Source organism: Schistocerca serialis, chromosome 8 (genome assembly GCF_023864345.2).
Source record: "Schistocerca serialis cubense isolate TAMUIC-IGC-003099 chromosome 8, iqSchSeri2.2, whole genome shotgun sequence".
In the NCBI taxonomy this organism is placed as follows: Eukaryota; Metazoa; Arthropoda; class Insecta; order Orthoptera; family Acrididae; genus Schistocerca; species Schistocerca serialis.
The window spans coordinates 508,513,507-508,648,027 of record NC_064645.1 but is presented as its reverse complement, the minus strand read 5'-3'; the positions used below and the strand labels follow the sequence as shown (position 1 = coordinate 508,648,027).

At 39.5% G+C, this 134,521-nt stretch overlaps 1 protein-coding gene across 3 annotated transcripts; it reads right to left on the bottom strand.

Annotated features, from left to right (window-relative positions):
* Positions 1–12,896: 12,896 nt before the first annotated feature.
* Positions 12,897–125,979, bottom strand: LOC126416628 (autophagy-related protein 16-1-like). 3 transcript variants are annotated; one of them, XM_050084388.1, is made up of 8 exons: positions 125,700–125,979; positions 125,046–125,328; positions 84,979–85,141; positions 66,243–66,331; positions 61,945–61,998; positions 48,965–49,100; positions 43,928–44,033; positions 12,897–13,151 (listed from the first exon to the last, which is right to left on the bottom strand). In XM_050084388.1, exons 1-8 carry the CDS (start codon positions 125,812–125,814, stop codon positions 12,979–12,981), a joined length of 1,119 nt encoding a protein of 372 aa, XP_049940345.1. In that variant the 5' UTR covers positions 125,815–125,979; the 3' UTR covers positions 12,897–12,978. The 3 variants fall into 3 exon arrangements, with proteins under 3 accessions (XP_049940345.1, XP_049940346.1, XP_049940347.1); XM_050084390.1 differs by lacking the exon at positions 12,897–13,151 and adding an exon at positions 31,550–32,478; XM_050084389.1 differs by lacking the exon at positions 61,945–61,998 and having other exon boundaries at positions 12,902–13,151.
* Between the last annotated feature and the right edge of the window lie 8,542 nt (positions 125,980–134,521).

Genomic DNA, 134,521 nt, shown 5'->3' with positions numbered 1-134,521 from the left:
TTATATGGCGTTCCAAAGGTGGACCAACACGTTATCTTCGGGACCCAGTCGTGAGTTTATTTTCTATGGTTGATCATACTAATGTTGGTACACATTTCTCAAAAACCATTTGTTCAAATCAAATTTTAAATGTACATAGATTGTCATCTCTTCTTCAAAGTCCATTATTTACTTGAAAGTGACACTTATTACAGCAGAAATTCACAGAAAGGTGTGTGACTTACGAAGTTGGTATTCTGTCGTAAAACTAGAACATTTTAATGAAGATGATGAAATTAATTTCTGTATCAAGTTTCACTGACACACACGCATTAGTTTCAGAGAAATTTGTACCTAAAAATATCATACTTTCAGGGAAAATGCATTTTTGATACGATTCGTTAAACTTACATTCACAGTTAAAATTCGCCAGGTCCACAGCTATCATTGTTGTGGGTTCCTCTATCTTCTAGCTTAAGTTGGAAGGCCCTCTTTGAATTCTGGCCTCGTTTCTCATCTGTGGGGTACTTTTTTCAGCAGCCTGGACGCTTAGGTGGCCAACTGACAGAAGCACATTCTTCGTGTTCACCCAGGTTCTAGCCCCACATCACTGGAAACTTCCTGCCTATTGACTGATCCATCATTGAAACACAACATTGCATCCACGGCACGAGTTTTTAAGATTCTGAGGGCGAGAAATGCTATTTTAGTCAACGTTCCCAAAAACAGTTATTGAAATTTCCGTCGGGATTCTGAGCTCTCCCAAGCTGGCAAAATATCTATAGTTACGTTTAATAACATCTGCTGCTGACTTTGGTAGGCGATGGTTGTGTCTGTACACATCACCAGTCACATTAAACCCTCTAATCTTTACACCATCACTGAGTGCCCTTTGGACAGAGAGTATGACAGGGGTCCTCCTCTGTAGCAAGCCTGTGAAAGAAGGTGGCCCATACAGCTTTTATCGTTTCATCTGAATTATTAGTATTTCTTCCTATTATTCTGTGCATACTTACAGTCTATATGAATAAAATGTAACTATAAACACAATGAAATTACTTCTTGAAATTAAGCGCCTCCTTCAAATCACTATAGAGAAGTAAAACGTAAAGAGACTGCCGAATTGATGTTTATCTGTTAGCTACATCCTATTGTCACCGAGTGAGCAAAGAAGTAAGCAGTGGCCAAAGAAGAAATAGAGTAAAGGCAAAGAAAGTCTGCTGCAGATGGGATAAAGACAACTGAATTGACAACAGATAAAAGAGGGAGTATAGTTGTTTAGAAAATAAAATGCTCTCTCTCTCTCTTCTTTCTTATCAATATACCCCAAATATAAAAGAATCATAAGTATTACTTTTCATGAATGGCTGGGTATAACTTAACACAATTTTAAAAAAGTTATTTTCGCGAACTTTAATTCCCTGGTTCCCTTAAGCCGCCCCATGGCCATAAATGTTTCCGTCATCAGTGTGTTTTCACATTTACGTCAACATCTCATCACATAAAAGAGTTGTCGGCCGTGGCGGCCGAGCGGTTCTAGGCGCTTCAGTTCGGAACCGCGCGACTGCTACGGTCGCAGGTTCGAATCCTGCCTCGGGCATGGATGTGTGTGATGTCTTTAGGTTAGTTAGGTTTAAGTAGTTCTAAGTTCTAAGGGACTTGTGACCTAAGATGTTAAGTCCCATAGTGCTCAGAGCCATTTGAATCATTTCTGAACCATAAAAGAGTTGTGTTTACTGTACAATGAAGTACTCGTCCCTTTGCATATCATCGCCTGGAGAGACAGTTTTGTTTGAATGCTCTAGTACTGTGTGTGAAATATTGGGCATGTTTATGTTACGCGGAACGCCCTTTATGTAAGGATGGTAAGCCACTACAATGAACTGTGGCAGGCGGTAAAGTACGCCAACATGTGCTTAGCCAGGGCAGGGCAGTTCGCGGAGAGGCGGCAGTTTATGAAAGCAGCGGCCGACAGCGTTCGCCGGTGAATTCTTCCTTGCCGTCCTGATCTACAAGACAAAGGCGAGACTAAATACGACCAGAGATAAGGCTCGCTGTGGAGCGGGATGGACTGGGTTTGCGGCAATTTCCAGGGAAAAAGGCTCCCCCCCCCCAGCCGCCACTCGACTGAATGGAAAGGACGACGGAGACAAGGGCGGCGCTAAGGATCTTTAGCACACGCGCATCCTTTCGCCGAGACAGCTATACGCGACGGCGCGTTCTCTGCATTACGCGTGAAGTATCGTTTTCCCCGCTAGGTTTTACTAGCACCCAGCGGCACCAGTCTGCATTTGCGTTATGACACACGTCTTCTAACATTTTCGTGAGCTACAGAGAAGGCGGGTGTTACTTTTCCAATCTATCTTGCTACATTTGGTGGGTAGTTCTGAGCACGCGACTCTGTGTCTACTTTCCACATTAAACTTTGCGAAAGCTACCGAGCTCATTCCCAGGATCTTAGCTGCTGAGCAGCGCGAGGGCAACTCATGTCAGTTTCGCGGTGAATGAGGAAACAGTTTAGGGATTTCAATGCAAATGGTTCTGGGTACTCTCGCTGTTAGTCAATATCCAACACATTTTGTGACTTTCTCCAAACTAACAATGAATTGATACATGTGCCTGTTTCGTGGTGGAAGATGTGACAACCGTCACTGAAGATTGTTTTTCTTTGGGAAAGGGGAGCAGGTGCAACTGCTTTCCCAGTCCCTCACTCCGGCCTGGATCTAGGAGGAGGAGGGGGGGGGGGGGCGGGGGGCAAACCGGGCTATCTGCCCCAGGCGGCAACTTCAGGAGGCGCCTAATTCAAATTCTTGAAGAAAAAACCCTTGTTTCACAAAATGCCTAGCATTCAGGCTCGTTGGCCTATCAATTACTCATATGACTTTGAAATGCATTCCAGTTGGTTTCTGAACATTTTTGAACACATTCTTAGTTGTTGGGGGTGGTTGTTGGGATGTTTAAGGGGGACTAAACAGCGACATTCTTACAAGGGAACATCCCCATCGCACCCCCCTCAGATTTAGTTATAAGTTGGCACAGTGGATAGGCCTTGAAAAACTGAACACAGATCAATCGAGTAAACAGGAAGAAGTTGTGTGGAACTATGAAAAAATAAGCAAAATATACAAACTGGGTCGTCCATGCCTAAGATAGGCAATATTAAGGGCAATGTGAGCCGAGGAGCGCCGTGGTCCCGTGGTTAGCGTGAACAGCTGCGGAACGAGAGGTCTTTAGTTCGAATCTGCCCTCGGCTGAAAATTTTGCTTTCTTTATTTTCGCAAAGTTATGATCTGTCCGTTCGTTCATTGACGTCTCTGTTCACTGTAATAAGTTTAGTGTCTGTGTTTTGAGACAGCACCGCAAAACCGTGCGATTAGTTGACGAAAGGACGTGTCTCTCCAATGGGAACCGAAAACATTTGATCGCAAGGTCATAGGTCAACCGATTCCTCCACAGGAAAACACGTCTGATATATTCTATACGACACTGGTGCCAGCATGTGCGTCACATGACAGGAATATGTTGTCGGCCCACCTAACTAGTACACTTGGCGAATGGGTAAAGAGATTCTTCTACCTTGCCCGATTTAGGTTTTCTTGTGGATGTAATAATCACTCCAAAAAAAGTGATGAAAACATAAGGGTTTGTCACATAAACTGAAAATAAAAAGTTAAAATTTTCGGTCGAGGGAAGATTTGAACCAAAGACCCCTAGTTCCGCAGCTGTTCACGCTAACCACGGGACCCACGGGACCACGGCTCTCCTCGTCTCACACTGCCCTTAATATTGCCTATATTGCACATGGACGACCCAGTTTGTATATTTTGCTTATTTTCTCATAGTTCCACACTACTTCTCCCTGTTTTCTCGATCGATCTGTGTTCAGTTTTTCAAGGCCTATCCACTGTGCCAACTTATAACTAAATCTGAGGGGGGTGCGATGGGGAGGTTCCCTTGTTAGTTGATTTCTGAAAGAATCATAAATTGATTTTTAAATGGGTGCACAGGGTACGTGATGTATCTGCCAGGGGAGGCCCCATCACATCTAGAAATAGAAAAAACTTCCGCAGACAAAAGGGGACGGGGTTATTAAAGAGCTGAACCAAATAAACCCTAATGGATGAATGCAAATCGCTGTTTGTTTATGTAGCTGACTGGGTGTGCGAACGATCCGCGTTGGTATAATTATTAGCGAAATCAATAGAGTCTGACTACCAAAGTGGAAATAAGAGACTAACAGAAATAACAGGTAAGTAAGATTACACGTTATCTTCTCGGTGTGTCCAAGAAAATGAAATTTTGACAGAAAATTTTTGCCAGATCACTACACTACCAGTTGTACACTCCCCGGTTAGCAGCCGCTATAAGTTATATTCTCGGAATAGCACAGAAAACATGTTAAACGACCACGTAATAACGCCTAACCGAAGGACAAGTGCGGGTAACTGGACCTATGATTCTGACGGTGTTGGTAGTTTGTTTTGACAATGCCAGGAATAGTTAGTTACAGAATTAGTGATGACACGATTGTTAGAACAATGAAGGAGAAGAAACGGAGACATCACAGAAATTATATGGAAGAATATGACGATTACAAATTTTTATAAAATTTTTGTGCCACTATTTTTCGATCTCAAGTTTGAGAAACTGGAGCGTATGAATGAAATGTGAAACTTTTTACTTGTAATAGGCTAAATAACCATTTGATATTGGTACTTCATGAATTATGTTCTGTCATGTTATTTATGTAAATGAAGTACATAAAAATGATGATTTGTGCCAAAACAGTCTTGCTATTTGGCTATGTTACAATTGCTGAAATATTAGAAATGCCTACTTCGTTTTATCTAGCAGCCAGGGACACAACAGACGCAATAAAATCGAGAAACCACAACAGTCTTATGTACTATTCGCATTAACAGCTTTTTCAGTATTAGACGACGACATTCTGATTTTTCAGTAGCAAAACGTTTGACGAACTTTGGCTCAAAATGGCTCTGAGCACTATGGGACTTAACATCTGTGGTCATCAGTCCCCTAGAACTTAGAACTACTTAAACCTAACTAACCTAAGGACATCACACACAGCCATGCCCGAGGCAGGGTACAAACCTGCGACCGTAGCGGTCACGCAGTTCCAGACTATAGCGCTTACAACCGCACGGCCACACCGGCCAGGGACGAACTTTGATGCTTATCTGCTGTCTTTACTGGTTTTATGTTTCCTATATTTAATTTTATGCCAGACAAACGAGAAAGTTATTAGATAATAAGCAATAATGAGTGCAAATTTTCTGAAGAGTTCTTATTCTTCCCGACTGGGAGGAGGAGAGGCACCACAGGGCATTTTAATTTCCACTGTCCTGAATAAAGGTTTGATAGCTTCCATTACAAAATATACATATTTGAATTCCACAGAGCAAAATACAGTGACGTGTGAGAGCAAAATACAGTGACGTGTGAAAGAAGACTGCTGTGTGAAGAGGCATGGCATTGCACTTAGGCACTTTTAAGACCAAATAAAATTACATACATTTCTTCAAAGATATATCAAATTCTTCAGAAAGATGCACACTACAAAATGAGCACATTTTTGAAAAACGGATTTTGGGCTGCCCTCACTGGGAACATTCTTGAATACTACATTAGTGAAATGTCGGGCCTTTACAATTGCTTCAGCAATACTACAGATGATACAGTTTCGAGTGTATCGATCCATATATATACTCCGCAATCCACCTTTTTGTGTGTGGAGGGTCCTTTGTGCACCACTGTCACTTCAACCCTTTGCTGTCGCCAGTGCAATTGGTGTGTGGAAATAGCGACTGTTGGTAAGCCCCTGTGTGAGCACGAATCTCTATAATTTTACCTTCATGCTATTTTCATGATATATAAACTGATGAACTGAATCATTATGTCCACAGCTCACTGTGAGACTGAATGCCACCTAGAGGCATTGCAGGCACATGATGTCGCAAGGAAACCATATAGTGGAGCAGAGAATTCTATGAAAGAGAAGGTGATCCTCTTCTAAACAACATTTTAATGTGTGATGAAACTTGGGTTCACCATTCGGAACTGGAGTCTAGAAGACAAAGCAAGGAATTGAAGCACACCAGCTCACCTTTCCAAAGGACATTCAGAATGCGAGCATCAGTGGGAAAGCCACGTTGACAGTTTTTTGGAGTGCACATGGCACCATCTTCTGTGCTTATTTGGAGCATCGGCATCTACTACTCAGACAAGCTGACAAACAAAATAAAGCCAGCAATGAGAGAAAAGCATCATGCATCTCAAAAAAGAAAAGGAGTTTTATTGTTGCATGACAATCCTCACCCTCATACTGCTCAGCTGACCTAAGAAACCATTAATGAGGAGGCCAAAGAATTTACGGGAAACTGGCTCAAAGAACAAGACAAAGATTTTTTTGTATCAGGTACAAAAAAAAAACTAGTTCATCATTGGGATAAGTGTATTAACGATGATGGGGATTATGCTGACAAGTAGTAAAAGTCTCTCTCTCTCTCTCTCTCTCTCTCTCTCTTTTTTTTTTTTTTTTTTTTTTTTTTTTTTTTTTTTTTTTTTTTTTTACACCTGTTTGTCTCTCTAATTACCAAATGCCCCTTGTATACTACATCTACTTTGCAGATAACACATTATCAGTTCACACAATTCTACTAAGGGATGCCGTAATGAATAACACAAAATAACAATAGAAAGAAACTCTCTTCTTCCTCTGTCTTACATTGCTTGACCAGCCAAGTTTCATGATGAAGATTAAGCCACACACTAGACCCAGTAAACTGTGTCGAATCAGCATCAGTGCAAAGTATACCCGAACAACAAATACTTGGTCCATCACGTTGCAGCTCTTCTGTAATTCAAAGTAGACACAGAAAGCTGCCAAATTTACAGTAGCTTTTTGTCATCAACCCTACGATCACTCAAACTAACACAGAAAATCCAGGATTCGTGTACTGGATTAAATTAACTGCACATTGCACTTTCACTAAATGGTAATGACACGCCAATCGACCCACAGTGAGCACAAAATCAAAGGAACAAAGTTAATGAGTCCATGAGACCAGGTGCAAATCTAAGGGAGGGGAAGGTGGGAAAGGGGAAGGGGAGAGGGAGAGAGGGAGCAGTACGTGAATCATGATCTCCAGAAGAACATTTTACTGATAGTGTTCACATTTCTACAAACATCAATTTCCAAGTGTCTTAGATAATTTTCAGACAGCACAGAAACAGGAAAGTAGTCTAAAACGTCAAAAAATTATAGAAAATGACAAGTTGTCAGAATGAAATTTTCACTCTGCAGCAGAATGTGCACTGATATGAAACCTCCCAGCAGATTAAAACTGTGTGCCGGACAGAGACTTGAACAAGGGACCTTTGCCTTTAGCTTTCAAGTGCTCTACTAACTGAACCACTCACGCATGACTTACAACCAGTCTTGAACTGTGTTCATAGTCATAGTGCTAAGTGAAACACCGATAATGGTGAGTGCATACTTCGTTTTTATATTATGTAAACTCTGAGAGTTTGCTGCAAATGTAATTCTTAAATTACTTGTGTGACACATTGTTCTTCAATTTTCAGATGACTGCAATTTCTTAGCTGCTATACTAATACTGTTGTAAACGAACTATTATTGTTATTATTATTATTATTATTATTATTATTATTGTTATTGTTATACACAGGGTCCCATAAATGTTGCGACAAACTTCTAGGGGAGTTGGAACACATCATGAGGACTGAGAATTGCGTAACAACCCATGGCCACAAACATTAGGGGTAAGTGGCAGCAGAGATTGAAGATCATAAAGAAGATTACTGAGTGATTCATTTGAAACATTTATTACACATAATGAGTATACATGGTGTACGACATGAATACAGCTCTAATGTTACAACAGATCTATATCTGCATACATACTCTGTAAGCCACTGTGCACCATGTGGCAGCGAGTGCCCTGTACCATTAGCAGTAATTTCCTTTCCTATTCAACCTACAAATAGAGGGAGGAAAAAAATGACTGTATATATGCCTCCATGAGCCGAGATTTGTTGTATCTTATCTTCGTGGTCCTTACATGTAATGAATGTTTGTGGCAGTAGAATCATTCTGCAATCAGCTTCAAATGTCAGTTCTCTAAAGTTTCTGAAAAAGAAAGTTATGTTCCCTCCAGGGATTCCTATCTGAGTTCCTGAAGCATCTCTGTAATACTTGTGTTGTTCAAAACTACCATAGCAAATCTAGCAGCCCATCTTTGAATTGCTCTTCAATGTCTTCCTTTAATATGACCTAGTGTAGATCCTAAACGCTTGAGCAATACTCAAGAAAAGTTCACATTAGTGTCCTACAAGCAGTCCCCTTTACACATCAACCACACTTCCCCAAAATTCTCTCAATAAGCCAAAGTTCACCATTAGCCTTCCCTACCACAATCCTTACATGCTCATTAACTTTCATAATGCTTTGCAACATTTTTTCCAGATTTTTAAATGATGTGACTGTGTCAACCAGGACATTACTAATGCTGCATCAAAACTTTACAGGTTTGTTTTTACTATTCAGTCACATTAACTTACACTTTTTTACATTTAGAGCTAGCTGCCATTCATAACACCAATTAGAAGTTCTTGGTCATCTTGTATCCTCCTACAGTCACTCACCTTTGACACCTTCCCATACACTACAGTATCATCAGCAAACAACTGCGATTGCCGATAATAGTGGTCCTATCACAGTCCCCTGGGGCACTTCTGATGATACCCTTGTCTCTGATGAACTCAAAATTTGAGCCATCAGACGCCAAGTATACCTGACACCGAGAGCGCATTGACTGCCAGACACGCTCGAACACACCAAGAGTTTCTCCAATTGCAGTAGCTGCACATTTGATTCTTTTGACAATATCCATTTCACACTCCATGAATCATGATACATGAGCGATTTCATAGTGCCCCAAAGGAAGAAATCAAGGCTGAATAAATCTGGTGAGCATGGGGGCCAGGGAAATGGTCCATCATGCCCAGTTCATTGATTTGGGAATGACCTGTTGAAATGCCCATGAACAGCCAGTCAAAAGTGAGCCGACCATCATGATGGAACCACATGCTGCACCTTACATTTGCTAGAATATCTTCAAGCAACCTGAGAAGAACCTGTTCCAGAAAGGTCTGATAATTCGTGGTGGTCATGTGCATATGTAAAAGGTATGGCCCATCTAAGCAGTCACCCTTAAATGTGAAATGAAATGTTGTTTGGTGTGGTGCCATACACCATGGGGGTTTTCCAGTGACCAAAAATGCTCACTGCGGTGACTGAATAGTCATCACTGGTGAGTGTGGTCTTGTCAGTGAACAACACGTGTGACGGGAAATCTCCGTCACTTTGTTACAGAATGTGTGCAAAATGCACATATGCAGAATGGTCACTGGGGTGCAATAACTGTACCCTTTGAAGATGAAAGGAGCGTAAGGACTTGGCATTCGGAATGCAATGGACTATGAGATATTTTACATCCTAGGCAATTTCACATATGCTGGTGCTTGGATTAGTCTCCACGGCATCCCACACATTTCCTTTCTTAACGACTGAATGCTCCAATCCTCGCCAGCCCTCAGTAGCCCTGCCACTTCTTAATAACCCATACTAACACAAACTGTGGTGCAGTCAAGGTCTGTCAGAAATGTACTCCACACCTGTGTACAGTGGCTTGTCCAATGCATTCAGCTATTCCATAAATTAAGTGCATGTTTGCTAGCTCACCATTCGTATACCACTACATGCTCCTTGCATGCTGGCTAGTGCACGAATGAGGAAATTCTCACATTCCCCTATGACATCCTGTATTTAAAAATTTCCTACAGAGTGATTCTTATTAACATTTAAAAAACCCTCAGGTGATGTAGATGATGCAGAGACAAGTAATTTCATATAAGACATATGGGTCCCCAAATACTGGGAAATACCCCAAAAGTGGATGGCAAATTTTGAACATGCGTCATCATCAGATGACGTGTATCGCTGTACATGCAGTGGTGGAGCCTATCAGTCTGTTGCACCTGATCATCAAAATCCAAGTCAAGTATCCAATGTGACTCCGAGCCTACGTGTTTAACTTAATTGCCTGGGGCTCAGGTTTCAAATCTTGGATCTGGCAGGCAGTATTTTTATCCATTGCATTAGGCAGTTATGTGTTTATAGTGAGGTAAAGCTGAATATTTTCTTTAATGGTCTCATGGTTTCTTCTGGTTAAAGTACATTACAACAAAAACCTACCATATTGCATCACAAGTAAACAAATATAAGCTTCTGAATTGCCTCATTACTAGTAAAACACCTATGTGTTGTTCACTAAATAATGTCTGTGAACAAGACAAGATAGGACAAGAGGAAAAAAAGCACAAATAATTTTTACGTGTACAATATATTACATTGACAAAAGGTCTTTGAAAACAGAGTACCCTAACAGAGTGATGTGTAGCACTTTCCCCACTGGTAAGGGTAGGATCAAAAAGCCCAATTGCTGTACTTGGGGTGAGGTACATCATTTGGCGACATCACAAGTTCAATATTTTTCACCCATTTTTGGGGCATTTCCCGACATTTGCAGCTCCACGTGTCTAATGTTAAATTACTTCTCAGCGTCATTTACATAGCTTTGGTGGTTTTAAAATGTTAACAGAAATCACCCTGTATATTTTGTCACAATTATCGTTAAAATTGTGGGAACCTGTGGGCATAAAAAGTGTGAGTAACTGCTAGTAATTTAGCCTTTTTTGGGGTGGTAGGGGAGGGCAGTAAACAAACTGTGACATCCTCCAGAACCAAACCCTGGAACTGCACCTGGTTAGTATTAAAAGCTATTGCAAAGAATGAGTTCTAGATGCATGTCATGGATTGGAAAATCATTAGTGTACTTGAATAATATCTAATGGGGATTACTTTTTAAGGTATCTCTCCATAGCTAAGTGGTCAGATGACTGCCACCAAGTGGTGAGAGAACTGGAAAGGGGTCCACTCAGCCTAGTAAGGTCAACTGAGGAGTTACTTGAATGAAATGCAGCAGGCTTCAATGTCTGAAAAGCTAGTAAGAGATTACTACACAACAGCTGTCAAAAATGTGTGATTTATGTAACACATATTTGGCACTTCAGTATCCCATTATCAAGTTCTTGATGCAGTTTTGGACAAGATTCTTCCTTTTACTTATGGCCGTGCCTAAAACCAACACACACTTGACTTTCATTAATAAACAGAGTTCTGAGTGAGTGTTAAGAACCATCATGAGATTTACAAGGAGAGTACTATATGTTTGGCAGTGCTTGTTTGATGCTTGTTTATTATTTTTGACTATGCTTAATAATGTGTTAATTTCAAGAACTTGATAATGGGATGATGTGGTACTGTAGTCCCAAAACATGTTGTGGTAAATAAATCACATATTTTCTCCAACTAGTCCATAATAGTCTCCTTACTGATCTGTGAAGCAGTTGTATGAAGGCTTCACAACAGATATTCTGGAAAGCGGCCAACAATTGAGAGAGAGGTGTTCTGACCCCATGCCCCTCCATAGTGCATCCTAATAATGCTATATGGCAAAGGATGACTTGGTGGTCAGTTGGCATCATGTGATACTTTGATCCTGATGGCCAAGTTGTATTTTTTCGCCTTGTTTTGAAGGGGTAACATTTAATTGGTTGAATTAAGAAAATTTCTAAAAAAAGAAATCAATATTTTTTAACATGTCACATGTATTGACATATTAATCACATCATAAAAAATGTAGCAACAAATAACATAAATCAGCTGTCATTTACCACGCCTTCATATACTACTACCATGATATCTCATGTAGGGTGGAAATCCACCCTACATTCTTTTGTTAGTTAATCATGAGTCATTTGCATTAAGTGTCCAACTCCACACCTCATCTAAAACATTACAGGGAAAGATCTGAAACTGAAAACTCAGCTTACAAAAAGACTGAATCTAATATGATACTGTATCATTCTGGGTGGAATACAAATAGTACAATGAGTAAGATCAGTCAAAAAAGAATAAAATTTCATAAGCTGTGATACCATATCCTTGTTTACATGACTATCTACTATTCAGTACATCCACTATACACTGAAGATATATTTACACATTTTAGTGTGAGACTAAGACAATGAATTTGACTCAACAGGGCTAAAAAAAATTATGTCAGCACTTTTCTCTGACCGTTTAAGTATTCATCATGTTGAAATTTGTGATATGTAGTTCCGCCTAAGGGCTGTTTACTAATTCAACAACTACAAGCTTTATGCACAAATATGGCCATGGGTTTAATATTGGAAGTGTATGAAATAACGATTTTCTCATCAAAAAATTATAAAGCATGTATATTATCGCACATAATTTCTGCTTCTTTCCTTAAGCATTGTTCAATCATCAGTGGTAAAAGAATTTTTTCCTATAAGTAATCAGCAAATGTACACAATAAATGCTTTTCCATTGTGAAATTAACAAAAAGATAAGTGATTACAACAACAGAGTGACCAAATAATAAAGGTTTTATAAAGCAATAAAATATTTGTGTAAATGATGTCTGAGTTCAGTTCTCAATCAACAAAGTACGTATCTAAATCTGTACCTCTAGTCCTGCAAGCTCAAAATACAGGCCTCTTAAAGCCCTGCTTGTACTATTGTCATATATTATTTTGGCAAACACACCTAGTTCACAGTTTCCTGCACAGAAAGGAAACTGTATGTCTTAGTTTCATTCTTGCAGTGCTTTCAAAATGATCGCTAATGTTCATATTTGTTTTTATCCTTGTATAAATAGTAACACACACTGTGGATCAATTATTGTTCAATGAAATTTTGTCCGGTTATAAAAATAATTCAAATTACCAGACATTATTCCATGTTCAGTGAAGCTGCAATAGTTGAGGTGAAAACGGAATACATCTCACTTGCCTCTCAGGGTTGTAATCTCAGTATGATGAATTCTTGCCACTCACCCTAAGTCGCAGATCCGAAACAGTCCACACCCGGCTGGCAAAATCACTGGAAGCTCCAAGCACAAAGCACCCTGTGCAGTCGAAGTCAACTGACATGATAGCACCGCTACTGCCCACGAGTGTGCCCTTGCTTTCATATTGGCCAACTGAAATTTAAAAAAAAAAATATCATTTGTTCACCATCTGGGAAAGCAGTTTTGAACGCTGTAATAAAACAAATATTGCAAAAAAGTCCATTAAACTTCCTGAGTTCAGTGGAAGTTTTCAACAGCGGCTTCAGTAAGATACACACATCAAAAATGTTTTGCATCACCCCCGTTCCCAGAACTATTGAAGACAGACATTGACTGTGGATTTTGTATCACAGACACAGTCCCTTTGACTATTCAGAGATGTCACTAAAACCATCCAAAAATGTAAACAACCATGCATGAGCAGTGCCTATTAGACGGAGGGGTTTGACAGCCGATCAGTTCCAGACAATGCACCAGCAAGGAGGTACACGGCTCGTGTTGTCTGTAGTTCAACCATGCCTAAACTGTCAATACCGCAGTTCGATAGTGTCTGCATTGTTACTTTGTGCCCGGAAGGGCTCTCAACAAGGCGTCTTGGAGTGAACCAAAGTGATGTTGTTCAGACATGCAGGAGATACAGAGAGACAGGGACTGTCAATGACATGCCTCGCTCAGGCCGCCCAAGGGCTACTACTGCAGTGGATGACCACTATCTACGGATTATGGCTCGGAGGAAACCTGGCAGCAATACCACCACGTTGAATAATGCTTTTTGTGCAGCCACAGGACGTGGTGTTACAACTCAAACTGTGTGCAATAGGCTGCATGATGCACAACTTTAGTCCTGACAACCAAAAATAACCAACATCAGAAATATCTGATGTTGGTTATTTTTGGTTGTGTTGACACTTGTTCTGTGTGTGGTGTCTTCCTTGTTTCTCCTCTGTGAACTGAGGTATTAAATTTGCTTGCACATTTTTTCTTCCTTGCATTTGTGCCTTGAGAATGGCAGGGTGTGCTCCTGTCAAAATATCGGCGGTGTTCGACGACGTCACCTGGCAGCAAACCCGTAAGTTATTTGAACATGCCTGTGATGGATTGAAAAGGACTGTTTATGGACAACGTGACCCACCAACCACTCTGATGGATCTACTCCGAATCGCCACTGAGGAGCGGGACAATCTGGACCAACAGTGCCTTGATGAACTTGTGGATAGTATTTCATGACGAATACAGGCATGCATCGATGCAAGAGGATGTGCTACTGGGTTTTAGAGGTACTGATGTGTACAGCAATCTGGACCACCACATCTGGAGGTCTTGCTGTATTATGGTACAACATGCAATGTGTGGTTTTCATGACCAATAAAAAGGGCGGAAATGATGTTTATGTTGATCTATATTCCAATTTTCTGTGCAGGTTCTGGAACTCTCGGTGATGCAAAACATTTTTTTGATGTGTGTATAAGATCTTGTTGCTGCTGGAGTAAAAAGTTCACTAACAAACTGTCAATTGCTTTTGCTATCATAAGTTTCGTTAGACTTGGCTGAATATTAAATCTGAAACTATACACAGTTTCGCCTAACAATGACATCATGAGCAACAGAATGAGAAGGTACTTAAAAAAATCAGAAAGCCCTAAATAAAATAAATTTCAATATACTCCACACACTAAAATCAGGAAAGAATTGTTGATCAGTAAAAACGACTCCATCATAACCCATCATCCAAAACAATGCCTGAAAATTTTGCATTATAGTCACCATCACTGAAAAATGCTTTCAATAATACTTTGGTTGCTGAGTACCTAGTGCACCGTTTTATGAAGTACAAAGAGGTTCTCACATCTGCTCTTTGACAATGAAATTGTCTAGCAGAAAATATCATTACTGAATAACTGTAAGCCAACTTCAAAAGTCACTCACCAAATTTCGATGTTTGTAAGTGACTGGTTTCTTTCTTCAATGGGGGTTAATGGGAGGTAATACACAGGCACAAATAAAGGAAAAAAAGTCCAGTAATATTTGGGTGCTGTACCAATGAATGTGCTCTACAGCTACATCAGTTACACACATATTATATATTAATCAAACTTGAATGGACTTGTAATATCCAACAAAGACATGAATAAATGTGAAACATGAGAACTTTCTGGAGTACTACTTGTGTTTGTAATTAAAATTTACCACTCTTTTGAGTACATATAAATCTTTTCTGGTTTCTACCTTTTTATAAACAAGATAAAATAGCTAACCAAATCAAAGCCACCAACAAACATACAACAGTTTGAAAATACTGCTTCATTTTAAAGAAGTAGGTGCTTTTAACATAATTACAAGCACTGCCTTATCTCCAGTGGGTTTAAAAACACCAGGAAATGATTTGCAGGTTTTTTCACATAAAGTAATACGAGTACCTGTAACACTGCTGAACATAATAATTTGCTTCATCCTATTAAAATTTAGCATCTTGGATTCACTTCAGCAATTTGTTGCACAGATAAATCATTCACGTCCAGCTATTATATCCTTGTATTTTATGCACACTTGCTCTATTTCAAACAAACACAATGATTAACATTAATAATAAGATTTCTCTGAATTGTGCATGGTGAATAGCAATATCAGTCAGTACAGAATGAGGAGCATTATGGAAAAATGACTTATCAGAGTCTGCTAGAGAGCTGATCATGAAGGCTAGCAGGGATAGTGGTTGGTTGTTTTTATTTATTTATTTTTTTACATATGGGACTGCTTTGTGAGGTGTTAAAAAATTACAGTAGCTCTAGTGCAATGTCAGAGTCAACAGAGAAAAAGATGACTGCTGAACAAAACTGTTGTGGACAATGAAAGGTGGCCTGCAGAGCAATAAGTTAGATAATTAGCTTTTATTAAGTTTCTTGTAACAGTAAGTGTAAATTTAGGCAGTCTCTAGTGCCCTGGTTATAATTTATTTGTCTTGAAGAGCCAGGGATTGTTTGTTTCAGCCTAGTAAACCAATCAATCAGACCCCAATTGTAACCTGGTACATAATTGCTGAGCGGAAAATTAGGGATTTAGCTTTTACAGTGTTTTCTTACTGGCATGTTTCTTAAATTCCATGCCTGTTGTTCCATTTAAGAGATGTGATCTTGCATTTTTGTAACTGTAAGGTGTAGAGTCAAGCAGTCAGTAGCAAGTTGTCATTTCTTCAGAACAGCTAGCTACACAGCAGCAGATCGAAAGCCTCTGCTGGTGACACATCAGGAGGGTAGCAAGTTGCTTATCTATTTTTCTGTATGTGCTTTTCTCGTCAATTCTTAAGTTAGTAATATTAGAATGGGTAGGACATGTGCACGCTGTGTGTGGATGAAAGATCAGTTGGCCACAGTTCACAAAAAGCTGAATATCCTTTTGGCTATAATCAGTTGTCTTCAGGATACTGCCTCCAAGTGTAATGGTGCAGAGCATCTGGTGCACCGCATGGAGTGTCTCGGGTGTCAGCTGATTCGCCCACAGGCTCTACTGCCAAGGCACCTCCTAGTGTACCCAAAGCAGTGGGTCCAACCTCACAGTGGGAAGAGAGGCAGGTGCAATGTGTTCACGTCACTCAAGGTAGTGGGCCAATGTAGGGACTGGCTGTCTGTCCTTTCCTATTCAGCCTGTGAGTTGACAGGAGGCCATTCCTTCAGCGGGGTTCGAGCAGGCACATGGGGGAGGGAGTTTGCTAGTTGTCAGGAGCTCCCACATTAGGTGTATTATGTAGCCCCTTTGGGAAATGAGATTCAGGGCTGGAAAGAAAGTCAATGTGCACTCAGTATGTCCACCAAGGGACCTTATCTGAGATGTGGAGGAGGCCTTGTCTGGGCTATCAAGCAAGCAGCGTGCAGTCATCTGCAAGTTGTGGCTCATGTCGGTACTAATGACGTTATCAGTTGGGTTCAGAGCATACAGGCGGCTGGCAGAAATGGTGAAGGCTGCTGGGCTTGCATGCGGGCTGCAAACAGAGCTCACAATTTTCAGAATTGTTGCCAGAGTTGATCAGGGTCCTTTGGTTTGGAGCCAAGTGAAGAGTCTCAATCAAAGGCTTCGTCGACTCTGAGATGGTCTTGGCTGCAGATTTTTGGACCTGCGTTTCGAGTGGGGTATTGTAGGACCACCTTTGATGGGTCAGGAGTGCACTACACAAAGGAAACAGTGACCTGGGTGGCAGAGTACTTTTAGAGTGGACATGGGAGTTTTTAAGGCTAGGGGTAGTTTGAGGTACTCTGATGAATATTTGCCAGATGACATGCAGGCTGCGAAACAAGATCCCGTTCAGAGTAACGACACTTCAACTGACAAAATTTTATCAGTAAATTATCAAAGTATTTGTAAAAAAGTTCCTGAATTTACTCTCCTTCAGAAAATTTTAAGCCCTCAAATTATACTTGGGGACCAAGAACTGGCTGAAACCCAAACTAGAAAGCTCTGGGGTATTTAGCAATTCATGAAATGTATACTGCAAAGACATATTAGACACCATAGGAGGGGGAGTGTTCGCAATAACTCACAAAAATACTGTCTCTATTGAGATCAAATTTGAGTGCGATAGTGAAATATTCTGGTTGTGTATAACAGGTGCAGGTGAAATCAAGTTAATTGCTGGATATTTTTACAGGCCACCCAATTTCACTGTGACAGTTTTCGAGTCATTCAAAGAAAGTTTATAGTCCGTAATGAGGAAATACCCAGATCATGCAATATTAGCTGGAGGTGGCTTTAACCTACCAAGTAGAGACTGGAACATGTATGTATTCATTGGAGGGGGTACAGAGAGACAGTCTTGCAAAGTACTTTTGTACACATTTTCCAAAATCTGTCTTGAACAATTAGTTAGGCAGCGCGCAAACGATGGAAATATTTTAGACCTAGTAACAATAACCATGCCTGATCTTGTTGATGGCATCAGTATAAAGACAGGGATTAGTAACCATGATCTCATCATAGTGACTATGGTTACTAAAGAAGGCTAGGAGAGAATATCTGCCAGAAAGAGCAGATAAGCAGCTGCTAGAGTCCCATTTAGACAGAACTGACATTAAATTAGTTCCACTATGGACATAGAGGAATTACGGGCAAAGTTTAAACAGACTGTAAATCATACTCTGGAGAAGTATATGTCACGTTAAGTGGGCTAGGGGCGGAAAAGACCCTCCATGTTTAACAAAGGAGTTTAGAAAATGCGCAAATGATGACAGACAAAAGTTAGTAGAAGTTCAAGCTTGTAACTACTATCACTGTCATACCTCAGCATAAGTTCTTGCTGAGAAACCAAGAAAATTCTAGTCCTACATAAAATCATAATGCAGGACTAAGGCTGCTACTCAGTCACTCATTGACCAATCTGGTGAGGCAGCAGAAGCAAAGCTGAAGTTTTAAATTTTGCATTGAAGAAATTGTCCACGCAAGAGAATTGTACAAACATATCATCTTTTAACCACTGCACAGTGTCCCATGTGGAGGGCACAGTACGAAACTTCCTGGTGGACAGAATAACTGAAAGCTCGGATGGAGTCCCAGTTTGGTTTTACAAAGAATACTCTACAGCATTCTGATTTATTATAAATCTCTCACCAAGCGCAAAGTCTCAAGTGGCAGAAAAAAATCGTGGGTAGCTCTTGTACGTTCGAAGGACAAAAGAACAGAACTGCAAAATTACAGGCCAATCTGCTTCACATTGGTTTGCTGCAGAATTACTGAATTTACTGTCAGTTTGAATATAATAAATTTCCTTGAGACAGAAAAGCTTCTGCCCACGTATCAGCACAGATTTAGAAAGGATTGCTTATGTGAAATACAGTTTGCCCTTTTCTCACAAGATACACTGTGAACCACAGATGAAGAGCAACAAGCAGATTCCTAGACTTCTTAAAAACCATTTGACATGATGCCCCATGGCAGACTGTTAATGAAGGTACAACCATACAGAATAGGTCCCAAATACGTGAGTGGCTCAAAGACTTCTTAAGTAATAGAATCCACTACTTTGTCCTCCACAACGAGTGTTCATCAAAGACAAGGGTATCATCTGGAATGTTCCAGCGAAGTATGATATGGCTGCTGTTTATTTCCTATGTATGTAAATGATCTGGTGGACAGGGTGAGCAGAAGTCTGCAGCTGTTTGCTGATGGCGATGTGGTGTACAGTAAGATGTCGAAGTTCAGTGACTGTTGGAGCATACAAGATGACTCAGACAAAATTTCTGATTAGTGTGATGAATGACATCTAGCTCCAAATGTAGGAAAATGTAAGTTAATGCAGGTGAGTAGGAAAACAAACCCATAATGTTCAAAAACAGCATTAGTAGTGTGCTGCTTGATACAGTCACGTCAATTAAATATCTACATGGTACATTGCAAAGTGATGTGAAATTGAATAAGTGTGTGAGGGTTATGTAGGGAAGAAGAATGGTTGAATTCATTTTATTGGGATAAACTGAAGAAAGTGTGGTTCATCAGTAAAAGTGGCCGCGTATAGGACAATAGTGCAATCCATTCTTGAATGTTGCTTGAATGTCTGGGATCTGCACCAGGTCAGATTGAAGGAAGATATTGAAGCAATTCAGAACTCATGTTTCTAAATTTGCTACCAGTATGTTTGAACAACACAGGTATTACAGAGATGCTTTGGGAACTCAAATGGGAATTCCCGGAGGGAAGGCGACATTCTTATTAAGGAACACTATTGAGAAAATGTTGAGAAATAGCATTTGAAGCTGACTGCAGAATTATTCTGCTGCTGCCACAAAGATAGGATAAGAGAAATTAGGGCTCATATGGAGGCATATAAGCCGTAGTTTTTCCCTCCCTCTGTTTGCGAGTGGAACATGAAAGGAAACTGATGATGATGTTTGGTTTGTAGGGCACTCAACTGCACCGTCATCAGTGCCCGTAGAAGGTCCCAATTTTTTCACAGTCCATTTTTTTTTCACAGTCCAGTCCAGCCACTGTCACGAATGATGAAATGATGAGAACAACACAAACACTCAGTCCCCGGTTACAGAAAATCCCCAAACCGGTTGGGAATCGAACCCGGGACCCCATGATCCAGAGGTAGCAACGCTAGCCACTAGACCACGAACTGCGGACATGAAAGGAAATTAGTAGTGGTACAGGGTACCCTTCGCTATGCACCACATGGTGGCTTTCAGAGTATGTATGTAGATTGTAGATATCCAAAGCAACTGGTGGTTATAGTGCCAAGTACTTGCGATAAGATATGGTAATATGGACTGGATATCACATATTACCACAATCACCAACTCAACAAGATATTGAGAAGGGTGTTGGCTATGAGGTGAAGAATGTGAATCACTGTCATATTAATACAGTGTACACACCTTTGATGGTGTCTTCCGAAATGACCAAGGCCTCCTCTGAATAGTTTGCATTATCTTGTAGTGCCTGCCAGTACAGCTTTTTCAGCGTCTCTGTGACAGTCATCCACAGGTCAAACAAATCTGTGATCATCCATGCTGTGATTCTCTGTATACATTCAACATTCCATGTTAGTTCTTTGATACAGCTCAGACACACATGACAAATACTTTAGGGTGAGTTGCACAAGCGATCTGTAAGCTCCTTTACAGACTGATTGCATTTCCCTAGTATCTGCTGCTTCATCATCATCTTCTTCTTCTGCCCTAGCCTGTAACTGTCTTGAACATTCCTTGGGTATCTTTCTCATGACTATCTTTGTATGCTGCCTTTACTATATTACTGTCATCTGAACACAGCAAATGTTCAAACTATCGCGGACAGCTTTCTCCCACTTCCTTCTGGCACTGTGGGACCCCAAAATATAGTATCATTTGAAACATGATCTAGTCGAGTGATGCCACCTGTCCACCTAAGCATCTTAGTCTCCACCCCCCCCCCCCCCCCCCCGTCATCTTTCTGCCTCTTTTGTAGCTGGCCAACACTGGATGCTGTAGAGAGCAAAAGGATAGGTGACAGTGCATTAAATCTTAGACTTCAGATGATCCTTCATCCAACAATCGGGGTGACTCCAGTTGTCATTCACCATTTCAACCATGCTGCCTGCATTCTTGTATTGATCTCATTTGTAAGTTTGTCACTGCTACAGATTGTACAATCGAGATACTTAAATTTTGTTATTCATGACAGATCTTATCCGCCAGCACTGAAGGTATCAACTTCTCATGGATATAATGTCATGCACTCAGTTTTCTTTTTGTCCAGCCACATACCTATCGAGCAAGTCAATTGCTCCACTTTTGTGTTTGGCACTGAAGATCAAATACGACCTTCTCAGACAATGTGACATCATCGGCATAGAGACACAGCCATTGTACTGGTATGTGCAGGTTTGATGAGACAATGTTGATGATGAGAATGAAAAGCAGTGGTGATAATGCTAAACCTTGGTGGACTCCTACAGTGGTGCAAAAGTCATTGGATGTTCCTGCAGCAGCTTGGCTGTAGCTCCTCGGTTCAACATAGGGAATCCATACTTAGTTAACAAGGTACTTTGGAATGCCATGTTCTCAAAGTGCTAATCAGATTGGGCTTTCAATTGGGTATTGCATGCAGTACCCAATTGAAAGCCTCTTCGAAGTCTAGAAGTGAGGTGCAGTGACATCTACTTTTCACATTATTTTTCAACCAGCAGCTGTGCAGCATGGATTGTGTCAACTGTACCACAATCTTCCATAAATCCAGCTTGGCTCCTTGATTTGAGCTGCTTCATGAATCCTTTTGTCAAGAATGTGTGTGATGATCTTCATCATGTGGCTCAGTAATCTGATCTGATGGTAATTAGAAACACTCAGTGGGGCTTCCTTTCTTTTTGAAGATTGGTACAGTGATGCTCCATTGACAATCTCTGCTGGCACTTCACCTATTCTGATCTGGTTGAAAAGGTCTGTTAGACAATCTGCTTCATTCCACCGTTGACAGTGCTCTAACTCTGCTGGAAGATCAAATGATCATCAGGGTCATTGGGTCAGTGGCCTACCCTCTCTTAATCTCCTACAGAGCACAATCGATTTTGGCAGTGTTAATTTCCTTGGTTGGTCCTTCAACAGCCGACATGGCTGGTATTGGCGGATGGGGAGATTTCTCTGTCAAAACTCTCTCAAAGTAGCTCTGTCAGTATCCCCTTGCCTTCTTATGACCACCAGCAGTGCACACATTTCATTGTTGTTGATGTAAAAACAATGGATGCCTTTCATTTTTTGAGGTTTTGATTTGTCTAGTCAATAAACATAACATTCTCCTTTGTATGGGTCAAGTTTTGTGTACAGGTCTGAATTCCTGTCTGTTTTTGTGAGTGCAGTAACATCTTTGCTCTTCTATGAGCTCTTGTTTGTAGGCATTCCAACAGATAGTGTTTTATCTGCAAGAAATTTGTGGTACAATTTTTTCTTCTTGCATATAGTACCCTTATCATCATCATTACAAAGCCATATGTCTTTGCTGATCCTCCATCATCCTGGTTTCATTGTTCCAAGAAGAATGCACAGCTTCACGAGCAGAGGTCTTCAATTTAGTCAAGCTGTCTTCGACTGTGGCAATTGGTGACACTGTAATTTTCATCATGTTAGCATCCTTCTCCTAGAAGCACCATCATTTGAGTTGTTGATGGTCCATTTCTTGCAGAGCACCGAGATAATGGGTTTATTTGAAGCTTACAGATGATTGATTGGTGTTGCAGTGCACCCGTTTCATATGAAACAACTTTCAGATATAACACATCTATGAGGTTTCAACATCTTACTAGGACATAGTCAATCTTGAGTTGTGTTTGAACAACTATAGTATGGAATTAGGTAAAGTTTTCCTAGTATTCAACCAATAAAATAAAGTCTGTCACCTGCTTTACCAAAAAGTGAGCCTATGTGATCATTCCATTTTGTATTCCGATGAAGTGTTACACCCAGGTACTTGTATAAGTTGACCAATTCCAGCAGTGAATTGCTGGTACTTATTCATAGGAAACAATGGTGTTTTTTTTTTCATTTTGTGAAATGCACAATTTCACATTTTTGAACATTTAAAGCAACCTGCCAATCTTTGGACCACTTTGAAATCTTAGCAAGATTTGACTGAATATTTGTGCAGCTTTTTTTTGTTTTTTGTTTTGGCATGACGTCATTACAAATAACTGCATCATCTGCAAAAAGGCAGTACAAGCTGAACAGCAAGTAACCTGCCACACTTCCTTAGGACACACTGAAAGCTAATTCTCTAACTGTCTATGAGTCTCCATCCAATATAACTTGCTGCATTCTCCCTACCAAAATCTTCTCAATCCAGTCACAAATTTCACTTGATACCCCATCCGGTCACATTTTTTATGATAAGCGTAGATGTTGTACTGACAATGAGTCAAATACTCTTCAGAAATTGAGAAATATATTGCATTCACTTGATTGCCTTGATACAGGGCTTTCAGGGAATCATATGAAGAAAGTGCAAGTTGGGTTTCGCAGGACTGACACTCTTGGAATCCATACTGGTAGGCATGGAGGAGGTCATTCTGTTTGCAATACCTCATGATGATTGAGCTCAAAATATGTTCCAAGACTCAAACAAATCCTCGGCAGTGATAGTGCGCATCACTTTTGCTACCCTTCTTGTAGACAGGTATGACATACTTTTGGTGGCAAGTTCCTATGGGACCAAACATGACATGTTTTCTTCCAACTACTGGGCACAGTACTTTGTGTGAGGGATCTGCAGCACATTATAGTTAAAAGACAGTCTACTTCAGTTGTTAATTTGGTGTAGTATGTGATAGGGATTCCATGAGGCTCTAGAGCTTTGCTCAATTTTAGCAATTTTGGCTGGTTTTCAATTGACAGTAATATCTGCATCAGTCATTTGGCAGTGGTGCAAGAATTAAATTATAACAATACCCCTGTATTTTCATTTGTAAAGGAACATTTGAAAAATGAGTTCAGCATTTTTCCTTAGCTAACCTCTGTTTCAGTCCTTGTCTAATCCATAAGTGTCCGGACACTAACTTTGGTACTTTTATCAGCCTTTAGACAGGACCAGAATTTCTTTGGTTTTTGAGAGAGATTCTTCAATAATATTCTGCTATAGTAATCACTGAAGGTTTCAAGCATTGCCCTCTTGACAACCAAATGAGTTTCTTTTAGCGGCTCCCTACCTATGGCTGTCTGCTTTGTTTTATGCCTGTAGCCCAGTAGTCTGTTTCTTTCAAAGGTTCTTTACAGGGACCATATACCATGGAGGGTCGAACTCTCATCATTGTATGTTCTTCTATGTATACTGTCTTCTAAACTGGAGCCACAGTTCTCCTACACGCTCCTCTCCAGAGCTAAGAGTTTTGAGCTCCTTATGGAGATACAGCATTGCTGTCTTTTCCTAGCTGTCTGACAACCTATATCCATTCACTTGTTCTAGCGCCCTTTGTACTTTGGCAGTTATTGATACTACAATCACCTCATGGTCACCAATACCCAATTTCTCAGAGGTGTCAGGGCTGTTTGATGCTATTAGATACAGTATGTTTCCATCTTGAGTGAACTCTCAAACAGAATGCGTTTAGTAAAGTTGTGCAGGACATCTTGTGATAGTCACCATTTTACTTTTTGTCATCAGTCTTCTGACTGGTTTGATACAGCCCACCACGAGATCCTCTCCTGTGCCAACCTCTCCATCACAGTAGTACTTGCTTCCTAAGTCCTCAGTTATTTGCTTGATGGATTCCACTCTCTCACCACTTACAAAACTGTCACCACTTATAAGATTGTAATTTTCCCAGTTGACTGTTGTATGATTGGGGACTTAGGTTTTCTGTAAAGTTTTCAGTTACATCTGGAGATGATCCTGAATAGTACTAGACTTTGCTGTATGTTTCCCCACAGTACTAGGGCTGAGTAGTGTCATCCCAAAAGTAAACATGACCATAAATGTGCTCTAGGAGCAAGTTTAATTTATTTCACCACAAAAATCAGTTTCATATTTCTGTGATCCATACATAATATTCATGTACTCACTGCACCAATTAATATTACTGGAGCAACACGAGCACGTGTTCAGGATGTTCACAGCAGAGCCCCACTTCCATCAACAAACCTCTACCCTGGTCGCATATAACTGGCCGTAGCAGTCTCTTCGCAAATGCGAATACATTTCATGTCTTTCATAGCTGTTGCAGTCACTGCAGTGTACGTTCCTTTGGAAATGCATGCATGGCAGAAGGAACATAGTATCATGCTCCTTCACAACACAGACACTGCAATTTCATACTAATTAAAGTTTACTGATTCATTTTTTCAATGCTGTTCACTGCCTATATAATCTTTCTCCCAAAGTACAAAAGGAATTGGAGTAACCAGTTTCATAAAAAATACCATTAATTTTTTTAAGCTTAATGAGCTAATCTGAATGACTTGAGGCTGAAATATTAATAAGAATATTTTACAAGACAACCACTGTGTTTCCCTGGGGCAATATGCCTAGTCTGTGAAACTCAGCATTCAATATTTGATGTTTCATATTCCAGAAAAAGAGCTGACTCAATCTATTTGTTTTCTGAATAGACCAAGCCTACAAATTATTGTCCAACTTCCAACAGCAAGAAAAACTTTCAAAAAGCTTTGAAATTAAGTGTAAAGTTTGTTGGAAGTCACTAAGTGTTCAGATCCTCAAATAGTGGATCAATCTATTCTGGGTAATTTGCGTACCTTGAGGTATGCTGTGTCATGACATATTGTGTCAAATCTTTAATGTACAATTATACTCTTCATGAATAAGTTGTGACAAAATTTCAAATTTGGCCAATAACTTTTGCTGCACCTGGAAGCCACTAGATAGGCAACCTGCAACTGGGGTTCGGTTGCCATTTTGGTCTTAGATCCCAGCAACATGAGAATAAATAGTAGGAAGTATTAGCTGACTCAGATGCCTTATGTCAGTAAACTTGTTTTGAACAGCTGTGGAGCCTCATGTCCATTATGACTCATGAGGTCACAAGTAAAATTTCCTTCTGCCTACCCACCCACTGAACCTGTATCTGCCTTGATTGATCAACACATGCAACCTATAGTACAAAGACATCCCTCCTATATCAAAGACACCAACCACCTCCCAGACTGACTGAAATCTGTGACCACTCCCACCACATACCTTGCTTGTCACCACTGATACCATCTCCCTATATACACACCAACATTTCCTACGTATGTGGTCGGTCTGCTGCTGAACACTACATCAACCAGCACCCATCTGTGGCAAACTAATGACATCATTCCTGCCCACCTTAATCAACTTTATAGTTACGAGCAACCACTTCACCTTTAAGGGGCAGACATAAAAATGTATAAAAGGCACAGCCATGGGAACTAGGATGGTTCCTTCCTGTGCCAACATTTTCATCGGCTGCTTGGAGGGGGCTTTCCTGGCATTCAAAAGCCTTCAGCCTCTGATTTGGTTCAGATACATTGATGACATCTTTGTCATATGGACTCATGATGATGATGATCACCTGTTAAAATTTTGATATCTCTAAATACATTCTCCCAATTAAATTTCACATGGTCCTATTTCAAATCCCATGCCACTTCCCTTGATGTTGACCTAAATGAGAGTTAGCTATACACTTCTTTTCATATTAAACCTACAAAGAAACAACAGTGCTCACATTCTGACAGTTGCCATCCTTTCCATGTCAAACGCTCCCTCCTACACAGCCTCAGCATTTGAGGCAAATGTATTTATTCAGGTGCAGATTCTTTCCAGAAATGCACCACTATCCTCAACTCAGTGTTCATTTTCAATGAGCATAATTAACCCACCTTACCAGTCTAGTTCAAAAGCAGATTTCCTGGGTCATCACATTGAATACTGGTATCGCTGGTCCCTTCAGATGACAACTCAGGAGAACATCTCCTGTCACTCAATACTATCCTGGTCTTGAATGGATCAATCAGCTATTTCAAAACACCTATGACTTCCTTAAATCACACCCTGAAATGTGGTCGATTCTGTCTGACATTTTGCCCACTACACCAAGAACAGCTTTACGCCACCCCCCGCCCCCTCCCATATATCCCAGTAAAACCCTATGCTCCTAGTGCACTTATTTCCCTACCTATGGCTCCTACCCCCTAAGATCTGCCCTGTGTTAAGACTTGGACTATGTACCCTCCTACTACCAGCCCTGTAACTGGCAAAACACACAAAATAAAAGGGAGGGCCACCTGTGAAAAATATTGTGTACCAGCTGTCATGTAAACACTGTTCAGCCTTTTACATTGGTATAATTACCTCCGGTTATCAGTTAGGATGAATGGGCACAGACGGAGGATGTATACTGGCAACACACAATATCCTATTGCACAATGTGTTCTTCAGTCATGACCTCAGTGCCTGTTTCACCACATGTCCCATATGGATTCAACCCCCCACCTCACACCCCAATACCAATACCAATTCCAATTTCTTAGAACTCTGCAGTTGGGAACTGGCATTACAGCATGTCCTTGCCTCTTGCCACATACTTTGTCTACATTTACATTAATTTCTTCAATTTCAACATTTATTTTATGTAACATCCCTTTATTTTCCTAGCTTTTAATTTTCTGTATATTTTATTTTCTGATTTGTCTGTTCCATCCCACCCTCCCTCTGTCTACCTACCATAAATAAAGCAAATGCACTTAGCTTTCCATTCTTAGTAACTCTTGCAGGATGTTTTGTCATTAATCTCTGTCTTCTACTTTTAAGCTATCAGGCTTTCAAATCTCATCCAGGGCAGTCCCCAACAATCACTCTTTCCTTCTCATCCTATCCAGTAACACTCCCTTAACTCAGGGTTCCGTGCGTGGTGCTTTCTCACCAGTTTTTTTCCTTTCATCTCTCTTCCTTTTCCTTCAACTCTTATGCCAGGAGGAGGAGCCACTTCTCCAAAAGCCTGCACATTTCCACAATTTTTGTGTGCCACTTGGTGAGTAGATTTTTTATCTGTTCAATTATATTCTATTGTCAGTACTGAAATTTCACCTTCTGAAGATGAATACCAGACAGCCATTCTGTGTCTCTAATTTTTTGGCTTTCTCAAGTGAATTTTCTTTTTGATGCTATGTGTTGATTACATGCAACAAGCTAAAACAGTATGTGAAAGAAGGCTTCAACTCTAATCCTGCATTTTGTAGGCATTACTCTTAATTCATCTGAGAGACCCTAGGGCATCATACAAACTGAAAGAGAACTTCAACAAGAGGGAGTGGTTGGAGCAGAAATCTTGAGATCATCCCTAAGGCTTGACTGAATAACTTAAATGGCATGCCTATTCCTGTGAAAGGCAGTTATCCAGATTTGAGTTCTGGTTCAGAACACAGCCTAAAAGAAGTGTTCTTGAAGATGAATATTAGTCTAAAAAAGTATTAATGATCATCACAATATGCAAGTAAATAAAATGATAAAAATATCCATTTCCTCTTCAGTGAATGATTGAAGAAGTTGTCCACAATAGCACAGACATTATTAGTGTGCTCCATACACAAATGTAATGGAAAGAAACCCTAATAGTTGGTAAATTGGGAAGAGCCCTTTACCATGAACTTTACAGTAGTTTGCTGAGTATGGGTGCAGTTGTAGATTCATTGTATTATGGAGATTTTGGAAACATTGACAGCCTTAAATATAGCTGTGCACGAAACCTTTTGCTACCCAAAGAAGTATGCCAAAATATATGCATTCTACCTTGCTAGACTATATTAAGTTTCATGTGCTTTCCATTCATCCAAATGCTGAAGTGCTTCCTTTAAGAAGTATGTTACCAGTTTCTTCCCCAGCCTTGACCTACTGAGCATGTGCTTGGCCTCAGATGAAATCAAAGCCAACATAACATTACACTAACCTTTCTCCTTTCACATTTGTTTCCTGAAATGGCCCTAATCCAGATTCTTTGCCCTCTGTTTTACAACCCAATTCTTGTAACCTGTCTCTGTTCTTCTCTCCTTTAAAACAAAACTACCTGGAAGAAAGCATCCTTCAGGATTATTTATTACCCAGAAGAAGCTATGCCCACACACAAACAAGCCAGTTTTCTCAGTGATCCCAAAGATCTTCCATGACACTGATAGTGTCAGCTAATTTTTGAAGTCCAGCTTGCTCCACTTGCATACTGGGAACTATATTAACAGTAAACCATGTACTACAGAATTCACAAACATGGAAAAGACAAAATGCTACCTCACAAAAAAAGCCCTCCTTTCTCTGTTAATATCTGGGAACACCATCCACAAACAGTAAGAGCCTTTGAACACACTGTAAACAGGAAAGTACAAGTGCTGACATCAGCATCATTTATAAGACTTTGCACAGCCAGCAGTTCCTTATAAATGTGAAATCTGAAGTGCAAAAAGGAAGGATTGATGTGAAATTTGTGATAATAATGCCGAAATTACAATGTCTGCTGATGTAATATTGTGTTATAGTCAACGATCTATTGAATAACAAGAAAAAAAAGAGGTTTCATTTAACATGTACGAAATGTCCTTCCCAGGAGGTGTAAGTTTATGTCATCACCACATAGTTTGAAATATTGTACAGGCATGCAGAACTTTAAGAGACTCCGTAAAGACCAAGTCTTTCGAAACTAGTAATTTACATTAGTTTTCAAAACACACACTGTGACATATTTATCTGCACTTTCATTATTGGTGTCCTACTAATGTGAAATACTCCCTTCCCCACTGCCTTAATATCCAAAAACAAGGAGAGAATTTTGTACAGGAGAGTTTATGACTTGTAGCTTGTACTAAATCTGGTTATCAACCCTACTGTTAATTTTCATAAAAACTGCAGTTGTTGCCTACTTGTCTTTTCTTCATCCCCATTTATCTCAACTATTTTTTTCATTTATCAACTACCCCCCCCCCCCCCCCCCCCCCTCTCTCTCTCTCTCTCTCTCTCTCTCTCTCTCTCTCTCTCTCTCTCTCACACACACACACACACACACCACACACACACACACACACACACACACACACACACACAGAGAGAGAGAGAGAGAGAGAGAGAGAGAGAGAGAGAGAGAGAGAGAGAGAGAATATGTTACATAACACCAGTAATCATCAGCTTTCCACATGATATATACACACAGACTGTAACACACCAGAGAAAGGTAAAGATAAAAAGTCTCCATTTTGACTTCAGCCAGGACATAATGTTAGATTCCTCCTCTGCTGTAACTGTCACTGCTTGAATACGGGTCTGAATTTGACCCCAATTTACTCATAACTCTTTCTCTTCCCGTCCTCACACTTTCTCTCTATAGTTTCCTTTACACGTTTTTCCTTACTCTGCTGTTTAGTTTCACAATGTCATCTCTTGTTAGTTATCAGCCACTGATAATTATTCCTACCACTTCTTAATTCCCATCCTTTCAAATCTCATCTGTTTCTATAGTTTCTTCTTGCCCCACTGTCACTAAGTAATTTATTCCTCAGTTAACACTAGGACCTTTATGACTGCAGTTTTATCACTATGAAATACCGTTTAATCTTCTGCTCTATGTTCCTACGCAGTAGCACCCAAGAGTCTGAACAATACTTCTAAATTTGGAGAATAGCTGTTCATTTGCTTTTGCATGGGAACTAAACATACATTTTTTCTATCGTTATATGGTTGCAAATGAATTGAGTTTGTGTTTACACAATTAAACAAGGTTGTGTTCCATTTGATGGGCATTATAAAAAATAGTTAACATTATCATAACGTATGTTCGAACTAGCTGATGACAGTAACAATTCCACAAACAATTTCTCCCATATGGATTCAAATACAAAGGGATTCTTTCCTGTGGAAGCTAGAGACTTCAGAAGTCTACGAACATATACTCAAATACTAACAAAGAATTTACTAAAATTTACCAAGAAAAGAAAATAAATAAGTAATCAAAACAACAAAATAAAAATTACAGCTGATGCATATTTTTTCACTAATCCAATTTGAACATTTAAAAGTCAGTTTGTGACAGAATTTACTTTACATTTTAGCCAGAATTCCATTTCTATTTTGACAAAAATTATAACTCTTTACTGAAATGAACAGAATTTTTTCAGTGACTATACATTTCAGGCTCACAATTACCGGTCGAGTAACAGTTGTTAGAACAATAAATGGCCCACACAAATAAAATAATCTGTTCACTTTCACCTCTATTACATAACAATAGTATGAAATTTGTTTCAAAAATAATTACTTTGGAGTAATGGAGAAGTTAAAAGTAACATAATTTTTTGTTCTGAACGGTACAGAACATTACAATTTTTAGCAATAATGAATTCAATATGTTTGAAATAAAATGACTCAATAATGCATATTCCAAAATATAATCATATTATATGCAGGAATTACACTTGTGGGAAATTATTACTTATAATTAATTTTGACAACCACATTACAAACCTTTAGGAAATCTAATTACAATACAATAATTACACAATACTTCAGAGTTGAAAAATGCCACAGGAAACACTCATATAAATTACCATTACAAATCTAAATTGCCGTAAAAGCTTTATTCTTAAAAATATTCATAGCTGGTACAAAAATATGTTTTCTTTGTCACGCAAACTTTTTAGTTTTTTTATGAAATACACGAACACAGTTAGTTGACACAGGAACTCCATTAGTATGTGTATTACAAAAATTTTAAAAAATACTTACAACAATAGAAAATAATTATTTTCACAACTGGAGTGATTGCATTCTGAAGTCTCTGACTGACATATGGAAGACAAAGACAATTTCGAGACAAATCACCAAACTTCCAATTGAAGAGACATGTCATGAAATGCTTTCCATTTGATTCATAATGTTCCAGTAGTACATTCCCACTACCACATAAACACAGAAAGGCAAAAGCACAGTAACATCACACACATTTACCCAAACAGCCCAACAACAAAGTTCATGAACAAACAGTATTTTTGATAAACATAACTAATACCACATTTCAATTAAGAAAAAAACTTTGCTTTATTTACACACAAGAGGACATGTTAAATACACTAAGCAGCCTAATTATAGCGTGAGTGATCTAATTTTTATGTCATGTATTTGCCGAGAGGAAAGTGCTCAGCTTTTAAGTCTCTCAAGCTTTGTAAATTAGAAATAAATAAATAAATAAATAGTAAAAAAAAAGTTCTCCTCAGCAGTGTCATTTCTTTTTGCAACAGATTACAGGCTTACAAACTACCTGATAACCAATAACCGAACATACAAAATTTATATTAATAAATGTGATATTCAATATCAGTCAAACTTCTGGTACATGAATCCTTTCTTCCACATCCCACATATAGCAAAATTAATTTCTCTTTCTATAGGAAAAATTATATGCAAAAACTTAGACCCACAGATGACCAGACATGTATATGTGCGATGAAAGTGAACAGATATTATAACTCCTGTTCTCGAACAGTTGATGAGCCTGAAAGAATACAGTTTAAACTCAGTTCATAAAAAGTATCAGCAGCAAAAGTAATACAAATATAAAGTTAAAGACATATAACCACAGGAAAAATCTTCTAAATATTTCCTGTTTGTTGAAAAGTAATAATCTAATTCCAAACCAAAATCATAAAAAAGTGTTAACTGTATAAGATAGGAGACAAAATTACATAAAATGAATGAAGGATACAATGTGAAGGAGTTGAAGTGAAGGAAAAAAATTTCCGAATCTTAAACTGGGAGACTGAGTAGGTATACTTCAATAACTGAAAACAAACAGCAGCAAAAATGATTCCCTTTTCTCTGACATTATGTTTTCCTCCCTTTAATCATCCCTCTCCATTTTTTATATTACTTACTTCTCTCAGCTCCCTCCCTATATTTTTATTTCCCTTTGCACTGAGTAGTTTTTCTTAAAGTATGTCCCATCTTTGATCAACTGACAGCTGGCCTTTCATTATCAGGAAGGTAGATTAGAGTTTAATATCACATTGACAAGCAGGTCATTCCAGATGAAGCATTAGCTCAATAAGAGGAGAATGGGGAAGGAAATCAGTCATGCCTTTTCAAAGGAACCATTTGCCTCAAGCAGTTTAGCGAAATCACAGGAAACCTACATCAGGATAGTTGGAAGGGATTTGAAATGTCATTCTCCTCTCGCCAATCTCAGTCTCTCATTATGAAATCCTACTTTTAACATATAATTAAAATTTAACATTTACTTGTACCTATTGTCCCATCTAATTTGGGAGGTAAACGGATTTTTTTACTCACCTCCTGCATATACAATTCATATCTTTTCTCTGTATTTCCTATCTTTCCTCTTCTCCTTAAGAGTAAATTGTTTTGAACTTCTGAAAGCTTAAGCTTCAGTCCTGTTTATTAACTTGTGTGGATGCGAGTCTTGCTTAAGGTGCTTGTAAGTAGAAACCCTCCCTTGCTTAAAACATTTCACACAAAATGTCATGCTAATACCTGGACGAGATCGTGTGATGGAAGAACTGCTATGTATCTTCTCTAAGAGGCAGAGCATAAACTTGAAAAGGACTACTGTATTGCAGATTTCCTAAAAATATTAATTACACTGTTGGGGCAGATTTTACAGGCATTGCAAATATGTGGTAAATTTAGAAATAGACTACAGGAGGGAACTAAATTAACATGTATCATTTTATATAATTACATGAGGGCAATCGAAATTTGTAACATTCCCAGATTACCCTCAGTCTGACGTTAAACTGACCATAGCAGACCACACTGGATGCAACATAACAAGTCAAACGGAAAGCAAGCCAGCACAATAGTAACCGAAGTACTGTATGAACATGGATCCAAGCATCCCGAGTCATGTTTCCCTCAGTTTCCTTAAATCACTCTAGAAACAAGTAAGAACGGGTAATGGTTCATTACATACTCTCATCTCTAAAGACCACTTTGTCAACATTATTACAAATCAAACAAAAAATGGATACCCTGGATACCTAACAAGAATGCATTATATGTAAAACTGAAACAGCAAATGTATAATATAAGTGTGTATCTTGAAGTTTTCCCGGCGTATTGATTGGTCCATCATATTTCGGGCTTGCAGCCGGATCACGTTGACATCTTGGCACGATATTTCGGCTAACAAACATGCAGCCATCTTCAGGATGGCCAAACTACTCGCACAGTACGGGAAAGATACGTGGAGCATGAGCGCCACACATGTTTACTACAGCCCAACAAATCAGCCATAGCAGAACACTGTATTTCGACGGGACACTCCATGGATTATTGTGGAACAAAAATTTTAGCGACAACTAGATCTTTTTGGGAATCCATTATCAAGGAGTCCGTGGAGATATGATTGGCAAAAGATCTTATTAATCAAGACGGCGGCTTTCAAATGGATAAAGCATGGGATCCTGTAATTTCTTTAATCGCTTCACAGAGACATGGGTCTGCATCTAGTGCGACGGCTGACGAAAATTGATTTTATACTTTCGACTACCGCGCCTCAGCTGCGCGAAGGCACTTTACGACCGATAGCGCAAATGTAGGTACACCACTACGCATTCGCGGCGCCTTCTCCACTGCGCAGGCACCGCCGCGCCAATTTTCGGTATATATAGAACGACGCACACCAGTAATCTTCAGTCTCATACTCACCTGAAGATGGCTGCATGTTTGTTAGCCGAAATATCGTGCCAAGATGTCAACGTGATCCGGCTGCAAGCCCGAAATACAATATAAGTGTTTCTATGTTTTGTGCAGTTTTTAATTTATTTTGAACCTGTAATGTTAAAATGACTATGCTCAGCATTACGAGAATTAATTCATTCACAAAATTTGATGAGTGTGGCTAAACATACTGCTAACAGTTCCTTGCATTGTTTTATGACCACAACTCGTACACTTACTGCACTCTGTACACGTCAACAAAGTGCAGGGGAGGGGAGGGATGGGGAGGGGAGGGGAGGGGAGGGGAGGAGAAGGGGGTTAGGGGAGGGGGGGGAGGGGAGGGGAGGGGAGGGGGAGGTACAGGGGGAGGGTTGGTTGATCGACTGATTTGGAGGAAGGGACCAAAGACAAAGGTCATCAGTCCCATCGGATTAGGAAAGGATGGGGGAAGGAAGTCGGCTGTGCCCTGTCAAAGGAACCATACCAGCACCTGCCTGAAATACTTTAGGAAAATCACGGAAAATCTAGATCAGGATGGCCGGATGTAGGTTTTAACCATCATCCTCACGAATGCGAGTCCAGCGTGCTAACCACTGTGCTACTTTGCTCGGTCACGGGGGAGGGACAGGGGGAGAAAGAGAGGAGGAGAATACTAGTTTTGTATTTGTTTATGTAGAGGTGGTACAAGCCACCACTTAACATGCACCGTAGAGTGAATATTGTATATGCATCATCATGAATATAGCTTTGTAAGTCACAAAAGACTTTCCACAACTTCTTACTGACAAAAACAGAAAGGCTCTATGACAGTTGAACTTGGAGCATCTGAAATGGTTTCCTCCTTCACTGAATGACATGTTACTATGATAACAATGACGTATCATTTGAGGAAGACACAATGCAAGAGATTGGGTAGTTTATAGCAGAACATGACACATACAATTTTCAGATCATAATTTTTTGGAGTTGCCAACAGTTTTGATTTCTTTCGAGAATAATTTCATCAGTTCATGGTCATATATTACAATGACCACATTTAAACAAGAAAGCCAAAATTATTTAAATGAATTGCATTCTGAGTTTGCTCACACAGAATGTTAGATGATAACTGTAGCAGAATCTAGAGACTGAAAATTGTATCTACTACACCACAAACAATAATTAAGATATTAGCTGGATTTCACACAATAGTGAAGCTGTGGCATACAAAACTGCTTGTTCCAGTTTGAAGAGAAACAGTTTGCATGCTATGCTGTGAAGGACAGATGCATTCAACAATACCATGTACCAGTTGGTGCAGAGAGAAAATTGTTATCAAGGGCAAACAGAAACAAAATTTTCAACTTTTCATTACTAGTCTATTACCCCGTGACATCACAGTAAGAGATTAGGAGCCTTCCGAATGTCAGACGCAAAATATGCATGCACAAAGATAGTGTGCACTATTTAATCCTTATTACAAAAACATATTACTTTAGAAATTAATTTTTTTCGGTAAGGGTCCTAACTCTCCCAGTTTTACATGCTTGTCTACCAGTGAGTCATACTGAACATCAAAAGATAAAAAAATCTACTCACCAGGCAGCAGCAGAATACACGCATAAAAGACAGTTGTAATCGGCAAGTTTTCCGAGCCAGTGCTGCCTTCTTCAGGCAGAAGGGGTGAAGGGAAAAGAAAAAGGGTGAAGGAATAGGATTGGAGAGGTCTAGGAAAAGGGTTAGATTTCAAAAAAGTTGCCCATAACCGTGGGTTGGGGGAGACTTACCACACGTAACCCAAAATCTACCCCTTTTCCTAGACCTCTCCTGTCCTTTTCCTTCAACCCTCTTCCTTCCCCTTCAGCCCTTCTACCTGAGAAAGGAGGCACTGGCTCTGAAAGCTTGCCAATTACAACCGTCTTATGTGTGTGTTCTGCCACTGCTTGGTGAGTAGCTTTTTCATTTATCCATTTATATTATTTTGTCAGCAATTGTTTGTTTTCATTGAACATCAAAACAGATGCTTACACAGAGGTGCCACAAGTTTCTCCAAGTGAAATTCCCTGATTTCCAGACAAGTTTTAGCATTTTTCCCTGACAAAAAAATGGCTCTGAGCACTATGGGACTTAACATCTATGATCATCAGTCCCCTAGAACTTAGAACTACTTAAACCTAACTAACCTAAGAACATCACACACATCCATCCCCGAGGCAGGATTCGAACCTGCGACCATAGCAGTCCCGCGGTTCCGGACTGAGCGCCTAGAACCGCTAGACCACCGCGGCCAGCTTTTTCCCTGACAAATTTTGTCATCTCAAGGGTAGTGAAATGTTTTTAGACGGAGAAAACAAGCCAAATGGTATGTGTGTTTCATTAAAACCACTGATGTTATTTTATTTCAATAAAACTAAATACATTTGGTGACAAAAATATGCTTTTTGTTAGAGTCGCAAGACAGATTTAAAATACCTTCACTGATTTCATAAATAACCTCAGAAAAAAGTAAGCCTCTTGAAAGAAGTGTATAAGGCAGGGAAGAGTTGTGTAAACCAGCACTATAGGCGACCGCCAATAAAATGTTGCTTCTGATTTGTTCGTTATTGTTGGTTATTACCCTCTGTGTTATGTCTATTATTTTACAGGTATTGTGTGCTTTTTCTTTCAAGAAATACCTGAGTACATAGCGTACAAACTGCCAACGACTGCCAGTTTTCTTCTTATTGTCCATACTTTGTAATGTATAAACTACTTTCAAAGTTCCAAAATGCACTAGTATACGTAAAATGTCTATAAAACACCACACTGTACAATGTACCTGCGGTGTGAGAGTTACAATTCCAAATGAACAGTTTGTTTACTTTTTGCCATCTGTCTCATTTTCATTTGAGTGCCACTTATATATTAGAAATGATTAAAGCTGGAGATGATCCATTCAAAAGCAGGTTGCAAATTGTTAACAGAATAATATTCTCCCAAAATTGGAACGATGTTGTAATTACTCTATACAAAAAAAAGGAAATTGGAAGAAAGAAAGAACTACAGACCTATTAGTTTCCTTTTCATAATATACTAGACATACATTGAAATTACCACAAAACAGATAGAAAAAAAATGATTTTAAATAGGCAAAAAAAAAAAAAAAAAAAAAAAAAAAAAAAAAAAAAAATAAAAAATAAAAAATAAATAAATAAATTAGAGAGTTCGCTGACGAAGTGACTATAGCACAATTAACCTATGGCAGATCATGAACAAATGGAGCAACGAGTAAGATTTACTGCTTTGCCTGGGTTTCATTTATTTTGAGAAAGCTGTTGAATTAGTTAGTTTCACCCAGAGAAACAAGGCATTGACTCTGCAGTATCACATGTCAATACCACCTCACAGGTGTTGTTATGTCGGTAATGGAATTCTAAGTTTCTGTTCAATGCCAATAACAGTCTCGCAGGATCTGGCAGACCTAACAGCATGGGTCCACTGAGCCACACCTCCAGCATCCCTGTACTTCCAGCCCTCTCTGCTGCTGCAATACAGAACAGTTGGCAGCAGCTGCTCAGCCAACTCGTGCTTCGAGCCACCTCGCTACAGGACAATGCCTTGTCCCATTGTTGCTGCTATTATACGAGCTTGACTCTATTTCTTGTGGCATCGTTTGCAATGAGTCTCGTACATTTGGAGAAATAAAAGTTAAGTAAATCTTCTGTTTGCTGTGTTACTTGTTCACCAAACATTTTCGCTCCTGTCCAGCATTCCTACAATGACAGTTGCCACACCACTCTGTAGCCCACCTCCCCTTACCATGGACTACAAAGTCATACACAACATCTGACAATGAGTCATTGAAGCTATGTGTGACAGTTAAATATAGTTACTTTCTTGCTGCCCTGCCTTTTTTTTTTCTTCTCGATTCACTGTCTTCTGAGTATGCAGTGTTTGCCTTGCTTGTGCACTTTATGATCTAGGTTCTGTGCTCGCTGCTTTTGCAACCTTTTCTTGCCTTCTCTGTGCTATTTTTGCTTTTTGCTGTTGGTCTTTGGGCATTGCTTAGTAAATAATGGCTACAACACTGCAATTGCTTGCTGCATCACCTGCAGTTGATCTAACTCAGTTTATTCAGCTTCAGAGTTAACAAATGCTGCAACTGCTTGAAGTGATTCATCACTTCAGGATGGTGCAGATGACTTCACACAGATGCCGAACACAATGGCAGTGCCACCGCCTATGTACATGTGCCACCACTTCACGAGTTTGATGAGGCAAATTACGACTTGACAGAGTACCTCGCAAACTTCACGCAGATCACAGCACATCACATACAAGATACTGACATTCTTGTTTCTGAACCACTGGGGGATTGACTATTTATACATTTTGTGCCAAACTATTTCCCACGCCATGCCCTGAGTTGGTAGACTATGAGGAACTACTGCAGGCACTTATGAAGCATTATGAGGACAAGGTTCAAGTGGCAGCTGCCTGTTACAAATTCTATAGGCTACATAAGCAACAAGGATAGACATACCATCAGTGTGTGACTTTACTGCCTGGCCTTATTAGACAGTGTAGATTCAAATGTGACTGCGGCCAATATTACAGTGATCATAAGGCTCGCAACGTCATCAGGCACAATGTATTGACTCTCGAATTAGGGAACAGATCCTTAAATAACGATACTACTTCTTGCATCACGCTTTACAGACACTTGACTGTCAAGATTCCTGCGAAAGTGCAGCAGACAGTTTTGAGGTGGTGCCTGTTTATCCTGTAGATAGCCACAACAAGCAGGCCTCACAACAGTCTCGCTAACCGCAGCAACAGCCACAGCCCTCATGTAACAACGTGTCGCGACCAGTACATGTGTGAAGTCGTGTCCTCACCATAATACAGTACATGGATGCCAATTTTGCCCCCTTATGTGAAGCAACCCCCACCCCCTTTTTTTTTTTTTTTTTTTTTTTTTTTTGCAGCAAACAAGGACATGTACAGTCTGTGTGTTTACAGAAGTGTAAGGCACCCTTGTTTGCTACTCCTTCGTGCAAGTCCAAGTCACAAACACCGTGTCGTGTGTTTTCAAAGTCCCACAGTTTCATTAGTGGAAAACAAGTGTCATAGCCATTCAGGAAAGGTTCCCAATTCATTTTCAGTGCTATGTGAAGATGACAAACTTTTTGTGTCTCTCACTACCACTGGACAATCAGTCCATTTGCAACTTGACACTGGCACTTCAGGACTTTGCTCAACTGAAGCAATAATGAATTCTTGGCAAACCTCAGTTGTGCACATTGCGCCATACGCTGAAAACATATAACAGTGAAGATATTCCTGTAGTAGGCACTTGTAGCCTTCCTGCAACTTTACGAAATTTGACAAAGACAGTGACATTTACAGTGCTTTCTTCCTGACATGGTGCTAATATTTTTGGTCTTGACTCTTTCAATTTGTTTGAATTAAGCATTCAGGACAATGTAACTTCTGTTTCTGCCTTTGATCCTCGGGGGACTGTTGCTAAGTTGTGTGCAGAATTTCAGGACTTGTTTTCTGAGGGTTTAGGCAAAGCCAATACTTTTGTTGCCCATGTCACAATGAAGGACAATGCACAGCCACATTTTGTTAGAGGTCATCCTGTACCCAAAGCTTTCCAAGAACAAGTGTCTCAGGAACTTCCTACAAGACTGTGGGGTCATATTACTGCCAGTCAATGGGCATCCCCACTTGTTAATGTAAAGAAGCCATCCAACAGACTCTGGCTGTGCTCCAATTTTAAGTAAACTATGAATCCTCAATCACTGACAGTTATCACTTGCCATGTACAAAAGAACTGATGGATAAATTGGGTGCTGGCCATTACTTTTCCAAAACTAATTTGCACAACACTTACTTACAAATATATCTGGGTGAGCAGTTACAAGAAGTCTTGGTCATTAACACTCAATCTCTTCAAATTTTTGAGACCACCATTCAGCAGTGCCTCTGCACCAGATATATGTCACCACTTTCTGGAGCAACTGACTGCGAAAGTTCCTGTTTGCTTGAATGGCACTGTCGTCTCAGGTTGCACTCTTGAAGAATGCATAAGTAATCTTTGCATTCTGTTTCAAGTGTTGTCTAAAGCTAATCTCAAATGTGTGTGTCTTTACAAACTGAAGTACTTAAGATATGTCATTAATAGCCAGTGTGTTCACCAACTGCAATCACATTTGCCCTATCTGTGACTTTCCATCCCCACACAGTGTGCAGGAACTGCAATCTGTGTTAGGGAATCTCACATACTACATCCTATTTATTCCTAATGCCATTCAAATTGTGGCTCCCTTGCATTGCCTGTGCAGGAAGAATGTTTGGTCGCTGGAGTGCTGGTCTGCTTTCCAGACGTTGAAAGATACTTTGCTTAGTGATCATTTGATCCTGCCAAACCTGTGGTCGTGACTGTGGATGCTTCCTATTACAGCATCAGTGCAGTTTTGTTGTATAAATTTGGTATTGTTGACAGTCCCACTGTCTTTGCTTCAACATCGTTGAACAAAGCTCAATGTAATTATTCGCAAATTGAAAAGTGTCCCTCCCCATTGTTCATGCTGCGACTTAAATTTCACCATAATCAAATCCATCCATGTTAACCGTGTGATCCTAATGCATGCATTGCGCTTTCAGATTTCATGCCTATCTGGATGCAGCAGTCCTCACTGCCTCCAGCTCCCATGGATCCCGCATCATCGGTGTTAGTCCCAGAATGGATGGAAGTCAATGCCCTATCACGGTCATCACTGTCTCGACAGCAACTACCGTCTGGGGTGCGCCCCCCCCCCCCCCCCCTCCCCTTTCTGGTGGCTGGCCCACGTGCCACCTCGTGTCCCTCTGCAGTCGTCAAGATGCCTCCATCTTCATTTGCTGGTCTACCACTAGATGTGGGTGCATACCCTCTGCCTGGTTTTTCAGAACGTTCCTGGGCAGTCTCAGGGTGTATGGCAGGGCGCAGATGGGAGCTCGACACCAGCCCCAGTTTCGACTCCCATCTCCTCATTGCCAGTTGCATCCGGCCCTGTCCCCATTGTCATCTGCTCGTCTACACTACACAATAATGATGAGGAGATTTGAGGGGACGGATGTGGTACCATGTATTGATACCACCCCACAGGCAAGTTTCTGTACAACACTAATAGCAATCACACAGGGTCTAACAGATAACAGACTCAATGGCACACGTCCGCTGACCCACACCTCCAGCAGCACCGTATTTTGAGTGACCTCTGTCACTGCAATATAGGATGGTTGGCAGCATTTACTCATTGCACTCACACTTGGAGTCAACTCGCTACGAGATGCCATGCAGACAAAGCTACAACCTCATCGCTGCTGCTATTGTACGTGCTGGACTCTATGTCTTGTTGCATCATCTGTAACGAGTCTCATACACTTGGAGAAACACAAGTTAAGTAGATCTTCTGTTCCCTGTGTTACTTGTTCACTAGTCACTTCTGGTCCTGGCCCGCTTCCCTACGATGACAGTTGCCACACCACTCTGCTCACCTCTCCTTCTGTACAAAGTTGTACACAACATATTCAGTCTATGTGAATATAGTGGAACCTCACTTCACGAGCACCTCCCATAAAGGGCAATTCACATAACAAGCAAAATAAATTGTAAAAAATGACTCATTAATTAGCGATGTTCTGCATAACAAGTTGTGATGATTTAGCGTGACATCCATTTGCGTGCAACCGGGGAAACATAACATTCAACAATATGAACACCTTTCATTGTCGGCAGTGGCATACGAACAATGTATTTAGTATGTACTGCAGTCTGGGTTTAGCACTCTTTCTGCTACCATCTTAGTGCAGCATGTGATCACACTTTTTTCTAAGATTGTGTTCACACAGTGTTTTTTTGTGTGTCAATTACCTTTGTAGAAATGTCCCGGTAATGGCAAATCAGTAATCTTCTGGTGCAATAAAAGAAATGTTGAAAGCATGGGAATTTGTTGCATTGTGCATTGAAAATAAATACCCCAATAAAGCAGTGGCTACATGTGCTATAAATTTTTTAGATCATAATTCTATGTCACATTTTTGCCAAGTGTTGAAGCATCGTCAGAAACAAATTTCTATAGAAAGCTTCCTAGTAAAAAAGAATTAGTTATGTATCATGAATAATAAAGTACATAATACTGTATGTATAATTTTTTAAATAAATGTCAGAAATAAGACAAAACTTTTAGTACTTTTTCTACATGGAACGCATTACTGTATTTTACATTAATTTATATTGAATAAACTGTTTCGCTTAATGAGTGTTTCACACTATGAGTAAGATTCTAGAACAAATCATGTTCGCTATGCGAAATTCCACTGTATACTGAAGCTATAGTCATCAATACCGAACAGAACTGAAATAGGAATGGCATACAGTGACTCAGTGTCACCAAAACTAATAAACAGTTTTAAAGGGAGTCTTTAATTGGGGAAAAAAGGAGGAATGTGATAATGAAACAACTTTCATTAGACTGATTACTTTGTACTGTTTGCATTTAATGCACATTAACTTCACCAAGCAATGTAAGAACGTAATAGATCAAGAGTTTGAAAGTAGGCTTGAAAATTAGTTAAGTAAGTTGATCAGTTTTTACATGTAATGCAACTGAAGGCAACAAACATATGGACAGCAAAAGAAATGAACAGAATAGTGAAAATGGCCTGCATTTCTTTTAGTAAACTAATCAGAACTTCTTGTGTGTCTAAAATGGAAATTTTGCATCGTGTATTAGCAGTGTTGACTTATGGCAGTAAGGTACGGACCTTGTAATGACAAAACCTTCCAAAACTTGAGAGTGAGAGATGGATATTGGTAATTACTAAGAGACTGAGAAATGGACCAGGAAAGAGACCAGATGAAATATGTAATAAGGACTGCATTGAAAATGAAGAGGAGGAGGACAGAACACATAGACAAGAAAATGTATGGCAGATGGACTAGAGAACATGTTTATTGGATTTAAAAAAGCAAAAAAGAAAGAAAGATGATACGCTAAAGGAACGTGGGCAGGTGACACTAGAGAACATGCAGGAACAACATGGATATATACATGGATACATATATCTGAAAACCATGATGCATGGAAAAATCTAGTGGAGGTCTTTATCCAGCAAGTGAATGTCAAATGGACGAGATGAGATACAGATGGCATTTTAAACATCAAAGTTAGTATTTCCATTAAAATTACCCACAAGTTTTTTTTCCCCAAATCTCTAAATCATAAAGTCTGAAATCAACTGGGCAGTTCACACACCTTTGGATACATCCCAGAGCTTTACTTTGCGGTCTGCTCCACCAGTTGCAACAATTCTGTCAACAGGACTCCATTTTACTGCGTGGACCTCTCCTTCATGAGCATCCTATTTGAAAAAAATACACATGGAGATAAGTCAGTGAGTCAACCTGCTACAAATAATTTATACAATAAAGGAAAATCTTTATCAGGGATGTTCATCTTCACATCATAATTTATAACATTAATTTATTAACTCAAAAAATATTACTCTGAATAACTTACATTATTAGGTGTGTTTTCTTATTTATATTTCTATCACTTAGGAAATTTTGATGAATAACAGGAGTGGTGGATAAAAGCAAGCTATTATGACTCCATATGCCCTTTCCTCAAATGATGTACTGTAAAGTATGGATGAAAGACAAAGGCAGATTCCATATTTCTAGATTTAGAGAAAGCATTTTACATGGTCCGCAACTGCAAACTGTTAATGAAAGTACAAGCATATGGAATAGATCCCAGACATGAGAGTGGCTCTAAGACTTTTTAAATAATAGAACCCAGCATGTTGTCCCTGACGGCGAACATTCATCAGAGAAAAGGGTATTGTCAGGATTCCCCCAGGGAAGTGTGATGAAACTGTTGTTATTTTTTACAGACATAAATGATCTGGCAGACAGGGTGAGTAGCAATCTGTGGCTATGCAATGATTATGCTGTAGTGTACGGTTTGTTGGGAGAATTAACGGAAAGGGTGGCTCACCTGTAAAAGGGACTGCGTATGTGAGGCTAGTGCGACATGTTATTGAGTACTGATCGAGTGTTTGGGATTAATTCCAGGTCAGATTAAAAATGACATTGAAGGATTTCAAAGGCGGGCTGCTCAATTTGTTGCCAGTAGGTTCAGACAAAAACCAAACCGGCATCTGGCACTTGAAGCTGACTGCAACTGCAGAATCATTCTATTGCCGCCAATGTACATTTTGGATAAGGGCCACAAAGGTAAGATGTAAGAAATTAGGCCTCATATGAAGGCATGTAGACAGTCATTTTTTCCCCTCACTGTTTGTGTGTGGAACAGGAAAGGAAATGACTAGTAGGGATACAGGGTACCCTCCGCCTCACACTGTATGGTGGCTTGCATGGTATGTATGTAGATGTAGATGTGTATTACTAAGCGATTATCCTGTGGCAGGGAACCCAGACCCAATTGCAAGTTGCCAATCAAAAGACTTTCAACGTCAACAAAAAACCGACATTCAATATTTCATATAGACAGTAACTGAATTTAAAAAATTAAATTGGTGACATAATTTATGAATTAAGAGGTATAAACCTATGTGCAAGACAAGTATTACATTTATAAATTGTGTATACAATTTGGGGCAGACTAATTCACCACATGCAAATACTCTCCAGTATTTCAAAATCACAGCACTAAGCGACTTGCAACAAACTTTAAACGTATCGTCAAACCTTTATGAGACTTTTTCTCACTGACAATCGATCTCACGAAATGATAAAAAAAATTGATCACTTAAAACATTTTCACTGTTCATGCAGGGAACTTCAGCATCAGACATGACATTTTAAATTTCTTCTTTACCACTAAAAAGTATTTGTAACACAAGTTGCAGGCAGTGCCCACATACAGCACTGAATATACCTGCAAAATTATAAGATTGTACAACATGTCGTTCAGGAGGTACGACATAATAAAGATTGTGATGCATGAAAAACTAACTTTCGCTTAAAATGGGGCGCAAATTACTCAGGACATACTCATCCAGTGCTTCAAAATGAGAGCAGTTAGCAAATTCCAACGAACTTTAAACATAATTCCAAACTTTTCTAAACCTTTTCTCACTTACATGCTTCTTGTTGTCGTCGTCGTCGTCGTCGTCGTCGTCTTCAGTCCAAAGACTGGTTTGAAGCAGCTCCCCATGCTACTCTATCCTGTGCAAGCTTCTTCATCTCCCAGTACCTACTGCAGCCTACATCATTCTGACTCTGCTTAGTGTATTCATCTCTTGGTCTCCCTCTACGATTTTTACCCTCCACACTTCCCTCCATTACCAAAATGGTGACCCCTTGATGCCTCAGAATGTGTCCTACCAATCAATCTCTCTTGCTAATCAAGTCATGCCACAAATTCCTGTTCTCCCCAATTCTATTCAGTTACATGATCAACCCATCTAATCTTCGGCATTCTTCCACAAGTTTCTACTCTATTCTTGTCTAAACTGTTTATTGTCCATGTTTCACTTCCATACATGGCTACAAGCAAGCACACCTCACAAACATGTCCCGGTATCTTTGTCTGCTCAGACCGAAAGCTTAATGTGTGACTCTTGTACATGTGGCAATCTGCTACTCAAAGTGTCATCTTTGTGGTGTGTAGCAGTCTGTTGATATTCCAACCTAGAATTCCTACTGTTATATTTTATTTATTTATTTATTTGTTTATTCCATGTGATCTGATGGTACACACGGTGTTGCAGATGTCGGAAAATATCAGTTAACATTGTTAACATATAGTAACATAGGCCTATAGTATCCTAATGTATGATATTGCTCAATGTTTTCAATTTAACACAAATAGCAAGATTACTGTTTAAGTATTCATTTACAGAGTAAAAACAGTGACACAACAAACCTAGTGGGAAAATTGTTGAACAGTTGGAGGCCCATGTGGAAAGCTCCCTTTTTACACGGTTGAGTGTTTGTACATAAAACATGCAGATTTGCATTTTTCCTGGTGTTGTGTTAATGTATTTCATTATTTTTTACGACTCTGGTGTCAGTTAGCACTATAAGGTTTCTGAAAAATTTTAGAGTCTCGAGAATGTATAGGCAAGGCAGTGTAAGGATTCCCAACTTCCTGAAGATGGGTTTGCAGGAGTCTCTGGGTTTGCTCCCAGTAATAATCCTCATTGCTCTCTTCTGGATTCTGAATGTGCTCAGAGCAGCTGGAGAATTTCCCCAGAATATCACATCATATTTTAGGTGGGCTTGTATCGAAGCATAGTACGCGCTGGTTAATGTTTTCAGGCTAGCACATGATTTCAGTACACTCAATGCGTAACAGCCAGTACTAATTCTGGCATTTACCTTTCCTGTATGTGTGTTCCATTTCAGGTTATCTTGAACCCACAGATCTAGGAATTTGGAAACAGTGCCGGTATCTATTGGCTGGTTATTTACAGTGACAAATGGCTGAGAGGAATTTTCATTTTGTGTTGTGTGAAAGTTCATGGAAGCTGTCTTTTTGGTGTTGATAGTTAATCTGTTGATTTTAGGCAAGTTGCTGAGTTGTTCAGTGGCCAAGTTCACAGCTTTTTGCACAGCCTCTGTATTCTCCCCTTTGAGGAGTACAGATGTGTCATCAGCAAATATTATTGTTTTGTGTGCATCAACATTCAGGCTCAAGTCATTAATACACAGGAGGAAAAGTAGGGGTTCCAACACTGAGCCCTGCGGAACACCTTGCTTTACAGTTTTATTACTTGATAGTAATATTCATACCTGGAGTTCCTATTGCTGGATTTTATTTAAATATTTGAGTATTGTACTTCACTTCAGTCTTCACTTTGGAAGAAGCCCCCCCTCCTCCCCCTCCTTTTTTTACAGTAGTATCTAGACACTGGTAATTTCTGTTAATGTGAAAGGAAAAAAAAAAAAAAAAAGAATCTTAATTTTTATGAATTTATGGTGAATTTGTAAATCTGAAGTAACACCATTTATGCAGGAATGCTCTGCTAAACTTTTTAGTTAGTATATATCAGCACATCACTTTTTTTCACGACTTTTTTAATGCACATCACTCAATTGCAAGCAATTGGATTGCTACATTCCTATCGAATCGGATGCAGAGAGTCAGCATGAAATACACTAATAGACAAAGCAACTCAAAAACCGATTTACTACCAAAGCCATCTGGCTCCTCCCCTCCAACACAAGCTTTTCTGAACTGTGCAAATGGGAGGTTTCCTTACAACACATTCTCTACTCCCATAATTATCCCGACCTCAACCCATGGTAACATATTCCACCAACACCCTCCACACAACAGTTTCCACCCCCTCTGTCTACCATCTGTTCCCCAGTCTCATCTCTCACCCTCTCTGTCTGCCACCCTCTGTCAATGCACCTCTCAATCTTTCCCCAATCCTCTCCTTTGTTTTGCTCCTTTTTTCCTCACCTCCATGCCCCACAACCTCCTGACACTGCACTTACTGGCATTCTAGTCCCTGCATACTCTGAAATACAGTGTTGTTTGCTCTCCCCACCCATATACTACTACCCCTTCCCCTTCCCTGCCCCCTCCAAACTGCTGCTTCCATCCCACGTGACAGTTGAATTCTGGCTGAAGCTGCCAAAGTTGGCAGTCATGTGAGCAAGAAATGTGCCTACTTCTGTATATAAATGGTGTGTGTTTTCCTGTTTCTATTTGGTGATGAAGGCTAAAGCCAAAAGCTTTATGTGAGCGTCTTAATTGCGCAATAACATGTTGCTTTACGGTCTGTAGCAATCTATCATTCCTACATTGTTAAACAAAATTCAGTCATGGAAGAAACAATTACACTTTAAAATCCTGAGGACTGTACAGCAGTATTTACAGAACAAAATTAAAATGGAATACATCTTATTCCTGGGTGCAACATTACCAGAATGTTGTGAAGCTGCACTAATGAAAATGTAATGTCCACGCAACAACAGAGGAATATAGCAGCAAGAAGACTTACAACCCAAGGAATATAAACACATGTGGGAGATGAGAAACCTGTATACTAAGAATTCAATACAGTTGTTGATGGATGTGCGGGAAATTGGAGACACTAATGAAAATTGTACTGATGAAAGATGTATCACATTAAAATGTGAGACTTCAAACTGATTTCTAATGCTGATGTAATACTGCATTCTATTTGTCAATTATTTCATTTATTGCAGAATATCATAGAAGAAACCACAACTGTTACTACATTAGCAATTATTTCCTATTATAACTTCAACAGTGCTTTTGTTGCATTCTGTAGCATACACATTAACTTACTATTTTAGTAGATAGTTTTGTTGGCAAAGTATTTTCTAAAACTGTTGCAGCTCCCTCTCCAAGTTTATCAGGGGAAGTTGGTCTTGTGTCTTTTGCTGCTTCCTCTAATTCTTTCTGCAGTTTAGCTTGTCTTTTCCTGTAATGAAGAGCATAACCATTTGTTCCACACTTCACTTCAAACTCATTGATATTAGTGAATTCCTAAAGAAATCTTACCACTTACCTGGCAGAGTGTACAGTTATGACATATAAAACAGAGCACGAACTTCTGGCTTTGAGCTCTCTATATAATGCCTCTTTTGTGAAATACAACAAAAAAACAAATAGGGCAAGGTGTCAGTGGAATAAATCACATTTCAATTTGTTTGTGACATTAACATCACTAGATAAGAAGCATTAGCTTGAATGCAAAAAGAATTGTGCAAGGAATCATTCATGGTTTTACTGAAGGACTACCGCTGTAGATTTTACTGAAGTGATTTTGGGATACTGGAAAATACTTGCATCAGGATAGTTGGATGTGGATTAAAGTCCCACTTCCTAATATTAGTCAGCATCTTCACCACTCTGTAACTTCTTTAGTAGGTGAGGAGAAGTTGCTTATAACATGACTATTACTGGGTGGTTACTCAGACTTGGAAGAAGAAAAAAAATTCCCCAAGAATTCCAGACATCAGGAGGAAGATGATGCCATAAGTAGCTCCTGATAAGTTAATGGTTAAAGGGAACACAGGATTCCCTGAGATTTTACAAAATTCCTGAAATTCCCTGATTTTTGCAGGTAAAATGTAATTTCATGAGAATTCCAGTTTTCCAGAAGAATTGCCAACGTGATATTACACAAGGAATGATTGTTAACATTTGATGAGACTACCAAAGCAATAAAATAGACTGGAATGATTCACAAGAATTTAAGTGTGGCATTCAGGTAACATTAGAAAGAAACAGAAAACCTACACTGGTAAGTTTAGATGAGTATTTATGCCATGCTTGCTGATTGTATAGACGGTATTTTTAATAATACAGAATCTGTCATTTACCAGTTTGCCAATTTGCAAATCTGTATGGATAAAATAAATTAACACAGAATGAACAATTCCATTATGTTCAAGGTGCATGAAATATACACACTTAAGAAATTACTGGGCAGAAAGCAGAAAAAGAAAATAATATGAAAAGCTTTATGAACTGTCAGACTGTCATAAATAGAAATTTCACTTTCTTGGAGTTGCAACAGAAGGAGAAATATAAGGGGCAGTTAAAAATGAGTCAGATTAAAAAAGTAAATAAACTGTTTATTATTTTAAAAGGAATTACTATAACTGTTAATACAGTATCCCACAGAGAGACAAGATGGTTGCCTTCAAGGAAAAATGTTTGTGGCAGCAGGTGAGCAGGTCAATATTTGCAGGGACTGTTTCAACTATGCAGTAGAAGTTTCTCTTGAAAGCTCTTACAATCCTCCATACAGTCCTGATCTCTCCCAATGTGATTTCCACATTTTTTGGAGCCTAATGGAAGTCATTCATAGCCATTGATTTGCTCCAGACAAAGAGGTACACACCTGGAGACAATCATGGTTCCACAAGCAACCACAAATTTTTTTCATTATGGCATTGATCATCTTTTCTCATTGCAGGATAAGTGTATTAACAGTTATAGTGATTACTTTTGAAATAATAGTTTTCTTAGTTTTTTCCACCTGTCTCATTTTCATTTCACTACCCCTTATAGATGGACTTTTCTTCCAGCCTACAACTTGTGTGTCTTTGAGATGTTTGCATTTTGCCTCATCATCTGCTGTAAAAGAAGGAAGCACATTTGTGAATAGTTACACTAAGTAAAGATTTATTAATAATGGTTGGCCTGCTTCAAAATTTTAATTATGAAAGGAAAATATTTAATCTGTTTTGCATAATAAAAAGTTCACGTAAGTGGAATACACGACAAGAACTTTGAAGTTTCGTGAAAGACCCGAAACTTTTAAAAAAATTTCTAAGAAAAGTGCAAGAGGAGCTACGAGAATATTCAAAGAAAATTAAGAAAAGGAACTAAGTGACAAACAGGTGTTATAGCAGGAATGATCCAGCACAGCTGACACATAAACATGTATTATTGCCTGATGACTGTTCAGTAAGAGAACTACAGCACAGTCAGTCACAATCTACAAATATCAATGTAGTTTCAAACAGAAAGAAATAAAATACAATTTGCAGGTTGATAATATTTCACAATCAGTTATCAATATAATTTTTAGCAGCTATCTATACATCTCATGTGGTTATATTCCTGTTAGAGTGGTAACACACCATATACACTAGTTTCTTGTCTAAGCTATATACAATTCTGACAAAATGTAAATAATGACATGATACATGATTATTTATAAAAGAATGGAAAGACTGGAATAAGCTGCCCTCAGAGTAAATCAGGTTGGTTCTGGAGAAATGTAGGAAAATGCAAGTCAGTATCTGACCCTTCAAGCTATCTTTGAAAATAAACCCAAGAAAGGAAAAACCTACATTTATAGCATTTGTAGATTTACAGAAAGCTTTTGACATTGTCGACTGGAAACCACACTTTGAAATTACGAAGGAAGCAGGAGTAATGTACCAGAAGTAAAAGTTTATCTACAACTTGACCAGAAATTAGAGTGCAGTTATGAGAATCAGTGGACAAGAAAAGTAGACAGTATTTGAGAAGCAAAAATTATTCAGTTAGTAGACAGAACAAGCTGCAAAGAAAATCAAGGAGAAATTTCAAAAATTAATTTAAGTTAATAGAGAATAATTAAAAATTGTAATGTAATTCTGTCAAGAGACAGCAAAGGACCTGGCAGATGAGTTGAACAGAATGGAAAGTGTCTTGAAAAGAGGTTGTGCAAAGAACATTAACGAAAGTAAAACAAGAGCAGTGAAGAATAGCAAAAATATGTCACGTGATGCTTAGAGCAATAGATTAGGAAATGAGAAACTAAAAGTATAAGAGAGTTTTGCCATTTGAGCAACAAGGCAAGTAACAATGGCTGAAGCACAGATGATACATAAAGCAAACTGGCAATAGTAAGAACAACATTTCTGGGAAAAAGGTTTCTTAACAATGAATACAAATGAGTATGACGAACAGCTAAGGCAAAACAAGAATATAAAAGCTTTCGGAAAATGGTGCTATTGAAGATTAGATGTATAGACAAATAACTAATATGGATATGCAAAAATATTTCTTCCTCCCACATACACAATCCAAATTGATCATGATGGTAAAATTATAGAAATATTTGCTCATATGGATGGTTGTCCTTCCTGTACTCCGATCATGACACGAATGGGAAAGAGGGGGCAGGTGTGAAAGTGTTACGTGAAGTACCCCCTGTCACATACTCTTATGTGGCTTATGGAGAGCAGGTGTAAATGTAACTACAGATGTAAAGAAAAGCACTCATTATATACGGTAGAGCCACATAATCAAACGAAACACAGGAGTTTAGCTTTCAAATAAATTAGTGTAACACACACACACACACACACACACACACACACACACACACACACACACAATATATATAATTCCTATTAAGTGGAAGGCCAGAGAACATTTGAAAGAGGAGCAACGAACTTCAGCTTTTTGCCTATACATTTACTGACAGCTCAATGCCTCCACTATACAGTGATTATCTTTACTCAGTTACCTCTAAAATGTAGAACAATTTTTTTCCCCCTTCTGTGCTTTGGATGTCAGATATTATCTGATATGATTATTCATAGGTTGTAGTTACAATTATATGAAGAGATTGTGTAAATGTGGGACATTGCTAGCAAGGCTAATAAGTGTTTAATGTCCTGTGTCATTAAAGAAGGAACAAATACTTGGATTGAAGAAAGGATGGGGAAGAAAATCCGCCATGTCCTTTCCAAGGGAAACATCCTTGCATTTGCTTTAAGCAATTTAGGGAAATCAAAGGAAAACCTTAATTTGAATGCCAATATTTGAATTATTAACTGCCATCCTCATGAATCTGAGACGTATCTTGACATTGTGCCCTCTTTTTCAGAGGGGGGATGCTGGTGAAGTTCCCATTTGAGACCTAATTTGTTCCTGTATGATAAATGTTGTACAATGCTTTATTCATGATAAATTTTGATAGCAGCAACGAAATTAGATATCAGGTCAGAAATTTTATTAGAACAGGTGTCACTGAAGCGAACATTATGAAATTCCTTCAAGCACTCCGAGGCAACAGGTGAAGCAGTTTTCGGGAAAAGATAGAGGAATCAACTTTTGATAAGTGTTCAACTGAAGACGAAGACACCTAGATAATTGTCCAGGCGCAATCAGTATCTTTCAAGCTCAGATTATAGTTGCATCCTTGTATGCATGGTGTTTGTGGCATAATAAGCACTAACTCACTTAAAATGTCCTTACAATTGATGGTAGCATCATGACAAATACAGCAGCACAGCATCCTCCTCTAAACAATCAAATATGTGGAAGTGTATTTCACAGTACAATCAGATATTTTGACAACAAGGACTCATTATTTATTATAGTAAAACAATGCGGCCAAAATGATTTGTCTGTACTTTTTTAGCTTTTAATGTGTCAATGTTTTACAAATATTGTTTCAGCCTACACAAGGAGTACATTGCTCCAGTAATTAGCCACTCAGAACTGCAGTTCTACCATTAGCGCTAATCTAAGATCTTTACCAAGCTGTTCAGGAACATACTAAATTTTACATAACGGTTTGTAGAGACTGTTTTCCAGTTAGTTGGAACAATAACAACACAGTCATTTTTTTAATCCTCATAAGTCACAGATACATTTACATGAAAAAACACCATGTCACAAGAAAGTTAGATAAACAGTTAACATAAGCTATCAACTCATAATGTGCAAAGTATAGTTATAAGCACAGTAAAGCTGGGCTAAAAAATTAGATCTCTTCAAGCCAGGTAGTATCTGACTGGCAATACAAAAAGCATCAGTAATTGGGACAGGAGAGTGTCCAGTAAGATAACTGTCATTAATAAACTTCAAACAGCTGCATAAATAACAGTTCAACAGTAAGTATGCCCTTTAAGAAAAATTAAGTTTTCTGTTGGTCACATTTTCCCTCCCCACTGCAGTAGAAAGACATCCATAAGTAGACAGAGCATTGTGTTAAAACCAGATATGATTACTTCATCCCATCCAAGTGACCAGAAGGAGGTATGCTACAGCTAACCAGCTAGTTTCACTAATGTTTACTGACTCTCACCTGCAGCCAATCTTAAGCTCACACACATGACTGCCTCTGGTGTGTGGTGATAGCCTGCAGGAGTATGATACACTGTGAACCAATTAGTCCTGTAAATGCTTCCTCCTGGCATTAATTTTTGCTCATTTGTCCTAAATTTAATGTGCCACAGTTACCAAAAGAATCATTAATCTTTCAATTCTGTAGTAGCAGAGAGCTTAAGTTACAGGTATTTTTCAATAGTTCTCAGTTTTATTTGGTCAGAAACTAGATTTTATTTCTTTTTGTGAAGTGTGCAATTTTACATATCCAAACATTTAAAGTAAGTTGTCAATCTTGGTACCACTATGAAATATTATCAAGATATGTTTTGAAAAGTAAAATTATGACACTTATGAAAACGGTAGAAAATGAATGTAAAGATGGATTGATGTGTAGCCTTTTTTGAACATTGTTGAATCTAAAATAATTCTAGACTTCGGAAGCAGCATAAGCAGGTTTCTGCTCTAACCCTGGCATAAAAACAATACTATTTATCATAACCATTTAAGAAAGGCAGTCCCTATGGTATTGTCGCTCACCAATAGATAAAAAATTTGAAAGCTAGGCAAGCACCAATATGATACCCAGGAGCATGAGGGTGTGATGCGCCAAAATTTAGGTGTTTGGTGTCACAAGAGTAGTAGTTGCTCCACCTTAGATACAGCTAGCCTTTAATGGATGTTATATCCAATCATCCACTGGGTACTTCCAGCATAATGCCTATACTCTGCAGGTTTGCCTATCCTTGGTCCACAAGTGTTCCTCCACCAGGATCATTGACAAATCACACAGGAATCACATGTTGTAGACACGGTATCATTTGCAAACAATTTGTTTGCACACCAGTTGTTCCAGGTGCCACCAGCCACATTCCCCAGCAGTGTGCGCATCAGCAGACAGTGGCACTGCTATCACGGGACTAGTTTTCTCCATGGGTCATGTAATCATCAAACTCCTTCGGGTATTCTTCCACCTGCTGCGTACTTAAGGCATGGCAATCCTCCAACAGGCAGCAATTGCTTGTCCCCTCACTTCTAGGCCAGGAGCCGACTGTGCCGGCAGCCCATCAGTCGGATTGCACCACGACCAGCCTTAAGGCTCACATCTACAACCGCGCTACATCATGCTGAGCCACCATCTTGCGACGATGCATGCACACAGTCTGCACATTGAGTTCTCTCTGGCCCCATGTCATTTCCTCGCTGTGGTACCTCTGAGTTGCGGCACCTCTGTGTGGGGCCATCTTCACACTGAGCTATCACCACAACGTGCTGTCTTCATGCCACACCTTGTCTGCATTGAGCCATTTTCGTGCCACACAGTGTCTGCATCACAGCCTCGTAATGCAGCTCACTGCACTACAAAACCAAGAAGCCATTCTGTACTGCTCTACAGATGTAATTCTGTCTCCACACTTCTCTACCTTCCTGTCGGGCCATCCCTGCACCCCAGCGTCGTAAAATTATTCATTGCACTGCACTTCAAGCCCAATACATTGCACTGCGCTACACTACACACATTACTCAGTGTCCACCAGGGACTAGTACCTCCTCAGCAGACTTCCTTTATTTTACTCTCAGTGATCATCCACAATCTTTAAGTTGTCATCGAAAACCATGCATGCTGTTAATACAGGTGCACATAACTGCAAAAGGTGGAAGTCTTCAGTTACTGTGCTCCATACTTGCCACCATGCAAGGACATAAAACTGGAAACAAGGCTGCGTACGAATCCACATGCCTCTTCCCATCTGCTCTGTTGTGCGACAGTAATGAGGCTGTTTACAAATCCACAATCTCCTCTCATTTTTCACATTGTTGGCAGTGAGCTGGTCCAGCTCCTTCACTGTAACATAGTACCAGTTGGAGGTACAGCTGTCACCCCCATGCGTGTCACCTTGCCCAACGCTGGCATCATGTGCCCCTGTCATCTGGCATGGACACTTTGGTTGGTGTCATGAGCACATGGAGCTGTCTTCAATGTCGTGATAATGTCTCTTGTCACAGCCGTTCCCCACGTGCCACACCTTGCCAGACCATACCGTGTCATCCATCAGTGGCCCTGCTCTCATTGGCCAATGACACCCGTTGTTACCAGATATCTGTTTCTCCCAACAGCAGATGCCTTTGGTCGAGCCAAGCTCAATCAGCAGCCAAAGCCTGCTGTCCCAGTACACTTGACCTCCCTCCACTGTCTGCAACTGGTCCATCAGTGCTCCCAGCAGCTCCCAATGCTGCCCCCTCACCAATCGAGCCCAACTCTGCCCCTTGCTTCAGGACATCACAGGAGGGGTCGACAACTCCCTCTTGGGGATAGTGCAGCCCTCTGTGCCTCTTCTTATGGATAAAATACTTCATTTCTGTGATGTAGATCCTTCTGCATGCTCCCTACATATGTTGGGGTGCTGTCCTTACTGCTGTCTCTGACCTGTGGCGATGCCTTTCCTGCCCAGCCAGCTTCTCTGTCATGTGCTCGCTACTCATGTTGCAGTGACATCCTTCCCACCGTTCCTGACCTGCAGTGATTCTTTTCTGCTTGGTCAGCTTTTGCATGCTCTTACGCATGCTGTGGCAATGCCATCCCTCTGCCCTGGGGTAACCATTCAGTCTGCATCTTCATGTGCTTCTTATCCATGCTGCAGTGACATCTTTTGCCAACATGGGCCTCACTTGCTGCCAGTTTTTCTGTGCTCCGACACTTGCTGCAGTCATCATGTTGCCCCTGGCTTGATGCCTTTTCTACCCTGCCGGCTTCTCTGTAGCGGGCTTTCTACACACGTTGCAGCAATGTCCTTCCCACCACCCCCACTCTGCAGTGACCTCTTTGCCTGGCCAGTTTATCCAGGCTCTTATGCACAGTGTAGCAACACCTTCCAGCCACCCTGGGCCAACCCCTCAGATTGTGCCTTTGCACACTTCTTCCACATAATGCGACAATACCTTACTGTCACCCCAAGCCTTACTTCCAGCCAGCTTATCCATGCTCTGATGCATGCTGTGGCAGTGTCCTCCTGCTGCTCCTGGTTACTCTTTGGGCTGCATGTTCATGTGCTTCCTTGCATGCCACAGTAATCCTTTTCCTGTTGCAGTGATACTTTTCCCACCACCCTGAGCCCTCCATCAACTAGCGCCTTCCGTGCTCTAGTGTGTGCTGCAGTGACACTCTTCCTGCCACCCCGGAACATCCTTTGGACCACCCCTTCTGTGCTTCTACGTGCACAGTGGTGAAGCTCTTCCACCACCTGGACCCTCCTTTAGGCTGCAACTTCTGTGATCCAATGCACATTGCAGTGACACTTTTCCTGCCACCCCAGGCCTCTCACCCTGCCTGCTACATTGCAGCAAGTCACGCTTCTCTCACATCATCACGACCATACAGAGCCCCTGACTATGCAATGATCAACTTAGTCTCACAGTGCTGCTTGCACCTGTTGATGTCAAACCTGTCATTGGCTCCGTCGTTCTTCCAGCACACACACTGGTTGAGAATTCAGCACCCCCATTGCTATTGTCCTTCAGCCATTGACATCTTCTACCTCATGCCATGGCTCCAGCAGCCCAAAGTGTAAGGATGGCCGAATAGTCTACGGCACCAAGCCAAAAATACTCCAGTAGCCCACACTGGATCCACCTCAATCATACCTTCTTCGGTCGGTGAACGCCCTTGCCCTCCCAACATACATTCCATAACAAGGGGATTGCCCTGCATGACCCTTCACCCTCTGTCAAGATGGTTGCTCCATCATATGGGTTGAGGTGTTGGCATATATTATACCCAGCCATCCACCAGCTACTTCTGGCATAATGCTTGTGAACTGTGTGTCTGCCTATCCTCGGCCCACAAGTGCTGTTCCACCGAGACTATTTATTAATTACGTGGGCATTGTATGTTGTAGATCCAATCTGTTTCGACACCAATTGTTCCAGTCACCACCAGAAGATGCCAGCCTTGTCCCAGAGCAGCACTGGTATTGTGGAACCAGTTTCCTCTGTGGGTCATGTAACTGTCAAACTCCCATGGATATTCTTTCAATTGCTGGTACCTTGGTACTTGAGATGCAGCAATTCTCTAGCAGGCAGCTTATGTTAGCTTGATCAGTTCCACGCCTGGAGTTGGCTGCACTAGCAGCTTGTTAGAGGGAACTGCACCGAGACAAGCCCTGAGGCTATCATCTATGGTGGCATGCCGAACAACATCGAGCCGCAACTGTGCCACACTGTCTTCACACTTAGCTATCTCCATGCTGTGTTGTTTCCACACTGATTCTGTTTTGAGCAATCTCTGTATTAGGCTATTCCTGCACTGTACTGTCTTTGTGCCCTGCTGTCTTTGTGCTGAACCATCTCAGCATCAAGCTATCTCTACACCACACTGTCTCTGCATCATGGTGTCCCACACCACTCAATCTCCATACTGTGGCGTCTTTACGTCGCTGTCTCTCCAGCGTGACATTGTAGCACTACGTATTGTACCACACTGCAAGCCCATGTGACGCACTGCACTGCACTGCGCTGCGGACATTACTCTGATAGCCATCACGGACTGGTATCTCTTCAGCAGACTTTGCTTATGTTATTTTTAGTGGTCATGGACAATCTTTGAGTTGTTAACCAGAACCACAAGTGCTGTTAATAAAGGTGTACATAATTACATCTGTGGGCATTCTCAGTTACTGCACTGTGTCCTCGCCACCATGTGAGAACGTAAAAAGGGGAATAATAATTAATTTTGTCATTATTGATTAATTCCAAGTTTTCATGTTTTAAATACACATTGTGATTTAATATGTAAAATTTCATGTGCAGAGAAATTACAAGGAAGGGAGAAGCTTCAGAAATGCCAACTTTTTAGTATACATAAAAGAATCTTGTTAGCACATAACCAGAAATTAACAAGAGTTATCTCTGGTTAACAGCAGTGAATTATGGCTATGTTTTTATTCTGTAAGTCTCTGCCTTTCATGATGTTCATTCAATAATACCGGCAAAGAGGATTTACTTACTAATGACCTGTGGTGTGGTAGAATGTTGTCTCATCAAAAGTATCCAGACACACATTTGTGGACATTAATAAGGGGTATGATTGCTTGAACTCTGCTGGAAGCACTTTCAAAGACGAATCTGAATATCTGTGGAGGCATGGCAGGCCATTTTGCCTCAAGAGCAGAAACCAGAGAAGATACAGATGTTAATGCTGTGCTCTAGAGTGAAGTCGATAATACAACTAATTCCACACGTGTTCCATTGGGTTCAGGTAAGGACTCTGGGCAGGGCAGTCCATTTCAGGAATGTTATTTTCCACAAACCACTGTCTGTCTGATGCTGCTTCTTGCCAGACTATATCCTAAACACAAAGAACAATCCCATACTGTAATAAAACCACCTCCGTACTTCACTGATGGCACTACACACGATGACAGGTAACATTCTCCTAGCATTCACAAACACCAACCCATCCATCTGATTGCCACAGGTTACTGCATGATTTGTCAATCCAAATCGTGAAATTGCAATCACCCACTGTTATGCGGTGTGATTTTTTAGAATCCTCAAGTGTTACATAGCACTGCCTACAGAAATGTGTGACTTCTGAGGAGCTACTTGACCACTGCACTCCATTTTTTTGAACTCCCTACTCACAGTCATTGTGTTAGTTGGTCTGCTTGTAGCACTTTGGAACTCATGAGCAATTCATTCTTGCATTTTCATGTGATATTTTACAACCATCCTCTGTAATTCACAGATGCTGGACCTGGACAAAGTACAAGAAATCCCAATGCCCACTAGATTCCTTCATTTATTTAACAAAGAAATTAGCCAAACAGCTGTCCAAATTGAGAAGTTGTTTTATTTTGTTTTCACTATCAGTTTTGGCAACTCAATATTGCATCTTCAGGCCCCATATGCACTTCTCAAAAATTATCAATATTGGCATACTGTGTCCTCATGAATTGTCAAGTGCTTCCTTTAAAGACTTGACTGCAACTTCAATAAAAGATGTTTAGGAAATACTTCATTGCAGTATCCACTATCTTCAGATCTGAGTGATAATTAGTATAAGGATAGAATAAAAAAGACGAATGAATGTGAAACACCTTTGCTACACAGAGTAACACTTAACTGCAATTTAAAATATAGAATTTTTCTTTAAGAAACCTGTTGAAATGTCATTCCATCGTGAAAAATATAAACAATTTATTGCAGTATGCAGCAGGCCCTCTGTGGGACTGAACAGATTACAATGAAATCTGGTGTGAAATGTGGACACAGTAAAGACAGGAGTTTAAGCCCCAATTAAGTACTTAAGATTTATACATCAGTTAAGGTCAGATTAAGTAAGAGCTGGAAGCAAACCAAACACAGCAAGAAATTTCACATTAGATTTTCCAGTGTCTATTAATTGTACCAGAACTACATTTTTGAAGTTACAGCCATTATTTAATAGTACAAATGGAACAATAGACAGCATTTCTGTTGATTATTTCAAATCTGGCAAACACACAAAAGCATATGACAGTAAAACATACTCTACAGTTACTATGACACACACACATATAAGAACTTTTACACAGTAACATGAAACTTATTTGCACACTTCCATGAAGAGTGTCAACAGTGAAGCTTCTGCATGCATCAACTTGTAACACACGCACACACACATACGCGTGCGCACATGCGCGCGCGCGCCTACACACACACACACACACACACACACACACACACACACGAAAAAACATGAAGAAGAGAAGCCAAAAGTTACAATACAGAATAAGGTTCAAAGCATTTTATTTGAGGTTATGTACTATGTACCATGTCTGTACCTCCCAGAGAGAGAGAGAGAGTTTAAGACGGTTTCCTTTGGCTTTTGCGATAGTGATTTCCTGGCCAAAAATCTAATTCTAAATTTATAGTTACGTTTTGATATTAACATATGGATTCTATCAACAATTGATAAATGGACACATTCAATGACATCCTTGTCAGTGGGGATGGCAGTGTCCAGTGTTATGGAAAAGCACTATTCTTTATGTTCCTAAGAACTATAAAGAATATTTGAACAGAAGCAGGATACCATGTTCTGCTGCTTTCTAACCATGTACGACACGAAAAAGTGGTTGCCAAAAGAAAATACTGCACATTTCAGTTTGATTTGCCACGTAACATCTTTGTAACTTACACTTTAAATGTAAGTGGTTGTCTCCATGAATCCATACCTTAAGTTGGAAGGAAAGAGTTTACAAGGAGGGTAGTGAACGTAATAAACAGTGTGGGTGGAAATTAAAATTTTTAAATTTCTGCTGTATCTCTTGGACGAAACAAACTATATGGCTTAAGAGTCCACAGAACACGTGGAAGCAGTAAAAGAAGGTAATTATGTAACAAACTGATTTTCTTACACTTCAAGGGAACCAGTATTGTGACGAAATATGCACAGAACATTTAGTTCTACAACCAAATACTTCTACTTTTTACATCACCAATTCTCTTTTCAAGTATTATCAGAATACACAATAATAGAACAAAAGTGATTTCTCCAACTTATAGCATGCTTTCCTGGAGATGGTCACAGTGTATAATAAATGTCTTCTTTTGCCATAATACATAGTACTAACACACACACAATAGCTAAGAGAGATCCCCCATAAAGCTCAGAAAAACTGTATTTAATAAACTATTACTGCAGTTAGCTTATTTCAACTTACCCAAAGAATTTGAGAGATTGTATCAGAAAGGCAGTTGGGCTAATGGCACGTGCACTGTAAATAAAGTATTGATGCTTGATGGCTCTACTGTTTCTAAATAAATATGTTAGAAAGAAACTACAAGAGACCCACAAATGACCATAATTACAAAACTGTATGTACAACAGATTGATCTTTACAAAGGACTGATCACTACTTTACTGGCAATTAAATTTGCAAATAAATTTACACACACAACTACTATTTTCAAATAATATAAGATTTAACTTGCAAAGCACTAAATCATGAAGTGAAGAATAAATACAAGTTCCAATGAGATTAAAGAAGAAACAAATTGTGTCTCATGCATGGATACTAGGATAACTGCTTATTTCAAGCTCCTGATTTTTCTTTCTGAAGGATAAATAATGTGACAAAGCAAAAAGAGAGGTAGATAAAAGCGCAAAAACTTCTCCCAAAAAATTCTTGTAGTCCATCAGGCTCTCAGTAATCAATATAAGTAGGTTTACTCATGCTTCTCATGTCACATATACACTGCCAAAGTTTTGCTGTGCTTATTTCACTGACTATGACAAGCACATAGCAAAGCAAAAAGTATTAAATAAACAAATATGTACATAGTTACAAATTGTAAAATTAAAAAAAAGGAAAAAACACGGACAAATACTGCTATAACCCATAACCACCGTTCTAAAACAAGAACTGACACCACATACTACTACGAAAACCTGTGTTATAAGAACAAGGGTCAAGATCCCAAAATTTACCAATAAACTGTGACTAATTACATAGTTTGAAACAAATACTAACAAAGAGATAGAGGGGCTGGCCAGTACTTACCTCAGCTCAGTACAGCCGACAGATAACACAAAACAGGATCCTTGCTACCCTCCCTGTTTACCTTTCCCTGTTGCTTCATAACCTGGGTTGTGAGTAACTAAATCCACTTTCCCTTCTTCCCTTTTTTTCCCCTCTCCCCTTCCTGATGAAGGAACAAAGTTCCGAAAGCTAGGAATGTAAATTTTCTGTTCTGTTTTGTGTTATCTATCGGCTGTACTGAGCTGAGGTAAGTACTGGCCAGTCCCTCTATCTCTTTGTTAGTATTTGTTTCACATCTTTATATGAGATTTTCCATTAATCATTTGATTAAATAGTTTACACACTGACATTACTAATGCATTTTGTCAAGTCACAGTAACAACAATAATCAAACCTGAACTTTCTACTATAGACAATATATATGCACACATCAGGCACATTGATACATTAACTTTACATTCATATAGTACCTTATAAACTTGAAATGCGGGTACATATGCAGAATCTACTTTCCTAGACACAGGAAATCTCTGAAATGTATCAAACACCACATTTTTTACTGTACAGGAAGGTGTAATTATAACAGCCTACAGGAGTGTAACTGACTCAAAGTATTTGTGCTAGACCAAACCTTGTGCATTATCTTGGACAGTGGGTATGTGACAAAGCAGATGGATTAGTTCATCTGTTATGTTTTTCTCCTCCCAAAATTACTATTATTATTATTCAATTTTGTGATGTCTTTGGTGCTGTCATTTACATAGCATGTGCACAATACCTAAAAATCCCTAGTATTGACCCAGGGCAAATTCAACTTTATTATCAATTACATTCTTTTGGTTACTTGGAGTATAATCAGCTAGTTACTTTGCCTAAAAATCAAGCTAATTACAAAATATCAGTAATTTAAAGTTTTGTTATCATTGTTCATATGTAAACAAATACATGATTACTGACTTCATAATAAAGTAGCTTTTTAAAAAAAGCTGTAGAAATAAAGTACTCATACAACCAGAGACAATAATAAGTTAGCAACAGCTACACTCAGTTGATTTTGAAGTAATTAACAGATTTAGATAAAACATTTTTACTGATCAGAATTGCATATTTGCACCAACTAACCAGCATAATTCAGTGGAAATTATTACTGTATCTGGAAGTTCATGTGTAAATGAATCTCCATCCACTATTCAGTTACCTAGAAATGTAACTCTTTAATTGTAATCTGTGAAAACAACTCCAGTTTTAATTATTGTAAACTTTTAACAGAGGCATGTTGGAAGTCCTTTTAGTTCAATCTGTGGTGGGGTCTGAAATGAGCAAGATCTATGTCTGCCAATGCAGGATAAGGTATTGCACTCTATTTAGTGAAGATCACAAATTGGAAAAAGTACCATGTTTACCCTAAATTTCACACTTGGGAGGTTATGCAATGATTCAGTGACTGACTGCGAACTTATAATTATTTCCATTAAAGAGTTAATCTTTCAATAATTGCAAATGCTAATCATGACAGTACGATCAGACAACAAATAATGTTACTTCTGAAAGATATTTACTATGCACATTGTTTTCATATTGATATGACTGTTACATCTGGAAGACAGTGTTTGAAGAGTTATATTCAGTGCTTGTGTTAATTATACGTGTGCCACATGCAAACAATTGTGACTGCATGTCTAAATTAGGTAACTGGACTCAGACTGCAACAGTAGGATTTCAGTTGAGTGTAGTATGTGGCTTTACATTTTATTTGTCCACAATTGAAGTACATGAGGCTTGAACTGGCCATAAACATTAGTTAATTTAGCAACCAAGGGAAATTTAAGGGTTTGAACTTCAATTTTGATGTGGACTACATTTTGACTGTGGTATCACATATCAATACTAGGCTACAGGCGTCATAGCTGCAAAATTGCAAGTTTCCATCTGACGCCGATAACAGTCAGGCGGGATCTGGTGGATCCAACCCATTCTCTGAGCCACACCTCCAGCAGCTCTGAACCTCAAGTATTCTCTGCCACTGTAATACAGAAGGTCCAATAGCAGTGGCTCACCGAACTTGTGCTCAGAGCCATTTCGGTACAGGAAGCTGTGCAGATGCCACCTAGTCGTGGCTCCAACACCATTGTTGTTGCTGTTATATGAACTGGACTCTCCTTCTTGTGGCACCATTTGTAGTGTCTTTCTTCACTTGGAAATTTACACGTTAAGTAAATCTTCTGTTTACTGTGTTTATGTTCCTAATCATTTCTGCTCTGGTCCAGCTTTCCTAGAACAGCAGTGACCCACCACTCCTTACTGTTCTGTACACAACACTGACAATGAATTATTCCCACCACCAACTTCTGAGCCAGGTTTGATGAAGACACTGCCATCGAGGCTAACTGTACAGGTAAAGATGAATGGACTACAAGTAGTCTGTAGAAACAAAGCTATTGATAAGGTGAGTCCCAAAAAAAAGGACTGTTCACCATGCTGTATATCATTATCATGCAAAGTGAGCAGAACTCTCAGAGTGTTTGGTGGTGATGGTTTCGGCTGTGAGGAAGTATCAACATATAGTAACTGACAGTAAATCTACAATAAACTAGATAAAACTTTTATTTGCTATGAAGTGAACAGCAGCTGGCCTACTGCACAGACAAAAGGACAGGAAGGAAGATAGATTAGAGCAGCACATTCCATCAATCTTTAAGAGACACAGCAAAAATCCACAGTTCATTATCAATGTAACCAGCTCTGTAAGGAATCATAATTATACATTTCATACAAATATACTATACACAATAAAAGTCTTTACCATATTTTTGTTTCATTTCCTGTCAAAAAGTGTTGAAACAGTGCACTTATTTAATGTAAAACACTCATTTAGATCATGGGGCACATAGAAAATGGAAATGTATGTTAACCCAGCACTCTCTGACTATGTATTTTATTGTCGTTTCAGGAAGAAAAGTATGGCTGTTAAATTACTATCAAAGCTCAGTTCTCAAATGCCTTATACCAGCCCTGCCTAAGACATTGGAGCAACATCTGGTGGCCAGTACATTCATGCCATTACTTCCCTTCCTCTTGTTGGTCATATATAGGCAATGAAAGTTTTTCCTACTAACAGGAATATATGGGCTGAAGCGAGTCAAATGTTAAAACGGTATTTGAATGGATAAGAACTTTGGACACAGGGTTCAACTAGTTGCATTCTGCCTCGAGTGCCAAAGCTTACAAAATTACAATGTCATTCAACTAAATCAGATTATCAGCTTTCATTGAATTAATTAATGCACGGATATCTTATGAACTTCACAAAGTTTCTACAAGCTTTACAAAAGCACACATGAATGCAAAAGAGCATGCAACACTAAATGTAACTGGCTGAGTACTGCTGCCAGTCTAGACACATTCATACACAAAATTCAATTACATAAATAGTGTTCAATAATAAGGAAGCTGGTTCCCTATAAGAAATGCATACATACCTGACAAAATTCTCATTTTCTTCATTCATTTTCTCTGCATCTTTTGATTTATACCTAATAAGTCTTTCAACAAGGGTATTGTTCTCCTCCTGCAAATACATTAATCACCACTGAAATTCTTCCTTTTGTAATTAGTAGAATAACTTATTTTTTCAGACAATATAAATTTTTCAAAAATACGTTGAATGAGTAAGAACAACTCATTAGGATATCAATGTTTTCAGTTATGTCAGAAACAGCAATATTAGCAAAACATTAAACTACATAGTATGTAAACTATAGCTATTAAAGATTAGTACCATTGCTTACTTCCAGAGACTTGTGAACATTCAAACTGAAATATATTTTGGACGTTTGATGTCATTCTCAGTGAACAAAAAGCTTTAATTATGTAAGAAACTACACCTTTGAATCTGCTGTTTTGTTACTCACTGCCTTAAGAAACTTCAAATACTGTCATGCATTAACGTAGATAGCAAAATATAATCCAATCAACAATTCAATTAATTTTTACTTCAGAAGTTGCTCGTTTAATACTGCAATTATGCAAAATATCACAGGAAATAAATAATTAAATATAAATAAAAGCACTTTTTTGAAAAACTGCACTCTTTTCTTTCCACGTTATTTTTCAGCTGTCACAGTATATGTTGCTCTCATCAAACAATAGGTATGCAGAAGAATGATAAAATAGCTTAAAAAGTTACACGAATGGTTGACATGAAATAATTACGAAATAGTTGATGATATCATTTAAAGTTGTAAAAAAATCATGAAGGAAAGGCTTTAAAAGACAGTCCATTACAATTTCAAAATACATGTTGTAAACAAAAAAATTATACCAAAAAATGAAAAAAGACCAAAATAAAACATTGTGAAAAAACTTATTGTAATAACCCCAGGGATACCACATATTACAAACTACATGCCAAAATTCTCAACAGTTAAATATCAGTGGGACATACACTAACAAAATAACAAACAAGTTTTAGAGGTGAGCGTTCCACCACCAGTGTAATATTCATTTTATGTCAGCTTGTTAAAAGCAAACAGAATTTAACTAAAAATACATTTACCATTCACAACTTTGAGAAAATGTTTGACAATGTTATTGCAGGAAAGCTAGCATACACATGTAATCACAGTGCATTCCCATTACACTTTTTATTGTCAGTTTGAAACATGATCTTTACGAAACATGACAATAGTGATAGTGAAGGTAAATTTACAAATCCAATGTCAGCAAATAAATGTGAGGTAAAGATGAAGTTTATCTTCTGCATTATTTAGTATTTGATTGTAGTATATTTAGTATTTGATTGTTATTTAGTATCCAGACTGACAGTACTACAGATTGGATTTATACTCATACAGAAGCTAAAACTAATCTGTTCATCCCGACAAACCCACCTCACTGTTTTTAAAAGATAGTGAACTAAAAATGGCAACTCTCAGCACTGAAGAAATGCCCTTCTAGACAAAACTCCTATCCAACTTAAAACTATTGCTAATTAAAGAACACATTAGACAATAATCAACCAGCATCTAAAAGCTAAAATATGAAAAGAAACACAAATGTTCAAGGTGATTTTTTTTCTTTACAGATATAGGGAAATGTATTGTGGAACTTAAATAAGAAACAAGGCCACTATAGTCAAAGAATGAAACAATTTCACAGACACTGAGAACAACAACAGTTAGAGGAAAAAGTGATGGAATGATCTCCTGCAGACATTGAATCCAGAAAGACCGAAACGTTACAAAATCTTAAGGCAAAACAGAAAAATTAAGGAAGAGATGGAAAGGATAACATGCACAAATGGCCTAATCCAGGAACTGAAGAAAACAAAATACATTATTTGTTGACTGCTATATACGTGGTAATATTTAGTCCCTGAAATTCTTGGTTAGGTCACTCCAAAATATGGAAACTCATACTTCCCAAGGCAAAGGGCAGCTGTGTCTACCATCCTCTGGTACAGCCATGAAATATGAATGACCTACTTGAGTGCACTTTGCATATGCACAACAGCTTCATGTGCTATAAAGGGCTGTAAGGGCCATGCATCCTTATACATAATATTTCATAGTGAGAAAAATTATATATAAAAACAAAGATGAGGTGACTTACCGAACGAAAGCGCTGGCAGGTCGATAGACACACAAACATACACACAAAATTCAAGCTTTCGCAACAAACTGTTGCCTCATCAGGAAAGAGGGAAGGAGAGGGAAAGACGGAAGGAAGAGGATTTTTAAGGGTGAGGGTAAGGAGTCATTCCAATCCCGGGAGCGGAAAGACTTACCTTAGGGGGAAAAAAGGACAGGTATACACTCGCACACACACACATATCCATCCACACATACAGACACAAGCAGACATATTTAAAGACAAAGAGTTTAAATATGTCTGCTTGTGTCTGTATGTGTGGATGGATATGTGTGTGTGTGCGAGTGTATACCTGTCCTTTTTTCCCCCTAAGGTAAGTCTTTCCGCTCCCGGGATTGGAATGACTCCTTACCCTCACCCTTAAAACCCACTTCCTTCCGTCTTTCCCTCTCCTTCCCTCTTTCCTGATGAGGCAACAGTTTGTTGCGAAAGCTTGAATTTTGTGTGTATGTTTGTGTGTCTATCGACCTGCCAGCGCTTTCGTTCGGTAAGTCACCTCATCTTTGTTTTTATATGTAATTCTTCCCACGTGGAATGTTTCCCTCTATAATATTGATATTTCATAGTGATATTGATATTTGTTTCTATTTTATTATTATTTATTCTTTCACACGGGGTTTGGCAGGTTATATTTGTTTCCATTTTATTATTATTTATTCTTTCACACGGGGTTTGGCAGGTTATCAGTTGGATATTAGACAACTGGAAAACTCTGGCCTGGTCAGATGAGTTGTAATTTCAGTTGGTAAGAGCTGATGGTACGGTTCAAGAATGGTGCAGACTCCAAGAAGCCATGGACCCAGGTTGTCAACAAGGCGCAAGTTGGTGGTTACTCCATAATGGTGTCGGCTGTGTTTTCATGGAATGGACTGGGTCCTCTGATCCAACTGAACTGATCACTGACTTGTAATTGGTTACGTTCAGCCATTTATGGGATTCATGTTCCCAAATGACAATGTCATGTCACTGTGCAACAATAGTACAATTGCTCGAACAGTCCACGGGTATGCTGCCGGTTCATAGTGTCCAACAGGCACAATATTTCGGCAATCAGACATGTCGCCATCATCAGGTGCGCTGACGAACTGAGCACCTGACAATGGCGACATGTCTGATCGCCGAAATATTGTGCTCGTTTGACACTAACCGGCAGTATACCCATGGACTGTTCGAGCAACAAATACGCCGGGAGAAACTGAAGAATCACAGTAGTACAATTGTTCATGATTTGTTTGAAGAACATTCTGGACATTTTAGTAAATTATCTTATCAGCCAGAGAGCCCAGAATGAATCCCATCGAATATTTATCGGACAGAATCGACAAGTCAGCTCATGGACAAAATCTTGCACCAGCAACACTTTCACAATTGTGGATAGCTACCAAGGCAACACTGCTCAATATTTCTGCACAGGACTTCCAACGACTTTTTGAGTCTGTGCCACATCAAGTTGCAGCAATATGCTGGGCAAAAAGAGGTCCATCAATATATTAGAAGGAATTCCATGACTTTTGTCACTTCACAGTAAACTTTATTTTGTCCACACAGTAATTATCACTTTATGATAGGTTGGTTTTCAGAAAGTTTATACCAAAGAACGTTTTGGTTAATTCAGAATAATTAAGCTCTATCTGTGAAGGGTTTATGATTGTGTGTGTACCTGTTATAATAGAACACAAAGTAATTTGTGCTTTATGATAAAGTGGATCAATTAAAAAAATTACATTCAACATTCCTCCTTCAGGGAATAAAAGTGGACTGATTTGAGTTAGCTGAAAAATTCAAGAAGGGGGAAGGGAGCAAGTCACTCAGATGCAAAACTGAGAAACATCCACCTGATCTTAATAACGTCAGTCTGTCCATAAATTTCAGTCTTAGATTAAAAAATAAGTGTATGGTTGTCACCACAGATAAGCCTTTCTGCTGATTAGCTTTTTCTTATGATTCAAAGGAAAAGGTACTGGAATCTGGAGGTTTGAAACACACAGTATTACGGAGGTATACTGATGATACTTTTGTAGTGTGGAAAGACTAAGTTACACTAATTTTGTAGTTTTCAACCATGAAAATATTTATTTTACCATGGAAATAATAAACAACTCTCTTCCAGTCTTTAATGTTTCCGTTTGTTGCAAAGATTATGAAATCTTGGTACACACACTGTATTGCAGGCCAATCCACACAAACGTGTGAAGTAAATGGTTCCCACCATACTTCCCAGACTATGAGTGTCTTTGTAACTTTAGTGCCTAGAGCGCATAGTGCTGCTAACAAGGACAAGATGAGCTTATACACATAAAGAGGCCTTGAAGTAAATGGATATTCTCAAGAACAGATTTGCAAAGTGCTACAGATACTACATAACGTAGAATTAGAAAGATGAAATGTAGCGGTTGAAATACAGGGATTTCCCACCATATAAAGTATTTTCTCAAAGACAGGCCGGAACCTTATGACTATGGAATGCAAATTGATCTTTTGCCTTCAACTGGAGACAGAAGGACTTCTTGGACATAAGAACAGTTCATAATCTGTACAGGTAAGGTTTACAAGGACAGAATATCAGAGTTTAATGTTCTATTAACAGTCAGGTCATTACAGACAGAGCACAAGTTTGGACTGAGGAAGGAAACTGACTATCCTATTTCAAATAAATCGCCTTGGTACTGACTTTCAGTGATGTGGGGAAAACCACAGAAAACCTAAATCTGGATGACAAGGTGGGGATCTTAACCACCATCTTGCTGAAGATGTGTCATGTGTCTTACTATTGCATCGACCCACTCTGTAGTTTTTACAAGATCCCTGTGAGTGTATACTGTAATATACTGGACAGGCAACGCAATTAATTCATAAGAAATGCACAGAACATTGACTAAAAAAACAGCTCTTACCCTCAGATAAATTGGCTTTGGCAAAGCAATGTATGAACACTAGCCCCTCAATGATGTATGACATTATCAAAAACTGGTGTCAACATCACTCTTCTGGTGGGGGGGGGGGGGGGGGCAATTTTACTGTGTAAGAAGGTGTAGAAATTTGTAGGCGAAGAATTTAAATAACTGTGACAGTGGTTTCAGAATGGAAAAATTGTGGAATATGGCTCTTTCTTTGAATAGTTCTGAAAAATACAACAGTGACACTACCATTAATGCATCTAGCATTTATGCTTCTATGAGGCGAGATGTGTGCTGTAACTTCAGACAGTTGACTCCCTCTGAAGTTGGTAGGAATGTATAGAGCCGGTAATTAAAGTAGTGAAAGAAATTGTATTTCTCTGGCAATACATCTGAAGCCTAGAGAATCAGTCGATTCACAGGGAAAACATGAAACTGCACATAATTAAATAATTATAATTGATTTAGGTCTACAGATGCAATGGATTTTTTGAAGAAAAATTTTCCACCACTGACTGCATTTATTTCCTCTAAGTCCCAAAAATTTACAGTAAACAGGCACAGTCATTGGTAAAAATGTATAATAAATATATGTAGTCAATGGTAAAAATGGTATCTTCAAAAGATGCATGTAAGTATTCTTTTGTTTCTTCATTGTCAAAGAACACTGATGTCTCATCTTACATCATAACTGTTTAGAGTTAAGCAAGTGGACAAAAGTTCCTTTATTTTTCCTTTTTTTGTGTCATCGCTGGATTTTCTTTGATGTCTCAAAACACAATGAGGAATTAAGTAGACTTTGTTCTGTTGAAAAGAAGTTCAGTTTTCTCTGTTTTCCATGTGTACAAATTTTTTTTCTCTCAATAAAGATTAATGAGTGTGGTACAACCATTTTATTCTACTCCAGCAACAGTTATGAGTCCAGGTCTACTAATTAAAAAAACAAAAAATAGAAAACTGCGTTCCAATTCAGCATTCTAAAATTTGTATGTTTGGCAAAGATGAAACATTTGTCAATTCCGATTTAGTATTTCTTTTGCAATACATTTGGAAAACGTTACCTGATGCTGAACTGTATTCATGAATTTCACAGGAAATGTGTTCCTTTAACAAAAGTGAGCTGATCAGTAAAACACACAGGGATGATAGAGGACAGACAAAGCACTGACAAATTAAATGGAGTGAAATGCACTTCCTGGTTGTGTCAAATGAATATGGTTCAATGGATTCCAATTTGTGGTCCATAATTGAGCTCGGCAAGGTGAAACTTGGTGAAGGTTGGTTGGTTGGTTTAGGGAAGGAGACCAGACAGCGAGGTCATCGGTCTCATCGGATTAGGGAAGGACGGGGAAGGAAGTCGGCCGTGCCCTTTGAAAGGAACCATCCCGGCATTTGCCTGGAGTGATTTAGGGAAATCACCCTGGTGAAGGTGACTAGTTGATGATTAAAAAGGTACATATATCGAGTCAAAGTAAGGCATTGGCAAAACTTAACTTCCTATATGTGGTGAACAAGTGCACGTATGAAATCTGACCAATCCAGAAACAGTAAGGGAAGAACTTCATTATACGCCCCAGAAGAAAGCAAATTTTGCACTGGTACTGTGAACCTGAGGAGGAAATTATGTTCAGTAAAGATGAACAGTTGTGAATCTATTATTTAGGACTGATAAACAGTACTGTAGCTGATCTGGTGACCATGGTGACAAAATTGAAGCTGGAGGTCTAGTAATGACTATTCTCTGAGTACCTCCATTTAATTTTGACACCTTTCTCCTCCCACTCACGTGATGTCTACACTGTAATTTTTAAATATTAAATTTATTTGATATGTTCATGTTTTTGCTTCATTTCAACTAGGTTGCTCGGAATTCATTTCATTCAACAAAATGTTATCCATTACAACAATGAATATTCTCTGCTACTAGGCAGTTTTCAAGAAAATTAATTTAATTAAACTCATTATAGAGAACCACTAGTATGAATACCAAGAGCTCAGATGGAAACCTAGTTCTAAGCAAAGAAGGGAAAGCAGAAAGGTGGAGGGAGTATATAGAGGGCCTATAGAAGGGCAGTGTACTTGAGGACAATATTACGGAAATGGAAGAGGATGTAGATGAAGATGAAATGGGAGGTACGATACTGCGTGAAGAGTTTGACAGAGCACCGAAAGACCTGAGTCGAAACAAGGCCCCCGGAGTAGACAACATTCCATTAGAACTACTGACGGCCTTGGGAGTGCCAGTCCTGACAAAACTCTACCACCTGGTGAGCAAGATGTATGAGACAGGCGAAATACCTTAAGACTTCAAGAAGAATATAATAATTCCGATCCCAAAGAAAGCAGGTGCTGACAGATGTGAAAATTACCGAACAATCAGTTTAATAAGTCACGGATGCAAAATACTAACGTGTATTCTTTACAGGCGAATGGAAAAACTGGTAGAAGCTGACCTCGGGGAAGATCAGTTTGGATTCCATAGAAATATTGGAACACGTGAGGCAATACTGACCCTACGACTTATCTTAGAAGCTAGATTAATAAAAGGCAAACCTACATTTCTAGCATTTGTATACTTAGAGAAAGCTTTTGACAATGTTGACTGGAATACTCTCTTTCAAATTCTGAAGGTGGCAGGGGTAAAATACAGGGAGCGAAAGGCTATTTACAATTTGTACAAAAACCAGATGGCAGTTATAAGAGTCGAGGGGTATGAAAGGGAAGCAGTGGTTGGGATGGGAGTGAGATAGGGTTGTAGCCTCCTCCCGATGTTATTCAATCTGTATATTGAGCAAGCAGTGAAGGAAATAAAAGAAAAATTCGGAGTAGGTATTAAAATCCATGGAGAAGAAATAAAAACTTTGAGGTTCGCCGATGACATTGTAATTCTGTCAGAGACAGCAAAGGACTTGGAAGAGCAGTTGAACGGAATAGACAGTGTCATGAAAGGAGGGTATAAGTTGAACATCAACAAAAGCAAAACAAGGATAATGGAATGTAGTCGAATTAAGTCGGGCAATGCTGAGGGAATTAGATTAGGAAATGAGACACTTAAAGTAGTAAAGGAGTTTTGCTATTTGGGGAGCAAAATAACTGATGATGGTCGAAGTAGAGATGATATCAAATGTAGACTGGCAATGCCACGGAAAGCGTTTCTGAAGAAGAGAAATTTGTTAACATCGAGTATTGATTTAAGTGTCAGGAAGTCATTTCTGAAAGTATTTGTATGGAGCGTAGCCATGTATGGAAGTGAAACATGGACGATAACTACTTTGGACAAGAAGAGAATAGAAGCTTTCGAAATGTGGTGCTACAGAAGAATGCTGAAGATTAGATGGGTGGATCATATAACTAATGAGGAGATATTGAATAGGATTGGGGAGAAGAGAAGTTTGTGGCACAACTTAACTAGAAGAAGGGATCGGTTGGTAGGACATGTTCTGAGGCATCAAGGGATCACCAATTTAGTATTGGAGGGCAGCGTGGAGGGTAAAAATCGTAGAGGGAGACCAAGAGATGAATACACTAGACAGATTCAGAAGAATGTATGTTGCAGTAGGTACTGGGAGATGAAGAAACTTGCACAGGATAGAGTAGCATGGAGAGCTGTGTCAAACCAGTGTCAGGACTGAAGGCCACAACAACAACAACATAGTAGACCTTAGACGTAATTATCATTTTCACCTCTAATTTCACAGAATAGAAGGGTAGTGTATAGATTTAGAAAGTGTATTAAGCAGTGTTTTCAACACATGGTTAAAAACACTTTTTATTTTAAATATGCCAATCCTGAGTAGTACCTGAAAGGACAGAGAGATGGACAATAAGGCTCCATGAAAATAGTATTAACGATTATGACAGATCCCTAACAAACTGACCTTCGGTTGATATATTACATACATTAAATGCCACTGAACCTTTGCTTAATTTGCAGATGAAACACAACATTGATTGTATCTTCCTTTGAAGTATATGATTACACAGCTTTTCAGTATCTTCATTTATATGATCACTAAGACAATTCTTGTCGGTGAATTTCAGCATAGCTTAGCTCCCTTCCACAAATGATTAACTTCTTGTGGCATATTTGTTTCGACTTGTCAGCATGCTACTTAACATATGCATTGTGAAAGTTTTAATACAGATTATGCTGAACACAACAATGTCGGTGTTACATGCTTCACAAAATATCATCACTGACTGACTTGCAGTAATTTCAACAGGCATGGCAGAGAACTACCCAAATGAAATCTGACACTTGTTTCAAATCAGGGAATTCTGGGTATGCACATCTCATTCAGTTCAGAGAGGCCATAAAGCTTGGTAGGCACTTTAACATTATGTTCAGGAGAAATTTTATAAAATAAAATGTTATCTGTTATAAAAAAAGTTGATGTGAGATTTTCTTGCCCCCACCTTTTAAATGAAATCTGGTAAGATTTTGCCAGATCTTCCCTCTATTTTAAGCTCAGGTGATCAATGGATGTCCCCTTATGGCATTGTGCAATTTGCCCAATAATGATTTAAGTGTGCAACAATCAAAAGGCATTTGCTTGCTGGAGATGCTACACAACAAGAATGTAATGAAGATAAACATTCTGCAATGTCCTTGAAAGCATACTGGTAATCACGGTCACCCAAAAACACCAATTACTGAACAATGTGACAAATAAAGAAAGAAGCAACGATGAAAAGCTACTTCTGTTCATTACAAAGTTGGTCACACTGCCCCAAAAAGGGGTAAAAATAAAATGCTGTTAGTATGATTGCTGCTCGTGCAGAGTTACATCAAATAGTGATAACTGGGTAGTGGATTTAAAAGCAACTCATTCCACGGTTCCAAATGAAAATTATTTTTCAGCTGTTGATAAAAATGTTTCAGCTGAAATCATAATCTTAGTTGTTGTTGTTGTGGTCTTCAGTCCTGAGACTGGTTTGATGCAGCTCTCCATGCTACTCTATCCTGTGCAAGCTTTTTCATCTCCCAGTACCTACTGCAACCTACATCCTTCTGAATCTGCTTAGTGTATTCATCTCTTGGTCTCCCTCTACGATTTTTACCCTCCACGCTGCCCTCCAATACTAAATTGGTGATCCCTTGATGCCTCAGAACAAGTCCTACCAACCGATGCCTTCTTCTGGTCAAGTTGTGCCACAAACTTCTCTTCTCCCCAATCCTATTCAATACTTCCTCATTACTTATGTGATCTACCCATCTAATCTTCAGCATTCTTCTGTAGCACCACATTTTGTAAGATTCTATTCTCTTCTTGTCCAAACTATTTATCGTCCATGTTTCACTTCCATACATGGCTACATTCCATACGAATACTTTCAGAAATGACTTCCTGACACTTAAATCAATACTCGATGTTAACAAATTTCTCTTCTTCAGAAACGCTTTCCTTGCCATTGCCAGCCTACATTTTATATCCTCTCTACTTCGACCATCATCAGTTATTTTGCTCCGCAAATAGCAAAACTCCTTTACTACTTTAAGTGCCTCATTTCCTAATATAATTCCCTCAGCATCACCCGACTTAATTAGACTACATTCCATTATCCTTGTTTTGCTTTTGTTGATGTTCATCTTATATCCTCCTTTCAAGACACTGTCCATTCCATTCAACTGCTCTTCCAAGTCCTTTGCTGTCTCTGACAGAATTACAATGTCATTCAACTGCTCTTCCAAGTCCTTTGCTGTCTCTGACAGAATTACAATGTCATCGGCGAACCTCAAAGTTTTTATTTCTTCTCCATGAATTTTAATACCTACTCCGAATTTTTCTTTTGTTTCCTTCACTGCTTGCTCAATATACAGATTGAAAAACATCAGGGAGAGGCTACAACCCTGTCTTACTCCCTTCCCAACCACTGCTTCCCTTTCATGTCCCTCGACTCTTATAACTGCCATCTGGTTTCTGTACAAATTGTAAATAGCCTTTCGCTCCCTGTATTTTACCCCTGCCACCCTTGGAATTTGAAAGAGAGTATTCCAGTCAACATTGTCAAAACTTTCTCTAAGTCTACAAATGCTAGAAACGTAGGTTTGCCTTTCCTTAATCTTTCTTCAAAGATAAGTCGTAAGGTCAGTATTGCCTCACGTGTTCCAGTGTTTCTACGGAATCCAAACTGATCTTCCCCGAGGTTGGCTTCTACTAGTTTTTCCATTCGCCTGTAAAGAATTTGTGTTAGTATTTTGCAGCTGTGACTTATTAAACTGATTGTTCGGACAGCACCTGCTTTCTTTGGGATTGGAATTATCATATTCTTCTTGAAGTCTGAGGGTATTTCGCCTGTTTCATACATCTTGCTCACCAGATGGTAGAGTTTTGTCAGGACTGGCTCTCCCACGGCCGTCAGTAGTTCCAATGGAATATTGTCTACTCCGGGGGCCTTGTTTCGACTCAGGTCTTTCAGTGCTCTGTCAAACTCTTCACGCAGTATCATATCTCCCATTTCATCTTCATCTACATCCTCTTCCATTTCCATAATATTGTCCGCAATTACATCGCCCTTGTATAGACCCTCTATATACTCCTTCCACCTTTCTGCTTTCCCTTCTTTGCTTAGAACTGGGTTTCAATCTGAGCTCTTGATATTCATACAAGTCGTTCTCTTATCTCCAAAGGTCTCTTTAATTTTCCTGTAGGCAGTATCTATCTTACCCGTAGTGAGATAGGCCTCTACATCCTTACATTTGTCCTCTAGCCATCCCTGCTTAGCCATTTTGCACTTCCTGTGTATCTCATTTTTGAGACGTTTGTATTCCTTTTTGCCTGCTTCACTTACTGCATTTTTATATTTTCTCCTTTCATCAATTAAATTCAATATTTCTTCTGTTACCCAAGGATTTCTACTAGCCCTCGTCTTTTTACCTACTTGCTCCTCTGCTGCCTTCACTACTTCATCCCTCAAAGCTACCCATTCTTCTTCTACTGTATTTATTTCCCCCATTCCTGTCAATTGCTCCCTTATGCTCTCCCTGAATCTCTGTACAACCTCTGGTTCTTTTAGTTTATCCAGGTCCCATCTCCTTAAATTCCCACCTTTTTGCAGTTTCTTCAGTTTTAATCTACAGGTTATAACCAATAGATTGTGGTCAGAGTCCACATCTGCCCCTGGAAATGTCTTACAATTTAAAACCTGGTTCCTAAATCTCTGTCTTACCATTATATAATCTATCTGATAACTTTTAGTATCTCCAGGGTTCTTCCATGTATACAACCTTCTTTCATGATTCTTAAACCAAGTGTTAGTTATGATTATGTTGTGCTCTGTGCAAAATTCTACCAGGCGGCTTCCTCTTTCATTTCTAAGTCCCAATCCATATTCACCTACTATGTTTCCTTCTCTCCCTTTTCCTACACTCGAATTCCAGTCACCCATGACTATTAAATTTTCATCTCCCTTCACAATCTGAATAATTCCTTTTATTTCATCATACATTTCTTCAATTTCTTCGTCATCTGCAGAGCTAGTTAGCATATAAACTTGTACTACTGTAGTAGGTGTGGGCTTCGTATCTATCTTGGCCACAATAATGCGTTCACTATGCTGTTTGTAGTAGCTTACCCGCATTCCTATTTTCCTATTCATTATTAAACCTACTCCTGCATTACCCCTATTTGATTTTGTGTTTATAAACCTGTAGTCACCTGACCAGAAGTCTTGTTCCTCCTGCCACCGAACTTCACTAATTCCCACTATATCTAACTTCAACCTATCCATTTCCCTTTTTAAATTTTCTAACCTACCTGCCCGATTAAGGGATCTGACATTCCATGCTCCGATCCGTAGAACGCCAGTTTTCTTTCTCCTGATAACGACATCCTCTTGAGTAGTCCCCGCCCGGAGATCCGAATGGGGGACTATTTTACCTCCGGAATATTTTACCCAAGAGAACGCCATCATCATGTAATCTTACAGTAAAGCTGCATGCCCTCGAGAAAAATTACAGCTGCAGTTTCCCCTTGCTTTCAGCCGTTCGCAGTACCAGCACAGCAAGGCCGTTTTGGTTATTGTTACAAGGCCAGATCAGTCAATCATCCAGACTGTTGCCCTTGCAACTACTGAAAAGGCTGCTGCCCCTCTTCAGGAACCACACGTTTGTCTGGCCTCTCAACAGATACCCCTCCGTTGTGGTTGCACCTACGGTACGGCTATCTGTATCGCTGAGGCACACAAGCCTCCCCACCAACGGCAAGGTCCATGGTTCAGATGACAGAAAAACAGATGCTGTACAGTAAGAGTGAAGATAATTGACAACATAGATTTGCCTAAGAGAACTGTAACAGTCTCATCCATAAGGCAATGATAGAAAGGTTATTTTTGATGAAAAAGGTTGGAAAATTTACAATGAATCTGGAAGGCTGCTCATTAAAACTCAACACAAATATCATTTACATTAGATAGATATGGAGTCAAATAACAGGTCAATAAACATATTGAGAAATAACAAATTTAACATAAAATCACTAGACTTACGACATTGTAGAATGATGCAGTCTTGTGATTACACTGTAGAAAAGGTGAAATGAACCCTTGTGATGACTGTTTGGTTGGTAAACTGCCATGAAAACCATTTCCAAAAACTGTATCACAAAACTTGAAGAAATGATCAACCACTTTAGAACTTGTTCATAGTGATATCATGGCACCTACTGATGCTCCAAGTTTGGAAGGTAACATATTTAATGAGTATCATGAATGATGCAAGCAGAGAAACATTGTGCATTTCTTAAAAAAAGTATAAGGATTAAGTATTTGAAGAATTCTAGAAATGGAAAATTCAAGTGAAAAACAAACCAGATAATACTCGAAGAGAATCCACAATGGCAAAGGCCCAGAATTCAGCATGAAGTAACAATGACACCTAAAACATAGCAAAATGGTATATCTGAGTGCCTTAATGGAATATTAATGCCTGTTGTAAAGGTGCCGTTGCTAGGAAGCGATTTACCGAAGAGTTCTTTGGCTGAGATGATGTACACTGTGGTATATGTAAGCAATTATATTACAGACAGTCACAACAACAACAAAAAAACCTTACAAATTGTAGGCAGGTAGAAATCCTAGGGTGTGACATTAATACAAGACAGGATGCGAAGTTTCTGTTCACGTGCCCACAACGCATTGTTCTGAATTTAAGGGCAGAAAATGGCATTTTTATTGGATATTCTCTGTGTGGCTGTGGATACAGGATGTGAATGCCAGAAACAAAACAGGCTGTGGAATCTAGGACTGTATATTCAAAGAATTTTTAGAAATTTTGAATGGCAAATTCTCAGCTGAAAAAAGGGAACATAATGAATTTGTTGCACTGTACAATGAAGAAATATTACTATTTCTGAGTATTAAAGATGAAATGTGAAGTGAAACAAGATTCTAACACTGAAGAGGAATTTTATGATTTCTTAGATCATTAAGAAAATTTGGTTTTGTCTTTATTAAATAAAGGAGCTTGTTGAACAACCCGAAACTTCAAGCAATCAATTCAGGCTAAAAACAGGTACAAAAAACCAAATAATGGTTTCAAGAAAATGTCATCCAATGATACTTCCTTCCAAAGGGAAGGCTTATGTGGAAGAAGCACAAATAGACATAGTGAAAGGAAGTATCATCAAGTAGTTAATTCTGATGAGGCAGTGGAATTGATAGTGGCAATGAATGAATGGATGAAGAAATTAATTCCTTGAAGAATCATGACACTTGGAAACTGGTCAAGCTATCATCTGGTGTAATTACAGTAAAGAATACAGTTTGTGAGAATGAATTTTTAAAACTCATTTAGTTGCAAAGTAGGAGGCATGGACTATAATGGACTACAATGAGATTTACGCTCCTCTTTCAAATTTTGAAATGTCTAATGGTAGCAGCCAGTGTTAAGAAAAATTAGCATACTGATCATTATGGTGTGAATAATGCATATTCTGTAATGCTTATGCACAGAAAGAAGATAGGAAGCAAAAGGTGAAAACTGTTGTAGACCATTGCTTTGAGATCAAGTACATGGGCATGGAGTTGCACATCTTAGGACTTAAATTTGGAAACAGTGAAGACGGAATGATTAGTCATTACAGAGGGACTACATTAATTGGAGGGAGGGGGAAGGGGGAGTATATAACCAACCTGGAGAGTTATTCAAACCATTTTGGCACAACCTGGGAGTACTGTCTCCAGGATGTTACAGGTGAAAAGTTGAAGCACATGACAGGGTCAAAAGTTACTGTATCATTAAGGGGGCTACAGATGACCTGACCTGTCACCCCAACAATGAACATGACAAAGTCGGGTGTGGCACCCACATGGCCTGAAGTAGCACTTGATTTAGTTGTCTAGCTCTTGGCTTCTGCCGAGAACAAATGCACGCATGCAGCATGCCTCTCATTCTACTGAAACAAAAGAAAGTTGGAACTGCTCTGATAGCACTGCTAGAAACTCCTCTCATAAGAAACAGAGTGATGTGGACCAGAAAATGTTACTGAAATGGAAGTATTTTAGTCATATGACATTACTGAGACAACTGGATAGAGAAGAATTTCACAATTATCATAGAATGGACTATGACAGTTTCATTACACTGCTGCACTTGGTGACTGCACAACTGAGCCAGAACAATGCCATGCTGAAGAAAAACTGGTTGCCACTTTATGATTTTTGGTCACTGCAAGAGACAGTGCAGATCTCAAATATACTAGTTGTGCAATCTCTCAATAGTTACTTTAAGAAATAATCTCTAAAACATATGACACAAGGTGCTAAGTTCTGAGGACCTACATATGTCTAAAGAGAACACTTTCTCAGAATGTAAATTACTTATTTAGAATTTATTTTGTGTGTGTACCAAAATTATTAAATACAAGGAATTCTTTCACAGAGTAAGTACTGTTTTCAGATTCTTGCTGTTTTGCTCCAAGCTGTGCAGCAGTACTTCATGTATCTGAAATAATTGGGGGAACTGTTGAACTGCACATACTGCTGAAACAACTGAATGAAACAACACAATGACGATGAATGTGATGGGAGGACATGGGATGGTATCTCTTACATTCATCATCAATTATTTTACAATGGGCTTTCCTAATGTCCCACAAAAATAACTTCAGCTATTAATTTCTCATGTGCTTGTTGCAATACTGCTTGTCAGAAGTATCCCACAAACAATAAGTCTAAGTTCTAGGAACTCAGTAACAACATTTCACTTAAGAGTAAATAATCACAATTCACTTAAGAGTAACAGTGACCACTGTGATGCATGTACGCACAGCCTCCTCACAGTGAAGTCCAAAGCTCAACTGATAAGTGTGTCACATGACGGCGCTACATACGGTCTTATGTGGTCTGGCTATCAGGCGGCACAGCCATCTGACAAGGACCCAACAAGAGATCTGTTAGTCGACAGCTACACACATGCCCCGACAACACATCTGACCTGACCAAATCTGCCAACGGCCTGACCAAATTAGATCGTCTGTAGGTCACTTCAGCTGTTAAGACACAATATCAGACATTATCAGCTATGTCTCACCCAAATGCGAATACCTTTATCACCTGCTGTGTTGTCAAAGGGAATTGACCACTGTGCCAAATTTCTATTCTGACATGTGTTTATCAACATACAAGGGGTACCCAAAAAAATAAACTATTTTTTAAAAGCTATATATTTTCAAATTGTTCGTGAAACAACCCTCTCTCCTTCAAAATACTCTCCATTATAGCTAATATGCTTGTCCCACTGGCGCTTCTACTGTTCAAAACATCTTTAGAAACAGCTCCTCCCTCTTTTTTTTTTCTTGACTTCTTCAATGTTGTCAAACTGGTGTCTTTTCATGCCCCTTTTCATGCGTGGAAATAAGAAAAAGTTGCACGGTGCCAGGTCAGGTGAGAAAGATGCATGGGGCAGAAGAACCATGCCATTTTTAGCCAAAAACTAACAGATGGTTGAGTGTGTGCAGATGCATTTTCGTGGTAGAAGAACCAGTTTCCTGTTTGCCACAAATCTCTTTTTGATGAACACTCTTGCACAGTCTTCTTAAAACTTCCAAATAAAACGTTTCATTGACAGCCTGACCTGGGGAAACAAACTATGAACGAACTATGTCCTTGGCATAAAAAAAAGCAAATCAGCATTGTTTTGATGTTTGATTTGACTTGATGATCACTCATACACTTGAGCTTTTCCCATAGCATCATCTTGGTACGCTATTTTCAACATTAAAACTGTTTCAGCAGCATTTTTACCAAGTAGAAAACAAAATTTTGCAGCTACATGTTGTTCACTTACACCTGCCATCACGAAAAATTAAACAAGAACAAAACAGCGAAGGCATAAGCAATCACTGCAGATGAACAGAACAAGCCAGGCTGACAACACAGATGGCACTGAACTGACGATGAGTTACGCAACACACACATTGCAGCAGAAATTTGTACTAAACGAGGTCCGCCCACAGCATAGTATTCCATTTTTTTTCCCTTTCTTTCTTTCAGTACCCCCCTGGTATTTCATTGCTCTTGAGTCCAATACAGCCTGGACATCACTGCATGTGATAGGTCCAGAGCAGCACGCATGGCTTCAGAGATGGAGTACCCCATACTTGGGGTACCCACAAGCTGTTCAAATGCAATGAATACCATTCGTCTTCCCCGTACTGCATTCAACAGTCTCACAGATGACACGTTCTGATGACATCTCTCTCACATGGCACACTTATCTGTCACATCTGTCCTGACAAAGAGTTCTCTCTCTCTCTCTCTCTCTCTCTCTCTCTCTATCTCTCTATCACGAAACGTAGACCTACTTAAGACACAAAGTTGTTTGATTACACTACTGCCAAGCCATCACTTGGATCTGCTCTACAAGCAAATATCTATGTCTCTCTATTCAAAGCAATTTAAAGCGGTGAAACCAAATAAATATAGTTGTGGGGAAGGTAGATGCCAAGACAATGCTCACTGGGAGACTCTTAAGGAACCGTAATTCATAAACAATGGAGAGTGCTTATAAAATTCTCACTTAGTCAATTTCTGGGATTACTAAATTACATTAACATGGGGAGGGAGGGAGAGAGGGGGGGAGGGAGGGAGGGAGGGAGGGAGGGAGGGAGGGAGGGAGGAGGGAGACGGTTCAAGGATGAGCTGCTTCAGTAACCACCACTTTGTTTAAAGTATAAAATCATCATTAAAATGCTCATCTCCATCATGAGACACTGCAGGATAAATGTGTATTAGTTAATGACTTACTCTTGAATTTTCAAAGCATATATTCCATGATGAATCAAGAAACATATTACAGCCCTCCACACACATAAAAACAAAATGACCTAGCAGTAATATGAGAAATATTTAGTCTTGTGTAGCAATGCAGTGGCAACTGTTCTTGCCACGCATCATCCACAATTGGAATAAAAAGTGAGTAAAATGATTATATTCAGATTATGTACCCTCTACCGCTCACCATACAGTGACTTGTGGAAAATATATACAGAATCTAAGTGATATGTTTACATGTTAAAAAAAGAAAAGAAAATTGGAAAATTCTCAACATGTTGCATTCTAGTATCTTCAGCTAAGTTGAACATGACTATGATTATTGTCAATATAATATAGTCTATTCATGTACTAAGAAATACTAATGGTATAAAAATTTCACACTTTTGTCTCTTACCTGCGTCTTTCGGAGCTTCTCTTCCAGGGATGCACAAGTAAGCTGCAAAGCTTGATGTTCATCTCGCAATAATTGCAGCAAATTTTCCAACTCCTTTATTTTGTTTTGATATAACTGTATATCTAAACGCAGTGTGCTACTTACAGTTAAGCTGTCTTTTAAGCTGAAATGAGAGCGTAAATTTATAATCATTATGTATTCTTCACATATTGTGATACTGTGCATTGTTTGCAAAAAAAGTTCTAAAACTGTCATTAATATATATGATTAATTATATTTTAAAACTATTCACTTATATTTAAAAATGCTTTGACAGTTACCTGTTTCTTATGATGCTGTATGAATAGTAATTACTGCAGTTACTGAAAGAAGCAAACTGGATTGTGTATAAAGTTATGTACATCCAATCAGTGATGTTTTCACAACATTCAAGAAAATGACATTTTATTAGGTGTACCATTTGCAAATTTATTTCCCTGAATTCCAGTGTGTCCTAGTAACCATAAAAATACTCCTTTGCCTGTTTTTAGAGGTAGAGAAGGGAGTCATGGACTATTTTATCTACTTGACAGTTTCACTGTATGGAATGAAGGGCACTCACTCAGTGAGCCAGAGAAGATCTGGAGTTCCTCTAGTACATGAAAATCTTGTCAGCTACAATTTCTACAAACTGCATGGGACTCTCCATCAAATATGGTAAATTCATTTCTAAGTAAACTTTGAAGACAAGCCCAAAACAATCATGAAACAGTACCATTGATGATCATCTACATCTATTCTCTGAAAGATATCATACAGTGTGTGGTGAAGGGTCCATATGTGTGAATATATTCTTGCACTGCATTCATTTAAAAAAATTATTACATACACAGTTAAAAGATATCCAGGAGCACAATCCCACCTGTGTCCCTCTCAGCAGTTGTCACCAAATCTGGGATATGGTAGGTATCTGTCCCACACCAGCAACCAATGGATCTTTGCTTTGCATTGATCCCAAATGGCCTCATTTCTCAGGTCAATTACTGAAAATCAGTTTCACACCAGGGCAAGCAACATTATGGTATGCAAGTCACTCTGAAACTGTGAAGAATCTATGTCCTTATAGACAGTAAGAAGTGGCCACTGAGTTAACCTAAATGCAGGAGCTGTGAATGGAGCTGAGTCTGTGGTTAGCCTGAGCCCATTAAGATCGATAACTTCATTAAGCCTGTGTCACAAATCAGCACACTGTGCATCCATAATAGCCAGGATTGCGCAAAACATTTATAAACTGGAGCAAATTGATTGTCTATCCCTCCTCTCCCCTCTACCTGACATGTGGTTAGGTCACTTTCAGATGTTCTGCGACTTAAGGTCCTAGAGGTGGTCTAACCGCAGCAGCTTCAAATCAAATTTGATGCCATAAAACCTCACAAAAACATCAAAATGTACAATGGTGGCCCTCATTTTCATGTAAAAATATGAAGAGAATGGGTAACGTAAAACACACACACACACACACACACACACACACACACACACACACACACACACACACACGAAATTACAAGATTATCCACAAGCAAGCAACATTACACTGGACTCCTTGTCATGGACATTGTGCTGCCAGCAGAAATGGCACAGAGTGCTACACTCGTTATGATACATCTTTCAGGGACATGAATTTCCTATTCAAATACAGGGTGCAACTAAATTCCCTTTTCAGACTTTGAGGACAGGTTTCTTGCTCAAAAACTAGAAAAAATACCTACAAAGCATGGCCTCTAAAATGCACACCTTAAGAGCTATGAGCACTTGTTTGTCTCCAACACAGTGAAACAACTCTTTTCTACAGCAAGCTCCTTTGCCTTCCATATTCTGGAAGGAAGTAGTATTGATCAAAACAAGAAATTAACAGTCCATTAAACATGGGCTCTAAAATGCGTGCTCTAAGAGTTGTGAGCACTTATTCATCTTCACTATTGTGAAACACATCTCTTTCAATTGACAAGTGTTCGTACCTCCTCTTAACATGCATTTTAGAGTGCATGTGTACTACACAAGTTTTCTTGTTTTAGTGTAAGAAACCTGTCCCTAAAGTCAGTAATAGGATTTAGTTATGCCCTGTATATGTGACAGATCTTCCTCAAGTCATCATCTAGCATTTTATAAGAGAAAGAACCAAATGAATACAGACAACTGATCAAGCATTTCAAGTAAATTATTTCTGTAAGTACTGTTATATACCCTAATTACAAAAAAATCCAAATGGATGTGATCTTTGCAGGAGAGCCTATCACAGAATTGTCTTCAGTCAGGCCAGATTCCCTCCACAAGCATAGACATTGTCATGGTGGTGAAATGGCTCAAATGGCTCTGAGCACTATAAGACTTAACTTCCGACGTCATCAGTCGCCTAGAACTTAGAACTAATTAAACCTAACTAACCTAAGGACATCACACACATCCATGCCCGAGGCAGGATTCGAACCTGCGACCGTAGTGGTCGCTCGGTTCCAGACTGTAGCGCCTAGAACCGCATGGCCACTCCGGCCGGCCGTGGTGGTGAGTTAGTTCGCATGCCTCAACAATACAGTCAGTCAACCATGGGTGCAAATACACTGAAGTGTTATCTATACATCTGGATACTTTATCTGGTGTGCCACTTGGCAACACATTTTAGCTGTCAAAAGAATCTATGGCTCATTGTAGGGGAGCTGCCTGTAATCGGTTGCTGTGAGGCATGCCTGGGGCAGAGTGGTGCAGTGGATGCTTAAGGGCACAAAACTGTTAAGGGCATAGGCACCCATACCACAACGTAAGAAAAAAACAAGTACTTAATAAAAACCTGAGGCAAAAATGCAAAAACCCAATCAAGCAACCTTAAAAGAGGACAACAACATCCCTTGGGAAAATTTCTCGAAACATCATTGAGATAGCGGAGGTCCCTGCATGGGGGATCAAATTTGTTTCGCCATGCTGCTACGGTGAATGAAAAGTAAGACGCGATTGACAGAAGGCGTACCATCTGATAAAACATCTGACAAAGTAGACTGGAAACAGACATAAACAGGTACAAAATGGGCACTGGATCAGGAAGTGGCACAACATCGAGGGTTGAGAGCAGTAGGCACAGAGTGGGGCAGGGTCGCCACTTAAGGGGAGCCGGAACGATCCATCTTCTCCATGTTAATTTTAGCAAATAGAAGGAACATTTTTTCTAAAACCATTAAACATATTGCTGTGAAATTTGGACTACATGTTCAGTGAATATTTCTCTACAAAGTTATACCATGTTAAGAAATATTTATTGGTTTTTGTTTTACAATTTTTTTAAACAGATGCTTATTTTTTCTCTAAAATATTGCACTCTTTCTTCTATAACACTTGAATAATACAATATTTTCTTACAGTCTGTCATAAAAATGAAGGAAAAGAAGTAAACAATATTGTGTATAAATTTCATTGATCACTGTTAGCAGTTTTTGAGAAAATGTTCCCCAAAGATGAAAATTTTAAAGTTACGGGAAAAGGCTTCCAAAGTTTTTTAATACATTCCTGCCCCATACAATGGATTATCAGCATTCTCTTCTTTTTCCAGTGTTAGTTTCCTTTTCACTGGTCTTTTCTTCCCTTTTGCTGCATGTTGTAGGCTTTTGTCTCTTCTTCCTGCACCTCTTAGTCATTCTTCATCAATTAGGCGCATTGTGGAAATGGTGGTGTGTCCTGGTTGGAAACCTAAACATTTCAGCACATCACATTTGATAATGTTTCCTTCATTGTATGTTTCCACTGCATCATAAACTCCAAAATGCAATGTTTTTATCTGTACAAACACTCTTTTGGGAATCCTAATCCAAATTAAATTATTTACACTTTCATTTGGATTTTGTGTTTTCCCATGTAAACACTTTTCCAATAAACTTGGCTGTGATAAATGTCTGAATATGGGCTTAATTACAACATTTGGCAAACTGTTTTTATGGGCATATTCCTTTCCTGATTCGTACTTACAACATGAGTCATCACCTGTGGGGCACAGTGCATGTTGTGGGTGCTCATTTGCTGATTCAGTATAAAAAACAATGCCCATACTGCTCTCTTCATACGCTCAATGCTTCTTGTATTTTGCATATTTGCACAATGCTTCTTGTATTTTGCCTAATTGCACGCCCATGATACCTCTTCAATCTATCAATTTCTTCATCTGTCCATCTTCCTCTTCCTCCAAAGGTCTTATCATCACTAAGCTTCTGGGATCCTAATGTCTGCTTTAGTTTGCGCAAGTGAGACCCCATACGTTTTTGCACATGTCCAATGCACTCCTGTTTCTTAATGTAAATTTCACTGCCATATGGTCTGAGTTCCCCTACAGCTTTATATCCCTTAGAATCACCATCTCCTAGATAGTGTATCGTACATTATACCACTCCTGTCATCTGGAAAAAATTGCTTTCACTCCCTCTACTTCCATCGCTCCACTCGTGCTCTGAAAATTTGCTTCACAACTTTCACTATGTTTGTCCTTGGTATTGCCCTTACATCTACAATGTTTTGAGAGAATAGCAGCATGAATTACTTTGCAGCTGTCTCCACTGGTAGCTGTCACAACTCCATTTAGAGATCTCTTACCTCCATGTTGCCACGATCCATCTAAAGCCACAATTAAATCTCTACAATTCCCATTATCTGTCACAGCTTCAACTGCTTTCTTCCTTATTGCTCGAGCAATATCTTCAGCAGAAGATCCCACCAATTCATTATAAAATCCAAACTTAGTTGGTGGTTTTGGCAAGTTCATAATTGCACATAACCTTGTCCCTGCAGCACTGCCATTGCCAATGTAACACAAGCCATCCACTAGCCTAACATTTATATCATACACCTTCTTTCCACCATTACCACTACGAGGAATACTGTTAGAATTAGAAAACAAAACTTCTGCAGCACATTTGTTACGCATCAATAACATTTTACATGCTAAACCAATGTGTGAAGTTATTTTCAATTCCAGTCCTCTTTCTTTGCAAACTTGGCATAATATGTTATGTTTCAAAATACAAGAAGTTCTATCACATTTATTTGGAGTAGTCGGTGAAACAGTCTGAGCAGCATCTCCCTTCGAAGCAACAAAAGATTTCTTCTTCCACTCATTGTGTCTTTTCTTAAACACTTGATTGCTGAAACGGAGCATACTGATATCCACAAACCAAATACGTAAAACAGGTACGAGCAAAATTCGTCAAATACGCAAAATTGAACAGTTAAACAACAAAAAGCAAACTCCACAAGTCAACACACATGGTATAGCATTTATGTATACCGATATGAACAGTCACTTCTCACAGAGATAAAGCTATACAACGTTGGAAAACAAAACACTGTCTAATTCCGCAAAGATATCCTCTTGCAGACAGCGAGCGGCGCCATCAGAGGTGACGCTACAACCGTTAACGCAGCGCGTCAACTTTGCAGCGATAAAAAACACACTTAGAATTCACTTAGAAGAGTGAAACTTGATTTGTATTGTTCAGAAAACTCCAAATAATTTTATAATAATAAAAAAAAACATTAATTTTGTACTTTTCATCGTTCCGGCTCCCCTTAATAAATGGCAGTGACTGAAACAACAGTGTCCTATATGCAGCCAGGCTAGACTGACCACCTTGTGATGTGAGGGCTGAGAGGAAATCGACCACACTATTGGGAGAGGTACCCATGTAACCAGGAACCCACAGTAAGCAAGTATAGGCAGTCTTGGGTCTGTTGTACTGAAGGGTGGACTGACTACAGCACATGAAGGCTCTAAAGAGCACTGAGAGCATCTGAGAAGAGGACTCAATTTGGAAGCCCATATCGCCACATGTACTGGGTGGGCTGATAAATGGCATAGAGCTCCGCAGCAAAAAATCGAGCATGGGTCAAGAAGCCGATACTGAAAAGGATCACTGCCAAGTACAAAGGCACACAAAACACCATGGTCAGTCTTGCAACCATAATTGTAAACAAAGACGCCGTCCACAAGCTGCGTGCGAAGTGCAAGAAACTTTCTGGGATACACCCGGCCAGGAGTCATGTCCTTAGGAAGCGGATAGAGTCTGAAATGAACACATAACTCAGTACGAAGGCAGAGCAGTGAAGAACTTGCACCCAGGGGGAACTTGGCAGGAAGAGTAGAGCAAAGCTGTCGAAGCAGCAAACCACAGTGAACTCTGGGAGGCAACAGAGAAGATGGGCACAGCCCATATTGACGGTCAAGAGAATGGTCACAAAAGGGAACATAGGATGGGAGACCAGGCATATAAGACAGACAACTCACATAATGATTGAGGAGAGCATCCCACTGATAGGTCAATGTTAAGTCAGCAGCCTCAGCATAAAGACTCTCAATGGGACTAGTATAGAATTTTCAGTGGCTAAATGTATCCCTCATTGGTGGATGGTGTTCAGATGACGTAAGGTAGATGGAGGGGCAGATGAATATACAATACATCCACAATCCAGTTTCAAATGGACTAGGGTCTGGTATAAACAGAGGAGGATGGTCTGATCCACTCCCTACAAGGTGCAGCATAAAACTCGTAGAACACTGAGGGAGCAAGTACAACGAGCTGCCATGTAAGAGACATGGAAAGGCCAACAGAATTTCCTATGAAACATGAGTCCCAAGAATTTTGTTATGTCAACAAATGCAAGAAGGAATAGGCCAAGACATAGGGATGGGGGAAGAAACTCCCAGTGCCACCAGAAGTTCATACAGTCAGTGAGAGAGTAGAAGCCATTGTTGATGCTCCACAAGTAAAGATGTCTAAGTCATCACTGAAGATGCTGCTTAAGTAGATGGATTCGTTGAGAGCTGCAACGGATTGCAAAGTCATAAACAAAAAGAGAGCCTGAGACACCAGGCAGGAGACAATCCATAACAGGGATAATGGTTATGGCAAATAAGATGGCGCTGAGTGCAGAACCCTGAGGCACCCCGTTCTCTTGAATAAAAGTGACTGACAAAGCTGAGCCTACACATACCTTAAAAACATGGCCTTTTAAAAATTCCCAGACAAAAAGGGGCAGGCGAAGCCAGAAGCCTCACTCTCATATGATATGGAGGGGGTGACATGCACCTTCTCCAAATCAAGAAACATGACCACAGTTTGGCACATCTGCAAAAAATAGTTCATAACATGAGTTGACAAGTGACGAGATGATCAACTGCAGAGCGGTGCCTATGGAGATTCCGAGACTCGAGCCACCACACCAGCCGGCCATTAATCATACATTCCATCACCTTTCAGACACTAATGGTGAGGAAAATTTGACAGTAGCTGGAAGTAAGGTGTTTGATCTTACCAGGCTGAAGTATGGGAATGAAAATGGTCTCATGCCAGCAACTGTGAAATGTGCTATCTGTCCAAATGCAATTATACGTATGGAGGAGAACGTGTAGACTGTAGGCCCTCAGGAGATAGGTGTTCCAACATCAGAATGTGAATGCCCTCCGGTCCTGGAATGGACAACTGGGACAAAGAGGGTGCATTTTTAAGCTCACTCATCGTACGAGCCGTACTGTAACATCCACAATTCTGGGAAGAGAGAGATACTGTCCTTGCCTCGCTGCCCATTTCAGAGTGAGGAAGGCAGGATGGTAGTGGGTGGAACTCTAATGTCTGCAAAATGACAGCCCAAGGCGTTGGAGATATCAAGAAGGGCTACAATAACATTGTTCGCTATGGTCAGACCAGGAACTGGGGAATGAACCACAGTTCCTGAAAGCCGATGAAGATTATCCCAAACAATAGAAAAGGGAAGTAAAACCGTTAAAAGAGCTTTGGAAAAAAAAGGCTTTTCTGATCCCTGAAAATGCAATGACACTGTGCACATAGCTGTTTATAACAGTTACAGTTTGCCATCACGGGATGGCATTTAAAACCACGGAGAGCTCGTCTCCATATGGTCGTGACTTGCCTCAGTCCACCAGGGAATGGGGGCACATCGAAGTGAGCAAGAGGTGTGCAGTATGTATCATTCAACAGCAATAAGGACAGCGATTGTAAGGTATTCTACTTGGTCATCAATGCAGGGGAAATAGTGTTCATTGAAAGTAGCCAGAGAGGAGTCGAGCTGCCGGTCAGCTTTGGAAAGCCGCTGGTGGGTTGGATGCACAGATGGGATAGGCTTCAGCAAATGAATGACACACAGGAGATGGTGTGCCAGAGAGAACAGACCACCCGAGATGACAAGCAAGCTGGGCAGTTCAGATAAAAAGTTTCAAGTGGGAAAAGGAATGCACGGAATCAGAAAGAAATGTGGGTGCACCCATGTTCAAACAGATTAGATTGAGCTGGTTGAAGATACCTACTAGGAGAGAGAATATCGGACAGGGGCATGTAGAGTCCCTAAGAGGATGGTGGGTACTGAAGTTGCCGAGCAGCAACAAGGGTGGCAGAAGTTGAGCAATAAGTTTCAAAATGTCTTCCCTGGTGACAGCCGAAAATGAGGGTGAGTAGACAGTGCAAAGAGAGAAGGTGAAACTGGGAAGGGAAAGATGGACAGCAACAGCTTGAAGCTGGGCATGCAAAGATATGGTGTGAGTATAGATGTCATCTCGAATGAACAACATGACTCCCCCATGAACTGGAGTCCCTAACTCAGAGGAAGTGTCAAAACAGAGCAAAGTGTGGGAGGTGAAAGCAACTGTAAGGGGATAATTTTGTTTCCCGGATGCGGAAAACAACTGGACAGAACAATCACAAGAGGCACTGTAATTCTATCCTATTGAATCTGATGCCGCGAACGTTCCATTGGAGAATAACCACATCCGACAATAGACAGGAGATGGGTCAAACAAGGGGAGCAGTCACCACAGTGGCAGCCGAGTGCCAGAATTCGAATAAGAACAGCAACCAGGTTCAGAGGCTGGAGGATACTGGTCCATCAGTTTGACAAAGGTATTCTCCTTTGGTTGCCCAGCAGACTGGTTGTTGACATTGTGTCCCAGAGAAATGGAGGTCGGCTTGGTTGGGGTACCAAGTGGTGACGCCGTTTAAGGAGAACATCGAGGTGGAGAAGGGAAAGATCGTTCCCCTTTGTTTGACTGTTTAGAACCTCGTCATTTGTCAAGACCCAGATGTTGGCTGGTTAGATGTGTGCAGAAAGTCATTGCAGGAATACTCCTTTTTGGATTTCCATGCTTCTATTTGCGAGGCAAGTGATTTCGCTGGCACAGGCGAAGGTTTGTTGGCATGGTGTGCACCTGTACCAGGTGAAGATGAGGCTGTGACCTTGGAGCTAGACGATTTCACAACCGTGGCACTAAACTGGAAGTTGCAAGTTTGCATAGCCATGTCCTTCATAAGTCGGGGTGTAGCAAGAACTGTAGTCCTGCCAGAGGGTGATATACAAGGCTTGCAGCTAGTCAATGTTTTCCAAGCAATGTGAGTAGGAACCTTTTCCTTCACCCAGATCTTGAACGACTCTCATGATCATCCTTGCAGTTTACACAGAGAGGGAAAGTAGGTGGACACACACTCTCATGAGTATCCCTGCTGCAGGTTAAGCATTTAGCTGCTCTTTCAAAAGATTTGCGAATGTGGTTGTAGCTCTGACATTTGTAGCAATGGGATTGAGGATATATGGATCACCCCTCTCAAGCAAGAGGGGATCTCTTTATTTCTTCTCTTGTTTTGCAATCTGCCTCCTTAAATTCATTCTGTTTTTATTTTTGCCTAACTACTATTAACATGCATGAGTATATTCCACATTTCCCTCAGTCTTAAGGAATATAGTACCAGGTCTAATTTGTGCTGTTTTGTGTATGTAATGTATATCCTAATTTATTTTGAGCATTCCTAGTTAATATATTTTGCTACAGGTCATAATAGGGTGAAATCAATAACTGTTTCATGGCTTAGATTCTATCGTTGACTAATAAACGAATACAAATTCTATACTAATTATAAACATTTGGAAGAAGAACAACTAGAATTCTTAAAGTATTTATTTGGCTCTATTCAAAAACATAGTAGCAAAGCCAGCACTTAATTAATTCCAAAGTAATTACCAGGTTTGTCAGAAGTATTGTTTGTATAACCATAGCTGTTAATTTCATTATTTAAACAAATAATTTGACCTAAACTTTGTGGTAGAAGGAACTGTTAAAAAGAAGGAATTGTTTGATATATTCAGTTAATTGAATGAGTTATATTTTAATTGTAATTTCTGTCACTTAAACATTGAACACTATATAGTTTCAGTGCCCATTATTGTTAGGATGTATAATGGACCTATTTTCGGTCCCAAGATACTCAGTCCACGGCCGATTTTCAGACATGAAACATATATTGGTTAGATTAACAACAATGCATCAACTTAACAGTGGAATAAGTGTAACACAAATAGGCCATGTGCTAGAATTATTAATGACAATGTCTGTTTTATTTAATTGAAAAATAGTGTCACATGTACCATATTATTCTGCAAGAACTGTGACCAGTGTGGTTAGGTTTTTATTGCTCATAGATGTTCAAGAGAAAACTATTGTAGCAATAGGCTGACATTGCCTGCAACCTATTAATGATGCTTATCGTCATTTAACAATAGTGAACTGGCCATATAATTGTGTAATATTTGGAGGGGGGGGGGGAGTTGTGAACAGTGAAAGTAAAGAACTATGAAATGCAATTATTGTCGGCTACATCATTCACAGTAGCCAGTGTTGAACTTCCACCCACCCATTTTGCAGCCAGTATAACAATGCAGTACGTCGACACCGAGGACTATCAACGAAGAAATAAAGCAGGTGAACGTCACACTGGGGCAGGAAATTACACGTCACTCAGTCGCCTTTTATGTGTCACACACACAGAACAGCCTTCAGCAACACACAGAAAGAAGGAAGAAGAATAGGAAAAAGAGAGACCTCAAATGACCAAGCAGAGAAAGGGCAAGAAAAGAACAGATAGGGAAATAAGGGTGGGTGGACAGGACAAATCCATACGCAGTTTTACCAAGAACTTTGATTTCTCAAAGAAAGCATACGACTCGGTCCCCAAAGAAGGGAAAAAAATAGCAGAAGGATATACATGCAACACACAAAGGGAAGCAGCACCACAAAGGCTGGGGCCCTGTGGCAGCAAATCACATACTCACCAAAGAGTGATGAGCCCCTTGGGTGGGGGGGAGTCTTTTGTGAATGGTTACATGGCATTACAATGAGTATTAAATGCAAATGGTACATTCCTGTTATCTAAAGTGGCTTGTTAGCTCTAGGACTGTGTTTGACTGTATACCTTCTTCAGGATTGTGGATTTCATACAGGCTGTTCTGAGGTTTCATTTGCCAACTTGTGAGCTTTGGTTTCAATATTGAAATTTGCTGAGGGCGTAGGTGGCACCTCCAGTCTGTAAGAGATGATTATATAACTAGCTAGGTACTGGGCCTTGTGTTTATGAAGTTGTTGCCATTTTGGATGTTGGGCATTAATGTTGTATGGCTCAATAATAAAGTGGTGTCCTGATGTTAGTTTTACCCTGTTGTTTGCTGTATTTAACTGATCTAATATTCTGGGTTACAGTGGTGGCCAGGGAGTAGGAAGCAAAAATTTGTGTGTTGTTGTAGCAAACCTGGCAATTCTTTATAATTTCTAAATTTGCATGGGAACTGTTTCAGCATTGTCTCTAAAGGACGTATTGGCTATAACAGCGAAATCTAATGGTCCCGTCTAAATCATATGTAAATGCTATATTTAAAAAAATGGCTTAGTATGACATCACTTATAGTGATTTATCATTTAAATGACATTTTTATTACATTTTTGGAGAAATATATTGGCTATAACATCCAATGTTCATTTTTTTTGTTATATATTTGGGTATTACTAACAACAATGTAATGTCATTTTTAAACTCTTGTAGATGGTGTATTTCAAATCAGTGTGTGTTAAACAGTCAATGCCACCATTGCTTTAAGGATACTGCAAAAAAGAGGAAAGTATTTGAAAAACACTCAAACATAATAATGTGATTTACAAAATGAGGGAACAAACATCGGCATTGCGAAGGAACTTGGTGCCTCGCACTCAACAATTTCTACAATTCGAAACGGCACAGAGAAAATACAGTCCTCAGTCCTTATCTAACACAATTCCTTGAAACTCAAGTGGGCAAGATCATCTGACAACAAAGATAATGAAGATGTTTTACTTACAAATAACGTGCCGACCAATGGATCTATTCATCAAGCAAAAGCCAATGAATTTATGCACCTGTTGGGAAATCCGAACTTCAATTGTTCTTCGTCTAGGATAGAACATTTCCAACCGCAGCATATTATCTCTGACAAAATTCTTGGTGAAGCTGCCAGTGTACCTGATGGTATAACAGATGAGTGGCTAGCTAAAAGGTGGTCTGTATTGTATGAAGGTTACAAACCAGATGATACATTCAATGCAGATGAAACTGGCTTGTTTTACAGCATGATCCCATACATCACACTGAAATTTGAAGGGGAATCGAGTTCAGGCAGGAAAATGTTGACAAGATCACAGTTATGGTTGCTACATATATGACAGGATGATACAAAGAAAAGTTTTTGGTGATAAGAAAATTGAGAAAAGCTAGGTGTTTCAAAACGTTCACTTCCTACTTGTAGTTTATGAAAACAATGCAAAATCTTGCATGACATCTGCCTTTTTTGAAAACTAGTTGCATAAATGGGACTCTCAGCTGAAATCAAAGAAACGAAAAACTAGTCTCCTGGCCAATAACCACCCTGATTATCCAGTAGTCGACAATCTGCAGCACAATAAGCTTGTGTTTTTACCTCAAGATGTCACTTCAGTTCTACAACTTATGGACCATGGAGTTATAAAATCTCTGAAAATGCAGTACAGGAAACTTGAAGTGATGAACATGCTACATAAAATTTAAGAAGGTAAAGAAACAGTTTTGGATGTTCTTGGTGCAATTTCATTGACATCGAAGAATAAGAAAATCTCACCCAAAAGACAACTGGCAATTGTTTTAAACATGCAGGATTCAGAGACCCTTCTTCTCCATCCCATTGCGAAGGCGACGTATTTTCAGCTACAGCTGATGGTGCTGCTGATGAAGATGCGGATGAAATACCTCTGACAGAATCATACAAGAACCTTGTTCATCTTTGTCGGCTTGTGAAACACAGGATTTAACCCAGGCACACAATGATCTTAGCTGTGTACACCTCAACAAATGAAGAAGAAATTTTAACTGACATCCAAAGGCAACATGTGATTGACAAATATGAAACTGAACAAGAAGAATAGTTTGTTGTGCCATCACTTAACAAAGCCCTAAGTGCAGTGAAAACTTTACAAAAAGCATTTATTTTCAAGGAAGAGTTTAATACAAATGATGAGGCTTTAACACGAATGCATCAACAGATGTAAATTGCGTATGCACACCTTAAATGCAAAAAGCAAATGAAGTTAACTGATTCCCTTAAGTAGGACAGTGTACTGCAGTATGTGTTACTGTAGTGCGTTTTAAAGTTAAAACAGCTGGTTGCAAAAACTAAACAGCACCATCTTTGATTTGTTTGTAGAAAAAATTAAATTCCAATTTTTGTTGTGCCTATCTGCGACTCAGCACCTCTGCTATATGGTGAGTAGCAACTTTGCTTATATAATACTGTTAAATTCCAATGTGTGGTATTTTCTCCAACGTACAGAAATGGAGGAATAGAGTATTCGTCATTGATGTTTTGTGGTTATATGTGTAGAATACTTTCAATTTGTTACCTAATGCACATCACATTTGTAAAACATTTTACAGAAAAGCATAGGAAAAATTGTAGGCTTTTGTGTAATTTATGTATAGTATACTGTATCTTCATTTTGATACTGTCGATTAGTTTTTGTAACACAGTAACTGGAATGAAGTTGTATCATTCACAACTATTATACTATAAAGCATTTACAGTCAAATTTAAACATGCACAACATTTTATCTCATTCATTATCAAAGGCTGTGTTCAACATTATTCAACAATTTACATTGTTGCTGATTTTTTCTTCACTTATAAAAAGTTCTTTCATTTTGATGGTATATTATTGCTGTAAGTACTGCATAAACATAAGATAAATTCCTCTTCAGTCCCCCTCCACAAATGCTGTATTGTTAATACTGTAGGCTTACTGTATTTCCACTACTTTCTGAAGTTTTCACTCTATTGCAGCCTAAAATTTACAGTTACCAATTTTTCATCAAAAACCACAGCACAATTCCAGTTTATGCAACTATCACCCATAACTACCATAAACTGTCGGTCCATTTGACATCATTTTAACCGGTTTTGACTTTATGTCAATCTCCTTCCTCCACCCCTCTGCCCATCTCCTCCTCTTCACTCTCTTTGCCCATCACCTCCTCCTCTCTCTCTCTCTCTCTCCATCTCCTCCTCCTCCTCCTCCTCCTCCTCTCAACCTCTCTCTGTCCATCTCCTCCTTCTCCCCTCTCAATCCATCCCCCCCCCCCCTTTTCTCTGTCCTCATCCTCTTCCCACCCTCTCTAATCTTGAGCTTTGTTTATTGTTATAGCAAATTAAAATTCCATAGTAGTATTTTAATCAAAAGCTGTTACAAATACAACATTTCTGTTTTCTGTGAAAACCATTGCAAGAAAGAAAACAAAACTGTACCATTTACAGAAAAGCAAAGCACATTTTTCTTTCTTGCAGTCAGTTCTAACAGAAAAACTGTACATCGCTGTTTAAAAAAAATATATAGCCTATCTCCATTTGAATATTTATTACTGTGTCCGTAAAAATATGAAGGAAATTAGTCAATAACTTAGATCTATGCTAACACTGTTTCCTTAGTACATAATATATACACTTATTTATAAATAACATACATTAAAAATATGTATCTGAATGTTTATTAGAGTAATTCATAAAAATTTGAAGTAAATCAGTCAAGAAGTTCTTGAGATTTTTGGTTACAACACAGTGAAGAACTTTCGTACAGTAAAATTTTGAACAAACAACATTTACATTTTTATTTATACAGATTTTAAGAAGCATCGTTAAGTGATTAGTAGTTCGATATTTTAAAGTTACTTCGTATCTATGACATTGCTTTGGGGTTTTAGAATGTAAGAGGTGCTTCTCACAATAGTAACCTAATAGGCTTTAATTTAAAGTTATTTCACTGACATACTCGTTGATCTGACTGCGTTTTGTTTTAAGGCATATCCTTGCATATGTAACAATTATTTATGGAGTAAGGTTTGTGGATTTGTTAATGTACTCTAAAGAATTAACTTCAAAGTGAAACTGGTTTAAAATATCCACATTTGGAGTGGAGTTGGGAGGAAGTTAACAGGGCTACAAATGCAAGTTGGTTTGGTAAGAAGTGCAAACTACTGTCTTGGCCAGTGCTAATATCGTTTGTTTTTCAGATGACCATTCTTATATAACCTGTGGAAGACGTCATATAACACTAACCAACATGGCTTTGCTATACTTGTGCTGTGAACTGCTGACAGCAAGGAGAAATTACAGTTGTTATAGTTTATGAAACTACACAGTTCTACTGCACGGTTCAATGATGATAACATCTGCCTGTGTAAAATTTTCGAGAGTTAAAGTACTCCCACATTCAAATCTTCACGGGGGGACTACTCAGAAGGATGTTGTCCCAGGTAACATAAATCTGGTGTTCTGTGAGGAGGAGTGTGGAATGCTGGATCCCACAGTTGTGTAAGCAAGTTGGAGAATTTAAAATAAAATAGGTAAGGAAAGGTATTGTAATGTTGTACAAACAATTTTGGAGTTCCCACTAACCAGCTTCTAATTAGCTTCCACATAAAGGCAAATACATGCTGAAGGACACTGTAATCTGAACAAGCACATGAAATCATGTGTTACATAAATGCAAAGTTTAACAGTAAAGTGTTCTTTAGTGACTAAAAACATTAGAGCTGCTGAGGGCCCAGAGTGCCAGCTTATATACCGCAGATTTCACAGGGCACAGTACTTGCTATGCCATCTGTGGTGAGTATGGCAGTCTCTTTAAACAGGCCATGCGGGTGTGCTCTATTTAATTATGCACACTAACTGTACAGGGTTACAACAAGGTGGTTAGCTATACTGTGAATGAGTGAAACGCAGTGGCAGGAAGATTACAATTCTGGTTAGGTAACCACAGACCTTGCTGTCAGTGTGGTGGCTTTCGTGTCTGAGCTGTCTACATGTACATACTCCACGAGCCACCGTACCGTGCGTGGCAGAGGGTACCCTGTACCACTACTAGTCATTTCCCCTTCTGTTCCACTCACAAATAGGGTGAGGGAAAACGACTGTACGTACGCCTCTGTGTGAGCCCTTGTAGTCCTTACATGCAGTGTATGTTGGCGGCAGTAGAATTGTTCAGCAGTCAGCTTCAAACAACGATTTTCTAAATTTTCTCAATACCGTTTCTCGAAAAGAATGTCACCTTCCCTCCAAGGATTCCCATTTGAGTTTCCAAAGTGTGTCTGTAACACTTACATGTTGTTCAAACCTACCAGAAACAAATCTAGCAGCCCACCTCCGAACTGCTTCAATGTTTTCCTTCAATTTGACTTGGTACAGATCCCAAACACTCGAGCAGTACTCAAGAATAGGTCACACCAGCTAGATGTGGTCTCCTTTACAGATGAATCACTCTTTCCTAAAATTCTCCCAATAAACCGAAATCGACAATTTGCCTTGTGTACCATAATTTTCACATGCTTATTCCACCTCATATCACTTTGCTTTGTTACACCCAGAAATTTAAATGACTTGACTGTGTCAAGCAGGACACTAGTAATATTGTATCCTAACATTACAGGTTTATTCTTCCTACTCCTCCGCGTTAATGTACATTTTTCCAGCAATACAGACAGCAATACCATAGGTACAACCACAATGGAAGGTTATCTGTTGACAGGCCAGACTAACATGTGGTTCCTGAAGAGAAGAGCTACCTTTTCAGTAGTTGCAGCGGCAACAGTCTGGATGACTGACTGATCAGGCCTTGTAAAATCAACCAAAACAGCCCTGCTGTGTAGGTACTGGGAACAGCTGATAGCAAGGGGAAACTACAGCCATAATTTTCCCTAAAGACATGCAGCTCCACTGTATGGTTAATTGATGATAATGTCCTCTTGGGTAAAATATTCCAAGACAAAATAGTGTCCCATTTGTGTCTCCAACCAGCTTTCTACGGATCAGAGCATTGAATGTTGGCTCCCTTAATCGGGCAGGTAGGTTAGGAAATTTAAAAATGGAAATGGATACGTTGAAGTTAGATATAGTGAAGTTAGATGGCAGGAGGAACAGGAGATCTGATCATGCGAATACAGAGTTATAAATAGAAAGTCAAGTAGGGGTAATGCAGGAGTGGGCTTAATGATGAAAAAGAAAATAGGAGTGTGGATAAGCTACTGCGAACAGCATAGTGAATACATCATCGTAACCAAGACAGACACGAAGCCCACATCTGCCACAGTAGTACAAGTTTATGTGCCAACTAGCTCCGCAGATGATAAAGAGACTGAAGAAATGTACAATGAGATAAAAAAATTATTCAGGTAGTTGAAGAAGATGAAAATAAAATTGTGATGGGGGACTGGGCTTCAGTAGTAATAGAAGGAAAAATAGCACAAGTGACTAGAACAAGGGAAAGGAACAAAGTAGAAGATGAGTGGATAGCTTTAAGAGATGAAATGGTATGCATACTAGAAATCCGTGGATAACAAGAGATACTGAATTTAATTTATGATAGGAAGAAATTTTAAAATGCAGCAAATGAAGCAGGCAAAAGTGAATATAAATGTTTAAAAAAGTATATCTAAAAACAAAGATAATGTAACTTACCAAACGAAAGCGTTGGCATGTTGATAGACACACAAACAAACACAAACATACACACAAAATTCAAGCTTTCACAATCAACGGTAGCTTCATCAGGAAAGAGGGGAGGAGAGGGAAAGACGAAAGGATGTGGGTTTTAAGGGAGAGGGTAAGGAGTCATTCCAATTCCGGGAGCGGAAAGACTTACCTTAGGGGGAAAAAAGGACAGGTATACACTTGTGCGCGCGCGCGCACACACACACACACACACACACACACACACACACACACACACACAAGCAGACATTTGTAAAGGCAAAGAGTTTGGGCAGAGATGTCAGTCGAAGCGGAAGTACAGAGGCAAAGATGTTGTTGAATGACAGGTGAGGTATGAGCGGCGGCAACTTGAAATTAGCGGAGGTTGAGGCCTGGTGGGTAACGGGAAGAGAAGATATACTGAAGGGCAAGTTCCCATCTCCGGAGTTCGGATAGGTTGGTGTTAGTGGGAAGTATCCAGATAACCCGGACGGTGTAACACTGTGCCAAGATGTGCTGGCCGTGCACCAAGGCATGTTTAGCCACAGGGTGATCCTCATTACCAACAAACACTGTCTGCCTGTGTCCATTCATGCGAATGGACAGTTTGTTGCTGGTCATTCCCACATAGAAAGCTTCACAGTGTAGGCAGGTCAGTTGGTAAATCACGTGGGTGCTTTCACACGTGGCTCTGCCTTTGATCGTGTACACCTTCCGGGTTACAGGACTGGAGTAGATGGTGGTGGGAGGGTGCATGGGACAGGTTTTACACCGGGGGCAGTTACAAGGGTAGGAGCCAGAGGGTAGGGAAGGTGGTTTGGGGATTTCATAGGGATGAACCAAGAGGTTACAAAGGTTAGTTGGACAGCGGAAAGACACTCTTGGTGGAGTGGGGAGGATTTCATGAAGGATGGATCTCATTTCAGGGCAGGATTTGAGGAAGTCGTATCCCTGCTGGAGAGCCACATTCAGAGTCTGATCCAGTCCCGGAAAGTATCCTGTCACAAGTGGGGCACTTTTGGGGTTCTTCTGTGGGAGGTTCTGGGTTTGAGGGGATGAAGAAGTGGCTCTGGTAATTTGCTTCTGCACCAGGTTGGGAGGGTAGTTGCAGGATGCGAAATCTGTTTTCAGATTGTTGGTGTAATGGTTCAGGGATTCTGGACTGGAGCAGATTCGTTTGCCACGAAGACCTAGGCTGTAGGGAAGGGGCCGTTTGATGTGGAATGGGTGGCAGCTGTCATAATGGAGGTACTGTTGCTTGTTGGTGGGTTTGATGTGGACGGATGTGTGAAGCTGGCCATTGGACAGATGGAGGTCAACGTCAAGGAAAGTGGCATGGGATTTGGAGTAGGACCAGGTGAATCTGATGGAACCAAAGGAGTTGAGGTTGGAGAGGAAATTCTGGAGTTGTTCTTCACTGTGAGTCCAGATCATGAAGATGTCATCAGTAAATCTGTACCAAACTTTGGGTTGGCAGGCCTGGGTAACCAAGAAGGCTTCCTCTAAGCAACCCATAAATAGGTTGGCGTACGAGGGGGCCATACTGGTAATGAGGAAAGAGGTTTTAGGTAGGGTGGCAGGTGATCGGCGTGAAAGGAAGTGCTCCATCGCAGCGAGGCCCTGGACGTGCGGAATATTTGTGTATAAGGAAGTGGCATCAATGGTTACAAGGATGGTTTCCGGGGGAAACAGATTGAGTAAGGATTCCACGCGTTCAAGAAAGTGGTTGGTGTCTTTGATGAAGGATGGGAGACTGCATGTAATGGGTTGAAGGTGTTGATCTACGTAGGCAGAGATACGTTCTGTGGGGGCTTGGTAACCAGCTACAATGGGGCGGCCGGGATGATTGGGTTTGTGAATTTTAGGAAGTAGGTAGAAGGTAGGGGTGCAGGGGCGTCGGTGGAGTCAGGAGGTTGATGGAGTCAAGTGAAAGGTTTTGCAGGTGGCCTAAGGTTCTGAGGATTCCTTGAAGCTCCGCCTGGACATCAGGAATGGGATTACCTTGGCAAACTTTGTATGTAGTGTTGTCTGAAAGCTCACGCAGTCCCTCAGCCACATACTCCCGACGATCAAGTACCACGGTCGTGAAACCCTTGTCCGCCGGAAGAATGACGATGGATCGGTCACCTATGTTTTCATTCTAGTTTGCATTATACAAAAATATTACCACTCTTTAGTAGTATAGTACAGTACAGCAAAGCAAAAAGCAGCAAACCACCCCACGGCATGTAATGTATAACCACCAAACAGTTACAACTCTTCTTAAATCAATTAAGAGCTTTATCCAATGGACAGTATCACTAGGAGGCCGACCTGAGACCTGCCGCCTTTCTTACGGTTGGGCATTCTGCTAAATACAAACCTGCACTACAAAGAGGAAATCACACAAAGGCAGCAACTAGAGTGCAGTACATGGAAAGCATGGAAAATATTAAGAACAGGAGTCACAAAATGCAAAGTAAGCATGGTTACTCCAAAGATGAGCAGTGCGAATGTGCAGAAACACTGACAACTGAAAGTTTGCTCATAGGGTCAGGGATGGAGTTTGTTCTCACAGCAGAAGATCTATTTTTGTTCAAAGACAAGTCCATTAAAGCTGCATAGTTCTGGAGGAAGAGACTTTAGATGTTACTGACTGGACACAGAGAGTAAAGTAAGTACTAGTACAGTTTTGTCGGACTTTGTGGCACTACTACTTCGACATAATGTTCATTATCCACCTACCTCTATGACTGCCAGATTTCAGGTTAATATTACTTTGTGATTAAATGATGTGCTATATATACTGAAAAATTATGTTTTGTTGCCCATTGCAGGACTAGTTAATAACGTAAATATTTAACAATGAAAACAAAAACTATGAATGTTCAATGATATTGTGAAAAAGTTTGTAGTCCTATTGTGAATTATAACAAATAAATTTCAGCATATTAGAAACTAAATAACTCTCTTCAATTTTTTAAGTTTGTATATTACAAGCAGTAAGTGTAAATAATTCATGTACATAAATAGAACATCCATATTGTTCAGGTTTTTGATTTTAGCATTAGAGAACATGAGTAGCAGCAAATGGGAACAGGGTGCCCTAAGCCATGTCCAGCAATACTGCCATCTGTTTGGGTGAACTGTCAATACCAATCACTCATCTCACAGACCATAATCTAGCCACTCCTCCTCCATACATTGTTCCTGTCATTATTTCATGTAATATGTGTCGACCACCACTTTTCCTGTGAGCAGTGATCACTGACACACAAATAAATATTCTCACACCATGGAACCATCCTTCAGCCCAAAGTGAAAAAGTGAATCCCCCCCCCAACCCTCCAACTGTTCTCCACACATCCCTTAAAGCTAGCTCACTTAATTATTTTTCTGTTTTCTGCACATATTTCATGTGTTTATATCACATTTTTCTTTTAGCATTAGCCTTCCATTTTTATCTTAAGTACTCTCCCAAAATGCTTAGCCATACTTATCACTCCAGGACATCATTAGCATTCCTATTTCTCTCCATGAAGCAATAAAAGTAGACTGCTGGGATAACGCAGCCACGGAAGTATAGGTGTATTCTGTACCACTTAGCTCTGAAGGGACACACTGTCAGAAAGCTTAGCAATGTTTTAAATGTTTTCATGGGTCTGCCTCAACTTTATTGGGAATTTCTAACCTTTCCTCCTTCCATTATTCAGATTCCAACCAGGGCTTTCCATTCCAGAATGGATTCTCACTCTGCAGTAGAGTGCGTGCTGATATAAAACTTCCTGGCAGATTGAAACTGTGTGCCAGATGAAGACTCAAACTTAGGACCTATGACTTTTGAAGGCAAGTGCTCTACCAAGTGAGCTATGCAAGTTATGATTCACGAACCATGCTCGAAACTTTATTTCTGACAATATTCATCTCGTACCTTCCAAACTTCACATACATTCTCCTTTGAAACTTGCAGGACTATCACTCTTGGAAGAAAGGCTATTGCAGAGACATGGCTAAGCCACAATCTGAGGCATGGTTCCAGTTGGAAGAGCATTTGCCTGCAAAAGTCATAGATCCCAAGTTCGAGTCTTAGTCCAGCACATCATTTTAATCTGCCATGAAGTTTCAGGGCTTTCCATTACTTACTTAAAACCTATGATGAGATTTGCTGTTCTTCTTAGGAACTTATCTACCTCCTCTATCAATTCTTCCCAATAAGTGTGCCCAGACTGACAAACAATATTGGATAATTAATAAAACATGGGTTTCGTAAGCTACATCTTTCAATGTGAGACACACCTCCTTAGCATTCTACCAAACTATTTTAGTCTGTCATCTACCAATTCTACAAGGAACATTATACAGTCAAACAACAGTGAGCCTTTCTGTCTAGTTACGTGTAATGCTTGACATTTGTTTGTACTGAGGTTTAACTGTTAGTTGCTACGCCACACATCTATTCTCTATAGGACTTCCTGCAAATTGCTACAATTTTCTGGTATTGTGTGTTTCTTATATACACCATCTGTGAACAGATTCAGAAGAGCTACCGACACTATCCATCAGGTCATTAAAATATACTGAACAGTAACAACACAGTAACACTCACATGCAGACACTTGAAATTTACTTATACACCTGAAAATATAGACTCCCCCTTGATGACACATGAATCCAGGCACAAATCTGGATCAATATCCTTTATGCTTATATTTTAATCTGTAGGTGACAGTGCAGAACTATACTGAATACCCTTTCAAGTTAAGGTACAAAACATTAATCTAGATGAAAAAAATTATGATGATGTCAAGAGACTAGAAATGGATGAGCCAACAGTTCTGTAACACAGTCAACATTGCAGTTACAAAGCTTACACTAAAGCCCAGATAATACACAAAATTTTAAACATCAGGGTCTATACCACACACCTTGTCAGCTAAAAAAAGAACTGAGAGAGTCAACCCGGCTGAGTTAACAACACTACTGTTAGTGGATTCCAAACACATTCCTACAGAGAGGATTTTCTTTCTCCAAAAAGGTCATAATGTGTCAGCACACAATATGTTCCATAACATAACAGACTGACTTCAACAATGTATCCCTATATTTATATGCATCTGTGCTTCAGTGGACCATAGAATGACCATCCTCATCAAAATAAATTCAACAAAAAGACTTCAGTATCACAGTCATCTGTGTGTATGAAACAAGGAAGGAAGATTATGGTTAATGGCATTTCAATGACAAGTTCAGTGCACACATTGATTCTCTCAGTAGGTGGGATTATACTAGGCATGGCCTTCACCTCAGCAGGAAGGGGAAGGGTAAACTGGCTGGGAAAATAGCAGGAAAGTTAAAGGGGGGAGGCACTGTCATGAGTGATAAAATACCAGTGATTATAGGGTTCAAAAAAGACCCTTTTTTAGGGTAGCGAGGACAGAAAGAAACCAAATTTTAAGAGAGGTTAGGACTGAGACAAACATTCAGTTTGAGAAAGAAGCCAAAAAAACATAATTCTAGCTTATTACATCAGCATAAACAGCTATTGGTTAAGAATTTTCAACAGTCAGCAGATATTTTAACTCTACCCAATTTTAACTCAGTCAATGTGAAATGTCAGCTATCTTTATTGCATCAAAATATTCGAGGACTGAGAAATAAAATTTGTGATGCTGAAGTCTTTTTCTTAAATTTATTTTGGTGAGGATGGTCATTCTATGGTCCACTGAAGGACAGATGCATAGATGAATTAAGAGTCTTCAAACCCAGCTGACATAATCTGCCTCTCTGAACATCATGTGACCACTGTAATAGAACTTTTAAGTGTTACAGGGTTTAGGTTAGCATCTCACTTTTGTAGATCAGAAATGGAGAAAGGAGGAGTTGCCACATTCATCAGGAACTATCATAAATTTAAGAACATAGACATTCATAAATTTTGCCTAGAACAGCATATGGAAGCATGTGCAACAGAAGTAGAATTTCACAAAAAATCCTTCATAATTGAAGTGTATATCGAGCACCTGCAGGTAACTTTAATCTGTTTGTAAACCACCTTGAAGCTGTACTGGCCCATTTAACAACCAAAAACGAAGAAATAGTGGTTGCTGGTGATTTCAATGTAGATTTCCTTAAAGACTCTCCCAATAAGAACCTATTTGAGTTAGTAATACTATTATTCAACTTAATTCCAACTGCAAAGTTCCCCACTAGGGTAGCCAATTGCTCACAAACAGCCATTGATAATATCTTTATAGAAAAGTCCAATGAACAAAATTACAAAACCAATAGTCAATGGCCTCTCAGACCATGACATGCAGTTCCTTCTGTTAAATATTAATACTGAACAGGATATAAAATCTGTTAAATCTGAGCTCAAGAGGGTAATCAATAAGCCAAAAATTGATTATTTTAGGACACTCCTCAGAGACATTCACTGGACTGATGTTTACAGTGCTCATGGCATGAATAAAAAATATAACACTTTTGCTAATAAAGTGCTTACCTTATTCAAACACTGTTTTCCCCCAAAACTTACCAAGGTTAGAGCAAAGTCTACAAAGAAGCCATGGATTACTCAAGGAATAGGGGTATCTTGTAAAACAAAAAGAAAACTGTGTCTGTCAATCCGAAACAGTTCCGATGATGATGCTATAGCACATTGCAAGAAATACTGCAAAATATTAAAGACTGTAATACGGACATCAAAGCAAATATATTACAAGGAAAAGATAGTCATATCAGATACCATAATAAAGACTATATGGGATATAGTGAAGGAGACCAGTAGAACCAGACATGAACAGGGACAAACAGCATTAAGAGTAAATGATACATTGGTGACAGACGTGTATAGTGTTGCAGAACTTTTTAACAAACATTTTATAACTGTTACTGACAAGATGGGGTTGTCAGGTTCTGTAGATGCTGCTATGGAATACCTCAGACCAGACATTTCAAGTAACTTCCATAATATGAATTTGACCCTCACTACCCCAGCAGAAATAATATTCATCATAAAATCTTTGAAATCAAAAACATCTAGTGGGTATGATGAAATACCAACAAAGTTAATTAAAGAATGTGATTCTGAGTTAAGTAACATATTAAGCTATCGGTGTAACCAGTCATTTATCAGTGGAATATTTTCTGAATGGTTGAAATATGTTGAAGTTAAGCCACTGTTTAAGAAGGGAGATAAAGATATAGCATCAAATTTCCGTCCAATTTCACTTTTGCCAGCATTCTCAAAAATTTTAGAAAAAGTAATGTACAATCAGCTTTATAACCATCTTATCTCAAATAACATACTGTCAAAGTCACAGTTTGGATTTCCAAAGGGTTCTGATATTGAGAAGGCTATCTACACTTACAGTGAAAATGTGCTTAATCCATTAGACAAAAAATTGCAGGCAACTGGTATATTTTGTGATCTGTCAAAGGCATTTGACTGTGTAAATCACACTATCCTTTTAAGTAAATTGGAATATTATAGTGTAACAGGAAATGCTGCAAAATGGTTCAAATCTTATATCTCCGGCAGGAAACAAAGGTTGTTATTAGGAAAGACATGTATCGAGCATCATCCAACTGGGAACTAATTACATGTGGGGTCCCACAAGGTTCCATTTTAGGGCCCTTACTTTTTCCTATGACCTTTCGTTAGTAACATTACCAGAAGCCAAGTTTGTTTTGTTTGCCGATGATACAAACATTGCAATAAATAGCAAATCAAGTGTAGTCTTAGAAATGTCAGCTAATAAAATATTTGTGGACATTAATCACTAGTTCCTAGCCAATTCTTTGTCACTAAACTTTGAAAAAACACACTACATGCAGTTCAGAACTTGTAAGGGGTGTCCCACGAGTATATGCCTAACATACGATGACAAGCAGATAGGAGAAGTAGACAGTGTTAAATTCTTGGGATTACAGCTTGATAATAAATCCAACTGGGAGGAGCACACCACAGAACTGCTGAAGCGTCTTAACAAATCTCTATTTGCAATGCGAATTGTGTCAGATACAGGGGATATGAAAAAGCTGGCATACTATGCTTACTTTCATTCCATAATGTCACATGGGATTATTTTTTGGGGCAATTAGTCAAGCCAAGCTAAGTTTTCTGGGCACAAAAAAGTGCAGTAAGAGTTATATGTGGTGTGAACTCAAGAACGTCCTGCAGAAGCCTGTTTAGGGAACTACGGATACTAACTACTGCTTCCCAATATATTTATTCCTTAATGAAATTTGTCATTAAAAATATATTACTTTTTCAAACCAACAGCTTAATTCATGGAATCAATACTAGAAATAAGAATAATCTTCACAAGGATTTAAAGTCACTTAGTCTTGTACAAAGAGGTGTGCATTATTCAGGAACACACATTTTCAATACTTGCCAGCAGCCATAAAAAGCTTAAGAACCAATGAAATTCAGTTTAAGACAATCTAACTTCTGCACCAGTTCAGTGCAGTAATGTGTTCATTGTAAATAAGTATTTAGTAGTTGTATTACATATTTATTACCTTATAAATAAATGTTCTACATCCTGGAAGACCACCTGACTACGGATCAATTGGAATTAAAGTAAATCTCATCTCATCTAATCTAATCTAAAAAAGCTCAAACTGGGAAAGGGTAGGGAAGGAAATTGGCTGTGGCCTTTCAAAGTCAATACGTGCAGTCATTGATGCCTTAAGGATACAGATTGTCTCCTTTACAAGTGTGTTTTAGTAGTTCAGTGGGTAAGTACCAGGCTATGAGTTCTACGTCTGGGGTTCAAACTACTTTCAGTCCTATTATTTTTATTAATAATGTTAGGAAAAGGGTAGATTCTACTCACTGTAGAGATGACCTGTTGAACTGCAGGCAGCCACAACAAAAACACTTACACATTATAGCTTACAGCCAAAGCCTTCTTCAGCAAAGAAAACACACACACATTCTCACAAGCTGGTATACCTCATACATACATGACCGCTACCACTGGCAGCTCCGACTGAAATGTGACAATGCGTGTTTTCTTTGCCGAAGAAAGCTTTGGCCAAACGCTATAAGGTACACAAGTCTTTTCATTGTGCCTGCATGCAACGCAACAGGTTATCGTTGCTGTGAGTAGCAATCTGTTCTTTTCCTAATATTGTTGATATTCCAACCTGGAGTTTCTAGTATCTTTGTTGTCATTTATGGCTTTTTCACCTCCAACAATGATTTGTAAATGTAAAAAAATATCATACATAACACAATGGAAAGGCAATAACTCGCTTACAGTGGAGTGATATTTGGAGCACAGAAACATGCAACAAAAAGCAGTGTTCACACTAGCTTTCAAGCTCTTTCTCTTTTCCTAGTAAAAGAACACAAGCAAACACCCAAATTAACATTCCCATGGGGAGACTAATGATTGATTACTGAAAGCTGTTGCCTGCACTAATGGAAGTTAGGAGGGGTAGGGAAAGATGCACAAGGCAAGGTAGTGAGATAGAGTGAGGCAGGTCTCACTGGCTGCCCAAAGACAAAAGAATTTCAGAGAGTAGAGCACGTAAGATATATAGAGTGATTGAGAGGGAGGAGGGAGGGAAAAGCTGAGAGGAAGGGGAGAAAACACACACACACACACACACACACACACACACACACACAGAGAGAGAGAGAGAGAGAGAGAGAGAGAGAGAGAGAGAGAGAACCTGCATGCTGGGGGTAGAGGAAGAGGAGGAAGTGTGTCGAAGGAAGGCAATATACACGATCTGGACATGGAAAGAGTGGTGTTTGTGGAAGAGAGAAGGGGAAAGGTAAGGTAATGTAGTGGGAAATGAAGTTAGTGGAGACCTAGACCTGAGGGATTGCAAGAATATAGGATATGCTGGAAAGAGAACTTCCAACTGTTTAGTTTAAAGTAACACGAAGTTTGTTATTTCTCATGTCCATAAAGAATGCTGTGCAATAATTGCAGCATAGCCAGTCTGGCCAGAGGTAACTACTGTGGGGTGAAGTATGTGTGAACGTGTGTGTGTGTGTGTGTGTGTGTGTGTGTTTTTCTCTTTTCTGAAGAAGGCTTTGGCTGAAAGATTATAGGTAACAGTCTTTTCATCGTGCCTGTCTGCAACTCAACATGTCATCTTTCTGGTGAGTAGCAATTTGACCTTTTCATAATATTGTTGATATTCCAACAAGGACTTTACAGTGTTTGATATATAACATGGCTGTTTTCACATGTGGCCCCTCCTTCTACAGAATAGGTGATGCCTTTGACTGGACTGCGGTAGGAGGTGGTGAGTGGGTGTACGGGACAGGTCTCGCATCTGGGCCGACCACAAGGAAATAAGCCACATGGTGCAGGATTGGGAGCAGCAGTACAATAGGGATGGACAATGATATCCTGTAGGTTGGGTGTGTTACAAAACATTACCTTGGGTGATGTGGGTGGGATATCCCTTGTATCAGGGTTCAATGAGAGATAGTTGAAACCATGGTGAAGGATGTGGTTGAGTTTTTCAAAGCCAGGGTGATACTGGATGATCAGAGAAGTGCTGGTCAATGTCTGGTTCGCCGGTTTACTGATGTCCGAGGAAAAAATGGCACGGGAGATCTATTCAAAGATGAGGTGGGTAAAATACTGTCTGTCAGTAAAGGCTCTATTAAGGTTAGCAATATGTTTTGACAACTCCTGCTTTCCAATGGAAATGCAGCATCCACATGTGGTGAGGTTGTAAGGAAGATACTTTCTGACATGTAACAGGTGACAGCTGTCAACATGGAGGTACTTTTGGTGGTTAGTGAGCTTGATGTGAACAGAAGTATTTATGGCACTATCTCAGAGGTACAAATTGACTTCTAGAATGGTGTCTTGTTGAGCTGAGAATAACCAGGTGAAGTGGATTTAGGAACAGGTGTTGAGGTTATGGACGAAAGGGCAAAGATTTTTTCGGCCATGATATTTTCATAATCTGAACTCGAACCAGACAAGCAGTTTTAGTGGTGACTCGACAGGAAGGATTACTCCAGATAGTTTGTTTATAAGTTGGCATAGGATGTGCCATGAGAGTTCCCACGGCAGTATGAAGGATTTCTTTATAGATTTGGCCTTCAGAAAAGAAATAATTTTGAGTCAGGATGTGGTTGGCTAGGAGGGTTAGCAAAGACATGGTGGGTTTGGAATCACGAGGATGTTTGGAAAGGCCCTGCAGCCGTGGCAAGGGAGATTGTGGTGTGCTAGGACATCTCGTCCACAGTGACCAATAAGGAAATATCATAGTTCAGAACTGAAGTTAAGCAGTAGGTCTCTTGTAACTGTGCCAGTAGGTCAATTCAAAGGCATGACAAATACAAGGGGATACCACCCACAGGACGACAACGTCTAGTAAAGCACTGTGGTATTCAAACCAACCATCTAGTTGAGGACATTTTTACTTTTACTTCACACAAACTGAACGAAAAATTTATGGTCTGTTAGTCATCAAGAAATCAAAGCCCATGCCCTCATTCACTGATTCTCTGACTGTTCTGAGAAGTTTTCAGAAAAATGAATGATAACAACATCAAAATATAGTGCCAAGGAGCAATAAGTAGTCAGAATATAGTGCAGTGTGTTTAAGCTGGCCAATCACTCCTTATAGTGCACCAAGTGTCTAATTGTGACCCAGGACAATTCACTAGCTTTAGTCTGTCACTCAGTTTGTCAACCAGCCTCAAAGGGTCATTTCAAGCTTAAGCATGTACACACTGTCACTTTATGGCAAGACAAGCTGTCAGTACAGGAAGCTGTCTGCCTAAATGGAATACAGCACACTGACATTCAAACATTTAACTGATATTTTGCAAAACAATACTTTGAAGATCTACTTCGTAGTGCTCATCAGTGATCAAAACCACTGGCTGATAACCACTACCCATAAATTGTGAGTCATACATACCCCAAGGAGAATTCAACACATCACACTTTATGGTGGCAACTGGGTGGCTTTGTCAACTCAGAAAATACACGAATGTCTGCACACAAATTTGGCCTCTAGCTATCCATTATTAATGACAATTCTAAAAACCTTTCTGCAGAAGGTAAGAATCAACCAAATAGATGACCTGCAGTACCTGCTAAGAGAATCCAATCGAGCATGTTTAGGACAAATTGAAACTTGTAATATATTGTGGCAAGAAACCTTATCATTCAGTGGATGACCTTGGGAGAGCACCCATCAAAAAATGACACAGGCTATAGCAGCAACGTCTCGCCCAATATGTGAACAACTTACCATGGAAAGTACGGCAATTTTGACCATACCTAGTCCTTCATTCTCCCTTTACCTGGAACCCAAGTCCACAAACATTCACAGATATGCATGTAGAGCAAAACTTTTTACGAACAGTTCATATTTCCATCAGAATTTAAGATTTCACTCCTGCTCCCTTCTAGTTTCAGCTTACTTTCTGTTCCCTAATATGCGGGCATCATTCCCGCTAATAAAAGACTAATTTTAGGCTCTTACCTGCAATGTACCTGCATTTACCTAATATCATTTAACCACCTTATTTTTCTACATTAAAAATATGAATGTTCTCCTTAAGAACAAGCCTCACATGACAGATGCTTAAACAATTTTTGTAAAAACCTGAGTAACCTGACATTTACATACAAAATTTGGTTGTCCTCGGTATGCTCAACTGAAATTGCATGAAATGACAAAGGGCATGAAATGACAAAGGGCATGAAATAAGAAAATGTTGGCGTCTTAATTTATGTTATCAATTGGACACACAGATCTGGGAAATATAATGGATGATTAGATTAGTTTTCCGTCCCATAGATCCGTGCTGAGGAGATCCTCATAGATGTGGAACATGTCAATTTTTTTTTAAGCTGAAATAACAATACTAACAGTATGAATATATACAATACATCATTTGTTTCTATTTAAAAATTCGTCAATGGAGTAGAAGGAGTTGGCCACTGGTAAGGCTTACAGGCTCCTTTTAAACTGATCTTTATTTGTAACCAAATTTTTTTATGTTTGCTGGCAAATTATTGAAGATGAGTGTTCCTGAGTAGTGGACCCCTTTTTGAACTAAAGTAAGTGCTTTTAAATCCTTGTGCAGATCATTTTTGTTCCTGGTATTGTATGTAAGAACTGAGCTGTTTGTTGGAAAAAAGAGATATATTATTTAGGACAAATTTCATTAAGGAGTAAATATACTGAGAGGCAGTAGTTAGTATACCCAGTTCTTTGAAGAGGTTTCTACAGGACGTCCATGAATTTACTTCACAAATAATACGTATTACACGCTTTTGGGCCCTGAAAACTTTTGTTTGACTTGAAGAGTTACCCCAAAATATTATACCATATGACATTATGCAATGAAAGTAGGCAAAGTATACAAGCTTTTTCATTTTTATGTCGCCTATGTCTGCTAACACTCGAATTGCAAACACAGATTTGTTAAGGCACTTCTGCAGTTCTGTGGTGTGCTCCTCCCAACTGAATTTATTATCAAGTTGTAATCCCAGGAATTTAAGACTGTCAACCTCTTCTATCTGCTCTTCTTCATACTTTATGCATATGCTGGGTGGAAACCTCTTACAGGTTCTCAATTGCATATAGTGAGTCTTTTCGAAGTTCAATGTCAGTGAGTTGGCTTTAAACCATTTATTAATATCCATGGAAATATCATTGGCAGATCTTTCTAGAACTACACTCGACATACTATTTATTGCAATACTTGTGTCATCTGCAAACAAAATGAACTCTGCTTCTGGCAGTGTAACTGATGAGAGATCATTATGTACACAAGAAAAAGCAATGGCCCTAAGATGGATCCTTGTGGGACACCACATGTAATTTCTTCCCATTCTGATGATGACTGATGACTTAATTCGCTAGTCCCTTGCACTGACACCCTTTGTTTCCTTTTAGTGAGGTATGACTTGAACCATTTTGCAGCACTGCCCGTGACACCATAGAATTCTAATTTATTTAAAAGGATGTTGTGGTTCACGCAATCAAATGCCTTTGACATACCACAGAAAATACCTACTGCTTGTAATTTGTTATTTAATGAATTAAGTACATTTTCACTGTAAGTGTAAATAGCCTTCTCGATATCAGAATCCTTCAGAAATCCAAACTGTGTTCTTGATAATATTTTGTTTGTGGTCAGATGGTTGAAAAGCTGCCTGTACATTACTTTTTCTAAAATTTTTGAGAATGCTGGCAAAAGTGAAATCGGTCTGTAGTTTGATGGTATCTCTTTATCCCCTATCTTGAATAGAGGCTTAACATCTGCATATTTTAGCGAGTCAGGAAAAGTCCCAGTTATAATTGACTGGTTACACAAGCAACTTAGAATTGTACTAAACTCACAAGAACATGCCTTAATTAACTTTGTTGATATTTCATCGTAACCACTAGAATGCTTTGTTTTTAAAGATTTTATTATGGAAGTTATTTCTTTTGGTGAAGTGAGTGACATATTCATGAACCTGAAGCGATTTGTAAAGGCTAGTTTCAGATATTCAAGGGCATTATTTACTGATCCTGACAATCCCATTCTATCAGTAACGGATATAAAGTACTAGTATTACAGACCACTCACCTTAACTTCCATTTTTAGCAAGTTAATTGAAAAAATAATTCTGAAATATATGTTAGAGCATTATAATAACCACAACATCCTGGGAGATTTTCAGCACGGTTTCAGAAGTGGTCGCAGCACCATGACTGCAACACTTCAATTTATGCTGAAAGCTCTTGACAAAATTGATGAAGGCATGCAAGTAGCTGGAGTTTTCCTAGACCTATCAAAGGCTTTTGATAGGGTTGATCATAGGGTACTTCTGTCAAAACTGGCCAGAGATGACATAAGTGGAAAATTATTGCACCTCATCACATCATATTTAAAAAACAGAAGACAGTGTACCTCAATCTCATACAATAGAGGAGAAACATTAAAAAGTTATACATCAAGGGTCAGGAGTATTAAGTTTGGTGTGCCTCAGGGATCAATAATTGGTCCCTTCCTCTTTATATGTTACGTCAAAGATAGTTAAAAATGATACCTTCATTACAATGTATGCAGATGACACTTCAGGCCTTTGTTGGGGAAATGATATTCTTACTCTCGGCATAGAGGTAAAAAAATTTATAGACATTGCAAAGGAAAAGATTGAAAATGACAATCTAAAAGTCAACTTACAAAAAAACAAATATAATCCCCTTCAATGTTGGTGATTTGCAAACTTGTATTGATTCTCAAGATAGCAATATCATAGGGAAAATCTGCAGTGAGTGTAAATTCTTAGGTATATGCATAGATAGGAAACTACTATGGACACAACAAATTGACAACGTATGTGCAAGGCTATCATCCAGCCTGTATGTTTTAAGAAGAATAGCTCCGTATTTCAATACCCAAACAATGAGGATGATGTGTTTTGGTTTAATACATCCATTTCTAGCATATGGTCTTGCACTGTGGGGCGGGGCTTCCAAAACTCATGTACACCGAGTATTTAAACTTCAGAAAAGAGCTTTAAGAATATTAGGCAAAAAAGATGCTCGAACATCATGTAAGGAATTGTTTATGGAATTTAAAATTCTGACTATCTATTCGATGTATATGTTTGAAACAATAGTACTAACTGTAGATTTTAGATATATACCTGTCTTAATTCAGAAATTCATGATCACAATACTAGACAAGTACAAAATTACCATATGATACACAGAAGACTGAAAAAAATGCAAACAGTCTACATCTTCATCTACATCCATACTCCACAAGCCACCTGACGGTGTGTGGTGGAGGGTACCTTGAGTACCTCTATCGGTTCTCCCTTCTATTCCAGTCTCGTATTGTTCGTGGAAAGAAAGATTGTCGGTATGCCTCTGTGTGGGCTCTAACCTCTCTGATTTTATCCTCATGGTCTCTTCGCAAGATATACGTAGGAGGGAGCAATATACTGCTTGACTCCTCGGTGAAGGTATGTTCTCGAAACTTCAACAAAAGCCCGTACCGAGCTACTGAGCGTCTCTCGTGCAGAGTCTTCCACTGGAGTTTATCCATCAGCTCCGTAACGCTTTCGCGATTACTAAATGATCCTGTAACGAAGCGCGTTATCTCCGTTGGATCTTCTCTCTCTCTCTCTCTCTCTCTCTCTCTCCTATCAACCCTATCTGGTACGGATCCCACACGGCTGAGCAGTATTCAAGCAGTGGGCGTACAAGTGTACTGTAACCTACTTCCTTTGTTTTCCGATTGTATTTCCTTAGGATTCTTCCAATGAATCTCAGTCTGGCATCTGCTTTACCAATGATCAACTTTATATGATCAATCCATTTTAAATCACTCCTAATGCGTACCCCCAGATAATTTATGGAATTAACTGCTTCCAGTTGCTGACCTGCTATATTGTAGCTAAATGATAAGGGATCTTTCTTTCTATGTATTCGCAGCACATTACACTTGTCTACATTGAGATTCAATTGCCATTCCCTGCACCAAGCGTCAATTCGTTGCAGATCCTCCAGCATTTCAGTACAATTTTCCATTGTTACAACATCTCAATATACCACAGCATCATCAGCAAAAAGCCTCAGTGAACTTCCAATGTCATCTGCAAGGTCATTTATGTATGTTGTTAATAGCAACGGTCCCACGACACTCCCCTGCGGCACACCTGAAATCAATCTTACTCTGGAAGACTTCTCGCCATTGAGAATGACATGCTGCGTTCTGTTATCTAGGAACTCTTCAATTCAATCACACAATTGGTCTGATAGTCCATATGCTCTTACTTTGTGCATTAAACGACTGTGGGGAACTGTATCGAACGCCTTGCGGAAGTCAAGAAACATGGCCTCTACCTGTGAACCCATGTCTATGGCCCTCTGAGTCTTGTGGACGAATAGCGCGAGCTGGGTTTCACACGACCGTCTTTTTCGAAACCCATGCTGATTCCTACAGAGTAGACTTCTAGACTCCAGAAAAGTCATTACACTTGAACATAATATGTGTTCCAAAATTCTACAACTGATAGACGTTAGAGATATAGGTCTATAGTTCTGCACATCTGTTCGACGTCCCTTCTTGAAAACGGGGATGACCTGTGCCCTTTTCCAATCCTTTGGAACGCTACGCTCTTCTAGAGACCTACGGTACACCGCTGCAAGAAGGGGGGCAAGTTCCTTCGCGTACTCTGTGTAAAATCGAGCTGGTATCCCATCAGGTCCAGCGGCCTTTCCTCTTTCGAGTGATTTTAATTGTTTCTCTATCCCTCTGTCGTCTATTTCGATATCTACCATTTTGTCATCTGTACGACAATCTAGAGAAGGAACTACAGTGCGGTCTTCCTCTGTGAAACAGCTTTGGAAAAAGACATTTAGTATTCGGCCTTGAGTCTGTCATCCTCTGTTTCAGTACCATTTTGGTCACAGAGTGTCTGGACATTTTGTTTTGATCCACCTACCGCTTTGACATAAGACCAAAATTTCTTAGGATTTTCTGCCAAGTCAGTACATAGAACTTTACTTTCGAATTCATTGAACGCCTCTCGCACAGCCCTCCTCACACTACATTTCCTTCACGAGATTTTTGTTTGTCTGCAAGGCTTTGGCTATTTTTATGTTTGCTGTGAAGTTCCCTTTGCTTCCGCAGCAGTTTTCTAACTCGGTTGTTGTACCAGGGTGGCTCTTTCCCATCTCTTACGATCTTGCTTGGCACATACTCAGCTAACACATATTGTACGATGGTTTTGAACTTTGTCCACTGATCCTCAACACTATCTGTAGTTAAAACAAAACTTTTGTGTTGAGCCATCAGGTACTCTGAAATCTGCTTTGTCACTTTTGCTAAACAGAAAAATCTTCCTACCTTTTTTAATATTTCTATTTACAGCTGAAATCATCGATGCAGTAACTGCTTTATGATCGCTGATTCCCTGTCCTGCGTTAACTGTTTCAAATAGTTCGGGTCTGTTTGTCACCAGAAGGTCTAATATGTTATCGCCATGAGTCGGTTCTCTGTGTAACTGCTCAAGGTAGTTTTCAGATAAAGCACTTAAAAAAATTTTACTGGATTCTTTGTCCCTGCCACCCGTTATGAATGTTTGAGTCTCCCGGTCTATATCTTGCAAATTAAAATCTCCACCCAGAACTATAACATGGTCGGGAAATCTACTCGAAATATTTTCCAAACTATCCTTCAGGTGCTCAGCCACAACAGCTGCTGAGCCAGGGGGCCTGTAGAGACATCCAACTACCATGTCTGAGCCTGCTTTAACCGTGACCTTCACCCAAATTATTTCTCATTTCAGATCCATATATTAATGGAGCAAAATACTTCAATGCACTGCCAAATTAACTGAAGGTAATTACTGGAGAGACATTCAAAAAACATCTAAAATCATGGCTCATTGAGGACTGCTTCTATAGCCTACTGTAGAAACTAAAATATAAAGTACTATTATGTCAAATAATTTGGACTACATTCTTAAGTTCCTATTATAAAGTAATATTAGATTGGATACTGTTGTATTGTACTACCAATTGCTATGCATGTAATTACATGTTTCACACAAATAAATTACAAAATATATTTGCCACACTATGCCCATCAGTTACTAATGTGTCACCTACCCTGTTCCTTTCTGGTTCTACCAGTCTCCTCTTTCACTATATCCCATATTGTTTTTATTTTGTTCCCTCACATTGCTATCTTCTTCTCATAGTGCATTTGTTTAGATGCCTGAATTACTTTTTTTAATATTTTACAGTAATCCTTGTATTTAGCTAAATCATCAGCATTGGAGCTATTCTTGGTCAACAGATACATTTTCCTTTTTGTCTTACAGGAAATCTTTATTCCTTGTGTAAGCCATGGTTTTATCACGGACTTCTGTTAAATTTGAGTAATTGCATTAGAAAATCTGTATTAAAGTCACCAGCAATCAAAAATTCTTTGTTTCTTCCTGTTAAATAACCCAAAAGAGCTTCTAGATGATTTATGAATAGATTATAATTTCCTACAGGTGCTCGGTAAATAGTTAATATTATATAGGATCTGTTATGGAACTCTACTTCTGTTGCACATGCTTCTAGATGATGCTCTAAACAGAATTTATTAATGTCAATGTTCTTGAATTTATGGCAATTTTTAATAAATGTGGCAACTCCTCCTCCATCCATATCTGCTCTGCACAAGTAGGAAGCCAGCTTAAATCCTGAAATGTCAAACATATCTATACCAGTGGTCACTTGATGTTCAGACTGGCAGATTATGTCAATTTGGTTAGATGAATTCATTTACTTTATTTCTGAGTCCCGGAATGTTCTAGTGTAATAAAGATAACTGACACTGCATACTAATGAGGTTATAACTGCTTTGGCGAAGATGAACTGGCAGTTTCTGATTACTTTCTGTTAAACATTGTTTAAATGGAGGCCGCATGCTAAAATCTGTCTCCTGTTCATCTGTTTTCTCAAACTGAGTGTGTGTGCCAATCTCTCTTAAATCTCGTTTTCTTTCCCCTTCCCTATCCTAAAAAAGGCATCCCTCTGACACCTGTGACCACTGGTATTTTAAAATCTGACCCGTACAGAAAGTGGGTACAGGTCACGAAGTGGACCCCCCCCCCACTCCACTCCATTGTTCACAATTTCTGTATTATATATCAAAATACTTACTGGAAACTTGCAACTTGCATATAATATGATATAGATTTTTTAAATTTGTGTGTGTTTAAAATGGCAAGTGTGTTAAATATGGTATGAAAAGAAAACTCGGCTACGCTAAATGTCAATCTCTTGCCACAACCTTTATTTGGCATTCATATTCATAGGCTCTGCCAACTCAACTACAAATTATCACCATCCACCCTAACCAAGACCATGGCAAACACTAAAGATCAGTCAAGATATCGAGATGGTGTCCCAACATCACACTCCAGCCAAAAAGTGAATAATCTGTCTGTTTATTCCAGCTCTGACAAATTATGTACAACTTCATTATAAACAAATAAAAAGAATATAATTACCTGTGGACAGAAATACGCCTAGCCTACATCTGTAATATCAACATAAATTCTAAGTACTTAGAGCAAAATGTGAGGCAACAAAGTAAGAAAGGCTACGATTAGTTAACAGCATGGCACCACTCCAACAAAGTAATGAAATCATCATCATCACAAAGATTCGAGCCTCAACTAACAACAAATCAGGGAAATACGGAAGCGTCCGATCCCACCCGTCTGCTTTGACCCATGACGTCACAAATATGGCGGAAACAAAAACAAACACACACACTTTCCACAAGAAGCCTAATGACACTAACGGGACAAGCGCGGGAAATGGGGTGTTTTGGGTGGGGGCAAATATAAACAAATTTAGACGCCTTGCGTAGCTACAACGTGTAAGTGAAGACAGCCATGCATGAATACCCACCCACCTCCCCAGGGGTCGTAGCCCCTGCAACCCATAGAAGATAAAGATGCTTCAGTAGCTGATTAGTGTTTTTTGTCTTAAAAAAAAAAAAAAAAAAAATCTCACGAGATAGAATGAACAGATCAGAAAAGTAAATAAAATAAGATAAAACAGAACTGGAGACAGCCACACTCAAACCAAACTCCGCGCCGTCATGACGTCACACACGACAACACCCTTACGTCACGGGTCAAAGCCGACGCGTGGGATCGGACGCTTCTGTCGACCCCAAATCAGTGCAGACAGTAACACAAAAATATCAGCAAAATAAAAGCTGACCATCTTTTGGCCACTTCATGGGACTAGGTGGTCTTAGGTGGGGATATTCTTGTAAGTAACACTTTCAAACCCCACTTATCATCTTACAATCTAATATCAACCTATGCTACAGTTTATCATCAGCACAACATCAATTAAAAAAAATAATCTGCTCACAGTAACATCATTGGTCATATCAGAACAACAATGCTCTTCCCCTATACATTCACTATTTCCACTAAACCCCAAGAGATGTAGTAAAGGAGATGATATAAGCCACCATCCACATCAAGCAAACAACATATTGTAAACGAAACACATGACTGAAATATACAAGTAAAAATACTAAAGATGCCACCTATGAAACATACAACATCGCACTTGAAGAAATATACCATTGGCAGGTCAAGAGGAATGTTCAACTGAGTAGTCGGCTTTGGCCAAGGACAATGATAGTCGCCGCTGTCGTGTCACCTTTGGTGCACATATTCATATTCACAGTTTTTTTGTTATCTGGTGAAGACAATGAATATGAAAACATAAAAACTGGTTGTGATAACATACTGATTTGTAGCTTTGCCAGAGGCCTAGGCTACACAGGACAGTGGTAGTTCAGTTTAAAAAAGTTGGCAATGGCAACGGATGTGATATCAAAAACGAAAGCTGGTTGTGGTAACAGACTGATTTATAGCTTAGTCTGTTTGAAAAAAAATTGCCGGTAACATCACATTATAGTCATCTTACTGTCTACAGTGTTTGCCACTTGTTGCCTATGTCATTGGTCAGAGCCGACAATCATACTACACATTCCTCTAACTCCCCACAGCTTACTGTTCTTCACAAGACTTGGGGAAAATTATGACCCAACATTCAATTAATGACTATGTCATTATGGAAATTACCTCAGTCAATGCCGGGCAACGAAATTAATCATGTCCTTTTCAAAGGAATAATCCAAACATTTGCCTTAGGCCATCTTTAAGAAACCATGGGAAACCTAAATCTGGATGGCCAGACAGAAATCTGAATCAACTGAAAGTGAGTCCAGTGTTTTACCACTGTGCAGCCTTGTGTGGTATGAGAAAACATGGAATGATTTAACAGGAAAAGTGGTACAGCACAATAATAAATGAAGCACTGATGAACAGAGACAACACTCAACACAATGATCCATTATTTTACTAATGTAGACGAGAGTAAAGAAGCAATTATATGAATACTGTCACAGTTGACAAAAAAAAGGGGGGAGGGGGGAGTGAGAGAAAGAAGCAGCCAGTCTTCTATTAAGCACATGTATGTAGTCACACTTCGAATCTTTACCTCATGGGGCAAAGCCGACATTCCATATCGGTAGACTGTCCCCCATTTTTCTGTTTGCACACACATGATGTCAAATACTACACCATCAACGCGTCACGGAACGAAGCCACCAACATCCATTATTGGTGGGTCGCCACTTAAAATAATTTAAATACGATTAATCACTACCAAATCCGTACCTGATTTCTAAGGCATTGAGCTGTTTTTCCTTCTCCTGGAGTTTCTTGTTTAGATCTATTATCTGTTGCGCATTTTCCCCCTTTCGACGGTGTAGTTCTGTAAGTTCCTCTTGCTGCATGAGTAGCTTTTGTTCCAGGGCCTGCACTCTGTCATTGGGCTTTCCATCAGACAAACTATTTCTCGGTAGTCTTTCGAGGGATTGTCGCCGTAAGGTCTCATTTTCAACGAATAATTCACGATTTTCAGTTCGTAATGCTGCCGCACTTTCAAAAAGGCGATTATCTGAAACCGAGTAACACAAATTGCATCACAAAATATTTTTCGATGACTATTAACAAAATTTCTTAAATCTCTTATAAATCGCTGTGTGACTTTGGCGTGATACGAAAACACGATGAAGTTGGAACACATTATGGTAACGCAGATGTTTCGTGAGTCACACTGAATAAATATCGTTGCAGCATTAAAAAACAAAGCCACATGTATTAAATTGTATAAAACATGGTAATGTGCAGCAGGTTATTCCCGCTACACAGTTACATCAAGATTTATAGGTTAGGAAATCGTAAACATTAGCTACACTTCACCCACTACGAATAAAAACCCTCCGTGAGTTTATTGAATGACTTTTGCAGCCAAAGTGAATTACTTACGGAGGGCTATGAGGTCATTAAAGGGCTGACATTCTTGTCTGTTTCTGTTTTGCAGTTGTGACAGGATACTTTTTCTCCAATCTGAAGTTTCTCCGAACAGGTTAGGTGTTGCCATTTAATTTTGTTTTGTGTCTATTGGTCAGCTGAAAAAACAGTTTCTCGAAACATTGGGATGAACTGTCATAATGTTGAAATATGTTGTCAAATTTCCCTACTGCCATCAACTTTTAAAAAACATCTATCACCACAGCCTTCTTACTTAGCGCGCCGCACTGCACTACGATAGTCTTTGGCGCCAACCATAGAGTATGTATATCTAAGAAGTGAGCATGGTCTACTGCGCATGTTCTCAACATCAAACCGGGCCACTCACGTAATTTTGGGGCAACGTCGCCTGTCTACAATTTGCGGTAATATCGCAACTTGAGTATTACATGTATTTGTATTATCTTCTTTATATGTATGTGAAGTTTGGAAGGTAGGAGATGAATATTATCAGAAATAATATTTTCTGGAAGGCATTTATCACATGATTGAAATAACTATTTCGCTGCTTGAGGCGACAATTTGGCTGCTGAAGAAGCATGTTTGCTTCACACACGCAGTATACAACAAACCCTTGTGCGTATCTAAGTATTTCCACATGCGATAGTTTCCTATACAGTGTCATTGTAACGTAATTAATTAGAACAAATTCGACAATATGAATCAATGGAATACAATACCTTAAAAAATATTGTCTTCTTTCATTTCTTATCCGATAACCAAAAGAAAGTTAAATGAAGTGGAATCTGAGCTATGATACTGTTGCAAAAGAGCACAATACCATTGCTCATCGGACCAAGCGACGTGGCACAGTGGTTAGACACTGGACTCGCATTCGGGAGGACGACGGTTCAATCCCGCGTCCGGCCATCCTGATTTAGGTTTTCTGTGATTTCCCTAAATCGCTCCAGGTAAATGCCAGGATGGTTCCTTTGAAAGGGCACGGCCGACTTCCTTCCCTAATCCGATGAGACCAATGTCCTCACTGTCTGGTCTCTTTCCCCAAACAACCCAACCCCAACCATTGCTCACCACATCTTTAAGCAAACTTCAGTTCCTGGTATCTAATTCTTAAGATGAATGTAAAATGCATGTACAAAGTTTCACATTACTTCTGAAGGTGATTCGTCTGTAGCAGCGAAGTAATAGCACTCAAAATACGCTAAGCGCTATATGGGCTAAATTGCACCATCCCAGGACCATGTGACTTGAGCTGTAGTAGATTTTTCGGACAGAATACTCGTGCTGCGCATCTGACTGTTCATGCCATAGATTTAAGTACTCTATGGCGACAACACATTACAACATCTCCATTTTGGAATCTGACTGCTTGAGATTTCACATATGAAGGTGTAAGTTCTTTGAACACTATCTCATCACCAGTTGTCTCAAGAAAGCGGCGACGACCTCAGCGTAGTAGCAGCTGAGACCATGTGGCAGCCCATTCATTGTACATTCAGCACTGTTAAAGGATTGTAAATTATAGTACAGGCTCATATTTGTTTCTGTTACATGTGTGCAAGCATCTTTGATGTATTTGTTCTTTGTATTAGAGATCTGTGAAGTTTTAAAAAATATATAGTTGTTCTGTTGTTGATCTTACAATACGTTCTGTGCACTTTAATAAATCTTTGTATAATCATTTAGAGGTTGGATATATATTTTTTATCCTAACATGGTAGCACAGGAGCGTGGTACCGATTAGCATTGATTTGATATATAATTGAGACGTGTTTAATAGTGTCAGAATCGACTAATTCAAGCTGATGGCCTGCAACGCGATCACACTTTTTGCAGACAGTTTACGAAGTTATTCGACGTTTTTGTAAGCGTAAACAGAAAATAAGGGCAAAACATCATGACTGAAGAAAAACAACAGGTTGAAAAATTAAATGGCGAAGAAAATTAGGCTACCTGGCGTATTCTCATGAAGACTGTCTTGGAATTTGACGCTCTTTACGACGATGGATGGTAGCCCTGCACAAGGCCACACGTACGGAGACAGAGCTCTCGTGAAAATCAAGTAATTTAGGTTGTAACTGTGATTCTTGAGTTTCTCCCGGCGTATTTGATAATCAAAATATCCATGGGTGTACAACTGGTCTACAGTGTCCAATGGGCACAATATTTCGGCGATCATACATGTCGCCATCATCAGGTGAACTGACGGACTGAGCTCCTGTGAACGTGCCGGCACGGAGATCCGTACGCTATGGCTGCTCAGGGGCGAACTGGGTTCGCTCGCGGCGGCGGCCGGTTTAAATACCCTCCGCCCGCAGCGTACTCCCTCCACCGTCCGCGCCTCGCGCCACGGTCGCGCGGTGGAACAGATTGCGACGGCGTCTGAGATGACGTTGGAGTGATGGCTCTGTCCGCCGTGGTCGTCACAACTATACGTTTGCTCTATTTACTCTTGATTAACCCAATCGCTGGTTCCCAAGCCTTGCTAAGATTATAGCCACAGTCACGGTTTATGAAGTCGTCATTGGTGCGAATTTCGATGGCCTCTCTAACAACGCTTTCCCAGTATCTCGACGTCTGTACCAGAATCCTCGTGTGTTCATACTCCAAAGCGTGATTTTCCGACAAACAATCAGTCGAGCGTGCCTCTGGTGTTCACGGCATCGATCCTCGACGGTACGCATCGTCTGACCAATAAACGACTTGCCGCATTGGCACGGAATCTAGTACATGCCAGCCTTCCTCAAACCGAGGTCATCTTTGGCGCTCCCCACCAGTGCATGAGTTTTATTCGGAGGACAAAACACAGTTCTGACCCGGTGTTTCTTCAAAATGCTGGCGATTTTCCCCAAGAGTGCGCCTGTATATGGAATAAACGTAGTGCCTACCTCCTCCCTCGTAATTTCATCCATCTCCACAGGTTGTGCTGTAGTGGTTGGGCAGAGAGCACGTTGAATCTGCCAGTCTGAGTACCCATCTTTTCGAAATACAGTTCTCAGATGTTCCAATTCCTGGGGTAGACTCTCTGCGTCAGAGATAGTGCGTGCCCTATGTACTAGAGTTTTAAGTACCCCATTCCTCTGTGAAGGGTGGTGGCAGCTGTCTGCGTGCAAATACAGATCAGTGTGCGTTGTCTTCCGATACACCCCATGACCTAGGGTGCCGTCAGCCCTTCTCTTGACCAAGACATCAAGGAAAGGTGATTTTCCCTCCGTTTCAGTCTCCATAGTTAATTTGATGTTGGAGTGCATGCAGTTTAGATGTGTAAGGAAGTCAAGGAGTTTATCCATACCATGTGGCCAGATGACGAACGTGTCGTCCACGTAACGGAAAAAGGCAAGTAGGTTTCCATTCGGATGACGACAGGGCTTCCTCCACGAAGTTCTCCATGTACAAGTTCGCTACCACCGGTGAGAGTGGGCTACCCATGGCGACTCCCTCCGTTTGTTTGTAGTATTCTCCATTAAAAAGAAAATACGTGGGAGTCAAGACATGCCCAAAAAGTTCAGTGGTCTTCTCGTCAAACTTCTGACTAATCAATTCTAGTGACTCTCGCAGGGGTAGCCTCGTAAACAAGGAAACGACGTCAAAACTCACAATGATATCTGACTCATCAAACCTGAAGCTATCAAGGCGTTTAACAAAATCCACGGAATTACGGATGTGATGAGGGCATTTACCCACATAAGGACTGAATATTCCCGTCAGGTATTTGGCCAACAAATACGTAGGTGCCATGATGTTGCTGACAGTGGGGCATAATGGTACCCCCTCATTGTGAACCTTTGGGTTTCCATATAGTCTAGGCGGTACTGGACCTTGGGGTAACAATTTCTTAGCGTCACCCTCCGGTAAATCTGCGTCCTTGAGAAGCGATCTCGTCTTGTTCTCCACCTTCTTTGTAGGGTCAACGCTGATCTTCCGGTAGGAATCGTCATTTAGCAGGTTCTGCATCTTATCTCGCCCGTAAAGAGAGGGCGGCCATTCGTGATCTCAGGGAGCGCTCTGAAATTGTTGTCTTACCGGCTGACAAAGGCAATGCTACAGCTGTTGTCTCCCATAGAACTACACTGATAAGATGCAGAGCCTGCTAAATGACGATTCCTACCGGAAGATCAGCATTGACCCTACAAAGAAGGTGAAGAACAAGACGAGGTAGCTTCTCAAGGACGCAGATTTACCGGAGGGTGACGCTAAGAAATTGTTACCCCAAGGTCTGGTACCGCCTAGACTATATGGACGCCCGATTAAAAAGTTTTTCTTTTATTTGCGTAGTGTTCTAGTAATCGCGAAAAGTTCGTTTGTTTACTTACTGCTGCTTAGGCCTAATTTTTCGAGTGTGCATATTTAGCGTTATACCTCAATTAGAAGTGCATTTGCTGTGGTTTAACTGATTAAATACGTTTTTCTTTTATTTGCGTATTGTTCCAGTAATCGCGAAAAGTTCGTTTTGTTTATATTTCGCGGCTTTGCCTTACTTTCCGAGTGTGCATACTTAGCATTATACTGCAATCTTAAGTACATTTGGTATAGATCAACTAATTAAATACGTTCATTAGTGTGCTCTTCAAGCTTGCCATTAAAGGTTTTTCTTTTATTTACGTATTCTTCCACTTATCGCAAAAAGTTCGTTTTCGTTACATTCGGCTGTTTAGGCTTAATTTTTGATCGCGAATATTAAGCGTTATACCACAAATTTAAGTGCATTTGGTAATAGTTTACTTACATATTAGTTTCCAAAACATATTTAGTGTCCCATTGCATCTGTATTTAATATATTATCGTTATCACTTAGTAAATCTCTTAACTAATTTCCAAACTACCATGGATACTAAGTGTGTGAGCTGTAGTAGGAAAGTTAATTCAGGGGTTTTGTGCAGCTGTTGTGACAGGTGGTTTCATTGGGGAAATTGTAGCGGCGTGGGAATTGGGGAAGCAAATGAGACTCTTCCATTGTTTTGCAGGGTTTGCTCAAGAGATAGGATTATAGCTGAACAGGAGGAGAAAATTAGAGCCCTTCAGGCTGATTTGGACAGAGCGAGGGAGGAAATGAAGAGGTTAAGGGGGGAGGAGGGTAATCAGCGGTGGGAAGTGGTAGCTGGGAACAGGGGCCACAGAAAGAGGACAGTGTCTGACAGTTTCCCAATTGGCACAACCAATAGATTTGCCTTGTTACCACAGTTAAGTAAGGAAGAGGCTCCAGTAGAAGTAGAAGTAGTTAAGATGCAACAGAATCTCACTAGGAAACCAACTGTTTCAAAAAAAGTAGGAAGTAAGAGGAAAGTTCTGTTGCTAGGTAGCAGCCATGGAAGAGGTGTGGGCCAGATTTTGCAGGAAAAATCAGGCGACAGGTACCAGGTCACAAACTTTTTCAAGCCAAGCGTAAGTCTTAGCCAGGTGGTAGAGGATATAGGTTCCTTGTGCAAGTATTTCACAAAGCAGGCTCATGTGATGATAGTGGGTGGAGTGGGAAACAGTATTGATAGGGATTAGGGTTACAGTATTGAGTTTGACCTGGTGAAAATAGCCTCTGCAACGACCCATACCAATACTGGGCTGGTGCCTGCTTTCGTGTGGAATGATCAGTCCCAGTTGAACTGCTCTGTCACGAGGGTAAATATGGAGTTGGATCAGTTGTGTAGGGTGGCCACTCTGTCAGACATTGGATTGGTTTCTCTCGAGGCTATTGATAGAGGGGATTTCACAAGGCATGGCCTACACCTCAATAGGAAAGGAAGGGTAAACTGGCAGGGTTATTAGTGAAATCCATAAGGGGGGACACTAGTACTCATGGATGTACCTCTTTTTTTAGACTAATATCAGTGTCCAATGAGAAGTTCAGGCAGGCAGGTGCTAAAGAGGTCCAAAACTCACAAATTCCTCACAACAGGAAAGTAAATAATGATGTTACTATATTTAACCAAAATATTGGTGGATTAAAGAAAAAAGTAGATTCTCACAGAAGTAAAGTAAAAAATAATGTTACCATTTTTCACCAAAATATTCCGGGATTGAAGAATAAAGTAGATGAGCTCCGGGTTTGTTTAGATGACATTGAATCTGATAATGTGATAGATATACTATGCCTGTCTGAGCATCACATTGTGTTTGATATGGAAAAGGTAAATATCAGTGGTTATAAACTAGCTGCACATATGACTAGAGAGAATAAGGTGAGAGGAGGAGATGCCATATACGTCAAAAGTTTTGACTGTGTAGAAAGCTTAGATACAAAAAAGTTTTGTCTAGAACAACATACAGAAGCATGTGCCTGTCAACTTAAACTGAAGGAGGGCTCTTTTATAATTGTAACAGTATATAGGTCCCCATCAGGGAACTTTCATTTATTCCTGGAAAACTTGGATGCCTTGTTGTGATATCTGTCAGATAGAGGAAAGCAAATTATTATTTGTGGGGACTTCAATGTTGATTCACTGAAAGAGTGTAATAGAATTACCTGGAAGTCTTGCTCAGTTCTTTAAATTTGACATCTGTCATTAATTTTCCTACTCGGGTAGTAAAGGACAGCAGCACATTGATAGATAACACTTTTATAGACCAAGACAGGTTTAAAAACATAAATTCTTGTCCTCTTGAGAATGGGCTTTCTGATCATGATGCTCAGCTAGATACAGTATATGACATAGCTCCATTCAGTAATTCAAAACTACCCTCCAAAGTGCATTCAATTAATGACTCAACAATTAGAAATTTCAGAGAAAATCTTCAGCAGTCAGACTGGGATGAGGTGTACAAGGAACCCGATGCTAATTTAAAATATAACTTATTTCATGATACACTTGTAAGAGAATTTGAAAACTGTTTCCCCAAGAAAAATTAAATTATAAGAAACCATGCAAAAAACCTTGGCTTACTAAAGGAATAAAAATATCTTGTAACCACAAAAGGGAACTGTATCTAACATCAAGAAAGAGTAATGACCCAGAAGCAGCCAAATATTATAAAAACTACTGTGCTGGGAATTTAAGGAGATGGGACCTGGATAAACTGAAAGAACCAGAGGTTGTGCAGAGTTAAAGGGAGAGCATAAAGGAACAATTGACAGGAATGTGGGAAAGAAATACAGTAGAAGAAGAATGGGTAGCTTTGGGGGATGAAATAGTGAAGGCAGCAGAGGATCAAATAGGTAAAAAGATGAGGGCTGGTAGAAACCCTTGGGTAACAGAAGAAATATTGAATTTAATTGATGACAGGAGAAAATATAAAAATTCAGTAAATGAAGCAGGCAAAAAGGAATACAAATGTCTCCAAAATGATATCGACAGGAAGTGCAAAATGGCTAAGCAGGGATAGCTAGAGGATAAATGAGAGGATGTAGAGGCTTATCTACATCTACATTCTACATTGATACTCCGCAAGCCACCCAACTAAGGGTAAGATAGATACTGCCTACAGGAAAATTAAAGAGACCTTTGGAGAAAGGAGAACCACTTGCATGAATATCAAGAACTTTGATGGAAACCCAGTACTGAGCAAAGAAGGGAAAGCAGAAAGGTGGAAGGAGTATATAGAGGGTCTATGTACTTGAGGACAATATTATGCAAATGGAAGAGGATGTAGATGAAGATGAAATGGGAGATACGATACTGCGTGAAGAGTTTGAGAGCACTGAAAGACCTGAGTTGAAACAAGGCCCCCGGAGTAGATAACATTCCATTAGAACTACTGACAGCCTTGAGAGAGCCAGTGCTGACAAAACTCTACCATCTGGTGAGCAAGATGTATGAGACAGGTGAAATACCCTCAGACTTCAAGAAGAATATAATAATTCCAATCCCAAAGAAAGCAGGTGTTGACAGATATGAAAATTACCGAACTATAAGTTTAATAAGTCACAGCTGCAAAGTACTAACGCGAATTCTTTACAGACAAATGGAAAAACTGATAGAAGCCGACCTCGGCGAAGATCAGTTTGGATTCCGTAGAAATTTTGGAACACGTGAGGAATACTGATCCTACGACTTATCTTAGAAGAGAGATTAAGGAAAGGCAAACGTACGTTTCTAGCATTTGTAGACTTAGAGAAAGTTTTGACAATGTTGATTGGAATACTCTCTTTCAAATTCTGAAGGTGGCAGGGGTAAAACACAGGGGGCAAAAACCTATTTACAATTTGTACTGAAAGCAGATGGCAGTTATAAGAGTCGGGGGGGTATGAAAAGGAAGCAGTGGTTGGGAAGGGTGTGAGACAGGGTTGTAGCCTCTCCCCGATGTTATTCAAACTGTATATTGAGCAAGCAATAAAGGAAACAAAAGAAAAGTTCAGAGTAAGTGTTAAAATCCATGGAAAAGAAATAAAAACTTTGAGGTTCGCCGATGACATTGTGATTCTGTCAGAGACAGCAAAGGACTTGGAAGAGCAGTTGAACGGAATGGACGGTGTCTTGAAAGGAGGGTATAAGATGAACATCAACGAAAGCAAAACGAGGATGATGGAATGTAGTCGAATTAAGTCGGGTGATGCTGAGGGAATTAGATTGGGAAATGAGACACTTAAAGTAGTAAAGGAGTTTTGCTATTTGGGGGGCAAAATAACTGATGATGGTCGAAGTAGAGAGGATATAAAATGTAGAGTGGCAATGGCAAGGAAAGCGTTTCTGAAGAAGAAAAATTTGTTAACATCGAATATAGATTTAAGTGTCAGGAAGTCGTTTCTGAAAGTATTTGTATGGAGTGTAGCCATGTATGAAATAGTTTAGACAAGAAGAGAATAGAAGCTTTCGAAATGTGGTGCTACATAAGAATGCTGAAGATTATATGGGTAGGCCACATAACTAATGAGGAGGTATTGAATA

What these genes read in the sequence shown, in the direction of transcription:
- LOC126416628 (XM_050084388.1), bottom strand. Translation starts at nt 125,814, where the DNA reads ATGGCAACACCTAACCTGTTCGGAGAAACTTCAGATTGGAGAAAAAGT. An exon ending in CTCAATGCCTTAGAAATCAG is followed by an intron (nt 85,142 to 125,045) that starts GTACGGATTTGG and finishes CTCTCATTTCAG; the next exon opens with CTTAAAAGACAGCTTAACTG. An exon ending in CAATCTCTCAAATTCTTTGG is followed by an intron (nt 49,101 to 61,944) that starts GTAAGTTGAAAT and finishes TCTTCATTACAG; the next exon opens with GAAAAGACAAGCTAAACTGC.